The 144,179-nt window shown below is 46.6% G+C and overlaps 1 protein-coding gene and 1 pseudogene across 4 annotated transcripts; both read right to left on the reverse strand.

The window, feature by feature from the left end:
- Positions 1–23,221: 23,221 nt before the first annotated feature.
- On the reverse strand, positions 23,222–115,219 carry NTF3 (neurotrophin 3). Of its 4 annotated transcripts, none has more exons than XM_066631919.1 (2): positions 111,558–111,692; positions 23,222–25,901 (listed from the first exon to the last, which is right to left on the reverse strand). In XM_066631919.1, the coding sequence occupies exons 1-2, from the start codon at positions 111,561–111,563 to the stop codon at positions 25,104–25,106; spliced, it is 804 nt and encodes a 267-aa protein (XP_066488016.1). In that variant the 5' UTR covers positions 111,564–111,692; the 3' UTR covers positions 23,222–25,103. The 4 variants fall into 4 exon arrangements, with proteins under 4 accessions (XP_066488016.1, XP_066488013.1, XP_066488015.1 ...); XM_066631916.1 differs by lacking the exon at positions 111,558–111,692 and adding an exon at positions 114,792–115,219 and having other exon boundaries at positions 23,223–25,901; XM_066631918.1 differs by lacking the exon at positions 111,558–111,692 and adding an exon at positions 114,788–114,893 and having other exon boundaries at positions 23,223–25,901.
- Positions 115,220–137,050: 21,831 nt separating this feature from the next.
- Positions 137,051–144,179, reverse strand: part of LOC136656113 (uncharacterized) — a 12,226-nt pseudogene continuing 5,097 nt past the window's right edge.

Raw genomic sequence — 144,179 nt, forward strand, 5'->3', positions numbered from 1 at the left:
TCCTCCCCAGTGCCCAGTTTCAAGTTCTTCTATTTCAGGCATATCAAGATAAGGACCCTCCTGGCTTTGCAAGTGCAAAATAGAAAACATTCCCCTTAACAGCTCAAGCCTCTTTTTTGTCCTTTTTAGTGGGGGGGGGGGGGGAGGCTGCCTTCTGGAGCATTGTTGCGCTCCAGTTCCATTGGATTGGGACCATTCTGGTGTCACATTCCCCTTTGCCTGGCCTGACCACGAGTCAAGGCACGTCTGCCTACTTGCACGTAAACGCGACCATGAGGCTTAGTTTTGCTTTCCATAGGGCTCAATACATTCATCTGCTTGGAGGGAGGGACTTCCTTCTCAGGTGTTTTTTTGGGCTGCGTTCATTGGATCAGGACCATTCTGATGTCCTTGGAGTCCTCTCAGCTGCCCTTTCTGACGGACTATGGCAAGTTTACGTGCTCGCGAGTAAACTCGTGATACGACTCACTTTCCATAGGGAACCATTCATTTTTTCTTTCCTTTTTTTGGCCATAACTTTTGAATGAAAGGAACTATTTCAATTCCGTTTTTCGCATTGCACTCCGCTGGACATTCCACATCTAACAGTGTATGGCATGATGTGGTAGCTTCAAAAGCCACAATTTTAGCACATCACTCCTCTCCCCGGGTGATGTGCCTTTCTGATATCCTTGGAGTCATCTCAGCTGCCCTTTCCGATAGACTAAACTCGTGATACAGCTCACTTTCACTTTCCATAGGGATCGATTCATTTTTTCTTTCCGGTTTTTTGGCCATAACTTTTGAACAAAAGGAGCTATTTTAATTCTGTTTTTCTCATTGCACTCCGCTGGACATTCCACATCTAACAGTGTATGGCATGATGTGGTATCTCCAAATGCCGCAATTTTAGCACATGACCCCCCCAGGGTGCATCACCCCCCTGGTGAGTCACCGGGTGCGGCCTATACCCCCCTAGTGACGCCACCGAATTGAAAATATAGGGGCGAGCAGATCTTATTGGCCTGACACCACAGGTCCTGCTGCTCAATATCTTGGAGTCTTTGTTTAATCAGATGGAATGCTTGCTCCAGTTGGAGTACACCTATAATATCAGTGTCAAGCCCTATAGTTTTAATTTTTCTTTTGCCAGATCATTCAACTGCAACCTTCTTTGAGCACTAATTATGGAAGAGAATAAAATGTTTAGGACTCCACAATCTTGGCAAGGGTGAAGGAATCTGAGTGGTGTCCACTCCATTTAGTCCAACCAAAATTCCCTCTCCACAGAAGGCTTCTTCTCTTCAACACAAATGAGAAAGTAAACCTGTTTCTGGACTGTACACTTCAGACTGTGGAGAGTGAGAGCGGTGCCTATGTCACAAGATTGATTTCTCCTCCATTAAAAAAATAAACTTGTATATAGAGCAAACTGGCCAACACAAGAAAGGGCTTGGTTTTGCTCTCTTCCACACATGTCGAATTTCCATGTGCTTTTCTATGGGAGAAGCATTTAACCCAGTTAGCTATGCCCCAGTCTCCAGGCATGTTCAGCACTTACTTGCAGAATGCAAGCACATTGCCCTGTGCTCATAGACATCAGTACATGACTCGCAGTTTCTGAAGAAGTTGCATTGATCTGGGGCAATAAGCACCACCAGAAGCTACTGTCACCTCTTACCTGGAGCCTGGCCCTATGGGCTATACTGAAGCAGCCTCCTTATGTAAGCAGGCACCTGAGAACGAAATGTACCTCAGCTTCCTAGGACATCACTCCCGCCTGCCCTGTCGCATCAGGCCTCTTTCTTTCATGACATGAGCCACGGGGCATATCTAAAGCAAATTATTTTCAGCCTCAGAGCTGGAGCACCCTTGGGTCCTTGGGCAGTGAGCATGTGTTTGCCATTTGTAATTCCTTTTGTGAGCTGAGGGCTGCTAAAGGAGATGCTCTGCCCCTGGTTTTGTCTGTATGATTGCCATAAATGATGCATGGAGGAGGGTGTCTTTGTCCGCCCACGTACCCTCTTCTTCTTGTGATGTATTTTCCACAATGACTTCATGGCTCTTTGTCTGATGCATTCAGGGTTCCATGTGCTGATCCATCCCTTATGGTGTTTGTGCCTCATTGTCAGTATAAATACAGATGAATAAAACATCCACAAATCCCATCTCATGCAGGATCTTGCTGGAAAATCTCTTTCCCAGAAGGAAGGGACAACCCTTCGACAGGGGAGTAGGAAAAGCAGGGTGACTGGGCTTACCTTAGAATTTATTTATTTTTTTCAGAATTTCCAGATCAAAATATCCAAGCTTGCAGGGCTACAGTTACTGGGGAGCTTCTTGAGTGCAGGTGTGTGATTTGGGAAGGGGAGGTAGTGGTTTCAGCTTAAAGAACCCCATACAATTCAGCGCCCAATCCGATCCAACTTTCCAGTGCTGATGCAGCCCTGCCAGGAGGGCATGCGCTACATTCTGTGGAGGAGGTGGCAGCCACAGAAGCCACCTCAAGGAAACATTTGTTCCCTTACCTTGGGGCTACGTTGCGGATGTATCGGTGCAGGAAAGTTGGATAGGGCTGCGCCCTAATCCTCAGAAGTACCTTGCTCTATAGACACCATTCTTAGGCTGCAATTCTTACCTTGGAGTAAGCCCCATGGTCTATATACTCATACTCATGCTGAAGGCAAATTCCTTCGGTGGGGTGGAGGGATAAACTTGATGGACCTCCCTCCCTCATAGTTACAAACTGCTTCCTCTAGCAGGGCCTAAGGACATGATTATGTAGATCAGCCTTCCGAGTCCAGGTCATTTAATAATGGATATTGTGGGTTTTTATGCAGGTTTAGTTTTTTATGAGTATGACCCACTTTGATTGCTGCTAGTTTTATGAGTTTTGCCATTTAATGTGATGTTTTAATGCTGCCTTGTTTTAAGTAGATTTTTAATGTTTATGGTTTATATTGTGATTTGATGGTGTAAGATGTTTTGGATGCCCTTTAGGGAATTAAAGCAGGGTAGAAATGTAGTAGATAAATAAACTTGCAATGACTGATAGCCATTGAATTGTCATTGGGCAGGAGGTCATTGGGCAGGAGGTCTGGTCTAGAGGGTAGGGCCTCCATCTGCCTGAAGATAACATCCACAAGGTCGCCAGTTCGAGGCCACCGGCACCGTGCGACCTTGAAGCAGCTGGCAAGCTGAAGCCGAGCTATTCCATCTGCTCTGAGCGTGGGAGGATGGAGGCCAGAATGTGAAGCCAGATCGGAATGAAACACCTTGAATGTAGTGGTTCTTGAAAGAAAGAACCTTCTTTGAAATTGTAAAAATCCCTATTTAAGGGATTTAAATAAAGCCTGCCTATGTAAACCGCCTTGAATAAAGTCTCGAATAAAGACCAAGAAAGGCAGTATATAAATACCTGTTGTTGTTGTTGTTATTATTGTTATTATTATTATTATTATTATTGAATTGTCTAGATTAAGCATGAGTGAGGCCAAGTTTGAACCTCCTCCCCGCCCCCAATATAATTTTTGAGCACTCTAAGCTTGTACACTCTTTAACAAAGACTGTGCAAGGATTGTACAACTTTTCCAAATTCATTCAGGGATCTTTGTTTTCATCTACCTCTCACAGAAATGATCCCATAAAAGGAAGTGATGTGCCACTACTTTGAAGGTAGTGACAGGTAGGCAGAAACAAACAACCCCTTTTTTTTTGCAGTAGAGTCTGCACTGTATTTCTGGATGAGCCCAGGATCTGCTGGAAAGCCAGTGTGACGTGGATCCATTCCAGAAATGTTTCCACCCCCTCCGGAACCCAGGGATCCAGATCAAATTCCAGTGGGAGTGGAATGTTCCCTATTCCCTACCCTGCAGGTCATGTTTGGGGTACCGGGCTGGTGAAGACACTCCCCCCATAGTGGGCAGAGCAGATCAGTTCTAAGAGTGACATTTGTTGCCACTGAATTTTCCCACCCTGAAATGAGAAGGTGAATTTAGATGCTTCTGCTTGGGAGAAACATCTGAGGAATTCTGAGGGAAGGAAAAGCGTTTCAGTTACATGCACAGTCTCTCTCTCTCTCTCTCTCTCTCTCTCTCTCTCTCTCTCTCTCACACACACACACACACACACACACACACACACACACACACACCTAATTTTAAATGCCACATCTCTATTTTCCAAATTATTCTTATAATCATAACAAAATGATATAGTATTGTTTCTAGCATGTCGATCAATAGTTCCATTCGGGTACGTGGTCCTGCCACGAGGGGCCAACAGTTTTGATGCTGATATAAGGGAGATAACAGAGAAAAGGAGGTGGGGAGAACCTGCCCCTGTTTCACTGACACATAGTTCAACTTTGCAGCGGCAGGGAAGGAGGCGTAAGGCGCTGGTCCTTGGAAAAAAGTCACAGAGCTAAACACTTTTGGAGGAGAGAAATGAGAGGAGACAATCTGATGACAGAACTTATTAGGAGAACTCCAGACAGACTTCTATATTTAAAGGCAGGTTTCAGTTTCCATGACATTTCCTCTGTTGAATCATTTAAGTGAGTGGCCTTTTCTTCCTGGGCTTAAATGACTCTTCCAATGCAGCAAAATCCCTGCTAAGGAGATGTAGGAGAAAAGGAAGCCTCATAAACAGGGGGCACAGCTGCTTTCCGTGGCTTGTCATGCAGTGTGTGCTCAAATGGCGCCACATTTCATGAAGTAAAGTGTCAAATTGGGGGTGAATTTGGAGGTTCCTGCTCAGCTGGAAAAATTAGCCTCTCCGAAAGAAAGGTGCATGCGCAGCCCTCTGCTTGCTGTTGCACAGAACAGACCTGTGCATAGCTGCACATGTCAGAAGTAAGTCCCATCCCAGGAAAGCATATATTGGATTGCAGCCTTAGTTTTCTACTTCTGGAGAAGATTTTTTTTTTATTTTATAGAACACCATTTTAAAAGATGGCGCTTGAGGTACTGTGTACCTTGTGGCACAGTCTGTTTGGCCACCTCACGTGTCTACCCCAGTTCCATCTTCTGCATGCGTTTCACTTGCTTTCACAGGGTGCTGAGCAGTGGTGTTGCCAGTGTGTGCCCCTCCCTGGGCAGCCGTCACCCCTCCCCACTGCACAGCACCCTCTGACTGTGCCAGGCCACAGGCGCTACTGCCTGAACTCATGAACCCAGCTGAAAGGTGCAGCAACCCGAAACAGATATAATGACATTGGCCTATCACTGCACCACCACTAATTGCTTTGGGGGGTGCAATTTGTGACCATTGGGACACAAAGGCAGACAAGAGGACTCTCCTGCTGCCAAAGGCCACATGGAGCTCTGCTTGGCAGGGGCTTGAGTGATGCACCTGTCACTCCCCACCCCACTCGGGAGCAGGGCACCTGGGGTGATCTGCCTCCTGCCCCCCCCATCAACACCACTGGTGCCAAGGAATCCATTCTGGATACTTCCAGCTTTCAGTCTTGGCTAGGAGTTAAGGGGAACCAAAAAGAGAGCCTTAGAAAATGCCCTTTGTTGTTGACGACATGGAAGACCATCAGCCTACACTAATCCCTTAGGAATGTTAGGAACAAGAAAGGGTCAAAGCCATGAGCCCAAAATGCTGCATGTAAATTTAAAAACAGAAACTAAACTAAAACTTGTCTCTGACCAAAAGTACCCTTATGGACCTCTGGGCAGCCTGTCAAGAAAAATAGTGTTATCTAACCGGGAATCACATCCTCAGTTAAACTTGGAGATCACTGTGAGGCTGGTCAAAAAAGGAAGAACGAATCTCTCCCACGGACAGGACAACCATAGAACGCCACACATGTGAGCTACCCATGAAATAAAATCAGCTCCAGTCGAGACCAGCAGGACCTTTGTGTTTCTGAATTGGTGACACCAGTCTCTGAAGAGGGTCCACAGGGGAAAGTGTTTCTGCTCTCATGGGGAATATTTCCAGCAGGAAAGAAGGGGCTGAAAGTGCCTTTGCTGCTCTGAGAACGCACAAAACATTTTAATATTGCGGAAAGAGCTTTGGGGAAAAAAATTATGCAAGTTTTCAGCATGTTGAGGAAAAGCTGCTGGCTTATTGACTAGTGATGGTAATACCACCAACTTACTCAGTCACTATTCCCTGACCAGTCTTTAATCTGTTTATAAACTGTTCATTTTTGAAGGGTGGAGGAAGAGGGCACTCTAAAATATGTTGCAATGAATATTGATATTTGGAGCATTCACAAAATGCATTTGGGATTGCCAACATTCCCAACATTTCAGACGTTCATTATAACCTTTTTTTAAGTGGAAAACTCAGTTGAAACATGAGGGAAGGTGAAAGTTGTCAAGGTGTTCCAGGAAAGCAACAAAATCAGGTTCATTGCAGATGAAGAATATGCTGTATTTGCTGGTAAGAATGACCATGTCTGTCTTTACCCATCTCTGCTCTTAGGAAGTAGTTGTAAGTCTGTACTACTGAGCTTGACAATGTGGTGTTGTTGGCATCAGGGGCCCACTGGAATGGTGGCTACTGGAATGTATAATGAGGTCATCAAATAAGCTTACCATGGCCATTGCTACATCACAGATGAAAAGTTGATTTGCTCACACAGGTAGCATGTCTAGATTCATAGACAAGACTGGAGACATGGTTTGTTTCAGCCACTGGATTTTTCCAAAGGTCAGAACAATAAACCATGCACAAATGTTATAAAAACATGTTCGATTTGCACTGTTGTTGCAGCCTGCTGAACTTAGCCTTTCTTGATACAGATGCCTGGGAATGCCAAATGAGATGCTCACGTAAGGCTGAAGCCCAAATGTTTCCTTCTTGCAAGCATCCAGGCTTTGCCTAGAGAACCTACGTGAACTTTCAGCTAATTAGCTTCCCTTCTTTCCCCCAACAATGGCCCTGGTTCAGTACTGCAGGACCCACCACCAAGGTAGCTCACCTGTTCAACCTGCAGGGATTCTCCTTCCTCCCCTCTCCTGCCAGCAGCTTCTCCAGCCACCACAGCAACACCCTGGTCCTCAGCAGGTCTTAGGCATGGCAGCCACACACCAGTAGTCTCCAGCAGTCCACATTCCAGCTATCCTTAGAAATCCATTCACTCATCTGTCTGTCAATCAACCAGTCAGTTAATTAGTCCATTGGTCAGTCAACAGGTTCAGTAGTCCATCGGTCAGTCAACTGGTTCCTCAGTCCAGTAGTCAGCTAGTCCATCAGGCAGTCCTGTCTTCTCCAAGCTCCTGCCTTCTGCTCTCTCAGTCTTTTCAAGTTCCTTCCTTCAACATTCACCCACTCTCATTGCTCCGGGTGCTGCTTTTATCCCTGTAATGACCTGACTGCCTCTAGTGGCTACAGCTGTGCAGCACACCCTCTGCTGAAAGCCCAGCTTTTAACCCCATGCTTGCCTGCCAGAGCAAGGGACCACTGTTGACACCACACCCCATCTCCTCAAGGGCAGGGTGACCAGATCCAATGGAGGACACTGTGCCTGTACCTTTAACCATTGTATAGAAGAGAGAATTTTGGAAGGTGCAGCTTTTCAAACCCTTCCCTGTTGAGTTGCACCTGCCAAAATTCCCTCTGCTATACAATGGTTAAAGGTATAGACACTGTACATCTTGCACATTTCCATTACAAAGTGCAATAGTGAAATAGTGCATGAACGTCCATAGATCTTTAACCTTTGTTGCCTTTGGAATGGGATTGTAGAATTAGTTGGAAAATGCTAGAAACCCTCTTTTAATGCTATGTATATAAACCTGACCACAAGAAAGTTACAGGGGAAGTAATTGCCATTAAGCTTCAGTGTAGACTGAACACTTCAGAAACAAGGCATCCCCCCAAACCCTAAGCATCACCATTACTTATACAGTCACTTTCATTTCGGTTATTGCCATGAAGGATTCGTGCTAAAGTCCGTAAGTCAAGCAGAATGGCCGTCATAGGCAAACCAAGCCAGCAGTCTATTTCAGTTGAGGAAATGTAATCTCTGCAACAGGAGTCGGCAACCTTTGTCTGTAAAAGGGCCAGATTTTCTGCAGCTGTGTTATCACATCACCACCAAACTCTGGAGTGTCAAGTGCCTGGAAAGAGCCCATGCAGAGTCAACTTGGGAGGCTTTGCTTCTGCCCAAGACGTGGTAGGCTGGGAACTTGATAACCTTTTAATGCAAAGTGGCCCCCAGATCCCTGTTCATGGCTCCCATCCCTTCTGGGACTCCGCTCCCCCCACATCCATAAAACTTTCTCATTTTGTCTAGCTGCTTCCCTGCCCACCAGTCTTCTTGTGGGACAAGTGCAGATCAGCTGTTTCCCTGCCTCTCCTGTCTCCTCCATACAGGCTGCTCCACTGCCTATCCTACAATGCTGGGTAGGGTGCAGCCTCTGTGCTGTCTGCTGCAGCCCCACTGCGGAGGGAAACCGCACCCCTTCCCACAGTTGCAGTTGTGTCAATGGAATGTGCCCTGCATCTTATGGTGGGGGGCAGTCATGGAGGTCTCCTTGGAGAAAGGGAACTTCCATTTTCTTAACATGGAGAAAGCCTCTGCTTCCCCAACAATTCTGGTCCAGCCATTTTGCTGGCACAGAGCCGAGTGAGTAAGGGAGAAGGATGGCGCATCCGATATTGGTGCCCCTGAGTGCCTCCAGTAACCACCATTGCTAAGTGGGGCGACTCAGGCTGCAATCCTATGCACACTTTCCTGGGAGTAAACCCCATTGAACTCAATAAAACATACTTCTGAGTAGACATACACAGGATTGCACTATCAATCAGTGGGTTCTCCTTTGCCAGTAGAGGGCTGCTTTTGGGTTTTGATTTGCTTTCCCAACCAATGGAGGGTGCAGTAGTTAGTTGGAGGTCCATTGGCTTTTCCTACATGGTGCTTATTAATCATGGGGTTGATGAGGGACATGCAAAACATTCCTTTGGTTAAAGCTGTTTTTCTGCAACTCAGGAGTTCTTAATGCTGTTCCAGTAGGATTTGGGCTAGAAAGCTTGATCAGAATTTCATAGGTGTAAAGATTCCATTTGAATATAAGGAGTAAGCAACTCTGTGTTCACATTTGACAGGTGGGATTCCTTAGGTCAGTGTGTGCATGGCGGGGGCATGATTATATGGTTTCATCAAAAGTGTGGTTGTCCTGGCCTGCAGATCTGTGGCTTCTTGCCATCAGTTCTGAAACTAGCCATGATCCTGGTGTGGCCCTTGCTCTCCAGGCAGACACTGAGCACCAAGTCCATATGCATAAATGTGTGTCTCCTGCTCACCTTGAAAAAAAAGGCAGTAAGCAGAAATCAAATACTGACCATGCAGCAGAATGTCCTTTCGTGAATTATATCTGGGAGTGGGCTGCAATCTGCAATAATAGTTGTGCTTTTGCACATTTAGCTTTCTTAAATCACTTCCCTACAACACAGCTGAATAATTAACATTGTGAACCACAATCTCTGTTGGGAAAAAGAAAATGTACATTATTATTCTTTTTCTTCTATCTTGGGCTGCAATCCTGTGTACAACTACCCTAGTAAACCCTGTTAAGCATAGTAGGACTTACTTCTGAGTAAACATGCATCAGATTATGCTGTCAGTTAACCAGAGAAAGAAGGCAACCAAGGAAATGTGGGGGGGGGGGGATCCTTGCTTGATGTCTCTGGGTCTTTTTCTTATAGATTTCTTCCAGAGTTGTGCTCAGTAGGATAACCCTAATCTCAGATCCATATAGTTGGCAGAGTGCTGGTTTGTACCATAATTTAGCCCCCAACCCAGTTTATGCAGATTGAGAATCATAGAGTTGGAAGGGTCCTACAAGGTCAACTAGTCTAACCCCTGCCTGTAGCAGGGTATCATCCTAGAGCATCTCCCAACAGGTGCTTGTTGAGCATCTGCATGAAGACCTCCAGTGAAGGAAAACCCACCCCTTCCCTCGGCATTTGCAGGATTTCTTCCTGATGTCCAACCAGAATTTCCTCTCTTGAAGTTTGTACAAATTGGATGTACATAGTTCTACTCTCAGAGTCAGTTGAGAACAAATGTGTTCCTTCTTCCATATGACAGCCCTTCAGGTATCTGAAGAGCGCTATCACATCTCCTCTCAGCCTCCTCTTCTCCAGGCCAAACATGCCAAGTTCCCTTAACCTTTCCTCATAGGGCTGATTCTCCAGCCACCTGATTATCCTTGTCTCTATTGTCTGAATGCACCCCAGCTTGACTGCATCTCTCTTAGTGAGGGGCCCAGAATTGGGCACAGTAGTCCAGGTGAGGTCTGACCAATGTGGAGTAAAGCAGAACCACTACTTCTTGCAACTTGGAAGCTATAGTGCTACAAATGCAAGGTAAGATTGTGTTAACTTTCTTTTCAATTGCATTACGCTGCTGACTCGTGTTCATCTTGTGATGGTTGGCCTAGAAACAGAACTGCAGAACCCAGGAGAGTCTCCCGAAAGCTGGAAGTGACATCACAAGACCATAGAGGTCAGTGTGCTGGGAGAAGAAAAGCACTGAAAAGTGCTGGGCTATGGAGGTTCTAGCCATGGAATCGAGCAAACAAGATCATGGAAGCAATAGTAGGCTGGGAACCCAACTTGATGATGTCTGTTAGGCTGACATTTTCAAACTGTTACTCAGAAGCTGATCAGTAGTTACTCAAAGATAAAGTCAGTAACAGCAGACAACTGCCCTGGAAGCCCTTTTGTCCTCCATTACTGATCTCTCCCAGAAAGGGGCAGGCACAGGATTGTGATAGATGGTTCCGTTCTTGAGTTTGCACAGGACAACAGTGGGTCTAAGAAGCCTGGTCACCGCCCCTCAAAATGGAATGTGCACTTTAGAACATGCTCCAAAATCCTTAGCAAGGCTCTCTTGCAGATGTGCAGGTTTCTTCAGCAGGTGAGTCACTGTGGGAGAGGTTTCTTGAGTGCAGGAAGTTGGAAAATGGCTTTATTCATCAGCAGGGCTACCTTCTCTGCAGCACTTACAATATTTTTTAATCTGAGTGACAGCATCCAATGTGACATTATGTTATCAGACAGAATGTATTTTTGGAGTTGTTTCCTGATACTTCACAGTTGCTTTGGAGAACTTTTAAGAACAGGCCTGTCCAAAAAGGATAAGCTTTATTTTTGGTTTGGTTGTGCTTTTAATCTGTTTGGCTCTTGTGAATGAATTGGTTTGCCAAAGAAAACTCCATGTTCCCATTCTGTGAGATCCACTGAAAATTGTTCTTCCTCCTGCTGATGGCTTCACATGGCTTTTCTGTGAGGGCAACAACTTACTGTTTTTGTTTGTTCTTTGCTGTGTAATATATTTCTTTGATGGCCAAACTCAACAATCTATGACAAGAGATGTGTTGAAACTCACTGGTGTGTGTGTGTGTGTGTGTGTGTGTGTGTGTGTGTGTGTGAGAACGTACTTTTCTGAAGATGATAGTGGGATGGCTTCATGTAGGAGAAAACATGACAGTTCCATAGTCAAAGAAAACAGTCTGGTTTCCCCAATACATTCTGAGTAACACTCCTTTTCAAGGGAGCTTTCAAATGAGCTTACAAATACACTCCCAATATTCATGACCAAGATACTCTTCTATTGGTATGTCTCTTTTGTACAGTCCTGCACAAAGAGACACACTGCCAGAGATGCAAGCCCTCAATTTGTTGTAATGTTGGTACAAGTGGGTGCTGCCTGTGGGGCAATAGGGTGCAGTGTGTGGCCCAGGAGGCAGCTGAGACGGAGGCTTCCTGTCTCAAATCTTTACTTTTATCCTCTTTGACATAAAAACATAAGAAGAGTCCTGCTGGATCAGGGCTCCTGGACCCAGGTAGGGCAGCTTCCTGTATCACATGGGGCACAACCCTAACCAACTTTCCAGCACTGACATAGCTGTGCCAACGTGCCGTGCACTGCACCTTGCAGTGGAGAGGCAGTCAAGGGGAGGGGCCTCCTCAAGGTAAGGGCATGTTTGTTACCTTACCTTGGGGCTGCATTGCAGCTAGGCCAGTGCTGGAAAGTTGGTTTGGATTGTGGCCATAGTGACCAACCAGCTGCCTCAGGGAACACACAAGACCACAAGAGACCTGTGTCCTGGTGCCCTCCCCTGCACCTGGCGTTCTGAGGGAGCCTGCCTCTACAATCAGGAGCTTGCACATAAACATCATTGCTTGTAAACTGTGATGAACTTCTAGAACTCTGTCCAATCCCCTTTCAAAGGTATCTAGGCAAGACATCATAACCACATTCTGTGGCGAAGAATTCCACAAACTAATTACATGCTGAATAAAGAAATATTTTCCTTTCTTGATCTTTGGGGTTGTCCCCCCCCCTTTCTGGCTTGCAACATTCATGAATGTTCTCTTTTCTTCTCACAAGAAGCTAGTCATGTTTAGGGCTTAGTTGTGTGAATGATTGCTGAGCATTTTGAACTACTTTCTACTTTTGATTCTCCTTCCCTACTATTGTATTATTATCCCCCCCAAACAATGTTATCTACTGCTGCAACTTCACAAGTCTCTTCCTCTTTCCTGTATACCAGGTCATCAAGTTCACATGACACAGATGACACAGATGTCCCTCATGTGCACATGTTACATACATCTTAAAAAGCAAGCCCAGTAGCAGGAATCTGCAGCCAGTAACCTGAAATAGGTCGCTGTCTGTGCAACATGCAATGGGTGAGCCTCCATTCTGCTAAGGTGCCCTCAAGGAACTGATAATCCTTCCTTGGAATGCACAGTAAAAGACATTTTCTTGTCAATGCATGGAAGGCAGACAGAGTGGGGGATGCTGTGTGTGTGTGTACACTTGCATATCTCTTGGGAAAGTTTCAGGTTCTCTGATGCTCTACAAACATACCATGATTTCTCTTCTACTACTACTATTACTAGCTAAATAGTAGTAATAGAGTAGTTCTCTTCTACTACTACTACTCCTCGCTAAATACACATATTGTAAAATATGCAGAAAAATGTGCATTTTTTGTATTTAGTTAAAATACCGAGTACTTGTGCAGTAGCAAAATCCTATAAAATATTTTACATAAGAACATAAGAACAGCCCCACTGGATCAGGCCATAGGCCCATCTAGTCCAGCTTCCTGTATCTCACAGTGGCCCACCAAATGCCCCAGGGAGCACACCAGATAACAAAAGATGCTAGTTTTACAAAACAAGCCCAAAGTTTAATGCACTCTTTACCTAATACATTGATTTTTTCCCCCCTTGGGCTTTCTTGCTACAACTGAAGTTCTTGATGGAGGCAACTTTTCAAATGGAAACTCAAGTGTGAGTCACCCTTCATTTTGGAAGCGTGTTGGCAACCTTCAGTCTCGAAAGACTCTGGTATCGCGCTGTGGATGGTGGTTCTGGCACAGCGTCTAGTGTGGCTGAAAAGGCCGATTCGGGAGTGACAATCCCTTCCACACCGGGAGCAAGTGCAGTCTGTTCCTGGTCTTTCTCCCTGGCTATGGGCCTTCCTTCTTTGCCTCTTTGCCTCAGACTGTTGGCCAAGTGCCTCTTCAAACTGGAAGAGGCCATGCTGCACAGCCTGCCTCCAAGCGGGCCGCTCAGAGGCCAGGGTTTCCCACTGGTTGAGGTCCACTCCTAAGGCCTTCAGATCCCTCTTGCAGATGTCCTTGTATCGAAGCTCTGGTCTACCTGTAGGGCGCTTTCCTTGCACGAGTTCTCCATAGAGGAGATCCTTTGGGATCCGGCCATCATCCATTCTCACGACATGACCGAGCCAACGCAGGCGTCTCTGTTTCAGCAGTGCATACATGCTAGGGATTCCAGCACGTTCCAGGACTGTGTTGTTTGGAACTTTGTCCTGCCAGGTGATGCCGAGGATGCATCGGAGGCAGCGCATGTGGAAAGCGTTCAGTTTCCTCTCCTGTTGTGAGTGAAGAGTCCATGACTCGCTGCAGTACAGGAGTGTACTCAGGATGCAAGAACAATAGGAGGATGAGAAGGGAGGGAGAATGGATGAGAAATGCATAGCTAGTCAATGTGGCTTGTTACCTCCTTGTTCCAGAAACAAGCTAAAAGTGATGTATAACCATGTCAAGTCTTTCCAATTCAATCTTCTGGTATGCAGACATCCCATGAGATCCAGCAGCATATCAGGAGGACTGCTGGCACCACTGCTGCCGGTGCAAGGGCCAGAAGTCTGTGTACCTCCAGCCAGCAGTGGGGTTGTGCTGGGGGTGGGGGCAGATCAGGACAGGGCAGCACCAGCGTCCACCACTGCCCAAGCCCCTGACCTGGGCCTGATATGCCCCCTGCAGAAAAAGAACTGGCACGGATCTGAGAGTCCTAGCAGCCGGAGAGGTAAGTGCCATTTTTCTTTTCTTGCCTCTCCTGGCCAGCCTGGTTGCTGGCTGGTGTGCAGTGCGGGGTGCAACAGAAGTTGTGATGGTGCCCCATTGATACCAAAGGAGGATAGGAGTGGGCCATAAAGCAAGGCTCCCAAACTTCCATCTTGGATCTTGCAAGATCTCATCTATGGAAGATCTTTCACAATCCAAGATGGTGATGCCCTGGAGAGCTGGAAGAAGAGGCCACCAGGGTCATCTTGTGGGGCCCCTGTGAGTTTGCCATGCAACCCTGAGGCACCCTGGTGCACAGTTTGGGAACCACCATGATACAGGATCAGGGCTGTGTGTACACACTCCCTGCTCTGCTGATCAGTTCCACCAACAGGTGGGAAAGAAAATCCTGGGAGACACCGTTTCTCTCCACTCACACCAACTCCAATCTTCCTTCACTTCAGGAGGGAAACACCCCCCCGCCTCTGTGCGTGTGCGTGTGTGTGCGTGTGCGTGCGTGTGTGTGTGCGCGCGTGCGTGTGTGTGAGTGTGAGTGAATGAATGAATGCTGGAAAAAAAACATGCATTTTCCTTACCAGTTTCATATGGACATGAGTTCCTCACCATCAGTTCCTGCCAGCAGACCATTCTGAGCCATTAACCAGCAACACACCTAACAAAGGAATGATCAATACAGTAGTTGGTCAGCAGCATGACAAAGAACTCTGGAAAAAAAAATAGTGGAAAAGACAAAATCAAAATGTAACATGCAAGAAAATGAGATGATGGAATCCTGAAGCAGTAGAATGAACATCACTCCAAGACGGCTGATGAGGAAATCACACTTTGAAAGCTTTCTTAAAAATCTCCCTGCAAGTAGAAAACTTGTACAGCAGGGAACAGGCTGGACTACAACTCACTGGAGTAGTTTTCTACTTGCATGAGATTATTTTTTTAAATGGCTTTGCTACCTGAAACTGAAGAGTACCGTTCCCTCCAGCTTCGGATCCCACCATTTGACTGCACTACAAGGGAGACTGACTGAGAAGAAGGCGGAGGAGAGGTGTATGAAGGGGAAATTAAGGCAGGTGGAGAAGAGTGGTGCATGTAACTAGGAACTGCAGCAGTGAGGAATGCTGAGTTTGTTTCCCACTTTGCTTTGACAGAGCCAGTCAACCACAGAATCCAGACTCCAGGCAGCTTCAGGAAGGCTCATTTTGTCATAGGGAGACTCCTCTTGGAATTGAACAGACCTCAAACCTCCTCTGGCCAAAGACTGGTGGGAGTTCTGTTCTCAGAAAGAAGCGCCTTGTGCAGTGTACGTATGTAGGTGTCATCTACAAACGGTTAACTGGAAACATGTGGCGTCCCTCGCCAATCACTGTGCCTGGGATTGCCGCCTGGGCAACAGACTCTCCTCTTTCTTCCCTTTGCTCTGATTCTCCAGCATCTTCCCCCCCCCCCGACACACAAATGGCTTTTCCACCACCGTTTCCCTCCACTTCATCTGCCCGGGTGGTCTCCTGGATGTTGGCTTCTAGCATTCCATCTGCAGAGCAGTTTATGCAACCTGCTGCCCAGAACAGGAATGGTCAGAGTGATGGTATCAAATTACTCCATGCAGTGTGAAGAAGCAGGTGCAGTTCTGCTTAGAGGTGGGAGAAAAACAGACCCCAACGACCTGTTCCCTTCTGGCGGGTTCTTGAAATTACCTTTTGCTCACCTCCCCCTTCCCAGGATGATTTGGAGAATCTGATCAAAGCAGACTTTGCGGGGAGCTGACAAGGGTCGGAATCTGAGTTTTCATTCATTACCTGCACGGCATAACACGAGAGTGCTGCTGGTGTATGACAGCAGACCAGCAGCAGTGCTCAGAGATGTCCCCTTCCCTTTCTTCCCTTTGGGGAGAAAGACAGGATAAAATACTGTAAAGGAGAGAATGAATGAATATTTGTGACTACATCAAGAGACCATTATTTGTAGGCTTAAATGTACAGAGCAAGAAAGAGCAGGACAACTATACTTCCTTGCCAGAAGCATTTGATGCTTACTGAGTCACTAATGCAGCAGTTCTCAAATTGTAGGTCTGAGACCCACCAGTGGGTCATGACTGAATTTTTGTTGGGTCGCAAAACTGGCCAGGCAGATTAGGCTGTGCGCATCAAGGGTTAAACAAGTTGCTACTTGTGGGGGGGGGAGCATTGCTGCCCAGTCACCATCACAGCCACACCCTTTGGCATGTATAAATCAGGCAGCAGCCTCTACTGCCTCTAAAATGTCTGAGAACCTCTGCACTACTGGAAATGGCTTTCCTTTTTTCCTCCTTGGAGCAGCAGCAGACCTCCCCAGCCCTGTGTCAAGGGCAAAGGTCCATGATGGTGCCCCCCTGAGGGCTGTTGCCGCCCCCCTCCCCACAAAAGGCAGCCCCCACTCACCTGAGGCTCACAGAGTCTTGCGTGACCTCTACCCACATCGGAAAGGCCTCCCTGAGGTTCCCCGATGCTATAAACTGCGCTTCTGGAAAACTGGAAGCAGAATTTCCGCTCCCATTGGGAGCCTCAGAGAGGCTTCCACGGGATCCTAGCAACTCGCACCCAGGGCTTTTGCCCCATCAGATCTTACGGCAGGTCTGCAACTGCCTTGGAGGAGCAGTTGGCCCTCCTTGCATGCCTCTGTTCCAGGTTTCCTCCTGGAATGGTACAGAGAAGTCCTCCTCCTCCTCCTGTTATTGGTTCATTTTTTTATTTCTCAGATCATCCAGGACATCACGAAGGCCTTAAAGAGTGCCACATCATATGTGTTGCAAGTCATATATAATTTTGGTCATACATAATTTTTGTCAGTGCAGTAATAATTCTCAAAATGCTGCTTTCTCAAACATGGTTTTGTCACAGTGCTTTTTCCCTGGGTGTGACTGACAGCGATTGCAGTCAAGTCTGGGTCAGTTTCCTGCCTAATTCTGAGGATGTCTCCTATAGCTAGAGGTGGGAGAAAATGGTGATAATGCAATAACACATCACACTAAAACCAAAAAGCCTCAAAATCTGAAAAGTTTTATTTTGTTTTATTGTTATTATTATTTAATGAGGGGGTGCATGGATAATGACAGTGGCTGCATCTGCTGACACTAGACTACCTATATCACCTCACTAGCACATTTTTAAAGTGATTATAATTTATATTTTTCATGTAAATTTTGAATAAAAACACATAATGCTGCTTTCTGCACTTCTAACTTTTGGAAAACACTGAAATCTGTGGGGAAAAAAAATCAGTTTTCTCCTATCTCTACCTACAGCACTGTTTTAGCCACCACTTGACTTGATGGGAACATAGCCAGTGGTGTAGTTAGAGGAGATGCAAAGCACAAAGTTTTGCAGGGAGCCTCTCCCCACCCTTTTGAGCCATTCTAGGCAGTGGGAGCAAAACAGAGGCCAATATGAGGCTTCCTGCAAAACTTTGTGCTTCGCACCCCATCCAGCTATGCCACTGAACATATCCTCTGCATTATGGGAGGTCATACTGTAAATTTCTCATGCCTGTGACTTCATTTTCAAGTGTCTTCTTCTAGAATTAAGTTTGATCAACAAAGGTCGCAATCGTAACCAGGTCTACTCAGAAGTAAGTTCAATGAGGCTTACTCTCAGGAAAGTGTGGTTAGGATTGCAGCCAAAATTATTTTTCCAATGAAAGTTCTTGCCCAAAAGGTATATTGGAGAATATTTTCATGCCCTGTTGTTATTGTTGCTGTTATTCTAAGTTAGTATGTTGCATTCTAAACTAATTATAACATTACATTATAAATCAACTGCATTATTCTTTCTTCTAAAATAAAAGAAATAAGAAAGATAAAAGACCCACCCCAAGAAGCTGACATTTTGACTGACAGCTGATGATGGGGTGAGGGAAAGGAAGGAAAAGAGAAAGGCTGGAAGTTTTGGTTCTCTTCCAAAATCCTCCCACTTCCACTCTCTGCGGTTCCACCTTGAATTCTTGCAAGAGTGGCACTCTGTCCCTTTGACAGAGGGAGATCACACTGTCTTCAGAACCTTGGACCACAGACAATTTTTAATGCATTTCATAATCTTGGTGCCCACAGGTGAGGGAGACATTTTATAGAAATGCACAACAGAAATGAGGGCAAGGACAGTCAGATATTATTGCAGTGTGCCTCCTTTGCTGCAACAGGATTTATAGTGAGGGTGTGCAGCTGTGAAGAAATGCTGCCCATTACCTGCATTCAAGCAACCCTCCCTTCAAGGGGAATTGTGTGTTCAAGAATTTTTCTGACTTGGGACCTATTTTTGTCAGCAGGAAGACACAGGGAGTAAACGACATTCTTTTTTCAGTCGCTGTAGACACCTCCTAAGTCAAACCCACCTTGAATACATGTTTCTGAAGCACCGACCTCTAACCTCACCCCACCCCACCCCATGACAGGCTGGTCGGAGTGGGAATACAGGTTTGAGGGAGGCCTTTGCCTGCAGAGCTGTCTCCCTGATCATGCACAGGTTGCAATGGGACATCTTCTGCAGGTAAATCCTCCTGACAGCACAGCTATCAGTCAGGGTAATTACTCCTTCCTTTCAGGGCCTGAGAACAGGTTTCACAAGTCCATAATCAGGGAAGGCTAAAGCCTGTTGAAGGAAACCAAATAAAATGAACGGCAAATATTAGTTCCCCGCTGATCTCCTTTCAAAGATGAAGGCGGAGGTTCCACTGCTGCCTTCGCAGCCACATACCTTTGCTGAGTGAATGCTTGGGGCTCCTACAGGTGAAGGGCAATTACTTCTAAACGTTTGCTGTGACTGACACTTCACCACACTCTGGCTTTTCCCACCAACCAGAGGAACAAGGACTGCCAGGGCATTTTATGTCTTGTCGGAATGTGCTATAAGGCTCCATGGAGATCATTTGATGGACAGTAAATCTTCACAAGAGCGAGTTCTGGCCAGCCTGATGGGAGTCAGGGAGAGCTTCTGCTTTAGTATGTGGAAAAACTCAAGGCGCTTTTGAGATGTTGAAGGCAGCTTAAGATGGCTGTTCCCCATCTATTACTTAAGACACGTGATTACATGCCTTCTTAAAAGGACTGTCTTTATGGGTCTGTGTAAGAATTATGGGTACAGTTGAGTACAGCAGGCACATAGAATTGCAGAGGTTCTCATTAGACATTTAAAACCCAACCTTTCTGTTTGTTTACAGTTTGACAGGCAGCTGAGCTGGCTCCTTCACCTTGCCATCTCCTGTCATCAAACACAGCCCAAGTAGTTCCGAGCACGGAATCACCCAAGTCTCTCTCTCCACTCTTCTCTCAAGCTCCAGGGCTGATTCCTCTGCCCTCCCATTGTCACATCTGTGATGAACGGCATTCACAAAGCAAGCACCAAGAACACAGAATCCCATTGATTTCATTCTATTTTGCTGCACATTTCTATTAAATGAAATAGTCATTTTTTAGCCTGCACTAAAAAGCATCCAATGCTGAAATGTCAACATATAAATAGCAACTTCAAATAAGTTCATTTCCTGTGTTGAAACCGCCTTCTGTTTGGGAGGACATTTGACACTTGCGGTCAACATTTTACCTTGTTTCAGTGCTGTTGGGCCAAAGACGACTTTAACCCAGCAATTTGCAATGGTTTTCTTCTCATGGCACACTGACCTCTATGGTCTCCTCTCTGGTCTTCACCTCTGTGATGTCACTTCTGGCTTCCTGGAAACTTCTGGGTTCTGTGGCTCTGTCTCTAGGGCAACTGTCTAAAGCAATGAATTGTCTGTCCCATTTCCTCCACTCGTGGAGCCAGTGGAAGACAAGTGACAGTCTATTTGGTCTATTGTTTTTCAGCAGTTTTCAACACAGTGCTCCAAACTCCCACGGCACTCACTTTTGCAGCACACTGGTTGAAAATGGCTGCTTTAACAATTTCATAATTGGCTCTGCTGTATTTGTTTACTTTCCTGGAGCTATCCTGCATGAGTGATGACCATCTGGATAAGGACCATGGCAGGACTCACGGGCCGTTTGCTCGACCCCCTATGCAGTGCATGTGCTATTGGTCCATTTGTTCCAAATGGGGACTTCCCCCCCCCCAAGTTAAATGGCATGTCTTGTAGGACTTGAGCTGATCAAGACTTCAGGAAGAGTAGGAGTAAACCAGTTAATCCCTCATCATCACCCCTGTCATTCCCCCCCCCCCCACACACACACTTTACAGAAGGAAAAAAGCAAACACAGCAGGATTTTATGTGAATAAAATCATATCAAATGTCAGTGCTGTTTCCTGCTCCTTTGCCTCTATCCACCTCATTTGCTTCCACTGCTGATGAACCCTGTTGGCTGTGCTGACCCACAGGATTTTGCTGGTGATGTGATGAGCCTTCATCTGATGTGACGATCTTATAGGTGCTCATGAACAAAATCCCAAAGGGGGTCAAAGCCAATTGAATTGAATGTCAGTGTAGGCCAAGGGTGTTCAAACATTTTGGCAGGAGGGCCGCATCATCTCTCTGACACTGTGTTGGGGGCCAGGGAAAAAAAGAATTAATTTATATTTAAAATTTGAATAGATTTACATAAATGAATGTATTAGAGATAGAACTTATACGAATGAATGAAGGTCTTGCAATAGCTCAAGGCCAAGCTCAAGCAAAACCAGCCTTTCCTTCACTGCCACTGCTGCATCACAGACGTGAAACAGCAAGTAGTGGAGGGAGCCCTCATCCCACAGCCCAGGTGAGAGGTCAAACAGTCGTCCTCACACTGAGAGCAGTTGCGTCGGGCCAGCAAGGACTCCAGCAAGTCTCTGGAGGGCCAGAGGCTCATTGGAGACTGGGCGCTCCCCACGGGCTGGCTTGGGAGCCCCCAAGGGCTGTAAGTGGCCCCTGGGCTGGGGTTTGGGCACCCCTGGTGTAAGCCAATGAGGCAGATGACCCTGAGGACAAAGAAGAACAAAATGGAGCCATGGAGCAAGAGTAATTCAAGGCACTAAACAACACCCATGTTCTGTAAGGTGTTTGTGTGCTTATTTGTTGCTGCAACTTTCAAAACAATTATCAATATTAGAGAGTATTCAGCACATCCTGAATATTTTAGTGCAAGGATCAGCTTGTGAAAAAGTGCCAAAGTATCTAATAATTCAATGAATGTTTTTGCACGTGATGTAGACACAGAGACACACACATGCATAGTTGAATCCCGTCATGGTTGCCCCCTCCCCACTCCTGTCAAAAACTCCACTGGCTCAAGGTGGGGGGAGGAATAAATAGCTGGACCAGGCAGTTCAGCCTCAGCCTGTCCAATTACACGTTGATGTTTTGGGCTTTATGCAGAATCACTTCAAACAAAGCTACTGATGTGAACAATTTGGAAAGGGCTCATTGGTTGGAAAAAACCAGCTTGCTTTAATCATGTGTAGCACTGGCCATAATTAGAAACCTTTCTGGTTGAGACCAACAGTTCATTTTGTTCAGCATCCCGTTTCAAACAGCAGCCAGCCAAATCCTTCCAGGAAGCTCATAAGTAGAGCATGAACGCCACAGCCTTCCCCTCACTGGGCCCACAAATCTGGTCTTCAGAGATATGCTGCCTCTGGATGTGGAGGCTTTGTTGAACCACCATGGGTTAATACGTGATGGAAGGACATTTATTTGCTATTATGCTTTATTTCTAGGCTGCTATTTTTGTCTCAACTTTTGTGCTAGAAGACTTACCTGCTGCTCACAATGTTGCAATTTTATATTCAGAGCAAAGTTGAGGTGGACACAGAAATCAAAAGGTAGGAAGTGAGCAAGCAGTTCCCCAGTATATATCTAAATCAGCAATCTTCAACCACTCTGCTGTGGCACACTGATGTGCCACAAATGGTCTGCAGGTGTGCCACAGAAGTTTAGGGGGGGATCATTTATTAATAGAGTTATTAGGGGTTGTGAGCGCCCCCCTCCCTCGCTGGCAGCACAGTGTGCCTTGTCAGTTGTCCAAAAACTGATGGTGTGCCTTGACAATTGATAAGCATTGTGTTCTTTTTAGCCCTCCAACTCGCTTCCTTAGTATTTACAGACAGCAAAGAGTCAACAAGACACAAGAGAGAGTGACAAGAAGGCAGCAATCACAGGCAGATAAATCCTGTGTGCAATGGAGGGATTTTTGAACCACAGATAATTGAAACCACGGATACAGAATCCACAAGCAAATACACCTGTATATGTTTTTTTAAAATTATTTTTTGTCCATAGTGCTTTTTACCTCATTGCAACTTCCAGAGTGCAAACAGAACCATTAACCTCTTTCAGTCTGCCGTAGTTAACTGGGCATTTTCTAATAGCTGTTCCCCAGTTTGGCTTCTGTTTATAGGTGTTCATCTTAAGGAAGAGGCCACGGCCATCATATATTAGAAAATGTTTGTTTCAGACATTGGTGTTATACAATGGCAGCTACAATTGTGATGAGACTAATGCAAGGTGTGAACTTGTCCTTCTTGACATGAAAAAGACTACAGTCCACAATACTATATACACCTTTGCCTTGGAATAAGTGCCATTGAACTCAATGGGGTAAATGTGCATCAGAGTTTCCTGTTAGCCTTTATCTCCATAGAAGTCTGTGCAAGGATTGGTGGGTAGTTCAAATCAGAACTGATCCAACTACAACCTATTAAAATGTAATAACAGAGTAACAAATGATCTATGACAGTTACAATACATCATTTCGTCCCTCTTCTCCTTCTGTGTGAATATCACACACACACACACACACACACACACACACACACACACACACACACACACACACCAGGAAACAGTGTGTCTGAGAATTCTGCTATCATAATCCTAATGTCATGGATTTCTTGTCCAATATTACTTCTTATTTTGGTGTAATTTTTGTGCCCTGTGGTACAACCTAGACAGGAGTGCAAAAAGGGCACAAATGACCATTTAATGTATCGACAATTATTTAAACAATATGAAATTACACAACATTTTCTTGTGGTTTGGAATAATTCCACGTTCTGGTCTCTTGAAACTTCCCATTAGTAGTAGGCAGAAATTCAGACTTCTTTGTTTATGTATCCTGAAGAAGGCGGACCAAATGCCAGCAAAACATCATCATTGCAGCTTTTAATTAGTCCTGTTTGCAGCTGAGGACAATAAAACAAATTCTGCTGCTACATAAGGAGAAAATGTAAATGCACTTGTCTACCAACTGGAACGCCACAAAATCAGTTCAAGAGACAGTCCTCCATGTTGTGTATAAAACCAGAAGCCTGCCCTCAAGTGTTGGAATGACTATAGAACCATTTTTATTCCATTTTCTTGTTTTTTCATGTTGTACTGTATTGCCACAATCAGGTTACAAATTAAAAAAAATGAAAAAACAGGATGCGGACCTGGGAAACTGCTTTGGAAAAAGAATGTGAACAGGAGTAAATGTTAAAGAGATGGAAAGAGTTGAACTTGTGCAAAGCAAAGATTTGATGTGACTTGATCAGAAATGACATTGACTCTAAGATTCTGTCTATATGCATGTCTTTGCATGTCCAGTCCAGCAATGGAGATCTGTGAATGGACTTCAGTTTGATTGTGTGCAACCAATGTGCATGCAGGTATGCATCTGGATGTGCATCCCTGGCTGTGCACAACTAAAGTGAATTGGGGATGTTAAATATAATTGCACAAAGTGGGGGAAGAGCTATTGTTAAAATAAGAGTGTTTTCCTCATCGCTCAAAACAATCCATGTTTCCCTCAACATTTAGAAGTCTTTCTCCATTAAAATTATTTAGACTGCTTTGAAATGAAGTCTGACTTCAGGCTCCATGCCAGGAAAGTACAATCTTCTACAATCAAATTTTGGGCAATTAAAAATTTGATGAGGACTTTTTTCTGTACAGTATGCAGAAAGAAATCAGTACAATGATAGATCAGGAATGAAACAGATTATTGAAAAAAAGAAAGCTGCATGCAATAAAAAGTGTTTCCCCCCCTTTTCTTGTTTTAAGGAAATCCATCTTTTATATATTACATTAATGATCCGCTTAGATTGCTTCTTGGCTTTGGCAAGATTGTATTAAAAATATTTTAGATTTTTCCTAGCCTTCTAAAAAGGAATTGGCAGCAAATAGTTACAAAACAAATGTATTTCAAAAAAGAAAAGAAAAGAAACTAACTTTAAATTGTAGGCTTATTAGCAGTGGTTCTGGAACAGCAACACAGGAAAAATATAAACCATAATTCTAATGGTAAAACTGGCACAACATACAGAAAAAAGTACTTTTATTACTAGTCAGTGACTGGAATGGTCACGTTAGCTGTAGGCTATGCCACTTCATTTGTTTCTGGGACACGGAGTTTACTTCTTTCAATTAAGAGCACTGACACATTTGTATGTGTATGTGCATATAGATATATGGATGAGAAAGAGAGAGAACACAAATTGGATGAGAGCACAAGGGGCAGAAAAAGTCTACACAAGTCTCTGCAACTTGATCCAATTTCTTTCAACAGGTTTACTCAATGATTTCAGTGGATTGACAATACTGAATGAAAAATACTGATGTTACACAAAGATTTTACAGGCAGTTTATGGAAAGCTGAGGAAGAGCAGAAGTCACAAGCAGTAATGAGAAATGGCGCTGCCCCTGGGAGACACCTCTCCTTTACTCTTATTTATTGAGAGAGAAAGCTTATATATATATATTTATATATTTATATTTTGTAGGTTTGCTGGAGTTTAATAAATAAGGACAACTTATAATATATAAAACAATAGAAACATTTATATGCTACATGCATATCATATAATTTAGACGTAATAATTTATATGGCAGAGAGACACAGACCTATGATCGTCCAATTTTCCGGGACAGTGCACACACGCAAGAGGTGTCTATCCTTATCCAGCGCCAGGCAACCAGTTTATTGTTTTCTGAAGTCAATGCTCGCACGTACGTTTGGGAGGTTTTGCATTGGGAGTTCCAGTGCTTATCATCTATCCCACGACACCCGCTCTTGGCAGGTTTGGCCTGTTTACACCTGGTTTCATAAAAATATTGTTTGATGGGGGAAGAGCCTGTTCTGATCTCTCCCAGCACAGTCACCTGGTGCCCTCGAATGTCAATAGCTGAAACTTTGTCCGTCACCCACCGGCTCTCACTGTCACATACTGAATACTCCCCACGGTGGCTCTTGTTCTCCGCAAACCGCTTCCGCCGAGATGTTCGGTTCACCACCACAGAATTGCCCGCATAATCCTCCATAAGATACGACGGCGGAGGTTCCAATGGGGTGTTGTCACTCAAGAGGACCCTGGGCGAACTATAGCGCCTCTGTTGCCTTAATAGTTCTGTATCCATCGAAATAACTGGCTGGAAATCCAATTTCACATTTTCCCCGCCATCCACATCTGGCTCCACAGTCTCTGCTTTCTTCATTGTGTCTTGAACGCCATTCTTAATGTCTACCATCTGCTTGGATATTTTGTTTTTCAAAATGTCTGCTTGGATGAGTTTTATAATGAGCGAATTTATGGAATCTTCTGGCAAACTCCCTTGATCCATGTTGGTAGCCTGGATGCCACGCAGATAAGCCAGAAATATCACATAAAACAAGATGGACATCACCTTGTTCACGTGTAAGATCTGGAAAAGAAGAGAGAGTTCATTTAGAGGCAATTAAATGAGTCTAGGGACTGCACCGATTGGCTTGCTTTGGATTTTTTCCCTTTAAACCTTTTGCAGATGCAAAATTGTACAAACCAGAGGCGCAATCTTCAAAGCCCAAAATACACAGGCAGAAGTTTCTCCAACTCATACAGTCAGATGAAACTGCTTTGACCGGTAGCTAATCTGGAGTATCAGATGGAGGTTTCCCAGTCCTGAGATCCCTTTCATTGGAGTTGGCATGGACTGAGGTCTTCTGCAAGCAAAGCTGAACTACAGCCCTCCCCATAAAAAAGCATGAAGCTGTCTTATACTGAGTCAGACCATTTGTTTGCTTGCCCAGTCTTCTAAACTGCATGAGTTCTCCAGTGTGTCATAGAAAGATCTTTCTCAGCCCTGCTAGCTGAGATTCTTCTCAGTGGAGATGCCAGAGATTGAACCTGGGACTTTCTACCTGCAAAGCATGTGTTCCATCAGCATGTGATGTCAATCATATCATGTATTGTGTTTGAAACTCTCTTGAGTTCCACAGGCAGATGATGGCACACCATTGGTTTTGTGGTGGTACCAATAGCTGCTGATATACAGACAAACACCCCTACTCTTCATGTTAATCTGGACTCCTGGTATAGTGGTACAGAGAGTCAGTACTCCATCAACTTCCACTGGCACCCACTAAAGTTTTCCATGGCAAAACCGAATCCACCAATGTGACCTGAAAGCTATGAGTGCATAGGATAAGGAATGCTGAACATCAAAACAACAAAAAAGGACACTGCAACTAGATGTTACTGCAGACATACTTTCACTAAAAACAACAGTCTCATATCAACATATCCACTCTCCCTTGTGGCATTTAGTGATAGTGTGGCAAGTGACAGCATTGTGCTGTGATTTTCTCTGACCTCACTGCAAACAACAGTCAATGAAATGTGAGGAAATTCACCTTAAGAACATAACAAGAGTCGTGCTGGATCAGGTCATAGGCCCATCTAGTCCAGCTTCCTATGTCTCACCACATGCCCCAGGGAACACACAAGAGAACAAGAGACCTGCATCCTGGTGCCCTCCCTTGCATCTGGTGTTCTGAGGTAGCCCATTTCTGAAATCAGGTCGCACATACACATCATGGCTTGTAGCCCAAGATGGACTTTTCCTCCAGAAATTTGTCCAATTCCCTCTTAAAGGCATCTAGGCCAGATGCCATCACCACATCCTGTGGCAAGGAGTTCCACAGACTAACTACATGCTGAGTAAGGAAATATTTTCTTTTGTATGTCCTAACTCTCCCACCTCTCAATTTTAGTGGATGTCCCCTGGTTCTGGTGTAGTGTGAGAGGGATAAGAGCACCTTGATAATCTCACAAAAGCAACCCAATCCTCGCCCCCTGACACAGTGCGCACTGCATTCTATGTTGAGGGAAGTGACCAGAAGGCCAGGGAGACGTAAGTAAAAATATGTTGTACATCTCTGTAGGCTGCCAATGGGTCTCCTCAGAACCATGCCAGCTCTTTTGCTGGCATAAGTCCAAGGAGAGTCAGGGCAGGTCTGTGCTGGGAAAGGGGATAGGATCCAGCATGCACTGCTATGGCGAAGCTCCACCACATCACACCCTGAATTGCTCCGATACTCCCCCAAAATATTCTGCCACCATGTTACCTGCTCTGGTGCAGTCTGGGTGGCTGTTGACAGGCAAGTGGATCATCTGGCCATTTGCACTGATGGCTCCAGAACACCTAATCATCATCATCATCATCATCATCATCATCATCATCATCATTATTATTATTATTATTATTATTATTATTATTATTATTAACAGTATTTATATACCGCTTTTCAACTAAAGTTCACAAAGCGGTTTACAGAGAAAAATCTAATAACTAATGGCTCCCTGTCCCAAAAGGGCTCACAATCTAAAAAGAAGCAAAAGAACACCAGCAGACAGCCACGAGAACAGACAGTGCTGGGGTGAGGTGGGCCAGTTACTCTCCCCTTGCTAAAAAGAGGAGCACCCACTTGAAAAAGTGCCTCTTACCCAGTTAGCAGGGGTTAATCATGGTGCACCTCTCACGCTGCCATAACTTGACTTATGAAAGTGGATAATGTTATAGGATTGGGCTATAAGTATTCCTAGACCAGAAGCTGGCAAAAGGTGAACTTTGGTCTACAGGTCTAATTCGAGCCCATAGGCAGACATAACTATTTCCTGCATCTGACAAAGGGGACTCTGGCAAACACACATTTGAGCCATAGTAAATGTTCTAGCTAGTTAATCACTTTTCAAAGAGAAAAGCTAGCTTTGCAAAATGCATTTCCTGACAAGTTACCAATGATTCCCTACTCTGAAACAGCAGAGGGGAAAAAAGCAACTCTCTGTCAATGTGCGAGCTGCCCTTTTATGGTCAAGAAATGTGTTTTCTCCATTCTCATATTTTGTTATGGAATGAGCTCACCTAAGTCTAGACTGCATTTTCCCTACAGTTAAATGACAATTTAAGAAAATACATTTAATTTGTCACAAAAGATCTTGCCGTTCTGAAATAATATAGAAGACAAAAGTCTGTGTAGAAAACAAAACTTCTATCAGTTTGGCATTGGCAGCCATCATCTTGGAATGGTGGGGAAATGGCAACACAGCTCTCAAGGGGTGGGGGCAGAAGAGTGGTTAAAATAGAGCAGGCAGCATAACAGAGGCTGATTTTAGAATGAAAAAAGAAACAAGCTGCTGTGCTCCATCAAGTAGTTTTTTGTTGAACTGATTTAGAGGAGCCTCCTCCACCAGAAGACCCATGACATCAGATGTCAAAATCAAAGTCAGAATTGTAGGGAGGTCACTTGATGGTTAGATTTCAGCCTTCTAATTCATTCAGCAGGTGAAGTCGTAAAACTGGGCTGTACCACTTCAACAGAGTGTGAACACAGAAGCACATGGGGAGTGTGGACACAGAAGTATGGAGAAGGGGAGAAACTGACCCTCCCTCTCTACTTTAACTCCATGGAGCCAGTTCTGAGAACAGGTGCTGCATGCATGCACACACAGAGACCCATTCCATGTAGGAAGTGTTCTGGTTGAGCAGAGAGATTCCACCAGTCAGTCTTCCTGGATTTGGCACCATCAGAGTAAAACAAAGGGCAGCTAGGCAGCCCTTCTGCACCGACCAGGAAGTGTCTACCTGTGGACAGGACTATTCCATGGAGCCAGAATTGAGAGAGGGGAGAATAGGGGCTATTCAGCAAGAGCAGAGGGGTTGTGGTAGAGGTTGTTACCCCCTACAGTGGCTTTGGGAGTGAATGGTATGTGTGTGTGAGAGAAAGAGAGAGAGAGAAAGGGAAATAAAAAGAGAGGGGGGCACAGAAAGACAGAGACAGAGAGAGAATGAGAGCACTTTCTCCCTTCTTTGCCCCAGATACCATGTGAGACTAATGGAAGACTGCTGGATGTGGGTAGGGAATTAGCTTCAGAAAATCTAAGACCAATTTGTTGTGTTCCCTGTTTTTAAAGTAGAGTGGTTCTATTCATGGTTTCAAGGATTTGGAGGGTACAGTGGGCCCTCTATGAGTTCAGACCCCATGGAGTTCACTCAGTGCAGCTGCTGAACCTTCCTCTGGGGGGGCCTCAAGGACTCCCAGACACAACCAGAAGTGCCTTCTAGTCATGTCTGGGAGGTGTTCTGAGGTATGGAGAGGTTGCCCATGGCCTCCCTGTACCTTAGAAGACTTGCTGGATGCTTCATGGCCCCCAGCGGATTTAATTAACCATGGAATGGTTATGTGGGTTGTCCTGAGAAAGATCCCCCATGGATGCTAAGGATCCACTCCACTCTATTGGGGTCAAAAATCCCCCAATTCCCCCCCCCTTGGGAGCAAGGCTGAAAGGAGCCAAGTGGTTCTGCCAGGAGAAAGTTGTGTCTGCTGCTGATGTCCCAATGACAGCTATAATCCTCAGACCCAGATGGTTTGGGAGCAGAGCTATGGAAGAGTGAAGGGTTTCAGAAATCCAAAATCGCCCAATATGCTCCTGGGGCTCCGCAGAGTGCAGGGACGCACCTTGCCCCTCTTCCTCTGCATTCCTTTCTTGGACACCCACTTTACTAAGAGCAGAAGTGATAGATGCAGCAGTTCTAGAGCACACCATTTCCAACTGTTCCAAAATCTTCACACACACACGCACACACAAATACAAAAAAAAGAAAAAAAAACTTTGAGTATATCTGCAAATGTAAATGAAACAGCTGGTTTGCAAAATGATCCAAATCATATAAAAAATATTCCACTGCTGTCATAGGAGAGACTGAAAATCGAGCTGTGCTCAGTGCTCTTTCCCATCCTCATTTCTGTGACAGCCACCTAAAAAAAGAGCTGCAGAGATCATGAGAACAGCAGGAGCCATACGTCTGGCCCTCACCTAAAGATGCTGAGCTGTAATCTGGTGGCTCCTTGTTGATCCGGCTAGGCTGTGAGCCCAGCACAGGAACCATTGATGGCCCAGTCCTACCTGGAGCTGGAGCTGATGGAACTTGAAAGGCCTAGACCTGCGTACCAATGGAATGCCAACATCCTACTAGCATATGGAGGTTGATGGAGAGAATGTCCAGGGGTGCTCCAGAGGAGGTTCAGGACAGGGACTGGGAGTGGCTGGGGCATGGCAAGGGGGGCTGGTTGGTTTCCCTTTGTCATTCTTTTTTAAGATAGTGAACCACTGTGTGAGAACCACTGTAAGATGGGGGCCCCGTTTCTTTAATTTTTTTGTTGCGTAAAAGATCATGGGCCAAATCTTATCCAACTTTCCAGTGCCGATGCAAGTGCAATGCAGCCCCTGATGTAAGGGAACAAACATTCCCCTACCTTTAGAAAGCTTCCATGACTGCCTTCGCATTGCAGGATTCAGCCTATATCCTGTTGGCGCAGTTGCATCAGTGCTGGAAAATTGGATTGGACCCTTTGAAAACCTTCTGTTGACAAGTGATGTCTAAATATTTGAATAATTCCTTCTGGCTGCATCAGAGGAAGAGCTGAGACAAGGCCTCAAGCCTGGGCCAGGCTAAGACCAACTGCACTTTGAGCCATCCTTTGACCTGTCATAATGCAACTGCAGAATAGCAGAGACCGTGTAAAGCACTAAGTTTTGCACTGCGCCTCACCACGGCGTCCAAGCAGTCGCTCCCCCTCCCATTCGGAGCCATTCTGTGACATTAGCTGCACAGAATGGCTCCATGGGGGGGAGGGGCTGCTTGCTCACCATGATAAGGCGTCGTGCAGAACTTAAGAGCCCAATCCTATGCATGTCTCCTCAGAAATAAGTCCCATTCAAGTCAATGGGGCTTACTCCCAGGAAGTGTGGATAGGACTGGGCTGTTAGTGCTTTACACCCCCTCTAGCTATGCTACTGCAGCACACAAGAGCTGGTTCCTGGACAGGCTTATTTGCATTTTCCCTCCCCATTCCTTTTGTCTTTCATATCCTGTTGCTGAGAGCACAATAAGCCATTATTTCAAACTGCCTTTTGTGCAGCTTGGCAGAAAGGCAGCCTAGCAATGCACAAAAGGATAAATTAAATTAGAACAACAGAAAAGTTTGTGGAGGACTGGGAAAAAAATGTACTATTTTCTGGAACACTACTAAACCTAAAGAGAATAAATGTTTTCAAGCATTGCAATAGCCATAAAAAAATGTAGCTGCACCAAATATGTATACCCGATAGGTATACATGCTCCAGGGAGACACAACTGATTGCTTTCCATCGTTGAGCAAATGCAGGTTTGCTGTTGCATAACAGCCCAGTTCAGACAAAATAATCTCAGCTGCCCCCACCTGAGTAAGATCACATGTGAGCACCAACCAGTCCTCCTCCTGATCTGCCTCACTCTTTCTTCTCGTTATGTGAGCGCAGGGGAGCCTTGTCAGAACTAACCAGTCTCAAGAAACTGAAATATGACTTTCAAGCCCCACACGCAAGGGGATGGTTCAGACAGGGCTGGTCTTCCTATGCAGTTACATGAAACAGGTGCATGGGGTGGCACTAGTGCCCAATGGCCTGCCCACAATGTGTGCTCACTCAGCCCCCTCCAGTTGGCTCATCCCCACCTGCTCATTCTTGCCCCTGCTCATCCCACCTGCCTTTCCCCCTCTCCAGAAGGGTGCACAGGGGCAGAAATGTTTTTATGGGGGAGATGTGGATGGCAGAGGGGCATGCCCTGAACCAGGGGGTTCAGATGTCCCCCCCCCACACACACACACAATTAAGGCAAAGGCTCACCAGAGTGGAGCATATTTGCGAACAGCCTTTATCACATGAGTAGGGATGGGGTTTTTTGTGATAATGAAATAAAAAGACATAAACTGCTATCTGCACTTTTTATTTTTGTTTTTAAAAATCTTCTAAAAATAAAACCAATCTCTAACAACTCTACGTGCATGTGGCTGACACTATACCACCTAAATCACCTACCTACTACACTTTTAAAGCAATTATAATTTATAATTATTGTTTAAAAAATGCATCCGTGGAATGAAAACACACAACACAGCCTTCTGCACTTCTCATTTTTGTCAAAATACAGAAAATGTGAAAAAATAAAACCGAAAAAGCAGACCTCTCTCTACACATGAGGTATGTCCAGTCCAGAAGGAATTGTTCAAACCCATGTGCAGAACTGCCTGGACCCAGCACTTGCAGATCTCTGAAAGACCTGGCTGGGTCTCCAACAGAGCTCTTTCTCATGAAGTTCTCCCCCCCCCCCCCCCAAATGCTTAGCTCACAACTTGGAACACCAGCAGCTTCTCACACCTGAAACCAAGTCAATTCTTTTTTTATTTTCGCTTGGGGACTTCAACCACAGAGCCCTGCTGACAGCACTACAGTTGGAGGGCGCTCGGGGTCTTCTGAGGAGAGATTTCAGGTCTCACAGAAGGACACATCAGGTATTTTGACAAGGGCATCCCCAGTTGCAAGCTAGAGCAGAACATTGTAACTGGACACAAATAATAAAACTCTTGCCCGACTTCCTTCTCAGTGGTGATGAAGTTCATGACTTAATAAATAGGGTGTGAACATTTTTTTGCTTTCAGTTGTGCCTGTAATATTGCTAGGGAAATATGTAATATTGACTAGACCAGAATTAGGCCTAGTCCTCACTGAGGAGGTAACCTGCCTCTGAACTTTGTGTGTCACATGGTCACCCACATTATTTAAAACAAACAAACAAAACCTATGCCACATTTCAGGGAGAATATCTGTGTACAGGAAATGGTTTGAGTGAAGGAGCAGGCACTTAGGTGAACCCCCAACTTGCTATCTTGAAGGGGTACAGTCAGGCACAGGTTTACTATGCCCCAGGTATGATCTCAAAACCACAACTCCATGTTGAGATTCTTGTCACAATATGATGTGACAAGCAATAATGTGCAATGGAGAAAAGGAAATACCCAGCTTGACGAGACCACATCACGTCTTCTCCCACATATTATGAGACGCTTATCATAGGCTTGTACTTTTCACTGGCAATCCCATGACAGACAGACAGACAGACAGACAGACAGACAGACAGATCAAACAATCTATCATTTCTTATCCCGCCTTCTTCCCTGGAGGGGAATCTGTTGTACTCAAATGGTCTGCTATTGCTGACTGGCAATTTTTTCCCAATGTGCCACTGAGTGGCACTATATCTAGTGATGGTATGCGGTACATAGGTTTACCTGGTCTTTCTAGCTTAATCCTTCCAGCTTCTCAGAGCACCTTGCGAGTCATGGCATGTATCCAAGTTGCATGGCAAGCTTTGGGAGACCAGGAAGCCAAAAGCAAGACATACCAGGCGACACACCACAGACCAATGGTCGATGGCTTGCAGACCAGTAACTGGTCTGAGAAACACTCATCTAAACTGCTTAGATTTGGTAAGATTTAATGGGTTTTGGGTTGGGGCTTGGGTTTTGAAGTACCCTTTTTTTAACATTCATGCTAACTGTAGGTAAAAATCAATACAATATTTCATATTCCTGGTCAGCAGAAACAACAGTTCCAAATCTGTGTTTTCTGGAGATGTCTAGTGCTTAAGAAAAGGCCAGTTTAGTAATTACTCCAATGAAAAACTCCGGGCATCCCTCCTGGTGCAAATGAAGCTGCTGACATACAGAAGTTCCTTTATCCAATTGAACACATGTGGACCAGCACATTTCCACCAAACTGTGCCAGTTATAACCCAGAACAGGAGGGTCATGTGCACTTGACTTGATGTTGGTCAGAAGGAGGTTTCAGAAATGGGTAGCCTGATCCAATACTGCCTTAGTGCCAGTGCTGCAACCCCAGCACCACCTAGAAAGCAAGTGGTGTCAGCAGAGGCCTGTATGGCCCCATTGACGCCACAGCAGGAGTCCTGGCTGCCGGGAGAGATAAGCATTAAGTGGTGTGATGGGGGTGTGGTGAGAGGGCAGGGGGAGGTGTTTCTGGGTGGGGGAGCACAGAACAGGCCCAGAAAGAGGGGTGGGACCTGCGGAGCCCATCTCCACCATTCCCAGGCACTGGAAGCCAGGCACAGGGATTCTAGAATCCGCGCCAGTGAAACAGCTGGCATGGACTCAAGGAGCCCTATTGAGCAGACTGGGGTGTTACTTGGGGTAAGGGGAAGAATGTCCCCATACTCCAGGAAAACCTCACAGGTCCAGCGCAGGAACCAATGGTAGCCATTTAGTGCTGCTGCTCCAGTGCCAGATAGGATTCTTTTCTTCTTGTGATGTCACTTCTGGCTTCTAGGAGATTCTTCTGGATTCTGCAGCTCTGTTTTTAGGGCAACTCTCTGTAGTCACAAATTCTGTCCCTCAAAGCCAGCAGAGGAAGATGGATGGACAATTTGTTACTACAGACAGTGGCCCTAGAAACAGAGCCCCAGAAACTAGAAGAATTTTTTTCAGCCATTTTCAACTGCTATGCTCCAAACCACCACAGCACACCAGTGGACCTTTTGTGGCAGACCAATGTGCTGTAGCACATGGCTTGAAAATCACTGCTATCATGTTTTCAATCATGTGTAAATTTTACATCAGAAAAGTGGGAATCCTGACCAAGCAGGCGCTTGATACCTGCAGTAATACTGTTCATTTCGAGCACTAAGCCTTGCTTTTCTTGGGCCTCCTTGAAAACACTCCTTTAGTAGCAGACTGTCCAAACTGTAAATTGGCAGCTGATTAAGGAGCATCTGCACAAGCCAGTAAGCCTGGAGTGAGACAATATTAAGAGACTGGAAGAAGCTAAAACCTTTGGCAGAGAATAAAGTGAGAGTCAACTTAGAAATGGAAAGCGCGTGCATCTGGAGAATCATTATCCTGAGCTGAGATATTAAAAGGGAGAGAGAAAGTTAGGAAGCAATGATAGCTCACCAGACTCCGGGGGATCTGAAACCTTTGCTTAAACACACATTTTATTAAAAGCTAAATGCACAGATATTGGGTGGGAAACGGATATGAACCTGAAGAAAGTTGCCAAAGAAAGTGCCTCCACCTGCGAAAATACGTGTCTGAAAGAGATGGGAAAGGAAGACTGCTCTTGTGTCAGCAGTTCCCAGAGTGCGAGTATCCTAGGAGGAAATAATGAACGAAACAAGGAAAGGCCCCTGTAAGACCAAAAACCGAAACAGGAGGCTGACCGCTGCATCTCTGTATGATTCATGGCTCTGGCTATGCCTCCTTCCAGTCTTGAATTGTCTGATCCTACGTGTCTGCATTTCTCCTCTCTGTAGGGTGACCACATGAAAAGAAGGACAACAGGGCTCCAGAACTTCTGTGTAGCACGCTGAAACTGCCACAATGCAATGGTGTAGCTAGAGGGGGTGCAAAGCACTAAGTTTTGCAGGGAGCCTCACTATAGCATGCAAGCAGCCCCTCCCCCTCCCCTTAGGAGCCATTCTGGATGTGGGAGCAAAACAGGCATTCACCTCCCTGCCTCCCTGCATTTGCCTCTGTTTTGCTCCTCCCCTGCCTGGACTGGCTACAAAGGGGGCTCTTGTACACTGCAGTGAGGCTCCCTACAAAACTTAGTGCTTTGCAACCCCTCTAGCTATGGCACTGCCACAATGCTTTTATGTATATACCCTATTAAAGAAAAGAGAGCTCCACCCTGTCTGAAATCATGCAGAGCAGTCCTAAACAGGCAGGCAGGAGTCTGCGACACCACATGAGAGGCCAATGACATAAGAACATAAGAACAACCTCACTGGATCAGACCATAGGCCCATCTAGTCCAGCTTCCTGTATCTCACAGCGGCCCACCAAATGCCCCAAGGAGCACACCAGATAGCAAGAGACCTCATTCTGGTGCCCTCCCTTGCATCTGGCATTCTGACATAGCCCATTTCTAAAATCAGGAGGTTGTACATGCACATCATGGCTTGTAACCCATAATGGATTTTTCCTCCACAAACTTGTCCAATTCCCTTTTAAAGGCGTCCACGCCAGGACCTCCGGCTCCTGTCCATGGGTGTCATGAACATTCACTGCCCTTTCTACCTGTGAAGAAGAACATAAATATAAGAATATACGCTGAGTCCTTCTGGATCCACATGTAGATGAGAATCCTCCCACAATAACTGCCCAGATCCGTCTTGGTGCTTCCTGACCAGGTCAGGTAGGCAGAGTCATCCCTGCTATAAATCCCCTGACAAGTGATTTAGAGCACAATCCTGTGCTTGTTTAGTCAGAAGTAAGTCCCATTGTCTTCAGTGGAGCCTACTCTCAAGAAAGTGTGCATAGGATTGCAGCCATATAGAGCTATACTGCTCCTGAATTGGGAGGTTCCATCCATGCCACAAGCTAGCCTTACATGATGCAGAATGAGAAGAAAGAAAAAGCACATTTTTTCCCCAGTTGGGAGAACCTGAGGTTGCCCAAAGGGCTTTCCTTTTAGTTATTGCTTGGTAGCGAAGGCCATTTGCTGTGGATTCAGAAAGATGCCCTCACTATTGCCAAATCACTCTGGATGTGTTGTTCCCAAAACTAGAGTAGCATATGCTTCACACTGCCACATATATGCTAACCCGACACAAAAGCGGGGGGGGGGAGTTTCAAGCATCATGAGGTTGAGTTATGGGTGAGTGCCAAATTAAACATATTGTAGCTAGATTAAACTCTAACCCCCGCTCTTCTCCTGTGGTGTGTTAGCAGACAAGGCTTTGTAGCTACCGGAGGGTGAAGACTCCGTATTATGAAAGCTATTTTATAACCACACCAAATATTCCCCTGCAGATGTGGAAAGGAGGGGGGTGGATGCAGTTGGGCTTAAGAAACGGAAATGGGAAAATCAATTGGCCTCTTGATCAGTTATCATCAACCCTTCACAGCCATGATTAATGTTTGGCAAAGAAATCCACATGACCAGGGATCACCACAGGTGTGAGCACATGAGACAAGATTAACGATGGGAGGGATGAGTTGAGGGGAACATGCGTTTCTGTGGGCCACATCAGTATTTTATTACCCCTGAGGCTGGAAGGAGATTATGGAGCATGCATGCAATCTGTGCATCCCCACCCTAAAGAAGTAGCAGCTAGTGAAGAAGACAACCAGGAGCAGAGGAGCACTTGGGGTACAGTGACATTACATCGTGTGTTTTGTATTATTAAATGCCTCAGAGGAAAAGAGAGGCAGGGAACATGCAAGTTTGCTGTTTTCAGCAGCAACAGATGCAGTTCTCATCCTGTCTGCCTCAGCTTGAGGCTGAGAGATGACTTCTTCATGCAGGACTATCCAATGTTACCCTCATGATGATGCTTTCAGACAAGTTCAGTGGTGAGTGATTTGTTCATGGTCTTCCATGGCCTTCAGCACTTCAGAGCTGAGATAGCATGAATCCCTCTAGTTATCTACTATATCAGTTGAGTCACCACCAAAACTTGCACAGAGTGAACTACAAATCAAGGCCTCTTAAGGACAAACTGCTCATTACATGATGAACCTGCTATTGGATTGTACTATGCCAGTGTCTGCTTCCAGACTTGCCCCACCATCTTGGAGGACTCCAGCAGTCCCACCATAGCCTGGCAGAGGAGCAGCCACTGGCACTGTATGGCCAACGCATGGCTGTACGTCTGGTCCTCCCACTGTCCTCTGAGCCATCAAAGCACATCAGATGTGCTCTTTCTCAGGTAGGGTTCACCAAACGGGACACCAGTTGCAATTCTCCCTTCCTCCACATGCCCTTTTTGTTTCAGTTCACACAAAGCGGAATGTCATTGCTTCAAATACTGAGCAACAGATACTTTGAAAACAGGATATTGTTCTACACATAGTGCAGTCAACGCCCTCAGATTTCACCCCAGATGCAGCCCCAGATCCCAAGCATTTCACAAGCAGTCGAGGCTGATACGCAGCAAAGTGGGAAAGTTCACTCCCTTCTGCTGTTTTCTGCTCCATTCACCTCTACCCAGCTCCGTGAATTTCCAAGGTCACAAAAGAGTCCCAAGAAGCTTGGCTGCCAAGCTGTGCCCCCCTCAATGCAACCAGCATGCAAATGGGGAAGGGGCAAGAGAAAGTGAAAGAATTTCAATTCAGCCACTGCAGGTGGGGAAAAAATTGCAAGGACGCCGACAATTTTCTCCATGACCACCACAAGCAGTTTGCTCCCCAAAGCAAGAAAACTAACATCCCTTTGAAGCTCACTTTGTTTTGAAGTTTCCACATCCAACCCCTCGTTTTTACTCTTGAAATTAGGAGCATGTTGGTTATGTTTGGGGTAACACGTTCCATATGTCTCGTTTGTTCCCCTTGCGTGATACAGTTTGCACTGAACACTCAACATAAGAACAGCCCCCCTGGAGCAGGCCATAGTCCAGCTTCCTGTATCTCAAAGCTGTCCCACCAAATGCCCCAGGGAGCACACCTGATAACAAGACACCTGCATCAAGGTTCCCTCCCTTGCATCTGACATAGCCCATTTCTAAAATCAGGAGGTTGCACATACACATCACGGCTTGTAAAACATAATGGATTTTTCCTTCAGAAACTTGTCCAATCCCCTTTTAAAGGCATCTAGGCCAGATACCATCACCACATCCCGTGGCAAGGAGTTCCACAGACCAACCACACGCTGAGTAAAGAAATATTTTCTTTTGTCTGTCCTAACCCTCCCAATACTCAATTTTAGTGGATGTCCCCTGGTTCTGGTGTTCTGTGAGAGCGTAAAGAGAATCTCTCTATCCACTTTATCCTTCCCATGCATAATTTTGTATGTCTCAATCATGCCCCCCCTCAGGCGTCTCTTTTCTAGGTTGAAGAGGCCCAAACGCTGTAGCTTTTCCTCATAAGGAAGGTGCCCCAGTCCAATAATCATCTTAGTTGCTGTCTTTTGCACCATTTCCACTATATCCTTTTTGAGATGCGGCAACCAGAACTGGACACAATACTCCAGGTTTGGCCTTACCATTGATTTGTACAACGGCATTATAATATTAGCCGTTTTGTTCTCAATGCCTTTTCTAATGATCCCAAGCATAGAATTGGCCTTTTTTACTGCCGCTGCACATTGGGTTGACACTTTCATCCACCTGTCCACCACCACCCCAAGATCTCTCTCCTGATCTGTCACAGACAGCTCAGAACTCATTAGCCTATATGTGAAGCTTTGATTTTTTGCCCCAATGTGTATGACTTTACACTTACTTCCACTGAAACGCATCTGCCATTTTGCTGCCCATTCTGCCAGTTTGGAGAGATCCTTCTGGAGCTCCTCACAATCACTTCTGATCTTCACCACTCAGAAAAGTTTGGTGTCATCTGCAAACTTAGCCAGCTCACTGCTCAACCCTGCCTCCTGGTCATTTATGAAGAGGTTGAAGAGCACCAGTTCCAGGACAGATCCTTGGGGCACACCGCTTTTCACCTCTCTCCCTTGTGAAAATTGCCCATTGACACCCACTCTGTTTCCTGGTCTTCAACCAGGTCTCAATCCAGGAGAGGATCTGCCCTCTAATTCCCTGACTGTGGAGTTTTTTCAGTAGAAAACTGAACTGGCATGTTCTTCTTCGGAGCTCTTCCTTCTCTGAAAGCTGAATGATTAACCAGAGTCAGCTTCAACAGGCGCTGTTATTTTGGAAATATTGTTTGACTTACTGTTTGCACTGCAAATAAGCCCACTAAACATTAGTTTGCAAGAAACACATGGAGTGCAACATTGCAGGCAGCTCCATCCTTTCTGTGGTTGAGGATGAACATCTGCCATTTTTGCTTTTTCACTGGAAGGAAAACAAGTTGGACAGCAGTGCACTGGCGCCTGCCATGCAGAGGGCCAGATAAATAGCGGATTGAAAATAGCCACTAGTTGGTGCTTATAAAGAATAATCTCCAGGCTCTTCTTATAAGACTTTTTGTAAGCAGTGAAGTGAAACAATGGCGTTTTTGTAAACTGGAAGTCACTCCTCCTCTCTCTAGTCGTGTCTTTATTTATTAGGGCTGCTACCAAAATCCCAGCCATTCTCTGGACAAACTGCTTGCAGCCAGCCGCCCCCCACCCCCACAGCTCCTGTACTGCCAGCTGCTTCCTCTGGCCAGCTGGCACTTGGTGATGACATAATTACCAAGCCCCATGGCATTTGGCTGGCAGCCTTGTCTCCTCACATCCAGACCCTCAATGACCGGTCAGAGATGGGGGTCACACAGGGCTCATTCAGAGGATCATGGTTTAGATGACTGTGAACAAAACTGCCCTCCCTTCAGGCTTGCATGTTCTTTCTCCCCCTGCATGTCATGGGAGGAATCAAAAGCTTCTATATTTGAAACAACCCCATTTGAACGCAGAAACGGTGATTTGCTAAAACAAACCAGGAACAACAGACAGCCTAATATCTTGGTTTGTTAACAAACCACAGTTAGCACAGACCACAGTACCTAACTAGACATAGCAAGAGAACCACAATTAGTGCAGAAATGAAAGTTTTTGATCTCCTCCTCTGGCCTGAGGAGAAGGGAAAGGCACTGCAAGAGGGAGACAGGCTCACTGTGCGCATGGGCAGAAGCATGAATATTAGTCATGCTTCAGTCTCACTGAACTCAATAAGGCTGATGTTAGTCCTCATTTGCCCCAAGGGTCACAGGGACACAGCATCAGGCTTCTGCATGCTTTCCCCAGCAGCTGATGAGATGCTCTGTTCTGATATTTGGCAAATCCCAATCTCAAGTGTGGCAATCCCAGCGTTATTTATTGAGATGCATGTAGTCTGGTCATACCGACTTGGCTTCATAGTAAAATGCAAGTTTTCAAAACAAATCAGGCCATCCGTGTTTGGACTGCAGCTGTCTGTTCTCCTGCTCATTTGAGGAAATAAACAATGCCGAGAATTATGAAACTGCTTACTCATAAGAAGCACCATTGGCCTCTGTGGGGTTGCTCCAGCTTGAGGCCAACATGCCTTACATAACCAGTCAACTCAGTCACACAGCTGGATGCTTGAAATATTTACCCTCCATCTGGAGAATTTAAAAAAAACAACACATCTTAATATTTGTGTAGTGTGTGGAGGGTCCGGTAGAGTCTTCCGAGACCTTAGGCATATCCATCCATGCTCGGCTGCCATGAATTGAGCGTCATCCATATTAGTCTGCATTCTATATTAACATTAAACACGTAATAGCAAACAATCATTCTTTGTGATTCTCCTTGCTGGGGACTGCCTCGTGTGTTCCAGAACAAACAGGGCCCCACTTTCCCACTGTGTCCATCAACCAGGTCTTTTCTGTAATATTTTGTCAGTGAGGCACATGTATTCAGGTCCACAGGAAATGCTCACTTGGGAATGACAGTTGGCCGAATGCAGCAGGATGCATTTTTCCTTACATATTCTCTCTTCAAATGTTACAGACAAAAATGTAGCTGAGAGTACGGAAACAAAGGGACTCATCTTTTCCTTCAGCACAGGGGGTTCCCAACCTTTTTTCCCTTGCGTACCCCCCCTGGCAGCCCATTTCCATAAATTGTACCCCTCATATTAGCCCCACAAAGCGTTCTAATGCCAGCCCCGCAAGGTGTTCGAATGTAGACCTGCCTTTTTCTGTCATTATCGAATTCTTTTTCAAATACCCCTAAAGGTACTGGCTTGTATCCCTGGGGGTACCCAGTACCCAGGCTGGGAATCACTGCTGCAGCATATGAAGAACCCCTCAGAAACAGGCCTCATACTTGCCATTCTCCTTCCCTTGAACACCCCTAGCAGGGGCACAGGAGCTGGTGAGGAGCTGGTGAGCTGGCCAGTGCTGTTGCTAGGGGGGCGTGGGCTGCACCGGGTGACGCGCATGGGGGGGGTGACGTGCCTGGGGGGTTGATGTGCTAAAATTGTGGCTTTTGAAGCTACCACATCATGCCATACACTGTTGGATGTGGAATGTCCAGCAGAGTGCAATGAGAAAAACAGAATTAAAATAGCTCCTTTTGTTCAAAAGTTATGGCCAAAAAACCAGAAAGAAAAAATGAATCGATCCCTATGGAAAGTGAAAGTGAGCTGTATCATGAGTTTAGTCTATCGGAAAGGGCAGCTGAGATGACTCCAAGGATATCAGAAAGGTATATCAGAAAGGATATCAGAAAGGCACATCACCCAGGGAGGGGAGTGATGTGCTAAAATTGTGGCTTTTGAAGCTACCACATCATGCCATACACTGTTAGATGTGGAATGTCCAGCGGAGTGCAATGCGAAAAACGGAATTGAAATAGTTCCTTTCATTCAAAAGTTATGGCCAAAAAAAGGAAAGAAAAAATGAATGGTTCCCTATGGAAAGTGAGTCGTATCGCGAGTTTACTCGCGAGCACGTAAACTTGCCATAGTCCGTCAGAAAGGGCAGCTGAGAGGACTCCAAGGACATCAGAATGGTCCTGATCCAATGAATGCAGCCCAAAAAAACACCTGAGAAGGAAGTCCCTCCCTCCAAGCAGATGAATGTATTGAGCCCTATGGAAAGAGAAACTAAGCCTCACAGTCACATTTACTAGTGAGTAAGCAAATGTGCCTTGGCTGGTGGTCAGGACAGGCAAAGGGGAATGTGAAGCCACCAGAATGGTCCTGATCTGATGGAACTGGAGCTCAACAAATGTTCCAGAAGGCAGCCTCCCCCCCCCCCACACACACACTAAAAAGGATCAAAACAGAGGCTTCAGCTGAGAAGGTGAACTTTTTTGAGACTTGCAAAGCCAGGTGGATCCTGACAGTGATCTGGTTGAAACAGAAGTTCTTAAATTGAACTGAGCACTGGGTAGGGCTGAAAACCTTACTGATTTTGGAGGAGGTGCTATTACAGGCAGGCTACAGAGGAAATTCACTTGGTGGAACAGGGCTGGCTTCTGCTTATTTAATTGTTTTACTTTAATTATTTATACTTATTTATTTTAATTTGCCTGATGATGTTACTTCCACCATGATATCACTTCTGGTGGGTCTTGGACAGATTGTCATTCTAAAAAGTGGGTCCCAGTGCTAAAAGTTTGAGAACTGCTGCAATAAGGTATGAGTAAGTTGACACCCTGGGGGGGGGATGTGACACCACTAGTGACCAAAATCACAGTTTGGAGGAATAATACCATCATGTTATATATCAATCAATGAGTAATTTCATGCAGAATGTGTTCAATCTAAAGGTACAGCCAAAAAACCAGTGGGGGTGGAGTGATGGTACATCACCACACCCACCATCTGGGGCCCTGCCCACTGCATGGGGGGGGTGACACGCTAGCATCCCACACCGGGTGATGCAAACCCTAGTGACGCCACTGGGTGCGGCTGTTCTTGGTGGTGCTAGAAGTCAGCCAGTCACAAATGTGAAGTTGGCAATGTGATTAATGCTGCATACCAGCATGCGGAAGGAATTCTATTGTTGGCACCACTCATAGGATCAGACTATTGTTCCATTACTGAGAGCAACATGGGAGCAGCCATATTGCAGAAGCTCCCTTCAGTGCTCCACTTGCTGCTCTAAGCACTCCATTGGCAAGCGCTGTGCACCCGCCCCCCCCCCCCCGTGGAGAGCCTGGAAAACCTCTGGAGTGCAATGGGGGCAGCCCACCCTAGCCACACCACCCATGCTATACTACTAAATAGGTTAGGATGGGTAAAGGGACATCCTTAATGCAACACATCATTAACTGATGGAATTAATTACCACAACATGTGGCTGTGACCATACTAGCATAGATGACTAAAAAGAACTCAGACAAATTCATGACAAATAGGCTCACACATGACTACTAGCCCACAACTAATCAAACCTTCATGTTCTGAGGCAGTTTAATTAGGAACACCAGCTATCTGAATATCAGACAAAGGGTGTCTGTCACCTTCATACCTGGCCTTCAAACACCTTGGAGTGTCTAGCTGGCAAACAACAGGAACACTGTGCTATCCCTCTGTGACAGGGCAACTAGAACAACAGAGTATTCAAAATGGGAACACGCTATAGTTATATAATTGCGTTGCAACGCTTGCCATTTGATCTTCAGTCCTTTTCCTAACAGTTCCTGTTTCCATTTTCACTGCCACACCACAATGAGCAGACATTCTCAGTGAACTTTCCACCATATCTCCCAATTCTTGTTCCCAGAGAGTCACTGCCAGGCACCACCCACAGAGATGTGAAATTAGGACTTTGTTGTCTTAATAGGCATCTCTTTACACTAGGAGGATTTTTAAAATTAATTCTAGAATGGGAGCATGCAGATTGCAGTAGCTGTTCATTTCTTCAGTTCATTTGTTTTACCCTTTAGATTAGAGATGCCTGTGGACATGCTCAAACACTGCAAAAAAGTGACAATGATATGATTTCACATATGATGGCATCATTATTCTTTTTGTGTAGCATTATGCATGATGCTTTCCACATGCTTTCCACATGCGCTGCCTCCGACGCATCCTCGGCATCACCTGGCAGGACAAAGTTCCAAACAACACAGTCCTGGAATGAGCTGGAATCCCTAGCATGTTTGCACTGCTGAAACAGAGATGCCTGCGTTGGCTCGGTCATGTTGTGAGAATGGATGATGGCCGGATCCCAAAGGATCTCCTCTATGGAGAACTCGTGCAAGGAAAGCGCCCTACAGGTAGACCACAGCTGCGATACAAGTACATCTGCAAGAGGGATCTGAAGGCCTTAGGAGTGGACCTCAACAGGTGGGAAACCCTGGCCTCTGAGCGGCCCGCTTGGACGCAGGCTATGCAGCATGGCCTTTCCCAGCTTGAAGAGACACTTGGCCAACAGTCTGAGGCAAAGAGGCAAAGAAGAAAGGCCCATAGCCAGGGAGACAGACCAGGGACAGACTGCACTTGCTCCCGGTGTGGAAGGGATTGTCACTCCCGAATCGGCCTTTTCAGCCACACTAGACGCTGTTCCAGAACCACCTTTCAGAGCACAATACCAGAGTCTTTCGAGACTGAAGGTTGCCAACACACCATCTGATGGGTCACTAGAAGGTCACTAAAAGATGACACTACTAAACTTAACAGTTTTTTGGGCTAGGTGTCCTGGTCTAGCTTTTTTGTCTAATGAGCCTAAACCAAGCCTAAAAAAGGGGGGGGGAGCTAACTATTACCAACACTAAAACTAAGTTAAAAACTGAAAACGTAAAACAACTAAAACTCAACCTAAAGGTTTTTAACTTAGTTGCAGGGTTAGTAATAGTTAGCCCCCCCTTTTAGGATTGGTTTCGGCTCATTAAACAAAAAAGTTAGACCACAGCACCTAGCCCAAAAAACTGTTAAGTTCAGTATGGATTCCAGCCGTGAAAGCCTTAGCATGTTTATCATGACACTACTAACTACTAACTTTGACTACTATTTACTCCCAGCCTTCTGCAGATTAGCATAACTTAAAGCTTCAGCTCTGATGCCCTATGTACCCTGCACCTTTCCCACCAACAGTCCACTAGTGGTTCTTTTTGGCTTGACTTTTGTCACCAAGTTAAAACTGTGGTTGCCAGGCAGAGATCTCAACCCACTCCCCTGCACTGGTGACTCCCTTTAATGCTAAAACTCTAGGAAGAAGAGGGTGTGTGGTCTGTCTTTCCCTTGATCACTCCACACCCTTCTTGGCTGTGGGCAACAGGTTATGGTGACATCAACATTTCACTGACTCAGCTGTTTTGCTTTGGAATTGCTTGGAAGCTGTTCTGGGATTAGTCCAACTACAAAGTGGTATATAAATACTTTTACATAAGTAAAATCTACAGCAGGGGGTGCTCTAGCCCCTGAGTTGCTTCCATCAAAAATTTGGCCACCACTCCTCATACACAGTAGAAGAGTGGTTCTCAAACTTTTAGCATTGGGACCCACTTTTTAGAGTGACAATCGGTCTGGGACCCACCAGAAGTAACGTCATGACCAGAAGTGACATCATCAATTGAATTAAAAATTTTTTAAATAATTAAAGTAAAACAAATAATTAAATAAGGGGAAGCCAACCATGTTCCACCAAGTGAATTTTCTCTGTAGCCTGCCTGCAATAACACTTGCCCCGCCCCCCCCAAAAAAAATCAGTGAGATTTTCAGCCCTACCCAGTGCCCAGTTCAAGTTAAGTTCTTATATATAAACCATATCACTATCAGGACCCACCTAGCCTTACAAGTCTAACAAAGGAAAAAAAAATCTTCTGGAGCATTTTCAAGCAAGGTACAATTGCTTACTCAGGAGTTAATGTGAACATGTAGCTTAGTTTTGCTTTCCATAAGGCTCAATACATTCATCAGCTTGGAGGAAGGGAGAGGGTTTTTGGAGGCTGCATTAATCAAATCAGGACCATTTTGGTGTTGCTGGATTCCTCTCAGCCTGCCCTTTCCAATGGACTACGGCATTGGTTCCCAACCTGTGGTCCAGGGACCACAGATGGCCTGCAAGACCCTGAGAAGTAGTTCGTTAAATCTCAGGAAGAGATTGCCTTTGATGACTTCCAGTATGCTCTCCCTCAGACCACCAGTGAGGGTGGAGAACGGACTGCTTGCAGCTGCAGCCAGCAACAGAAGCAGCTACCCATAAATCTTCCCTATAAATAATAAATCTAATAAATCTCTATTACATCTTCTCTAAATGTTACAAATTTAATTATATTTTTGTAAGAAGGCATGAGGGTTGCATGCAGGGTCCATGAGAGCGGACACAGGGTAACTTGTACCTAGGCAAAAAGGGGGCCCAGGAACCGAAAGAGGGGGCCCATAAATTTCCTGGGATCTTATATTTTCCTGTCTCACCCGGACTTGCTGCCACATGGGATGCTGGGTGCACGGCAGTCTGCACCTACCATAAGATCCAATGGGGCAAAAGCCCCAAGTGCGAAGCGCCAGGACCCAGTGGAAGCCTCTCTGAGGCTCCTGACTGAGGTGGAAACTGTGCTTCTGGTTTTCCGGAAGCACAGTTTATAGCATCAGGGAACGTCACAGAGGTTTCCCTGACGCGCTCCTGGTGGTGAGGCGGTGATAGCCTGCAGGGGGCGCCATCGCAGACCTTTGCCCCAGGCGTGGGGCTGGGGAGGTCCGCTGCTGGTGACAGCTATTGCAAGTCATTTGTGCTGAGCCAAGGAATGCATATGTGACAACACAGTGTCAAATCTGGGAGGGAGCTGGCCTGCTATAGTAGTTCTTTGGCTTGTGGATTTGCTTTCCATGAAGGCGTATATAGGAGTTCAGGGACAAAGCTGTGGGGCTACAGCTGCTGCAGAAATAAGTTTTGATACACACACGTCATTTTCCATTCTAGTGTGAACTTAAGTATATCTGATTTTCTGAAATGATTTTCTATATGTAAAAAATTTTAGACTTAGAACTGTGTTTGGTTTTCTGTATTACTGTATTTAACAACTGATACCATGTGGGCAGGTAGACCTGGGCTCCACATTGGGAAGCCTAGTAGGTCTGGGCTTCAAAGACTCTTTCTGCTGTTGCCACCCTCCCCCTGCCCTGTTTCACCCCTCCCCACCTCTGCCCACACCTGTCACCACTCTTCCCTACTCTGTTTCATCCCCTCTCCTCCCCCTTTGGAAGAGGGCCCAAAAGAAACTTTATATGCCCTAATAAAATTTCTCTTGAAGGCGCTAGTTGCATATGGTCCATACCAATTCCATTTTTTGCCTCAGTGGTCCATGGGCTCCTAAAGGTTGGGAACCACAGGTCTAAGGTACATTTGCCTACTCATGAGTAAACATGTGATATGTCTCAGTTTCACTTTCCATAGGGCTCCATGCATTTACCTTCTCACAGAGTGACCAGACACAATGGAGTACAGAGTGCCTATATCTTTAACCATTGTGTAGACAAGGGAATTCTAGCAGCTGCCGCTCAACATGGAACAGTTCAAAAAGCTGCACCTGCCAAAATTCCCTCTTGGATCCAACGGTCAGATACTCTGTCCTGCATTGTAACTGGCCACCCTGCCTTCTCAGCTGTCAGCTAAAGCTTCAAGATTGACCAACAATCAGGTTGTGACCTACCAAGTGGGCTGAACCCAGTTTGAGAAACCCTGCTGTATCATGATCATTTATGATTCATGATACATTCAGTTCAAGATCCAAATGACATGAGTGGCTTTACCCTACACATCACAACACGGCAGATGAGTGTGATGCTATCACTGTCCGTTCACTGGGTAATACTGCTTACCACAATAAGGCTGCAATCCTGTTTGATTAAGGGCAGGAAAAATCGCTTTCCTGAGAGTAAGTCCCACTGAAGACAAAAGGACTTACTTCTGATCAGATGAGCACAGTTGTGTACCTCCCATAGACTTCTCTGGGTCAAAAGCCCGAGGTGCCCAGCCACTAGGACCCCGCGGAAGCTTCTGAGGCACACGACGGGGGCGGAACGTCGGGGAACCAACGTCAGAAACCGAAAAGAGGTTTTCCTGACGCTGCTAGAGGTCATGCGAGGCTCCATGAGCCTCTAGTGGGTGGGGGGGTTTCTGCACAGGAGGGCGGCAATAGCCCACGGGGGGTGCCGTCACAGAGCTTTGCCCTGGGTGAGGGCTGCAGAGGTCCGCGACTGGATGAGCATAGGCTTCTGCTCTCAATCATATAAAAGTCCAGTGGTTCTTAAACTTTTAGCACTTTTTCGAATGAGAATCTGTCAGGATCCACCTGAAACAATGTCATGATTAGAAGTGACATCAACAAGCAGAACATTTTTTAACAATCCTAGGCTACAATCTTACCCACATTTACCTGGGACTAAACTCCATTTACTATCATTGTTAAAAGCATGTACATCGTAGCCTGTTCAAAGTACAGATCCGTAACATTTCCCCAGATGCAGTCACATACCACGGTACCATCACTATTAAAAATAAAATATTGAAATGAATGGGGACCCACCTGAAATTGGCTTGCAACCCACCTAATGGGTCCTATCTCGCAGTTTGAGAAACACTGCACAAGACCATTTAGATTAGGGACTGCTCTCTTCACCTGAATGACTGGAATTTGATAGCCTCTTAGGGGCAGGAAAAATCACTTTATTGCTCTTACTTGATCACTAACTGGTTAGTTAGTGAACCCAAGCACTAAAACAATGGGGCCTACCTCAATTTGCCTTCATTCTTTTCTCTTCAGATATTTGAAGACTATTCAAACTAGTGTCGATTGCAGGACATTTGGTCACAGAAACCTCTGAGTCCAGTAGAAATATTTTTATCTAGGTATAGACCAGTGGAAAAGAATTCAGGTCCATTAAGAACTGTGAGAAAAGCTAGCAAAAGCTTAAGGAATCAGTTACCTAATACAATTATTTAATGGGTCAAACTTAAAAGGCACCATCTCTTGGGTATTGCCCAAATCCACCATATACCCAGTGATGCTGTCTGTCAAACAGCAGAGAGCAGCAACTGTTATCCCCTAAATCCCCTCTTATCCACAGCTATGCCCAGCGATGGAGCGAAAGTCCATCTTCCCTTCACATTATTTCTTTAAGCACCGCATCCAAGAGATTTTAGTTCCGGGTATCAAGCCTGGATGGTGAAGTCATGCTTGAATGTGCTCCCTTTTAAGGGGAAGCAAAGAGCCGGGGGGGGGAACTATTTTCAGACACGATGACTGCATTTAAGAGGGCACTGAAGATGAGGTCAGTAACAGGGGAAGCATCCAGTCATAAAATCTGCTTCCGGACTCCTCACCCAGGACAGTGCCTTTCACACTGCACTGCTAGGACACTTGCTCAAAAGATTATCAGAACCAGGCTTGCAGGACAAGGAACTGGCTGTGAGAGAGCACAGGCTTTGGTATGCAGAAGGTTCCAGGTCCTCCTTGGCAATTCCAGGCAAGGAATTCTAGACGATACTGGCCTAGATGGTCCAATGCTCTGACTCAGCAGAAGGAAGCTTCATATAGCTAAGGGTCTCTGCACAGAAGACAGCTTGCCCACTATGACTGATATTCTACAATGTGCAGCTGCAGGAGATGGCTAGAGGTACTCCAAGATCCATTTCCATTCCCACTGAAGAATGTGGGGCCCTGGCAAGTTCATGCAGACAGAGTGTGTGCCTACGTGCTCTGCATGGGGCTGTGTGTGGTGGTGAGAGCTCCTCAGTTTGACTCAGTCAGGTCAAGGCTTTGGCAACTACACTGGCTGCCACTTTGTTTCCCAGCACAATTCAAAGTGTTAGTTTTGACTTTCAAGGCCCTTTACAGTTCGGGACCTGAGTATTTGAAGATCTGCCTTCTTCGTTATAATCTGACCCATCCTCTGAGATCTTCAGAGGGGGCCCATTGAACCATGCCACCATTGATGGAAGGGAGGGGGTGGCGGGGAGGAACATGGCCTTCTCGACGGTGGCACCCCAACTGTAGAATTCTCTCCTCTTGCAGTTAAGAACTGTTCTCTCTTTGAATAACTTTTGCTTGGACCTTATGACCTCTTTATTCAGGAGAGCTTTTGATTAGTGACCAGTATTTTAATTTTAATTGAATGCACTTTTAAATTGTCTAATTTTATGAGATCCACTGGGTGTTTTGTTTTATTGCTTTAATTGTTGTTAATATTTAATTACTGTTGATTGTTTTTAAACTTGTAAGCCACTTTGAGTGCCCTTACCAGGAGAGACGTGGGGTGTGTATAAATAAACAAATTCAGCAGACAATTTGGGGTGGGCAATGTTTCCAGAAGTTGCAAATGCTGAAACCACTAGCCTCGCCTCAGGGCATGGGGAAAAATCTCCTCCTTCATCAAGACAGACCCCAAATTTGTCACCCTAGTTCTGCTGTGATGCGACTAAATACAGACAAGCATCCTGATTTGCCCTCCTGTCAGATTTGCTCTAGCTATTTTTTTGTCAGGTTTTTAACAGAAGACTGCTCTAGTTTAATAGCTTTAAGGACAAACTAGAGAGTATCTGGTTTAATTCTTACCCAAACACTTGTGGACAGCCCAATCTTGCCTAACTCCCCTGGTGCTAATGTGCCTACACCAATGGGGCACATGCTGCATCCCATAGGGGAGTTTTGGCTTCTGGGGGGGGCCTCCTTGAAGTAAGGGGACATCTGCTCCCTGGCCCTTGTTCCTACTTGGGGCAAGCCTCTGCTGGCGCAAGTCTCAGTGGAACTGGGTAAGTGGCTCAAAGCTGGGAAAGGGGGATAGGATACTGGTGGCACTGCAGCTGCCAACACCATCACCTTCTCATCCTCAACACACCCTCCTTCCCACTCTGGTCTCTGCCTCATTCCTTCCCCTCCCCATCCTGTTCTGTTGAAATGAGTCCAAGATGGCCTTGGTATCCATCAGACTCTTGAACATCAGACAACTGTGACACATAAGGGCCAAGCAACCAGACAAGACCACTTTACAAGTGACTTTCTTTGTCCTTTGGTTTTAGGCCACATATGGGTGACAAAGACATGTCCAGGCAGGCAAGTGAAGATTTTTTGTGCACTAGTAACTTATGTGTACTCATTTTCAAGGTTGGTATTCACAACATGTATTTTCTCTTGGTACGAGGGTACTTATGTCATGGACGATTGTGTCCTGGTCAAATGCACCCAGTCAGTGGCATTCCTGTCTGGGTTTTTTTGGGGTGTCCCAGTTATCTGCATCCCATTATAACGGGGCAACAAACTATAAATGGACAACAGACCCCAAAATATCTATCCTAAGCCTCTTATCCCAGCCGTAACCCTAACCCTACTTTTGTGTTTTAAAAATAAAGTACATCTAATATGAATATACATATATTGGGACACAAATATCTGGGACACATAAAGAACAAAGGCAGATGTCCAATTTTGGAACACATTTGACTGGGACAGTTGTCCAGGAGACAATGGTCCTATCACTCTTCTTCTTCTCTCCACTTTCAAACCCAATAAATCGTTGGCAGGCCACATGCATCTGGAAAGACGTAGCAAGACAGGATTCCAGGAGATAGCCACATTAGCAGAAATCCAAGAGTCTCAGTAGGATGAGGACCAATGACAAAGTCTCACAGCTTTCAGGTTCTCTGGAGACCTTCTTCTGGCTGAATGTGGAGCAAAACAACCCCCAGCGCCACCTGAAATCTCCTTTGCACCCAGCAGAGACTAATCAAGTCTATCTTAAACTAGCTCCAGCACTCCATCTTAAGAGTTACATGTGGCAGGCTTTGGGGGGCTTCACTTTCATGCTTAGTTTTTCTACCCCCATATCACCTTACTGTAAGTTTTGCTCTGGAGCAGGGTGGGCAAACCCTGGCTTGGGGCCATTTGTGGCCCTCGGGGTCCCCCAATCTGGCCCGCAGGGAGCCCCCAGCCTCCAATGAGTCTCTGGCCTATCAGAGACTGTTGGAGCCTGTGCTGGCCCAAAATTGCCGGTTGCGACCACCAGACACAAGTTGTGGGCCAAGTTAGAGCAAGGCCTCTTATAGTCTCCATGTGTTTTTTGCATTTTCCTGGGCATAATTTTAACCCCCACCCCTACTGCCTCTGAACAACTTACGTCTCCAAGTGTCCCTGGCTTGCTCTGTATTTTTTCACTGTGCAAGAGGTGTTATGAAGTGGGCTATGTCAGAATGCCAGATGCAAGGGAAGGCACCACAGTGCAGGTCTCTTGTTGTCTTGTGTGTTCCCAGGCATTTGGTGGGCCATTGTGAGATACAGGAAGCTGGACTAGATGGGCCTATGGCCTGATCCACTGGGGCTGTTCTTAGGTGTGTTGCAAACCGTTTATAGCTCATGTGGTTCTCATGCCTGTATTATAGTTCTCATGTGTATTATAAATAAGCTCAGTAAAATTCATTCATTCATATAAATTCCATCTCTAATGTACTGACAGCCCAATCCTATGCATGTCTATTCAGAAGTAAGTCCCATTAGAGTCAATGGGGCTTACTTCCAGGAAAGTGTGAATAGGATTGGGCTGTCAGTTATGTAAATTTATTCAAATTTGAAATGTAAATTAATTTTTTCCCAGCCCCTGACAGTGTCAGAGAGATGATTTGGCCCTCCTGCCAAAATGTTTGCCCACTCCTGTTCTAGAGCACTGCTTCCCAAACTTTTTAGCACCAGGACCCACTTTTTAAAAATGACAATCTGTTGTGACCCACTAGACACAAAAAGATATAAAGAAATATTACTACTACGATGATAGATAGATAATCAAGGTCCTGTGTTCCCGAGGCTGCTAGACTCCTGACATATAGTATGTGTGTGTAGACATTTGTAGACCAGGGGTGTCAAGCATAAGGCCCGGGGGCTGGATGTAGCCCACTGTAGCTTTTCATCTGCCCCTCAAGCTCTCAGCTGCTGAGCAGTGCTGAGGTCGCACTGCTGAAAGGGCATCCTGCATGATAACTGGGCTCCCCCACATCTTGAAATATGATCAAAATTTGCATTTTTTCTTTTCAGTCATTTGCAGCTAATTAGTTCATGAGGAAAAAAAGTGCTTATTTCTGGTTATGACATTTAAAGATATCACTTCCTGCCTAATGACATCATATCTGGCCATCAGCAGGCATTATGAATGCTATTCAGCCCGCTGTAAGAAATGAGTTTGACACCCCTGTGCTAGACTCTCCCTAGAAATGGAGTTCCAGGACTGTTCCCCCAAACCTTTGCAATACATCATTCCAGGATATCCAGAACGCTGAAGTGGCGAGCAAGATGTGCAGTTAGGGGCTTCCAGGTCAGACAAAAGGCTGAAACTGGGTTCACACATGATCCACAGTATACCAATTAATAAAGGAAATCAGAAAATGTGACATTTTAATTTGGAGATATGAAGATTACCTCATATCACAGGTTAGCATTCCAGCAAACAATTTTCTTCTGCAAATTGGGGAAGACTGCTTGCAAAGATTTTATTTAAAAAATGTTTCAAAAACCTTTTGTGATCCACCAAAAATTGTCTTGCAACCCACTGGTTGTCCTGACCTGCTTTAGTGGAACAACCTACACTTTCTGTGGGTACCAGCAAGAATGAAGATTTTGTCCGGGAGCAGGGATGTATTTCCAGGAGCTTCATTCATACTGTTCAGAGAAAAGTAGGCCATTTGTTCTTCTTGTATATTCCATCAGACATTCAACATAAAGAGTGATTGAGATTCCATCTGCTAATTGTACGTAGTCTTTATATCATAGAGAAAGAAAAGATAAAACAAAGAGACTGTGATGGAAAGATTTGGACTTCCTGCTTTTACAGTAAGGGGCACAGATCTATTTTTCTGGCAGTTTGTAGGAGCTGCTGCGATGAACAGATTACAGCAAAATGTGAACTGTAACAAGGACAGTAAAAATCTCTCTTAACTCATTTCCTGCTGAGTCTCTCCCTTGAATCTAGCAAACAGGTGTTGTCCCTTTCAAAACCACTTTCTTCAGGTGAGAGCACAGTGCAGCTTCTGGGAAGACTGCAGCCAGCAGGCTGCAACTTAAACTTTTCAAGTCCTTTCATTCATTCCCTCATATTTGGAAAACTCTCTGTTCTCTTTCTGTTTAGGAGTCCAAGTGCAAATGAGGCAGTGGGTTTGTATGTGCTGGGATTAGGAGCACTATGCTTTTCTTCATGGATTGCAGATAGTTGCAGCGACTGCATTTAATTAAGTGGTCCTGGCTTTGGCCCAACAAGAGCGCTGACAACAGCGTGACAGTATTTGTCAGCCACTGGTGCACAAATATCTCCATAACAGGAAAACGGTGGAGTAATTGTGCCATATAAATTTTCTTGCTACATCTTTCCATATTCATGTAGCTTGCCACCAACAGCTTGGGTCAGAAGGCTGAGAGAAGAGAAAGTACCCCAAGGCAGCACTGGGGAAAACTTTCTACAATTCTGAATACAGACGCACACATAGATTTTATTTTTAAATAGTTGGAGGTAGGCTTTGCTCTCCCACCTAAAAAGGGGTTCATCTTGGAGTGTGCAAGAGGAAGACTGGCTCACACACACCCTTGAGGCCTCCCTGTGCATCTTTGCATGTCACACTTGGGTGTGCCTTCTGACTGGAAGGAAGCAGGTCTCGTGGTGACTCATGAGCCCTCTTCTCACAAAATCTTCCACATTTTCAGTAAACATAAGGAAGGAGTGAGAGGAGCCTGTTGGCCATATCCCTGGAAGCACCTGCTGACCACACCCATTGGAGGTCATGCAAGTCATCTTCCATGAGACTAAGGCAGTCATTGCATTCAACACAGGAGTGAGAGAATCCTGGTGAACCAGACTTAGGTCTCCTTGACATTAGTTCTTGTGTGAGGGGTAGAACTGACTGCACAAAGCATACAAAAGACTACTAATGTCTTACTCCCAGGCTTATCGTCCGATTTGGCCCTTAGCATGGCCAGCCAAAGGACAAGCATACGGATATCCTTGGCAGGCCCAAAGCTCTTGTTTTCCAACTGCAGCCTTACCTCTCTGGGTGCACTGAATACAGGTGGAGCCTCTTTATTTGCAAAATTTATATTCGTGAATCTGACTCAAAACGGGTCCCCATGACCTGCATGGAGCCAGACTTGGCTCCACCTGAGCCCTCCTGAGGCGACTAAAGTTGTGCTCCAGTCGCCTCTGGAGAAGTGGCCTCCAAGGCTTTTGGGGGCCTGTCTGAGGCCTGTGAAGGCTGCATGCAGCCTCCACAGGCCTCAGAAAAGCTCCGGACGCGACTGTAGAAACGCTCCAGTCACGTTCGGAGCTGGGTGGACCCCGAATTTTGTGTGATTTTGTTTCACACAGAATTCGGTATTTGTGTGGCTTCCAGGAACGGAACCTTCATGAATAACGAGGGTCCACCTGTACTTGCTAACAGCACTTTTTTGCATGTTGAATGAAATAAAGTTGTGTGATCAATTCATTGGGGCTATTAAGAATGTCATAACATCACTTTTAAACATGAAAGAATGGCACAGCTGCCATTTAAATAAGCCAAACAAATTTGTGACATGCACTCAAATATGTTGGACAATATCATTGATTTTAGAGCATTGTCTTGCATTAAAGATTCCTGCACCTTCTCTTTTGGAACAAATGATGTCCCCCCCCACCCCCAGTAACCAGTATCTGAATTCTCCATGGCAGAAACTAAGCCTTTGTTCCTTGGACAGAGCAACTTTATTTCCCCATGCAAGGAAATAATGCATCTCTTAACAAAGCATTCAGATTGCAACACCTCCATAAATGACGGAATGAACATGAGAGCTCATTTCTTCCTCCAAGAACGCAGCGTATGCAAATAGGTTTCACCCCATTTTATTCTCACAGCAGCCCTGAAAGTCGATTGGCAGATAAGCAGCAACTGGCTGGGTGAGGATTTAATTGTGTGACTCCCCAGTTCTAGTCTAGCACACTTGACACTGTGGCATCTGGGCAGAGCACACAATTTCACCCTTCCCTTCTTCGGATCTTAAGCAATCAACTCAGAGGCACAGTGCGTTTTAAATCATTTTGATACAAGGGAAAAAAACTTTGTTCTCCTTGACAAAATATGAGAACAGGGACAGTGCAAAGGGCCTGTGATGTTAAATTTTTCTTGGGTGACTGCCAGGGATAGGAACTCAACTTATGTTGACTCAACTCAAGTTGTGCAAACACACATTTTTTGGCAACTTGAGTTGACTTGAGTCACAGATGTGGCTGTCCCCAACTTGACTTGCGACTCAGGACCAGTGACTTAGAGTCAGGACTTGAAATGTCTCAAGTCCCTATCTAAGATCCTATCTCGTGTGCGTGTTTTCTTGCTTACAATTTTTTCATGGACGATCCAAAAGCTGGCGCCCAGAAGGACAGCAATTTACATGATAGGAGAGTACGTTCCAGGAGGCAGGGGTTGGAGAGGTTGAGGGGAGGAGGAATGCTTGAGGTTTTTTTTTGTTTTGGCTGCTTAAAGTTTAAGAGGAGAGATCAGAAGGCGGTGGCAGCCAGGACACAGGGGAGGGGGCGTTTTTGATCACAACAAATGACTTAATTTTTTTCTGCACGAGAGAGGGGTGGACAAAAAGCATGCAGGGGTGTTCTTGGAACAAACAGCTGGAGTTTTTCCCCCCCTGTACAAGCCCAGGGAGGGGAGAAAAGAGGCAGGGAAACTGTGGGGAGAAGTTTCACTGTGTGATAAAGGAGGAACACCTTTGACTCAATTTATTTCTTGAAATGACTCATGACTCAACTCAAAAGACTCTGAATTCCTTGTTGGTTGAGCTGCAACAGCCATGTGCTATGACTCAGGAGTTGAGGGGTTACTGACCAGGGACTCAATTCACTATTTGGGCTCAGTGACTCAAGCATATCCCTGGTAACTGTTTCAACAGGTGATGCTACAAAGGGGCTATTAGTCCATGCCTACTGGAGACTGAGGAAGTGTACAAAGAATAGCAGCTCCACAATTAGAATTTCCCAAAGACTGAAATTCTGCCCCAATTGCAGCATACGCAAACCTGCCAAAAATGTGGGATTTTTTTTCCTTTGTTGGTTTGCTCAACAAATCATCTATATGCAGTTAGGCTTGGGTTTATTTTGTGTTAGGCTTGATGTTTTTGTTTTGATGTTTTTAAATTGCTGTAATCAACTTTCAATTATATGGTAAGCGTGGTATACAAATAAATAATCAATATGGCTTTGGGACTGGCTGCTTGCTGGAAGTGAAGTTGTACCTAAGTTGTATTGTTATAACCAGAGCTTTTTTCTAATGGAATGCGGGGGGGGGGGACGGAGTTCTGGCACCTTTTTGCAGGGGCCCCTCCCCTTCTGAGGCATTCCAGGTGGGGAGCAAAACAGAGGCATTCGCTGGGTGGGTGCTGGGGGGTGCAGGGTGGGCGGGCACCTGGCCCCTGCCTGACCGCACAATGACCCTCTCCTGCCCCCATCCCCAAGCTCTCGCTTGAGCCCAGCCTGCCTCCCCTCCCCCCACGCTCTGCTTCCCCGCGCAGCTACCAAGCCGGTGGAGGGCGCGGGGGACATGCACCGATGCTGAGGAGGAGGGCAGACAGACAGCCAGGGAGACAGGCTACGGCACCCACAGAACGCCCAGGTACTGGCTTGGTGGAGGAGGAGGGGAAGGAAGCTGGCTGGTGCAGCCCCTGTGCCAATCTGCAGCACGAGCCTAGGCTTGTCTACTCAGAAGTAAGTCTCATTGTGCTCAATGGGGCTTGCTCCTGGGAAATGGTGCATAGCCTTGCAGCCTGAGAGCCCAAGCCTATGCATGTCTACTCAGAAGTAAGTTCCATTGTGTTCAATGGGGCTTACTCCCGGGAAAGTGTCATAGCCTTGCAGTCTGAGTAGACAGGCAGAAGAAGGGCTCTGAGGCTGCAGTCCTCTCCACACTTTCCTGGGAAGAAGCCCCACTGCTTCTACTGGGACTGACTTCTGAGGAGACAGCCATAGGCTTTGGCTCTGAGGCTGCAGTCCTCTCCACACTTTCCTGGGAGGAAGCCCCACTGCCTCTAGTGGGACTGACTTCTGAGTACACAGGCACAGGATTGGGCCCTGAGGCTGCCATCCTATCCACAGTAAGCCCCATTCACTAAAGTGGACTTCTGAGTAGACATGCATAGGATTGGGCTCTTAGGCTGCAATCCTAGGCACTTTCCTGGGAGTAAGCTCCATTGACTAGAACAAGACTTACTTCAGAGTAGACATACCCAGGATTGGGCTCTTAATCCTGGCAGAGATATATATCTGCACCCGTTTTCACATGCTAAGGGCAGGTGAAAAGGGATTCTCCGTGTGTACAACGTGCTGTCCAGCCTTGCCAGAGATCCTCCTCATCCTTCCCCCATAAGCATGCCCTCCGCCAGCCAGCATTTGCAGCTCCTCTCCAGCAATGCACAGCAGCTGCTCAGGGCAGCAGAGAACATATTTCAACCTCTTCATAAATGACCTGGAGACAGGGTTGAGCAGTGAAGTGGCAAAGTTTGCAGACGACACCAAACTTTTCTGAGTGGTAAAGACCAGAAGTGATTGTGAGGAGCTCCAGAAGGATCTCTCCAGACTGGCAGAATGGGCAGCAAAATGGCAGATGCGCTTCAATGTCAGTAAGTGTAAAGTCATGCACATTGGGGCAAAAAATCAAAATTTCACATATAGGCTGATGGGTTCGGAGCTGTCTGTGACAGATCAGGAGAGAGATCTTGGGGTGGTGGTGGACAGGTCGATGAAAGTGTCGACCCAATGTGCGGCGGCAGTGAAGAAGGCCAATTCTATGCTTGGGATCATTAGGAAGGGTATTGAGAACCAAACGGTTAGTATTATAATGCCGTTGTACAAATCTATGGTAAGGCCACACCTGGAGTATTGTGTCCAGTTCTGGTTGCCGCATCTCAAAAAAGACATAGTGGAAATGGAAAAGGTGCAAAAGAGAGCGACTAAGATGATTACGGGGCTGGGGCACCTTCCTTATGAGGAAAGGCTACGGCGTTTGGGCCTCTTCAGCCTAGAAAAGAGACGCTTGAGGGGGGACATGATTGAGACATACAAAATTATGCAGGGGATGGACAGAGTGGATAGGGAGATGCTCTTTACACTCTCACATAATACCAGAACCAGGGGACATCCACTAAAATTGAGTGTTGGGCGGGTTAGGACAGACAAAAGAAAATATTTCTTTACTCAGCGCGTGGTCGGTCTGTGGAACTCCTTGCCACAGGATGTGGTGCTGGCGTCTAGCCTAGACGCCTTTAAAAGGGGATAGGACGAGTTTCTGGAGGAAAAATCCATTATGGGGTACAAGCCATGATGTGTATGCGCAACCTCCTGATTTTAGGAATGGGTTAAGTCAGAATGCCAGATGTAGGGGAGAGCACCAGGATGAGGTCTCTTGTTATCTGGTGTGCTCCCTGGGGCATTTGGTGGGCCGCTGTGAGATACAGGAAGCTGGACTAGATGGGCCTATGGCCTGATCCAGTGGGGCTGTTCTTATGTTCTTATGTTCTTATATTCCTTCCTTTCAATCAGGAAGGAAGGAGGGAGGAGGAGCCAGCCAGGAGTATAAAGCTAGGCCGGCCATCGCGTGAGGCTCTCTGCAGACGCGTGTGGCCTCTGGGAACCCAGTGCCTCGGGAACTAAGTGCCAGGTAAGGCACGAGAGTTTAGCATCTGGGCGAGTTCAGCAGCAGGGTGAGGAGGCCAGGGCCCCATACACTGCCCTTCCTCTTCCCTAGAGAAGAGGGCTGCTATCCAGTGTAGGGTTTATAAAAGGACCCCTAAATAAAACAACAACAACAAAAAAAAAACTATGCAGTCAGACAGCCAGCAGCAGGGTGGGGGCTATCCAGTGTTCTGCATCGAGTGCCACATGTATGATTATATGCCTCTGGGGCATAAGTCATGGGTGTGTCTTCGGTGCAAGGAACTCCAGGGTCTCAAGGAACGCGTCCGCTCCCTTGAAGCCTTGGTGGCCGACCTGGAGAAGCGCAGGCAGGCAGAGGAGGACCATGGGGAGACTTCTGGGGATGATCAGGCTTTGTCCCAACCTCAGGCGTGCAGCTCCTCGGCTGCCCGGGTGGGAAGTCTCGGGACTGGAGGACGTCATCCTGGAGAGGAGGGAAACAATCCCCTAGGGGGGACCCCTTCTCCAGGGGATGGGCCCGTATCCGAGCGCACTCGGGATATTCCTCGGTGGGAGGAGGGTCGGGGGCTTCTTGTAGTGGGGGATTCGATTATTAGAAACATAGAGAGGGGGGTTTGCGACGGATGTGAGGACCGCATGGTGACTTGCCTGCCTGGTGCGAAGGTTGCGGACATCACTTCTCGTCTAGACAGGCTAGTAGACAGTGCTGGGGGAGAGGTAGCGGCTGTGGTGCATGTCGGCACCAACGACGTGGGCAAGTGTAGCTGGGAGGTCCTCGAGGCCAAATTTAGGCTTTTAGGCAGGAAGCTGAAAGCCAGGACCTCAAAGGTAGCGTTCTCTGAAGTGCTACCTGTTCCACGCGCAGGGCCAGCTAGGCAGGCGGAGATCAGGGGTCTCAATGCGTGGATGAGACGGTGGCGTAGGGAGGAGGGGTTTAGATTCGTTAGGCACTGGGGAATGTTTTGGGACAAGTGGGGCCTGTACAAGAGGGACAGGCTCCATTTGAACCAGAATGGAACCAGACTGCTGGCGCATAACATTAAAAAGGTGGCAGAGCAGCTTTTAAACTGATCCCTGGGGGAAGGCCGACAGGAGCCATGGGGCATCCGGTTCGGGACTCCTCATCCCTATGGGATGAGGATGGGGAGGTTAGAGAACAACAAGACAAAGGCAGAGTAGGAGAAGAAATTGGGAAAGGTAGGGTGATGGGATGTGATAGACGGTTTGGCACAATGAGAGGATGCGGGGACAAAGGAGCGAATAAGCAGCACATCCTGGGGCATTCCATGTACAAATGCTTTTATGCGAATGCCCAAAGTCTACGAGCAAAGGTGGGAGAACTGGAATGTCTGGAGACAAGGGAAAATATTGACATAGTGGGCATAACGGAAACCTGGGATACTGCAATCCCGGGCTATAAACTCTACAGGAGGGACAGGCAGGGACGTGTTGGAGGTGGGGTGGCCGTTTATGTTAAGGAAGGGATAGAATCCAGCAAAGTAGAGATTGAAGGTGGGTCCAACTCCACCGTAGAATCTCTGTGGGTTAAATTACCAGGCTTGTGCAGCGATGTAATACTGGGGGCGTGCTATCGTCCTCCAGACCAGAAATCTGATGGGGACCTTGAAATGAGGAAACAGATCAGGGAGGTGACAAGGAGGGACAGGGTTGTAATCATGGGGGACTTCAATTATCCTCATATTGACTGGGTCAATTTGTGTTCTGGTCACGATAAGGAAACCGGATTTCTTGACGTGCTAAATGACTGTGGCTTAGATCAGCTAGTCACGGAGCCCACCAGAGGACAGGTGACTCTGGATTTAATTTTGTGCGGTACGCAGGACCTGGTTAGAGATGTAAACGTTACTGAGCCATTGGGGAACAGTGATCATGCTGCGATCCGTTTTGACGTGCACGTTGGGGGAAGAATACCAGGCAAATCTCTAACAAAAACCCTTGACTTCCGACGGGCGGACTTCCCTCAAATGAGGAGGCTGGTTAGAAGGAGGTTGAAAGGGAGGGTAAAAAGAGTCCAATCTCTCCAGAGTGCATGGAGGCTGCTTAAAACAACAGTAATAGAGGCCCAGCAGAGGTGTATACCGCAAAGAAAGAAGGTTTCCACTAAATCCAGGAGGGTGCCCGCATGGCTAACCAGCCAAGTTAGAGAGGCTGTGAAGGGCAAGGAAGCTTCCTTCCGTAAATGGAAGTTTTGCCCTAATGAGGAGAATAAAAAGGAACATAAACTGTGGCAAAAGAAATGTAAGAAGGTGATACTGGAGGCCAAGCGAGACTATGAGGAACGCATGGCCAGCAACATTAAGGGGAATAATAAAAGCTTCTTCAAATATGTTAGAAGCAGGAAACCCGCCAGAGAAGCGGTTGGCCCTCTGGATGGTGAGGGAAGGAAAGGGGAGATAAAAGGAGACTTAGAGATGGCAGAGAAATTAAATGAGTTCTTTGCATCTGTCTTCACGGCAGAAGACCTCGGGCAGATACCGCTGCCCGAACGGCCCCTCCTGACCGAGGAGTTAAGTCAGATAGAGGTTAAAAGAGAAGATGTTTCAGACCTCATTGATAAATTAAAGATCAATAAGTCACCGGGCCCTGATGGCATCCACCCAAGGGTTATTAAGGAATTGAAGAATGAAGTTGCAGATCTCTTGACTAAGGTATGCAACTTGTCCCTCAAAACGGCCACGGTACCAGAAGATTGGAGGATAGCAAATGTCACGCCTATTTTTAAAAAGGGAAAGAGGGGGGACCCGGGAAACTATAGGCCTGTCAGCCTAACATCCATACCGGGTAAGATGGTGGAATGCCTCATCAAAGATAGGATCTCAAAACACATAGACAAACAGGCCTTGCTGAGGGAGAGTCAGCATGGCTTCTGTAAGGGTAAGTCTTGCCTCACGAACCTTATAGAATTCTTTGAAAAGGTCAACAGGCATGTGGATGCGGGAGAACCCGTGGACATTATACATCTGGACTTTCAGAAGGCGTTTGACACGGTCCCTCACCAAAGGCTACTGAAAAAACTCCACAGTTAGGGAATTAGAGGACAGGTCCTCTCATGGATTGAGAACTGGTTGGAGGCCAGGAAGCAGAGAGTGGGTGTCAATGGGCAATTTTCACAATGGAGAGAGGTGAAAAGTGGTGTGCCCCAAGGATCTGTCCTGGGACCGGTGCTTTTCAAACTCTTCATAAATGACCTGGAGACAGGGTTGAGCAGTGAAGTGGCTAAGTTTGCAGACGACACCAAAGACCAGAAGTGATTGTGAGGAGCTCCAGAAGGATCTCTCCAGACTGGCAGAATGGGCAGCAAAATGGCAGATGCGCTTCAATGTCAGTAAGTGTAAAGTCATGCACACTGGGGCAAAAAATCAAAACTTCACATATAGGCTAATGGGTTCTGAGCTGTCTGTGACAGATCAGGAGAGAGATCTTGGGGTGGTGGTGGACAGGTCGATGAAAGTGTCGACCCAATGTGCGGCAGCAGTGAAGAAGGCCAATTCTATGCTTGGGATCATTAGGAAGGGTATTGAGAACCAAACGGTTAGTATTATAATGCCGTTGTACAAATCTATGGTAAGGCCACACCTGGAGTATTGTGTCCAGTTCTGGTCGCCGCATCTCAAAAAAGACATAGTGAAAATGGAAAAGGTGCAAAAGAGAGCGACTAGGATGATTGCGGGGCTGGGGCACCTTCCTTATGAGGAAAGGCTACGGCGTTTGGGCCTCTTCAGCCTAGAAAAGAGACGCTTGAGGGGGGACATGATTGAGACATACAAAATTATGCAGGGGATGGACAGAGTGGATAGGGAGATGCTCTTTACACTCTCACATAATACCAGAACCAGGGGACATCCACTAAAATTGAGTGTTGGGCGGGTTAGGACAGACAAAAGAAAATATTTCTTTACTCAGCGTGTGGTCGGTCTGTGGAACTCCTTGCCACAGGATGTGGTGATGGCGTCTACCCTAGATGCCTTTAAAGGGGATTGGACAAGTTTCTGGAGGAAAAATCCATTATGGGGTACAAGCCATGATGTGTATGCGCAACCTCCTGATTTTAGAAATGGGTTATGTCAGAATGCCAGATGCAGGGGAGGGCACCAGGATGAGGTCTCTTGTTATCTGGTGTGCTCCCTGGGGCATTTGGTGGGCCGCTGTGAGATACAGGAAGCTGGACTAGATGGGCCTATGGCCTGATCCAGTGGGGCTGTTCTTATGTTCTTATGTTATGTTCTTATACAATTGCATGCCAAGTGCCTTCCCAAAGACACAGAGTACTCTGATACCTGAATTAAACCATATTTAATAGCTTGTTTGCAAACATAGCTGTTTCTATGTGCATCTAAGGACCCCTCTCATGTAAGAATTCCTTTTTTGTTCTTAGTCCCACAGTTGCTTAGAGTAATTTTACTACATGGAACTCATGTAAGCCATTTTTCGGAATCCATTCACTGCTTCCTCTCCTCGAAGTAGTGCCACACTACATACTACATGCTACAAGTGCACCTGTACAGTATTTTTCCCCATGTGTAGAAAAAGTAGCTAGGGGGAAGGGGATGTGGAGATTGACAGCCCAATCCTATGCATGTCTACTCAGAAGTAAGTTCATCTTTAGGGGGGAAGCACATAAAAAATATTTTATTTCTCCAATAAAAAAATGGTTTATAAATAAATAAATAAATAAATAAATAAAAGATTAACAAGTTGTGAGTTCCTGCACCTTTTTTTTCCCCCTACAAAAAAAGCACTGGTTATAACTATCCTCTGGGGGCTGGGGATAAGAATAGGCCCTCAGTTTGGCTGTACTTGTCGTAAGAGGCGACTAAACAGCCACCGGGTAGATGGGGCTCGTCAGCCTGGGAAGGCAGCTCATCTGAGAGAAGGAAAACTCTGATCCCAAACCTCCACTGCCTTGTGGCTACATCCAGTTAAGGAAAAGGCTTCAGGAGTCAACCTCGAGGCAAAATCAGGAGCCAAAGTCCCTGAGGCAGTTCATGGCTGAACACAGTCCTGTTCTGGCAACTCCTGCGACGCCGCTGGAACCAACCGTATTGGCCTCTGCCTTTCCATTGGACCATTTCAGCGACGTGGAGAGGGGGGATTTGCTGCATGGGTAACAGCCTATCCTCCATACCTACTTTACCCAGGCTACGCGCACTGGAGAGGAAACTGTTCCAGAACCACCATTCAGAGCGCGATACCAGAGTCTTCCGAGACTAAAGGATACCAACATGATAACTAGATCAAACATTCAAATGCTTTTGCATCCATGAGCAAAGTACTTTGTACAGTTAGACTAGAAGCTTCCCCATCCCAATTTTGGAAAGAAGGGAGCATGGAACATTGTGCCATCCACGTTTCAAAGGTGATCCTGAGCTCTGTGAAAGGATGAACACAGATTCAGGATTTTAAGAGCATTCAGTAGCAGGTTCTTCACTCTGGATGTGAGTCCAGCAGCACCAGCACTGTAGGCAGACAGCCCAGTTCTTGGCTCCGCGCCCCCAACTGCAATTCAGTTGGACTGCCTGTCTGCTTTTTTTAATTTTAAGTGTCACAGTTGTATACCTGCCTGGGGGAATGTGTGCTGCTGATGTCATGGGCATTACCCAACAGGCATCCAGAGCTGACTTTTGCCCTACATTCTTTGCTTTGCTTTACAGTATTTTTACTTGACTACATGGTCCAGAGCAGTGGTTCTCAAACATTTTGGTCTTTGGAGCCATTTACACTCCTAAACAGAGTCTTGGGGAGCCCCACTGGCACTGGAGTCTTGGGGGGCCCCAGAGTGCCAGCAGATGTGCAGAGTTGTGCAACACAGAGCGATTGGCCACTTATGATATACTTGTGCAGTTGCTGAAAGGGTCTCAGGGAGCCCAACTGTTCAGACTCTGCGAAACGCTGATCAAGAGGAAAACTCAGCACGGCTGAGAAAATCAAACCACTTAAAAACAGAGCTTAAACAGTACAATATACAAAGAAGGAAGGCCCATAGCCAGGGAGACAGACCAGGGACAGACTGCACTTGCTCCCAGTGTGGAAGGGATTGTCACTCCCGAATTGACCTTTTCAGCCACACTAGACGCTGTTCCAGAACCACCATTCAGAGCGCGATACCAGAGTCTTTCGAGACTGAAGGTTGCCTACTACTATAACTAACTCACATTAAAACCTAATAAAACAACAGAACCCATCGCATAGATCAGTTGTACACTCCACAGAAAAACACTCTGCCTCCTCTTCCTCTCCTGACTACCTATTGAAACAGAAAAGGCTTTAACTTCTGACAGGTGGATGAAGGCCAGTCTGGCACGCTTTGCTGGGGAGGGCACTCCAAAAAGTGGACATCTGGTTCCTCCCCAAGTAGGATCTCCCTTGCAGGATGGGAAGGCAGTTCAGACATACACAGTACTGGCCCCGGGCTGGTTAGTAAAGCTGAAGGAGAAAACCAACAATTTCCATTGTGTTTGGCAACAAACTGGGAGTCAGTGCAGCTGTTTCAGCACCACCGAACTGTGCCCTCATGAGGATGTTGCCATCTCTAATTGGCTGCTTGCATTTTTAGCAAATTGACATTTCTGGACAGTCTTCAAAGGCAACCCCACTTACAGCAGACTACATTTGGTCAACCTGGAGGTTACCCAACTCTGTTCCTTGCAGTAATACAGCCAGCAGCTGTGCTAACAGAGCATACCATGGGGGAGGGGGCAATCAGATGGCCAGCAAGAGGCAAGCAAAACATCCAATAGGCCACTTGATCACCTATGGGTTTCCTTGGACCTGCACCAGCTCTTTTGCTGCTGGTGTAAGTTCAAAGAGAGGCAGTGGGTGGGGCAAGTAAAAAAAATCAGGGACAGGATTCGGCATGTGCCTTTGCTTTGAGATGCAGCTGCCCCCCCCCCCCGCAGATTAACACACCTGTTTTATTTGGATTGAGTTTCATTTCATCACTATCTGGGATTATTGCTGGCTGGTAGGAACAGGGCCCCAACATTGTGATGCCTCCAACTCTTAAGGCAGCCAAATGTCCAAAGAGGGTGCCATGAGTGAAGGTATCAAAAGCTATTGCAAGACTTTCAGAGGCAAGCAACAGAACCAACAGTATTCTATTCCCAGTTACTTCCTAACATGTGGTGTCCACCCAGAAATCAAGACAGCTGTCACCCAAAACTGTGCAAATTCAAACTGATAATGCATCTCTATAATCAGATCATCCAGGAATTGCATCACCTTCACTCAATCACTATGCTACCCCCCCCCCCAAAGTACACTAGAGTCTTGCCAGTAGTCATTTGGCCCCAAGAGAAACCAAGGATGATTTCCAGTACAAAACTCACAACTACCTTCCTCAGAGAGCAGAAAGCTCTTCTCTCTCCTTAAGCAAGGCACTCAGGACCAAACTCACCAAGCTAGCTCAGCTGAGCTGCCTACAACCAGGCACAGAGAGCAAAGATGGCCTTCAAGGACTCTGTTTACATAGCACAGCGAAATCAACTGAAATCCATTCAAACAAAATGTGAACAAGAGAGATTGTGAACATCTCTTGTGCAGAATCTACATTTCATATAGTATTCAAGTTGAAGCAGACATGCCTAGCCAAATGGGAGTGGTCCACTATACATTCAATTTGCTTTGCTTCTGGACAGGCTATAATAGGCTTTCTACCACACGAAACAGCTTCACTGACCCACTCTCTAAGAAGCTGTAGAACCAGTTTTTTTAAGTCTTATTCTGGTAGAAAAAAATGCACATTGTTCCATAACTGTAACCACCTCTTCCACGTAAATTTTTTTAAAAAGTGTTGCATCTGTCTTCATTCCAAGCTGCCCACCCTTGCATAAGCCCAGCGATTATCATTTAAATTCTACTTGTTTGAAACAAATTACAGAGGGTGAAGAGGTCTGCCAGAGTGTAATTTTCCAGTGACCTCCCTTTTATTCTGCGTTTATTTGAGTGGAAAAAAATATCACACAATGAGGAGTCTTCGGGGAGGTGGATTTTCTTGTTTAAAAACAGACACACTGGCTGTTACATGTACAATAAGCAGAGCCCCTCAACAAATGTCATTAAGTGAAACCCCCATCCGTACAATTGCAATGTGGTAGTGGAACTCTCAGCTTGGCCAGCCTGTATCCCCACCCTGAATTCCATTCTGGTCGATTCTGATCTGTAAAGCAACACACCACCATTCATCACAACCCTGACAGAATTAAGTTCCAGTTCCAGAGGTCACCAACATATACAATCCAGATGTAAATGTTGGGGTTTACCCCCCTGTAAACACTCTTATATTTGATACTTCATGGCTGACTGTATGCTTGAATGTAAGCATAAGAACATAAGAACATGAACAGCCCAAGCAACCACTACAGCCTGCAGGACACCTGAATTTCCATTAATGTCACCTCTGCAGTGGTATCATCCACAGTTCTTTTATGCTCCAGGTTTTGGTAGGTAAGTTGCAGAGAGGGCCATTTATGTTCACTTTAAGCCTCATCTCACATTCTACAAGAACTGAACAATGCTTCACTGAGAAAAGGGCATCAGCTGTGCTACAAGACCAAAAACAGATATCTGCCCACGGATGGAAGGCACTGGTCCACATGCTCCCAATTCCAGCAAGGGCCCAACACAGCAGCTCCTCCCCTCTTGACCTCATTCAGCATGACTGGAAAGCTAACAAGTCACCCTCCCACTTTCCTCCATCTGTTTCCCAGGTGGATGTCACAGGACACCCAGTTACTGCATCGTAAGAATCAGCAACATCAGAATCCCCCATCTTGTATCTATAGCTATTTTATATATTTTGGGGAAACTACCAGAACTCTGCCTGTTTTGCTCCCTTCCATTTGCCTTCCTCTACTCTCTATTGTTAAACTTGATGTGATCAGGCTGAGAAATATTAGATCCCCTTTTCTGCTGTTATCCACAAGACAACTGAACCCTTTATCCCATGAGGATGGCTTATGAACATTACTTATACAGCACCACCAAGGTGAACAGACAGACAGACAGACAGACAGACAGAGATAGATAGATAGATAGATAGATAGATAGATAGATAGATAGATAGATAGATAGATAGATAGATAGATAGATAGATAGATAGATAGATAGATAGATAGATAGATAGATAGATAAAACGTGCAATAAAAGATTAAAATTAACTAACTGCTTCTTTAAATTCTTATTTAACAGTAGTCAGACATTGAACAAAAATTTGTTTCTAACCAAACAAACCAGGTTCCCACCATCAACGACCAAACAGTCTAAAATGGGAAAGATAAGAGAAATGGATTTGCAAGGGATGAATATGAGCTCATCTAGTTACACCAGTGGCAAAGCTAGAGGGGATGCAAAGCAATTTTGCAGGGAGCTACACCACAGCGTGCAAGTGTGCCCCCTCCTCTTCGGAGCCATTCTGGGCAGTGGGAGCAAAACGAAGGCAAATGGAGGTGAACCAAGTTACCAACAAGAACCAGAAAGTGACTTTTCAGATCATGTCTGGGAGGCCTTCAAAGGAGACTGGAGCATCCACGGGTTTTTGCATCTGCAAGGGGGGTCGTGAAACCAATGCCCTGCAGATACAGAGGGCCCACTGTGCTTGGTCCTCAACTACGGAAGCCTCTACTCTAACATGTTCTTTCAGGTTCCTGTCACAACCGTAATTTCCTTGGGAGAAGTGACCATTCTTATTGCACCTTGAATGTTTCTCTCATTCAAGGAATGGGGGAAGAAAATATCCTGGCACTGTGACCTACAAAGGATTCCAGCTAGGAATAGATTTTAGGCCCAGTTTAAGTGGGTACAAAAGAAAATAGTTATTTTTTCTCAAAAATGCTGCTGGGAAGAGGCTGTTACGAATGTGTTGGTTGCCATATCAGCTGAATGGAAGTGCCCTCAGAGCAGTCCCAGGAATCTCATTTTCAGAAGTGCTTGGGGGAATTTACATTCAAGAGTCCACCACAAAGACTGTAAACTTCTCCAGCATTCTCAGGAGGGAATTCGATATTCTGGTATCCCCAAATATTAAGCAATCATAAAAAAGGTAAAGGTTTTGAAAGGCCCAGAGCAGTCAAGCACTCAGAATTGCTTCCGGTCGTCGGGGCTCAGTAACAATATTTTGGCTGGCTTCAGGGTGGGGGTGGTGAAACCTCCAAGGCTGACAAAGGATCAGGAGAAGCACAGAAAACCCTCAAAGAGATTAGGGCAATGCAGCCCTTTTTAGCTGCTCCACCTCAAGATAACAGTGGAAGTGGGTCTTTATTTAGCCTTCCTGGTAAGAAAGATCGCAAAATCTTCGGCGCAGGCCCTCACAGTCTTCAGTCACTTTCCAAACTAGGCAATGAAGACCTAGCAATTCCTCCAAGAGGAATTTGGATTTCCTCATCCAAAACTGAGAATTGGACTGAGTGCGTCTGTTTGTCTTGGATTGATCTCGGGCTTGGTTACACCTCTTCCCCTGATGAGTGCAACATCAACAGATGCCTGGTGTGTGACTGAGCCATGACAAACCTAACAACAAACAGCACCTCCAAAGGACTTGCAATTTTGCACCCTGAATGCTGAATGTTCCAGAGGAGCCAGTTTATGCACCCGGCTGACACCTGTCAGGTTTTGGTTTCTGTAGTGAGACCACCAATGTACATGTGCAAGGAAACCGGCCCTTTGTGTCCAGATAGTAACCATGAAGTGAGATAGTTCTTAACTAAAGGGACATCTATGATCAACTAGGGAGCAGTGGCATGAAAGCCAGAAGTTTTCATTGTGGTCTGAAAGGACAGTCTGTGGTCTCCAGTTCAGTTCAAAATTCACACACTGAGAGGGGCTTGGAGTAGCCAAGGGAAAGCCAGCTGTGACTTTTCTTCATGGCCAGGAGACCTGCAGTGAGCCCTCCAAATAAGGCTTCTCCTCCCCCAGCACGATCATGTCACCCTTGGTGTCTCTTAGGGCTCTTTATTTATCCTGCCCACTGTTTCCCCCAGTATGAAAAATAAGCAGAGATGATGCACTAGGGGGCTCCAGGCAATGTCCCTGATCATCTGCCCATTTGCCTGAACATTAGTGGGCCCTGAACATCTACCCAGGCTGCCTTAGAAAGTCTTCACATGAGGAGGAGTTAATAATAATAATAATAATAATAATAATAATAATAATAATAATAATAATAATAATAATAATAATAATAATAATAAAACTGGCCTTTCCCAGTTTGAAGAGACACTTGGCCAACAGTCTGAGGCAAAGAGGCAAAGAAGGAAGGCCCATAGCCAGGGAGACAGACCAGGGACAGGCTGCATTTGCTCCCGGTGTGGAAGGGATTGTCACTCCCGGATTGGCCTTTTCAGCCACACTAGACGCTGTGCCAGAACCACCTTTCAGAGTGCGATACCAGAGTCTTTCGAGACTGAAGGTTGCCAATACAATACAATAATAATAATAATACCACCGCCTTTCTGGTCATCGGATTACTCCTCTGACTTTATTCAAGGTAGTTCACATAGGCAGGATATCTCTAAACCCCCGAGGGGATTTTTTACAACAACAGAAAGGTTCTGTCTTTCAAGAACTGCACAACATTTCAGATGGATCTTTCACATCTGGTATCACTTCTGACCCCCAGTTGCCTCCCACGCTGGCTGACAAGCAGCTCCTTCATCTCTCACTTGAACGGCAGCCAAGATGCTTCTTCGCTCATACCAAACAGCAGGTGGAATAGCTCAGCTCAGCTTGTCAGCTGCTTCAAAGTCTCGCCATTCACAGAGCTGCCAGCGGCCTCGAGCTGGCAACCTTCAGATGTTATCTTCGGGCTAACGGAGGCTCTACCCTTTAGACCAGATCTCCTTCACAACATGGGAGTCTGACCAGTATGTGATAGTCCATCTAGCTCAAATTCTATACAGTGCTTTTGGATTGCTTCAACTCCCTGTCCAGCAGTCCAATCTGCTGCGCAGGGCTGCTGCGGCACCAAAATGGCTACTACGGCATCCTGAGCATGCCAGGCAGCCACCGGTGGCTTCTTGGGAAAAGGGGACATTTGTCCCCTCCCCCTGAGTAAGGGAAGTAGCCCTGCAATGGGGCTACTCGATTATGCAGCAGGTGTTTAGCTGGCACAGAACCAAGGAGTCCTGTGTCGGGTATTCGGTGGAGCTCAGCTCTGTCAGTCCCATTGCCTCCACTGCCACGCCTTCCTCCCACCCTCCACCTACCCCAGAATGCCTCATCCCTGTTCTATCTTACCTTTCCACTGCCTGGCACATCACACGCAGTGCCAGGCAGCGGACCACAGGCCCACTGCAGGCTTGCACTGGGCTAGCTTTGGCACAGGGTCTGTGCTAAGGCTCACAAACATGCCTTATGGCTCGTTTGCGACAGTGCACGCCGGTAGTGAGCCAACACATAAAGATCTGGATTGGGTCCCAGGACCTTTATTACAGACTAGAGGCATTCCCCATTCCAGCACTCTGCCATCTGGCCTCACCTGCCTTTGACAGCTACACGCCTCTGGCTGAGAAGTGCCGAAAACCCACCAACTTCATCTGGTTTCTCTGGGAGACAAAGAAATTCAGCCCATTCCAAGAGTCCCTCCATAGAAGATCTGGATTTGACCTGCAAGCCATAAATCAAGCTCCACGTTTGGTGGTCTTGGTGCCTGTTAAGTCTTTACTTTGCACTTGTTATTATTAGACATCTCAGAGTTAAACACATATGTACTGCCGCTGCCCAAATCATATTTCATCGGCTGTAGCTCGTCTTATTTGCTAGGAACAAGTGCAGCATGAATGGTCAGTCTACAGTTTGAGATCCTGCTTGGTGAGTTGACAGGAAAGGGGTCAAGTCTGACCTTCACCCAATCTGCTCATATCTGTATCAAGTGCAGCTTTGAAGGTGGATGGAGTGCAACATGGAGTAAGGGGAATTCACTGGCACATATCTGAGTAGCCCCATTGCAGTGCCTGGGGCATTACTCAGGGTAATGAGACTTACAACACAATCCTATCTTGCGCTGGAACAGGCAAGCCAAGAGGCATACACTGTATCCAGTGCAAGATAGGGCTCCAAAGTGGCTCAGCCGAAGGTAAAGGGAAACTTTCCCCCTTACCCCCAGGTTAGCCACTGCAGCCCCATGAGTCTCCTCAGGAGGAGTGCCTCAGGAGGTGGCACAAGTCCGAGGAGAGCAGAGTAGATTAAAGCTGCTCCGCACTGCTCAGGTATGGGGATTAGGATCCAGCATAACAGCTGGATCCCAGCCCCGCCTCCCGCTCCCAACCTACCTGACCCCAGGACGGCCCTCCACCCGCCCTCCCCCTGTCCTCCCCTGCCCTGGAACGCCTCCCTTCTGCCTCCTCCTCGCCCTCCCCAGAGACTTGCATTGGCCAAGCTTGGCCGACACAAGGTTTGCTCCCTATGTTGGCGTGGAAGCTGAATCCAGCCTCAGAGGGCCAGCACGCCTCCATGCGCCAGCCCAGTCAACTCTCGAGGAGGCGCAAATGTGCCTTATGGCTTGCAGCTTATGGGACTTGCACCAGCCCAAGGGCATGTCAGGATCGTGCCCTTATGTCCACTTACCCTGAGTAATGCCCCAGTCACCGTAATGGGGCTACTCAATCTGCAGCAGTGAAATTGCTGGCACAGACCTGAGCAGCCCAGTGTAATGCCGGGCTGCTTAGGAGGGGGGTTAGGATCCCACCTAAGTGACAGAGGCCAGTCCCAACCCCTCCCGGGCACAGTCTGCCCACTAGTCCACCCACTGGCCACCCTCCTCACACCGCAAAACACCCCAGTTCCACCCTCCCTAAACCCCTGCATCAGCTTCCCTTGGCCAGCACAATGTTACCATTTACCAGCAGAACACAGGTTGGATGTGGCCTCCCCATGCTGACCCAGCCAACTCCCGAGGAGACACTCCAAAGGACTTGCGCCGGCCCAGAGAGTGCTCTAAAGTGTGCTTTCAGAGGTGTTTTTCTTTTTTTGGGGGGGGGGACAAAAATAAAAAGAAAAGATAGAGATGTTTTAAATAGATAAATACACAAGATGGCAACTCAGTCCAGGTTCAGCAGTGAACTCAAAACTTTTTCAGGTTTCTGGGCACAGCGAGAGAGAATGAAGGGAAAGTATTATCTCTTTATTAAGACATTTATAATCTGTTCCATTCTTCCATCCCTAATGGTCCCTCAACCAACAGCATCTGTCACCACATATAGTCACCAAGGATCTAGGCAGGGATTCCCATACTGCGTGCCTTAGCACATATGGAAGCTGCAAGTGGGGGAAGCCTGAGGGGCGCACTGCAGACTGAAGCCACTGTGTTTGAATGTATCCACCCAGACCACACTTATTCCATTGTTTACGAGATCTTTGAAAAGATTCTGCCACGTCAGAGCAGTCAGGCAAGTCTTCTGGAAAAATTTGAATTGGATTATTTTTCTGGAAAACTTTCCTGATTGCAATAACCGATTGAGATATGATTTGCATGCTTTTTCCGTTTAAGTTTAGGAAACAAAAATACAAGTTGTTAATTTTACGAGCTTTACAAACATTCCCAATTTTTTTTTCCCAAAAGCCAAAACTATTTGAAAGGGGGGGGGATTAAGCAAGCAGACTCACAGCCCAAGCCAGAGCTGCCCGGGGCACGCGGCTGTAGCAGCACAGAAAATGGCTACCGCCAGATCCTGTGAGCTTCGGGCAGCCGCCGGTGACTCTGTGGGAGAAGGGGACTTTCGTCCTTCCCCTGGATAACAAGACTAGCCCCGCAGTGGGGCTACTCAATTCACCGCCAACAAAAAGGTGGGCAGTGAATTAAGTGCCTCCATGTCGGGCACTGAGCCTGATGCGGAGGTTTTGGACCTGGTGGAGCATCACTCCACTGGTCCCACCTCCCTCCCTCCCCGCTCCCTCCCTCCAGCACACCCCCCCCACCCTCTCCCTGTCTCCCACCTCTCTGGCACGCCTCCTCCCTGCCCTCCGCCCCCCTCCCCGGAACACCTCCTCCCCGCCTCCCCCCACATCCCTGCTTACCTCTCCGCTGCTCGGCGGTTCCCGTGACTGCCGAGCAGCAGAGGTCGGGTGCCCGCCAGGTGGTAGCCCGGCGCTGGGCAACACTGGGCTACCACTGGTTCTCGCCCGGTGGTAGGGCCCGCAGATGTGCCTTATGGCATGTTTGCGACAGTGTGCGCCAGCAATGAGCCAGCACTGAGCCCAGAATTAGGTTCTCAGTGTGGTCTAAATGTTATATTCAAACAAATTCAAACTCTTATTTGGAAGTTATTTTAAAATTGAATGCTTCTAAATATTTTAAGACATGTTATTTATTTATACACTGATTTCTAACCCACATCTTCCACCCAGGAAGGGTTTTCAATGAAGGGTTTCAAGGGTTTAGGTAACAATGATCTAAAATACAAAACAAACAGATCAAATTATCCATTCAGCAACAGCAGAGAACTATAACGAAAGCCAGAGAAGCAAGAGAGAACCCTCACTCAATAGCGGGGGGCGGATACAGATTTGAGCAAAACATTCTTCATTTCCCACCCAGTTGTGCCATGAGAGAGGTAAAAGTCAAACATCCTCAGGTGGCGAGTGCAATAATCTGGGCGCCACTGATGAGAAAGCTCAGTCATGTGTCCACAAAGCTCCATATCTCAGAGGGCGGAGGAATGCACAAAAGGGCTTCACCTGATTAACAGTGTACAGGCAGGTTCCTGCAGGAGGCACCACACCCCAAAACTCATAGTGACCTCTCCCAGCGGTTTCATTTAGACAGATGGGGACACAATGGAACCTTGTAGGATCCTAAAAGCCAATGGGGCAGTGGCGTAGTTAGAGGGGGTGGCAAAGCACTAAGTTTTGCAGGGACCTTCACTGTAGCATGCAAGGGGCCCTTCCCCTTCAGAGCCACCTGGAATGGGGAGGGGCCCCCTGGCTCACTCCCTGCAAAACTTAGTGCTTTGCACCCCTTCTAGCTATGTCACTGCAATGGGGATGAGCCAGAGTTTCTCAGCATCACCTTCTGAAACCTGTACTGCAGTGGTGACCAGAACCACAGCTTCTCACTTCCATCACCTCTAAGTTGGCTTAGGGCACTATCCTATATTGTGCTAGAACAGGCAAGCCAGGAGGATTGCGCTGTATTCAGTGTGAGATAGGACACCACAGTGGCTCAGTCGAAGGTAAGGGGAAACCCTTACCCTTACCCACACGTAAGCCACTGCAGCCCCAATGGGTCTTCTCGGAGTTGCACCTCCCCCTGAGGTGGCACAAGTCCAAGGAGGCGAAGCGGTTTGAAGTTGCTCCATGCTGCTTGGGAACGGGGGTTGGGATCCAGCATAACTGCCAGGTCCCAGCCCTGCTTCCCTCTCCCCACCCGCCCCCGTGGTCACCCACCACCCATCCTCCCTCCACCCTGGAACACCTCCCTCCTGCCTCCTCCTTGTCCACCCCAGAGCCTTGCATCGGACGAGTTTGGCCGATGCATGGCTTGGTCCCTCCGTCAGTGCAGAGGCTGAATTCAGCCTCCGCAGGCCAATGCACCTCTGTGCACCAGCCTAACCAAATCATGAGGAGGCACAAACGTGCCTTACAGCATGTTTGTGACCCTCCTGGGCTGGCTCAAGGGACTTGCGTCAGCCCAAGGGCACCTCAGGATTGTGCCCTTAGGTTACAATGGCCAATAGAATCAAAGAGTTCAGCACAGTCCCTGTCTAGCTCTCAGAGCAGATCATTCACCAGGGCCACAAAAGCGGTTTCTGCCCCAAAGCCTGACTGAAAACAAAAGCAATCCCTAAATCTTAGGATTCAGAAATCCCTCCTATAACAAATGCGTCTCTAATGTGGATAAATTTTCCAGAAAAAAATGAAAGCACTGAATACTCTCAGTAAGCAATATTAGCATAGTATTTTTGCACATCCAATGAGCTGTGCATTAAATAAATATTCTCTAGTTACTGTATATTCATCTGAAAAAAAAACCTGCAATTTTTAGAACTGCCCAATTTGTATTGTAACCATTCCTAATTCAAAGTATGAAAAAAAAACATTTTTGGAAGTTCAGAGCTTTTGTGCATGGAAAAAATAGCCAGGAGGCTTGCGCTGCATCCAGCGCAGGACAGTGGCCACAAGCAGTTCAGCCAGAGGTAAGGGGAAACATTTCCCCTTACCTCTGGGTAAGAGCTGCTGACCCCATGGGTCTCCTTGGACTTGTGCCACCTCTTGAAGTGCCACAAGTCCGAGGAGAGCAGAGTGGCTTGAAGCTGCTCCGTTCTCCCTGGAAATGGGGGCTGGGGTCCGGCATAACTGACAGATCCTAGCCCTGCCTCCCGTTCCCCGACCACCTGCCCCTGGACTGCTGGGCCAGCACTTCTGTCAGTGGAAAATTTGCTTAGGATTGGGCCCTGACTGTCTGAAAAAAGCATAACCATATATCATAGAAGGAAAATATATATGGATGGAGCTTTTTGTCCTTCTAAAAGTGATGAAAATGAAAATGCCACTTTGCACCTGGGCAAGCATTTCAGCTGCACTTGTCAAGTTCAGGGAAATAAGCAAAATAAAAGCCACTATCCACATGGGTGGAATAACTTGAAAAAGCAAATACATTAGCTTACTCCTAAAAATGGCTAGCCATCCCCTCATAGTAACATTCAGAGTTCTGAAGCATGCAAGACTGTTTTGCAGTGATGGAGAAAGCACACACGATGCATACTTCTGGAACTTTTCGTGCCTACAGTAGAATTTGAGATTTCTCACCAATTTGCCTCTGGTTTGCATAATTCCAGCGCATAAAGGCTGGTTTGATACATCATTTTTGCCCTTGGTATCTACATACTTTCTTTTCTCTCCTGCAGTGATGTCTGCTCAAACCAGTTTGGCAGGGTTTTGGCATGTGTCAAACAGGGAAAATTCTATTCCTCCCTCCCAGATGTGGAATAAACACTCAACATACAAATATGTCAAGCTGTCGCAGACACCTATTGGCTAGCGCTCATGACATTAGTAGTGACGCACTTCACCCCAGTTAAGTTGATGGATGTTTGGTAACATTAAGTGTGAACTCAGATGTACAGCCTCTTTCTTTATTCTGTCCCCAGCTGTCAAAACTGAGATTGCAGGGGGCCCGTCTTTCTGGCTTGTTACTTTGTAAGGTACCTTGAAAGCAGAAATGAAAATGCAGTCACAGGTTCCCTTTATGTTAATGCCACAGTAAGAAAGTCACCTCCCCCCCAAAAAGCATGTATGCTCCTTTCCCTCTATCAGTAGAGCTCATATTTCCTGGTTTATTAAAACTGTTTCTAAATCACAAGCAGACTTTCTTTCATCCAAGTTTCTCCTCCCCTTTGTTATGTTTGTGTGGTTGTCAGGCTGTGGAAGTTAGATTGAACCGGAGCTATCATAAAGGGCAAGAGAAAACGCTCTAAAAATATTGTGTTTGTCTGCAGCTAATGCGAGATGCACCCATAAAAAGCTGGTGCTCTGTGGTAAGCATGGTGCAGTGGCCCACAGAGGCTTCTCTTCTCAGGCAAACTGCCAGTGTGCCAAATAGACATCTTTTGTCCCACATGTTGTCTGCATGCAGTCAATTCAAATCCACGAGGTCCTTCACATTGCCCTAGAAGCACGGAGCATCACACCCTTCCTCAGCATCCCAACTGCAGTCCTGACAGGAGCCAGGACACAAGGGGGTCTGGGGACAAAGAATCAGCTGCTGGCTGCTGCGAGGGCATGCAGGGAAAGTTCTGCCCTTGACTTGCCTGGCTACGTTGGAGCATGCTTGGGATGGCAGTGGCACACCCACAGGGCAGCAGCTTGCCAGGGGAGGGGGAAGAGAGGAACAGAGGTCTGTGGGAGGGACTCCACGCCCTGCTCTCTGCATGTGCAGGGTTCAACAAACACAGTCTGATTTTGGAACCCAGTTCAGCCACACATTTGGGAACATTTCTCGCTCCACAGACAAACAGGAACTCGGATTCTTGGGGGGTGGGAAGAAAAAAACCTGTTTGCTTGTCAGGGACTTCTAAATCTTCTGCCTACTTCTTAGGCAGCCTTTGCGTTCCTTCAAGTTTATATTCCACCTTTGAAAAATGGTTGAAACTTGCCAGATTATTTTCTGTTTCCTCACTCTCGCTGTCTGCGTGAGATTCCCACCATCTCGAGCTGCAAGTCTCAAGAGCAACAGCTGCTCCTGGGAGAGTTCAGCCTCAGGAATTGTTCACCCCTTCCACATTTGGCTTTGAGCCAAAGTTGCCGAGCAGGACATTTCAATTTGGCTCTGGGGGTTCAGATTTCGCACCTACAACCCCACTGCAGAAGATTGAATTCAGATTGTGTTTTTAGACCCACTGTGTTTATGGAGGCAGACAAATCCATCCAGCACTGACCCTCCCCAGGGGGAAGGGGAGAAATCCAGTCTTGTCAACACATCACACAGCAGGTCCCTCCAAATGTGCTTGTGGATTTCCAGGCTCCCATTGATCAGGGCCTCCTCCTCTCTCTTTGGCAGACCACCCCTGGCAAGGCATTTCATGGTCAATACACGGTTTCAAGGGTCTTGGCTAATGCAGCCTGGGCACAGAGATTCACAGTTCAATGCATACACTGTGTAACTATCCATCAGTGTCAAGCACGAGAGACTGTGAACAGATTCAATTTCAAGCAGAAACTGTGAGTTTTGAAACCCAAAGCCAGATCTAGGGATTTTTTTCCTGCCCTTCCCCCAGTGTCGTTTCAGTTCAGAAAGGTTTTTTCTAAACAAAAGATGACTAACAGTGGCGGCCACAATAGTGGGTAACACATAAATTATGAATGGTGTGAGGAGAGTGGTTAAAATGAACATTTTCTCCCATAACTCTACAACAGTGATTTCAACCCGCGTGTCACAAAAGTTTGGCAGGTGTGCCACTGGAGTTTGGAGCACAGCGGTTGGAAATTGTAGAAAAGACTCTTCTGTATTCTGTGGCAGTTTCTAGGGCAACTGTCTGTAGTAACTACTTGTCTGCTCCTTTTCCTCCACCAGCTCTGAAGAGGGATAAATAAAATTTTAGTTTTGCGGGGAGGGGGGGAGCAGCTTTGAATGGGGGGAAGCAGCAGCTCCAGCTTGCAGGCTTGCAAGTGCCTCTTTTCACAGATTGATTTCCACTTGAATTCTGACGTTAGATGGCACAATACCAGCCTCTAAAGAAGCCACAGGCAATCTCAGGGACATGCGGAATGGTGTTTTAGATAAAGGAGAGTGCCAGCAGAGATACTTCTTATTGCTCCACCCCGAAGGTATTCTGTTACCAGGTTGCCTATCTGTGTTTAAGAGATGTACGATATGACTTAACATTTGCAGTGCTTTTTGAGTATCACTCTAGCCCTGCTCGGGCACACAGAATAAGAACATAACACAAGAACGTAAGAAGAGCCCCGCTGGATCAGGCCATCTAGTTCAGCTGCCTGTATCTCACAGTGGCCTACCAGATGCCTCAGGGAACACACAAGACAAACAAGAGACCTGCATCCTGGTGCCCTCTTTTGCATCTGGCATTCTGAGGTAGCCTACCGCTAATCCAGGGATGTTATAATATAGGAGCACCTACCTCATTATGAGGAGAATCTCTGCCCCAATGCAACCTTTATCTCTACATGCAAACCCTGTATGTGGGAGGAGCGAGGCTTGAGAGCACATCACTGTGGGGTGGGGCTTGCTGGCATGTTCCTGCAGATGCTGAACCTGGGTGCATTGTCCATAGATTCTGTAGGCCTGTACAGGGCCTGCAAGGCTTCCTGACTGTCATCTTTACCAAAAATCCTGCAGGTGGGACATCATCATAGCTAAAGGACAGTGGTCAAAAGAAAGCAGCTTGCCCTAGGGCTTGTCAGGACTGAGGAGACATTGGAACCAAGGGTTTCTTGATTCCTAGTGGGCAGCCAATCCTAATGACAGTTCCTCCCCCCCCCACCCTGGAATGCCTCCCCTCCCACCCAGAAACCTTGCACCGCCACCCAGTGGTGTGACTTACCATGGAAGCTCCCCCAGTGGCTTCTCAGCATCAACTGGTGTGCACCCTGCGCTGCCGCTCCTTGCTCTCCTGGTGCCGTACACGTGCTTTATGGCACAGAGTCAGCAATAGAACTCGGAGCAGTAGCTGGGAGGGTACAGAATTGGGTCCTCAGTTTCTTACAGCCCAATCCTATCCAACTTTCCAGTGATGATGCAGACACAAGACCACCTTAAGGCCACTGTGAGGCCCCCCCCCCTTGCAAGATGAAGTGTGCTGCAAAGTTAGTTAGGATTGGGCTGTTAGACCAGAAATCTGGTCAACAGCTGGTCAACAGCCTAGTAATTGATGAAGGCAGAATGCCTTGTTAGGTTGTGTTATGATAAATAATACAGTACTAACTTTAGTGGTAATGTGTCAATTTTAATGGGATTTGTTGGTCATTTAGCATAGTTGGGTGTCAGTTTAGGGGCTCACAAATACATTTTAAAATTTCCCATTGAAATTAATAGTAACTACATTTTCAACTTGGGATAATTTGTCCTACAAGGGCTTTTTCGGGAACAAATTATTCTTGTAAGGCTGGGGAAGACTGTATTTCACTAGTGACAAAATAGGGTTATCATTATTTCTCATGATGTGGACTTCTCATTGCCTATGCCAATGCAGCCCAGCAAAACTTTAGCTTTTTCATGCACTTCTGGTTCATGTTCGGTTTGTGGTCCACCAAGACACCTAGATCTTTTTCATACATGCTACTGCCATGCCAGGTTTTCCCCATCTTGTACCTGTGCTTCTGATTATTATTCTGTACCTGTGCTTCCTACATGAAGGCCTTTACATTTGTCTCTGTTGAACCATGTTGTTGGTTTGGGCCCACTGGTCCAGCTGTTAGATCATTTTGAATCCTAATTTGTTCTTTCAGGGTGTCAGCTATTCCTGCTGCCCAGCTTTATGAAATCTGCAAACCTGTTAAGAATTCCCTTGACTCCATCATCTAATTCAGTTATAAAAATGCTGAACAGCACAGGGGTCAAGATTGAGGTACTCGACATCTTCCTCCAGTCTTATGTAGAATCATTTAATAGCACTTGCCAGGAACAGTTGTCCAGCCAGCTTTGAATCCACCTAACAATAGCTCACATGTTACCATTTTATTTACAAGGATACATGGGAGAATTTGTTAAATGCTGTGCTATGTATACAAGACATATAACACCCCTCCCCACAAAAACCGTTCTTGACTGACAGACACAATATTTCTGAAGTGCATTGTTCTGGCTTCTCTGCACATAGGCAAATGTGAACCATCCATCAAACTGTGCAATTCTTCTCAATTACCCTTCCTACTCAAAATCTGCACAAGAAGCCATCCATTCCTGCTGGGACTAATTGCTTTACAATCACCTTGTTCTCCCAACAGAAACCACATTAGTTGCTTCACTTGCAAGCATTTAGCCTCTCCAATCTCAAACTGTTCATTTAGACCCTATAGCCCAGCTTCAGTCAGGCTTGCCAACTAGCCATTTTTTTGAACTGTTCATCTACTCAACAATAAAACCACATTCTGGCAGACAACCAGCATCAGGTCTAAAAAGCTTGTAAATTTAAGAACCATTTCATCTGTTTGCCCTTTGTGTGTTTGTGTGGATTGGGGGAAGTACCAGAGCAGAAGATCATTATGAATTCTCATTGATACAGCTTTTCAGAGTGCTCACAGTACCTTATATACACATTTTGTTGTATTCCTTACAATAACCAGTTTTATCCCCATATTACAGATAGGGTTGAAGGAGAGTGGCCTGCCACAGGAAACCTAGTGAAAGATGAGATTCTTCTTTAGTATGTCCTGCCTTATAGCTCAGGGCTCAATCATATCTGACTTTGCAGTGCTGATGCAGCCCTGAGGTAAGGGAATGAACCTTCCCTTACCTTGAGGAAGACTAAGGGCCCAATCATATCAAAGTTTCAATGCTAATGCAGCCATGCCAACAGGGCATATGCTGTACCCTGCAGTGGACATGCAGTCGCAGAGGCCTCAAGGTAAGGAATGTTTTGTTCCCTTTTCTTGAGGTTGCATTGCAGCAGCATTGGTGCTGGAAAGTTGGAAAGGATGGGGCTCTTAGTGACTGCATCGCAACCGCATGTTGCAGTGCACAACCTGTTGATACAGCTGCATCAGCACTGGAAAGTTGGATAGGATAGGGCCCTCAGTTTCTTAGAACCAAACTACACGATACATTAAACATATAATTAGCCTGATGCACTCACAGTTGTTTACAAAATAGCAGACAGAGGGGAGAAGGAGTCACACTCCAAAAGTAAAAGTCACCAACTGGGTAGGAAAAAAACTCGACCTAGCCTGCTTGCACACTTTTCCTTCTGCCAGCCACCAAGAGGGTTGCGGTCACTAAGGAATTTGTTGGAAAATCCACGTGTGCATGCACACACCCTCCTCTCCTCAGCCATGGTTTGGAAGACTGGAAGCCATATATTCCGTGCAGGCACTTTCCACAAAGAGACTGATGCAAGTTGACAAGCAGTAGATTGCAAGACAAATGGCAAGCCTTGGGCTGCAAAGCTGGACACACTTTCTTGGGAACAGGCCACACTGAACACAGTGGGATTTATTTCTGAGTAGTCATACACAGGATACTTATAAAGGGCCACAGCACCTTCCACATGCCAGTAGGAAGAGGATCTAAGCTCTGTTAGCTTCTCCCTCCTTCTCCTCCTGCCAGATTCCAAGCAGAGAGCAAAAGATCAACCAAAAGCTCTTGTTGCTGTTTCTTCTACTTGCCACAAGCAGGGAGGGGAGATGACTGCCCTTAAAGCCAAGAACAAGGACAGGAAGAGTTGCAGAGAAATAAGGCTCTGCCAGTAGACAATCTGGGGTGCTGTCTCACCTGCTCTGAGTTCAACTCACAAATACTGATAACCCTGTGCGTTTTGTGACTACATATTACAAAACCCACACAGAAGGCTCCAAACTCATGGATTAGGAGATGAAAAAATGGGAAAGAGGAGTTTGGCTATTGAGCAGCAAGACGCTCACAATGTCTCATAGATAAGAAAACCCACATGAATTTTGTGTCCAAACATGTAGTTATTCCATGGGAACCAGATTTATCAGCACTGCACAAGTTAATGCAGGTTTCTCACATCTTCCAAAAAGAAGTGACCCCTCCTTCTATAGATGGGCTCCTCTTGTGGCCAAGATGAATAGCAGGTCTGCAGTCGCTACACTGATCCCAGATGCATTTTTCATTAGCACTTCCCAAACACTTCTATGCAAAAAAGATCTTAACCTCAGAAAAAATGTATGTGATGCAACTCCCTGAACTGTGGCCTCAATCCAGGTGCTTGACCTTTGGGCTGGTGCCTAAAGAGCGAACTAAGCATGACTCAGCAATTCTATTCGGAGATTAACCAAGCTCTGAAAGAACATCAGGAAGAAGTTATGCAGACTACTGAAGGCCCAATCCTATCTAACTCCCTGCATGGCAATGCATCAGCCTCCACTGTATCCTGTGAGGGGAGTTTTGGCTGTTGGAACCACTATGAGTCAACTGGGATCTGTACCAGCTTGATCACTGGCAGAAGTCTGCTGGCACAGGATTCATGCAGGCTGGTTTGGATTCTGCATGCACCGCCATCACCAAACCTGCCCCCCTCCTAGGTCTGATTCACCCATCCCATGCCCCATCTTAACCCACCCTCCTTCTGCCTTGTACCACACACGGTGCCACACATTCCTGCTCCAGCAGGCATTCTGATGTCCACTAGTGTGCAACAGGAAGGTTCTGCCTTCCCATTGGTGTGTCGGCAGCTTGCACTGGGGTCGACACGTTACAGCTGCTTTTCAGTAACCAGCACCAGCAGAACGTTCTGCTGGCATGACAGCCCGATATGATCAAAATTCAGAGGTCTTCTACAATTTACCAATTCAGAATTTTTTTAAAAAAATTTCATTGTTTCACATTAACAATTAACTTAATTGTTTTTGTAATTAGCACAAGTGCCAAACTAATTGTGAAAGTATTTTTGTTGCTATTCTAATGATGCCTTAAAAATTCTTAACCAGCTTTGGAGAACATTTGACCCACCTGCCCAGCCCTGCTGACTAGGCAAAGAAGAGGGCAGGATAACAAGGTCTAAAATTGATGATCTGTCACAGTTGCAAAGAGGATATCTGGCCAAAATTCTGGCTAACTGATTGAAATAATGTAGGTGGGAGACTCAAGTCTGCCTCCAATTTTAATCCAGGAAAAAAAAAATGCAGAGCCTCAGAGTTCAAAACTTTGGGAAATGCAGCTTTCATATTTGGACTTCTGTTGATTTCTTTCTACTAAAATGCACTAGACAAAATGATCTGATGGTGATGCACTCTGGAATAAATTAGCTGTGGGCTGCATTCTCCATGGGAAGCAAAAAAAAAAACTGCTAATGAAGAATTAAAGTTAAAGCCCCCCTCTAACTAAATGCTACATAGCTGGGAAATTCCAGCTAATCCTAAGGGCATTTTCACACATGACACTTTGACTGGTTTTTGCATTCCCCACATCTGTAATTCTAGTGTAAAACTTTCACAGAGTAGAATGTACATTTGATTTAAAGCTGGCTGCCTTCCCATTTCCTATCGCGGAATTCACACATGGCACAAATACCACCAGAGCGTCTCAAAGGCAATTTTAGCAGCATGTGCAAGGCTGCCTGAAGATTAATCAGTGACTAGACCAACTTTAATCCTGAGCTCTCACAACTGCAGCATTAACTCCATAAACCTGGAGAAATTTACATCTGACTCTTCAAAAATACTCCCCCAGCCACATAATGCATGAGGGAACTGGGGACAGACTTCTAAATGATCTGCCCAAAGAGAATGCCGACACCTGTTTCAGAAAGGAGTTGATTCTGAGAGTGTTAAAGAGTTCTTCTTCACATTCTTACATTGCTTCAAAGCATTGCCATCTGGTTCTCAAGGCAGAATTCTCCCAGCAATGCAGGTAACATTCATACACAATATTCCTCAGCCACTCAGATGACTAACAGTGGTGGTGGGGCTAAACACACATGATAGACGATTATGAACAGCGTCAAGAGAGTGGCTAAAATGAACATTTTCTCCCATAACTGTCTAACAGTGATTTTCAACCAGCGTACTGCGGCACATTGGTGTGCTGCAAAAGGTCCACAGGTGTGTCGTGGGAGCTTGGAGCACAGTAGTTGAATGGTACACCATATTCCTCAGTGAATCAGAGGTCTTTCACTCCCTTAAATTGTGCCACTATTTGTCCTGTGCTGCTCCTGTGCCTTCAAACACCCCTGTGTGATGCCACCACTTTGTCTTCCTTAAACTCTCCACAAAAACCACCTCTTCTCCATGATAGCTTTGTCTTAACCCAGGGGTGTCAAACTTGTTTCATTCAGCTGGTCAAATAGTGTTCATAGCACCTGCTGAGGGCCAGAAGTGTTGTTATTAAGCAGGAAGTGACATCTTTAAGTAGATGCTGGTCAGGAATTGTTCTCACATAGAATAGCAGTCTCCAAACTACAGCTTGAGGTGTGCTAGGATAATGATTACAGGCATGGCAGTGACAAAGCCTTACCGTTCTGCGTCACAGCCAGCAGTTTTGCACCTGATCTTCACACAGCTGCTTGCTGGTCAGTTGCCCCCCCCCCCCCCGGAAATCTGGGTTCAGAGCCTTCTGGGCAGATTTCCTGGGGAAGTGGCTGATTGGCAAGCGGCTGCATGAAGATCAGGTGCGAAAACAGTTGGCTGCAGTGCAGAACGGTAGATTTTGCCACCACTTTGCCCAGAATCATTACTCTGGGGTGCAGGATCTGGTTGGGGTTTGGCAGCCCATGACATAGAAAATCAGCAGCAAATGACAGAAGAGCAAATGTACAAATCTTGATTACATTTTCAAGGCATGGGAGAGCCCATTTATTGAGTGGGCCACCCTTTCAGCAGTGCCACTTCTCAGTTCAGCAGCTAAGAGGTGCTCTGTGACGTGATGCCTCAGGAGAAGCAGTGCTGCTGAAAGGGCGGCACTGAGAGAGCCCAATTATCACATGGGTCAGATAAAGAGCTTCTGCAAGTCATATCTGAACCAAAGGCCTTATATTTGACACCCCTGACTTAACACCTTAGATCAACTTCTGAGACTGCAGGAGGGGTCATGGGGATTTGCTGCAGCTCCCCATGACGGCTACAATCCTATATATACAGGGCAGAGGGCTTTTCATAGGATTCCATGGCTCCACTGACTGGTATCTGCAGCTCCCTTTTTTCAAACAAAATATTTTCAAACAAAATATGATGCAAAACATCTCATTTGTGTTTCCCCTTTCTTTCTTCATTAAAATAGCGGCTTCCAAAAGAGACTGAAAGCACTGAACTGTTTCCCCTCATGCTGCAGTTCTGACTAAAATCCCCCCTCTGCTATCTGTCTGGAGAGGGAACCGCCCATTGATTCTAATAGAAGGTTAGTTCCCTTTATTTACATTTAAAGCTGTACAGACCCTGCTTCCATGAGGGGGAGGGGCTGCTTACACAGCTCATTGTGGTGCCTGCAGCGCTTCCTCCTCTGGTTATGCTCCTGCTGGCAACTGAAAGGGTTGACCGCTCCCTCCCCCAGTCCTGGTTGTCATCAAACACACCCCCAGCTGCAAACGTAGGAAGGAAAAACAAAATTTTAGAACAACTTATGTGTTTAGTATCCTATCTGGTATGACCCTTAGTTGTCACCCCAACCAAAAGGTAAGGCTGAGGCTGCCATGCAAAATGCACTGACTAGGGGGCAAGCCACACTGAACACAACAAGACTTACTTCTGAGTAAACTTGTTTATGATTGTACTTCAAATGCATGTAACTGCATTTGCATATATGCATCATGTGATACTTTTGTCTCTCCTCACAGCCAATTCAGCCCCCATTAGCTGATCATACCATTCCTAGACTCCTGTACAGCGGCTATTTAATCTAAACCCAAAAGATTCTGCAAGGAGAAACTGCCTGTTGCATACTTTAAACAGAGAAGAATGAAATCTCTGCATGTGACAATGGATTAAAAACTGGTCAGCCACATGCAGCCTTGTTTTGTTTTTAAATCTGTGACTTGTTTCAATGACATTTCAGTGGCCTGTAGTTTGAGAGCTGTAGTCAAAATCTTTGAAAGCAAAATAGTAAACTCAGTCTTGATACTGAGGACAAAAAAGACAAGCAATGTGGGGGGAAGGGAGGGGAAATCACATTAATTTGGAACACATGGGGGACAAATGAGAAGGAATTTTTGAAAAGTGCAAAACAAAAAAGAAGCAGGAAGAAGTAAACAGTGAAAGGGTAGAACGGAAGAAGAGAAAAACAACAAATATATTAGAAGGGAGTTTAAATATTTGCAGTGAGGGAAGGAGACCATGAGCACAAGAAATTGTGCTAGGACATGCAAAGTGTAGCTCTTCGTATAATAAACCCATTTTTTAAAGCATCATGTCCATATGTACAACAAAGGAATTTCGATATACTAAGAAATACAATGAGTCGCAAAATCAATGAAATAATGCTTTCATGTACACAGCAATTGTACAGAAAAATCCACCAACTGAGACTAATTCCATATTTCATGGCATTGAAAATGGGAGGGGGAATGTGACAACAGAAACTAGCATCGTTTTAATAAAGAACCTAGGGCTGCAATCCTAGGCACACTTACTTGGGAGTAGGTTCCACTGAAATTACTCTTGGCTAGTCATGAATAAGCTCAGGCTGTCAATCACAAAACATTTCAGGTGGTCAATGTTAAGCAAGACAGGGTGCAATCCTAACCAACTTTCCAGCAATGCAGGCCCAAGGTAAGGTAACAAACATGCCCTTACCTTGAGGAAGCCTCCTTGACTGCCTCCCCACTGCAGGATGCAGTGCTCACCACATTGGCATAACTATGTCAGTGCTGGAAAGTTGGTTAGAATTGCGCCCGAAGTTGCTTAAACCATTTTCAGTTAACAGATACCAATCAAATCTTCCTAGTTATTGATGAAAGAACAAAATGAAACCAAACTGAGAAATTCACCAGGTTTTCCTTGAACTGTTTCAACATGTGGAACGTTTCCATATTCAAGCTCTCCCGAAGCTGAGCTACCACTCCGCTAGAGTCAAAACGACTTCTGAGTTCCATTAGCTTGGCAGCAACTGCTTCATGTCTGGTTAATTATGGCTTTTTTTCAAAAACAACCAGAACTTATCACTTTTTAAAGTCTGCTTTTCTTTATTTCCTGCACTATTAAAAGTACACTATATATACAGATATATAAATTCATGACTCTGGGCCCAATCCTATCCAATTTTCCAGTGCCGGTGCAGCTGTGCCATTGGGGCATGCACTGCATCTTGTAGTGGGGCAGAAGTCATAGAGGCCTCCTTAAGTTATGGGAACATTTGTTCCCTTACCTTGCGGCTGCACTGGTGCTGGAAAATTGGACAGGACTGGTCCCTTTATCTATCCTAAAAATGTGAAAATCTTTCGCTTAAGAGAGGGCAATTACAGATTTACTCATATACTACAAACCATGGAAACTGTAAGGTGGAGCCAGCAATATATACCGAATAAACAGACTCTATGGTCTCACAGATTGGACAAACTGCCTCCTACCTCAGAGGCCTTGCACTATGCAAATCCTCCCTATGTGGGGAAGAACTTTTTTTTTTTTTTAACTCTGGGCTTTATAAAACCATATGCAATTATTTATGCACAATAAAAGGGGTAACAGGAAAAAATTGGTTTGTTCAGTATCTTCATTATTTTCTGCCCAATGCATTTCAAGAGGAGAAACACCACTCTGCACATTCTCAAGAGACACCATGTCATGTGTCCCTATGTTCAAACAATACTCCTCTCAAGGGATGGTTCTGTTGCATACACTTATTTGCACTCAACCTGAAGTGCTGGCATTCTTGGAAAACATGTCTTGTCAGTTATCAGTCCCAACCTGGCTACAGCAATCAAAATGTAGCTAAGATTTGTTTACAGATCAGAATTTCCTCCTATCCTAAAACTTGCTAGACACCTGGCAAAAAGGAAATGTTTTCTTTAGGTTCAAGTTACTGAAATCAAATGCATGCCACGCCTTTAGTGATAATGAGATCAGATACTGGTGTGCTACAAAAGGTCTGCAGGTATGCTGTGGGATTTTGGAACAGCATGTTGAAAGTCACTGAAAAACCCTTCCAGGTTCTGTGGCTCTGTTTCCAGAAATGGGCAAGTCCAGGGCGGCTTGACTTGAGTTGAATCACAAGTCTCCGCCCACTGCGGAGTTCTATCAAAACGGGTCCTATCAAAGGCACTTTCCGAGTCACCCAGAGCATTTTCGCGACTCAAAAAGACCTGACTCATTCCCTTTAAAAAAAACCAACTGGGGAAAAAACAGAGCTGCTACCTGGTGTGTGACAGAGTTCTCTTTAACCACTCCCCTACTGTCCCCATCCCATCTGTAAATAGGGCATGAGTGGTTGGGATGGACTGTGTGAGGGCCAGAAAAGAAGCAGCAAGGGAGAAGGGTCACACGCAGCAGCTGCAAGACTTACCAGAATGATGCAATCCTTTGCAGCTCTACTCAGAAGTAGTCCAATGTCTAATGGGTTCTGAGCTGTCTGTGACAGATCAGGAGAGAGATCTTGGGGTGGTGGCGGACAGGTGAATGAAAGCGTCGACCCAATGTGCGGCGGCAGTGAAGAAGGCCAATTATATGCTTGGGATCATTAGAAAAGGTATTGAGAACAAAACAGCTAATATTATAATGCCGTTGTACAAATCTATGGTAAGGCCACACCTGGAGTATTGTGTCCAGTTCTGGTCACTGCATCTCAAAAAGGATATAGTGGAAATGGAAAAGGTGCAAAAGAGGGCAACTAAGATGATTACTGGGCTGGGGTACCTACCTTATGAGGAAAGGCTACAGCATTTGGGCCTCTTCAGCATAGAAAAGAGACGCCTGAGGGGGGACATGATTGAGACATACAAAATTATGTAGGGGATGGACAGAGTGGATAGGGAGATGCTCTTTACACTCTCACATAACACCAGAACCAGGGGACATCCACTAAAATTGAGTGTTGGGAGAGTTAAGACAGACAAAAGAAAATATTTCTTTACTCAGTGTGTGGTTGGTCTGTGGAACTCCTTGCCACAGGATGTGGTGACAAGGATGTGCCACAGGATGTGTATGATATCCAGGTATCTGGCCTGGATACCTTTAAAAGGGCATTGGACAAGTTTCTGGAGGAAAAATCCATTACGGGTTACAAGCCATGATGTGTATGTGCAACCTCCTGATTTTAGAAATGGGCTATGTCAGATGAAGGGGGGGGGGCACCAGGATGCAGGTCTCTTGTTATCAGGTGTGCTCCCTGGGGCATTTGGTGGGGAAGCTGTGAGATACAGGAAGCTGGACTAGATGGGCCTATGGCCTGATCCAGTGGGGCTGTTCTTATGTTCTTATGAATCTCTCTGTTAGATTTTTGTCTTCATTTGAGCTAGATCAAAGCTGAGTAAAAATGCAAACTGTCACACTGTATGGACTGCATGGCATGCCTCACATTCAGTGAACTGGACCCCTGCTACATGAGCAAAGCTAAGGGGTGCATTGAACAAACAGATCTCAAGTGTCACCAGTCATCTCAGCACACTGTTTTTCCTAGTAACTCTATGCAGGATTCTCTTTCACAGTTTTTTTAAGACTGCAAGTCCATGTGAGTAAGGGACCCATTCTTTCCATTCTTTTGCAGTAACAACTGGTTTGTGAACTTCTGGGTTGAAAGCAGGACATAAACATGTTTATAATAATAAACCTGTTAGGGAACTCCCATAATATCACCCATCTGTGATAGTCTTCCAATTAAAATTGAGAAATCATGCAATCCTTTTGCGTGTGCTGTTCTAGTGATATACAGAAGTGTCATTAATTCCTATTGGGACTGTTTACAAGTCTAAAAGTCACAGAAAATTATTAGCGACAGCAGCTGTTGCTCTGTGGCAGGGCCATTCCAGGAGCAAATATTTTCACACACCGCAGGTGGTCATGGATGCCGATGAGAAGCATGAACAACCCACAGAGCCGACTCTCCCCAATATTATTTCACCACAATATTATCCTTTTCTGTAACTATCGAGTACTTGTGACCAAGTGTCGAACCAAGATCAACTCCTTGAAGTGGAAAATGTTCATGTGACCACAAGCAACAAACGGTAATATCGGCTGGTCTGCCTGCAGTGTGCTTTCAAAAAGGATCCTGCCCTCAGTTCTGAACCAGAACAATTTGAATTCTGCAGCCTGCATGAATTATTATTATTATTATTATTATTATTATTATTATTATTATTAACAGTATTTATATACCGCTTTTCAACTAAAAGTTCACAAAGGTTTACAGAGAAAAATCAAATAACTAAATGGCTGCCTGTCCCTAAAGGGCTCACAATCTAAAAAGATGCCAAGGAATACCAGCAGACAGCCACTAGAACAGACAGTGCTGGGGTGAGGCAGGCCAGTTACTCTCCCCCTGCTAAAAAAGGAGCACCCACTTGAAAAAGTGCCTCTTACCCAATTAGCAGGGGTTGAATTATGCAAAAGGACCCACTTTCTCTTTAAATTTATCTTGTAAATGTTATTTTTCTATAATTTCTATAAATTTATATAATCCATATTATAAATTATATAATTTCTATAATTTCTATAAATGTTATTATTTTTCTATAATTTATAATAGAAAAATAGGTTATAAATATAGGTTATAAATTATTAAATAATTTATATTATTATAAATAATCATTTATAGAAAAATAGGTTTTCTTATTCATGGGGAGGAAGGTGAGAAGACTGACAGCCCAATCCTGAGCTTCTTTGGCGCACAGCTTTGGTGGCACAGAAAACGGCTGCTGCCACGTTCTGCACACCTCGGGCTACCACAGGTGGCACCTCAGTAGAAGGGGACTTTAGTCCCCTTCTCCCAGGTAAAGGAAGTAGCCCCACAATGGCCTACTGACCAAAAGGTCAGTGGTGAGGTAAAAGCGTTCGTGTAGGGCGCTAAGCCCCACACGGACACGCTGGATCCGGTGGAGTGCAGCTCCACTGGACCCGGCTCCCTCCCTCCCTGCTCCCCCCCAGTACGCCTCCCGCCTCCATGTTACACCTCCTCTCCACCCTCCGCCTGCCTCCCCCCTCCCCAGAACGCCTGCTCCCCACCCCCAGTGTTGATTCCCAGTGTTGTTTGCTTGCCTTTGCTGATGATGGGGCCTGGATTGCCCTTACTGTATGGAAGGGAAGACAGAAGAGAAGCTTCTGAAGGTTTTTTCTGATTCCATCCATTACACCACAAGCCCTGCCCCCTACCTGCAAGTCAGCTGGATGAGTTTTAGGCCTCATTTTGGGTCGTGAACCATCTGGAAGACAATCCTTCCTGAACAGCTGTCCAAAGCTTCCCACTCTGAAATCTTTCACTAGGGATAGTGCAGGCGGTCTCTCCAACATACTGGCACATGTCCACTGGGTACCTTTGTCCCTGAGCAACCCTTTCAGAGTGTGTGCACATGCATGCACAAATGCTGCTATCCTGGAAATGTGTTTCCACTGCATTCTTTCCCCCTCTAAAACCATTCTTTATCCTCTCTCCTAGATTCACAACTTCATCCCCAGCCACTTAAAAACCATGTCCACACTCAACTCTGGCCAGAAAAACCTCTAACGCCATGGAAATGCCCCCCTCCCATTACTTCTTTCCATAAACTCCTGACACATCATTTTGTACCATAGTGTGGAGAAGCATTAAAGTGTGTGCATATATGATAAGTTGAAAAGCACTCGATGGATGCCAGATGTTTTTTATCACCAGAAAAGACCCCAATTCCAGACTGCAGCGCAGTCCGTAGAACATAATTGGATGCACATTCCCATGGCATCCACTCTGTCCTTCATGTTCTGAGGCTACGTCCCAATTCACATTATCCTTTTTGACACAATTTATTTATTGACCATGATGTGAACGTTCCCTCCAGTTTCTGTGATCCGCAGCAGAGGAAGCTCCTCCATCTGCATAAAGAATATCCAGGGCAGTCGAAACAAGTTACATGTGAGGAGGAAAAACAAATGAGAGTTTTACATGCAAACACATTCCAGTATGGCTTCCTTCACTCCAAGTCAAACCAGAAATGGATGCAAAAACTGCATTCACACAGAACTGTATCCAGTTTGAAATTCTGTTTCTTACGTAAAGACGGGTCTGTGCAAGGAGCTGGTGCTGGCATCAACCCTGTGGAATTCTCTGCCTAGAAAGGTCCATCAGGCCAGATTCCTTATGACTTTTAACAAAAGGGCTTATGGCCTTTATATTCCTGTGGTCACCTACTTGTTTTTACTCTGCTGCTTTTACTATTTCCTAGTAAAATGCCCATCACTGAGGCAGGCATGTTTGCTTTGAGTACTTCCTGCTTGTAAAAGTAAAAGCAGGGGACAAATATACAGCGTCCCCTCCATACCCACAGTGTTGTCCACTGTGGATTTGAGCTACCACGGATGGCCTCTCCATGCCTCAGAACACTTCCAGAAAACAACTGGAAGCTACTTTCAGCCATGTCTGGGGGGTGTTCTGAGGCACAAGGAAGCCAATGCAACCTCTGAAGGGCCTGGTGTGACTGCAAAGTAAGGCACTGTGATGCCCCAACCCTGTCCCCACTTCACCTTTATCCAGAACTCCAGCATCTGAGGTTTTCTGGTATCTGCAAGGGGTCCAGAAACCAATTCATAAGAACACAAGAACAGCCACACTGGAACAGGCCATAGGCCCATCTATCCAGCTTCCTGTATCTCACAGCGGGCCACCGAATAACAAGAGACCTGCATCCTGGTGCCCTCCCCTGCATCTGGCATTCTGACATAGCGCATTTCTAAATTCAGGAGGTTGCACATCCACATCACGGCTTGTAAGCCATAATGGATTTTTCTTCCAGAAACCTGTCCAATCCCCTTTTAAAGGCATCCAGGCCAGATGCCGTCACCACATCCTGTGGCAAGGAGTTCCACAGACCAACCACACGCTGAGTAAAGAAATATTTTCTTTTGTCTGTCTTAACTCTCCCAACACTCAATTTTAGTGGATGTCCCCTGGTTCTGGTGTTATGTGAGAGTGTAAAGAGCATCTCCCTATCTACTCTGTCCATCCCCTACATAATTTTGTATGTCTCAATCATGTCCCCCCTCAGGCATCTCTTTTCTATGCTGAAGAGGCCCAAACGCTGTAGCCTTTCCTCATAAGGTAGGTACCCCAGCCCAGTAATCATCTTAGTTGCCCTCTTTTGCACCTTTTCCATTTCCACTATATCCTTTTTGAGATGTGGCGACCAGAACTGGACACAATACTCCAGGTGTGGCCTTACCATAGATTTGTACAACGGCATTATAGTATTAGCCGTTTTGTTCTCAACACCTTTTCTAATGATCCCAAGCATACAATTGTCCTTCTTCTCTGCCGCTGCACATTGGGTCGACACTTTCATCCACCTGTCCACCATCACCCCAGGATCTCTCTCCTGATCTGTCACAGACAGCTCAGAACCCATCAACCTATATGTGAAGTTTTGATTTTTGCACCAATGTGCATGACCTTACACTTACTGACACTGAAGTGCATCTGCCATTTTGCTGCCTATTCTGCCAGTTTGGAGAGATCCTTCTGGAGCTCCTCACAATCACTTCTGGTCTTCACCACTCGGAAAAGTTTGGTTTCGTCTGCAAACTTAGCCACCTCACTGCTCACCCGTCTCCAGGTCATTTATGAAGAGGTTGAAAAGCACCGGTCCCAGGACAGATCCTTGGGGCACACCGCTTTTCACCATTGTGAATTGCCCATTGACACCCACTCTCTGTTTCCTGGTCTTCAACCAGTTCTCAATCCAGGAGAGGACCTGCCCTCTAATTCCCTGACTGTGGAGTTTTTTCAGTAGCCTTTAGTGAGGGACCGTGTCAAATGCCTTCTGAAAGTCCAGATATATAACATCCACGGGTTCTCCCCATCCACATGCCTGTTGACCTTTTCAAAGAATTCTAAAAGGTTTGTGAGGCAAGACTTACCCTTACAGAAGCCGTGCTGATTCTCCCTCAGCAAGGCCTGTTCGTCTATGTGTTTTGAGATTCTGTCTTTGATGAGGCATTCCACCATCTTACCTGGTATAGATGTTAGGCTGACCGGCCTATAGTTTCCCGGGTCCCCCCTCTTTCCCTTTTTAAAGATCGGCGTGACATTTGCTATCCTCCAATAAATTCCCCACAGATACTTTCAAATGTTTGAGGGACACCTTACGAGTGCAGTGAATTCCTGGTGCAATCCCTATATCTGGGGGTGGGTCACATGTAGGGGCTGACTGGTCTTTCAAACATCCACAATGACAGTATTTTACCTGCTCCCGTAGGAGTGAAGAAGCACTGACATGGGAGAAAGTGCTCAATTTAGTGGCCACCTCTGGAGTTAAGGCTCACCCGGGTAACTTGAATATCACAGTGAGGGGCAGGTTTAGCCCCCTTCCCCAGTGTCTTGGTCGCACTAAGTTGTGATGCAGTGCTGGGAACTGGCCTTCATATGCAGGGATCACACTGGTTCTTGTTCTCTTGTTCCAGTTTTAACTTTGGTCTTTGATACTGGAATATTCCATGTATGGATGAAAGTCTGCTTTATTTCTTTAAATAGATATTGAGCATAAGCTGTTTCAGGGGTCTTATTGGGTTATCATGGCAGAGTTTACATTTGAAAAACTGAATGGACATGTGGAATAGTACAGAGGAGTTGTTTAAAGACACCCTTTCCCCATGCAGGCAATAGGGCAACTGAGGGCACAACTATGTTTGTCCAAAGGGTTTGCAAATGGACAGAGGTGTTGACATCTGTGCCAAAGCAGAGACAGTTGAGTTATTTCAAGCTTATGGCACAAAGCTGGAGTCTGAGGCAGAGGAGGAGGAGGACAGGGAGCTGGAGGAATGCAAGGAGCGAGCATGACACGGCCATAGCCGCAGGCAAGAAAAACGAGCTCAGTTTACAATAGCATTTGTCTGGACTGAAGAGGAGGCACTGTGGGTGCATGGAAGCTGTTAGAGTAATAAGATGCAGCTTTCAGACCAATGCAACAGCAGACACAACTTCACTCCTGCTGCAGCACACCCACCCACTCCGCATCCAAGTGGTGGGCAGCGAGAAAGCATCAAGAACAATAAAAAGCAATAATTATCAAAGCAAGGAGAGTGGTTGGGGGGTATACCGCAAGCATTAAGAGTTGCCTCAGTTCTCGTTTTAAAAATCTATTAAATTATTTGGATAAGGGAGAACTTCAGTACAGGCTTGAAATTTACAGACGGCATGAATATGGGACAAGTTACAAACAACGGGGCAATAAGAAGAACCACAAGACAGAGATCAAGGAAAGTTTAAAAAACATGGTCAAAAATCATGAATCATGACATCCAAAATGTCAGTCTGGAAAATTCCAAGGAAATCCATATGGGGACAATTAATGTGAAACACAAGTTTAAATAGGCAGGAATCAGTGGGGCAAAGAAGAGACCTGGATATGATTCTGGAATTTCAATTGTGAAAAAAGTGCTGGTGTGCCTTGACAATTTTAGTGCCTTATCAGTGTGTCATCAGATGAAAAAGGTTGAAAATTGCTGATCTGATAGAATATACCCGTAACCTGACTTCATGATGCTTCCATTTCCTTCACTCACCACTGACATCAGTGATGTGGTGCAAAGGTGAGGAGAAGGCAGTGCGCAATGATGTCAGTACAGGGGCAAGTTCTATTGGAGGAAGACTATATACATGACTGCCACTTTTGGTTGCAGCCTTGGGCTTAGCAAAACATCCAGTCTGGCTCTTGACAGGTAAAATCCACCAGGAAGTTATCTGGTCTATCTACAGCATGTTCTCAAGGCATTTTGCATATTAGAAGAAAGCACAAAATATTAAAATGACATAAAATTAAAATCAATACAATTAATTTTTACAAATACCAGAACATCCATCACTGAAATTGGCCTTGAGCTTCTCCCATTCATTTCTATAAATCTTGCACGGGTAAACATTCTAGTGGATTCTGCCCAATAAGTTCTGTGCCACCCTTGGTGATCAATGAAGACGGGCTATTGTGAGTGCAAAACACTTAAACTGACTTTAATAAACATACATACATCAGAGGGATTTCTCAGAAGAGCAACCCGGGGGTATGACAAAGGTGGAAGGAATGACTTATAAGGAAAAATGAAATATGTACTGAATAACTTGGCCAAAAAAATGACTACACATGGATAATGAGGGAGGAGAAATCTTGGAAGGTTATAAACACCAATAATGGGCAGGAACTGTATGGAGCTATAATTAGGCTATTCTAACAAGCATCAGCTCAACGCCAACTCTGCCAGTTTTGATAACTTTGCACTTTTCTTCCGAAAAGATGTAAAGGGAGAAGGAAACTTGACTGCAATTGTGTAAATAATTCCAGTTCCAAAATACATATTTGTAGACCATAAATGCTCCTTCAATTTATCAACTTTGTGCAGGGCACAGAGAGTTTCTTCACCAGCTTTGAACTCCCAACCAGGATATCCAAGACTGAGGCAAGGTGTATGTTACTTCCACAGCCCAGACTTAGGAATAGCCAACACTATTTTTTGAGGTTTCCATGAAGGAAAGTGTGGATCCCCACAAAGAAATGGCAATTTTCTAAGAAAATGTTCTCATTGTACAAGTTATTCCAGTGGTTCTCAAGCTTTTAGGGAGCATTACTCCCTAAGTAAGTCTTCGCGGGGGAGGAGCGAGGGCAGCGATGTGATCCCCAGGATTGCATCACTAAGTGGGGGCGAGGGCGTGCTTTGACTTATTGTTGGCTTATTCAAGAAGCAGGAGGTGCGGGGAGCCCCGTGCAGCCCTCCACAAGCTTCTTGAGGCTTGGAATGCTGAGAAACGGCACGTGCAAACCATCTCCTACAAACCAGAAGTGGTTTGCATATACTGTTTTTCAACTTTCTAACACTCACGGAATCCTACAGAGGGCTGTGCGGGACTCTCCACACCTCCTGCTGCTTGCAGAAGCCCACAGTAAGCAAAAACACGCCCTCGCCCCCTTATCAATGCGATCTTGGGGATTATGTTGCTGCCTCCCCCCTTCCCCTGCCCCTTAAAGGGACGGGGTAAGCTTTACATGAACTGATAGGTCGCAAACCACCAGTTTCAGAACCACTGGGTTATTCCACACGCCAGTGGTTTTCAAACTTTTAGCACCAGGACACATTTTTTGGAATGAGAATCTGTTGGGACTCACTAGAAGTGACATCATCAAGCAGGAAAATTTTTAACAATCCTAGGCTACAATCCTACCCACACTAACCCAGGAGTAAGTCCCATTTACTATCATTGTTAAAAGCATATACATAATAGCCTGATAAAAGTTCAGATCTGTAACATTTCCCCAAATGCAGTCACATACCATGGTGAGTGAGTTGGCAACCTTCAGTCTTGGAAGACTATGGTATCGCGCTCTGGATGGTGGTTCTAGAACAGCGTCTAGTGTGGCTGAAAAGGCCGATTCGGGAGTGACAATCCCTTCCACACTGGGAGCAAGTGCAGTCTGTCCCTGGTCTGTCTCCCTGGCTATGGGCCTTCCTTCTTTGCCTCTTTGCCTCAGACTGTTGGCCAAGTGTCTCTTCAAGCTGGGAAAGGCCATGCTGCACAGCCTGCCTCCAAGCGGGCCGCTCAGAGGCCAGGGTATCCCACCTCTTGAGGTCCACTCCTAAGGCCTTCAGATCCCTCTTGCAGATGTCCTTGTATCGCAGCTGTGGTCTACCTGTAGGGCGCTTTCCTTGCACGAGTTCTCCATAGAGGAGATCCTTTGGGATCCGGCTATCATCCATTCTCACAACATGACCAAGCCAACGCAGGCGTCTCTGTTTCAGCAGTGCATACATGCTAGGGATTCCAGCTCGTTCCAGGACTGTGTTGTTTGGAACTTTGTCCTGCCAGGTGATGCCGAGGATGCGTCAGAGGCAGCGCATGTGGAATGCGTTCAGTTTCCTCTCCTGTTGTGAGTGAAGAGTCCATGACTCGCTGCAGTACAGAAGTGTACTCAGGACGCAAGCTCTGTAGACCTGGATCTTGGTATGTTCCGTCAGCTTCTTGTTTTAATATTGATGCATACCATGGTAGCATCAATATTAAAAAATAAAATATTGAAATGAATGGGGACCCACCTGAAATTGGTTCATGACCCACCTAGTGGGTCCCATCCTACAGTTTAAGAAACACTGTCATAGTCTAATAGCAGCTACTATGTCATGTTATATAATGACTCTAAGGGTGCAATCCTAACCCCTTATGTCAGTGGTTTTCTGCACGGACATAAGGGCAATGCAGCTCTGAGGTAGGGGAACAAACATTCCCTTACTTTGAGGAGGCCTCCATGAGTGACACCCAATTGCAGGATGCAGCACACGACCCATTGGCACCACTAGGCCACTGCTGGAAACCACTGACATAAGGGCTTAGGATTACACCCTAAATATGTCTAGCCTCACCTACTGATGACTTTAACTAGTGGACTTCAATCGATCCTGCCTGACTTTCTTTTTCTTTGCCAGGAGAGACACACAGCCAATGTCAGTTTTGTTTCTGCATTTTTGGCTGCTGATCCCACATCTGCCCCTGCAAGATATGGCTGACTATCACACTATGAAGGGACTGATGGCCCAGTTCACTGACACTCCCTGCACAGCAATGTCTGTACAGGATCTGCTGCATCCTGTGGGGGAGTCTTGTCCTGCAGAGGTCTCCTCAAGGCAAAGGACCACCCCACCCCTAAGTGGAAACAAATCAAATGCAGGCAGGGCTGCTGGGCACTCTGAAGGGGTCTTGCAGAGCCCCAGTAATCCACGGAGTTAGAAAATGAGCCTCTGGACCCCGCCTCTCTCTCCGCAACTTTCATCACCATCCATCATGTGAAAGCTGCCACTGCTGCAGGGAAGCTGAAAGGTGCCACCCCTAGGAAAAATCCACACAAAGGGAGTGTGAAGGCCCTCTCCTCATCCACAGCAGGGGCAAAAGCAGGTTGTGAGACATAACAATGAAGGTTGATTCAGCCTGTGCTCAGCCTCTGAATGCAGTTAATTCACTTCTGTGGAAGAAAGTCAATCACTACCCTTGAAACATGTGCACCCTTGACCTGTCACGGAGCTATCCAGTCTCTGTTGATGGGGAGATCATGCAATGTGCCCCTTCAACAAGACTGTTGAATTCCTCACACAGACACAGACTTTGGCACAGTAACTTAGTGTGCAATCCTAACCAACTTTCCAGTGCTGGCACAGCAGTGCCAGTGGGGTATGTGCTGCATCCTGCAGTTGGGGGGCAGTCACAGAGCCCTCCTCAAGGTAAGGCAATGTTTGTTCCCTTACCTTAGAGCTGCATTGCCCTTAACTCGGTGCTGGAAAGTTGGTTAGGATTGCACCCTTATAATACCAAAATTGAAGTTGGAGTCAATTTTACAAAAATTCATTCGTTCATTCAAATCTTCCAGAGGAGCAGCCAAGTGAGTCTGCTGCAAAAACAATAGCTTTATAGCATTTTAGAGGCAAATATATTTAGGTTAACTTCAGCTTTTGTGAACTAGCACCCAGTTCATCAGACTGCTTAGATAAAGCAAGCTCTTGTAGTCCATGAAAGCTGATGCTAAAGTGTGTATGTCAACCTTTAAGAGACAAGACTCTCTCAGTGCAATCCTATCTTGCACTGGAACAGGCAGGCCAGGAGGTGGCATAAGTCCAAGGAGAGCAGAGCGGCTTGCAGCCGCTCAGGGAACAGGGTTGGGATCTGGCATAACTGCTGGGTCCCAGCCCCACCTCCTGCTCCCCACCTGCCTGCCTCCGGGACCACCCTCTGCCTGCTCTCCCTCCTCCCCAGAACACCTCCCTCCTGCCTCCTCCCCGCCCTCCCCAGACCCTTGCTTTGGCAACCCTCCCTACCAGAGTTGGTGTGGAGGATGGATTCAGCCTCCGTTGACAGGCATGTGTCCCTGCACTGGCCCAGCTGACGCTTGAGGAGGCGCAAATGTGCTTTATGGCACATTTGCGACCCCCCTTGGCTGGTGCAAGGGACTTGTACCGGCCCAAGGCACACTCAGGATTGTGCCCTCTGTTGTTCTTACTACATCTGGTATTCTTAAGCACAGAGTTATTCCTTCCATAAGCACAAAGGGAAGCCTATGCCCAAGGAGTTTACATTTTAAATTCTGATGGTGGGTAGCACCACAGTGTAGAAAGTACTATGCTTGAGCCCTCATTGAACCCCATGGTGTAGATATTCACTTTGCTGGCTGCCCTTGGTCAAACATGTTCTGCAGGTACCTGAAGCACTGCAAACAACTGCAGAACCTGTTTGATTCGAGGCAATATTGGGAGGAGTGAGTGATAATGGCTCCCTCATACCATCTTTGACTCTGTTAAAAAAGCACTCGTCTGTCCCCAGCCTAAGAATGCAAAGCTGGATAATAACAGGGTGTGCATACTATACAACATCCTTTACCAAAGGGTAGCAGATCTTGATTCTCAAAAGCACAAAGAAGCTGCTCCTTTTCCTAGTGTAGCACTTCACAGATAGTTGGTGTTGGCATCCTTCAGTCTCAGAAGACTATGGTATCGCGCTCTGAATAATGGTTCTGGAACAGAGTGTCCTCTCCAGTGTGCGAAGCCATGCAGCAAATCCCCCCTCTCCACCACACTGAAATGGTCCAATGGAAAGGCAGAAGCCAATACGGTTGGTTCCAGCAGCGTCGCAGGAGTTGCCAGAACGTGACTGTGTTCAGCCATGAACTGCCTCAGGGACTCCGGCTCCGGATTTTGCCTCAAGGTTGACTCCTGAAGCCTTTTCCATAACTGGATGTAGCCACAAGGCAGTGGAGGTTTGGGATCAGAGTTTTCCTTCTCTCCGATGAGCTGCCTTCCCAGGCTATCGAGTCCCATCTACCCAGTGGCCGTTTAGTCACCTCTTACGACAAGTACAGCCAAACTGAGGGCCTATTCTTATCCCAAGCCCCCAGGGGTTTTCAGATAGAAACCCCTGCTAATTGGGTAAGAGGCACTTTTTCAAGTGGGTATTCCTCTTTTAAGCAGGGGGAGAGTAACTGGCCCACCTCACCCCAGCAGTGTCTATTCTAGTGGCTGTCTGCTGGTGTTCTTTTGCATCTTTTTACATTGTGAGCCCTTTTGGGACAGGGAGCCATTAGTTATTAGATTTTTCTCCGTAAACCGCTTTGTGAACTTTAGTTGAAAAGCGGTATATAAATACTGTTAATAATAACAATATCACTTTGCCTTTGCATGGTCGCTGATAACTTAGCAGCCGTCACCAATGATGGATGACGCAACAGCAGAACACATGAAATGCCAAGTGCAGATCTGCGCAAACTTATATATTAAATACAGTTCACACATAGACCCACCAAGCCACTGCGAGGAAATGGACAGAGCAGAATTCTAGACAGGCTGCAAGAGCGACAAAGAATACAGAACCAAGTTACCCTGTAGGGAGAAGCAGGCAGGCTGAGAGGCAGAGACCATGGAAAGGGAAAGGATTAGAGGAACATGTCAGCACGAGGGAGTGTTGGGGGGAATCTTCTCAGTCTGATGGGGAGACCTAAAAGCCAGAGTGGGTTGAATGAAGGTTTGACATAACCAGCCAAATCTAGAAATCTGAGCTTGATTCAGGTCACGAGTGGCAAAAATTTGTTTTCAGATAACAGGCCTAGAGTCAAATGTTTCTGGATGCAGTAACCACATTTGGGGAAAGATGAATGTGGTTCCTTACACTCAGCAGTCTCTGACAGATGGAACTGCCCCTTAGACTGTTTTCAGAAAAGAAGTGGACAAAGTCATGGAAGATACAACTAACAACCACTGAGAGGCCTAGAAGCAAAACAAAATTTCTATGGCCAGAAGCCATGTTAGCTCCTCTGAGGACCAAAAAATGGAGACAAATGATGAGGAAAGTCATCATTTCTGCATCCTGCTTGTGAACTTACAAGGGCATCTGGTTTGTCAATATTAGCAAGAGAATTCGGGACTAGGTGGGTCTTGATCTGATCAACCAAAGCCATTTGTAGCATGTACATCATATACTTTCCTCCCCATTTAAATGTCACTGGAAAACAGTCCTAGGTCTCGATTATCTCACATTTTCCCTCTTACAAAATACCTGCCCAGGTTCCCTTTTGGAGATCTGTTCTTCATCCTCCACTACCAGCATGTTTTTAATGTCACAGAAACATCCACACACAACCTTAAATTTGGCCAACTCAAGGCCATGATTTCCCGGATGAACCATCACAGCTCTCGTCAAATCATCACAGCTCTATCTGACAGAGACTGCTCAGCAGGTCCACAGGCTTTGTCACTCAAAACGCATCTTCACTACACCGCACAGTCTCACTAGGAGCAAACTGGAAGCATCATCATGTCTACAGTTTTGTCTGTCCCATTAAATACAGACCATCTGCAAACCATCTGTTCTATTTGTACCCCACACTTTCTCGAGAGGGATCAAAATGCTGCATCTCTCCAATGGCGCAAGAGGGTCACTAATCTCCTCTACCCACCTGCCCCAATTCTGCTACTCTTTTTTTTCCTAACAATGATGCAACATTCCATGCTTCCCAGGGGCCAGTGAGCATGCTCAGACTGCATCCAGCTATTTGGAATTCCCCCCTTTTTCTTTTAGTTTACAAATATTATCCAAGTCCAATTACCTTGGAAGTCCCTCAAGTATGCAGAAAGCCCCATCTTGTCTGTGGGTGGCCTCATGTCTGAACAACCTGGTAGGCATTTAACCACGCAAGAGTCCTATTAGTATATAGATGGTTCTAAAAACATGCAAGGTAGATCAGACTGAGAGAAAGGAAACAGCCCAGAGCCATCCTGAGCTTCATAACCAAGCAAGGACTTAAACCAGGTCCCCACCACCTCACTCTGGTCCCCACTGGCTGTCAGACTGACACACTAATCCAGCTGTTGAGATTAGGAGAGAACCGCATTCCTGCCACTTTGACTTCACTCCTTCTTAACTAGTTTTCACTTCCAAGCGTACCACAATTCAAGTACTTAAATTGACTCACTGAGGGCTGGCCCAAGACCTCCTGACGCCTGAGGCTGCCTGCCAAATGCTACTCCCCATTGTCCCATGACATGTCAGCCTCCGCTCCTCCCACACTCCAATGTTCCAGCTCAGCACTCCCTTCCTTCCCTGTCCCCCTCTTCCTTTTCACTCAGAACTGGAAGGAAAAGGAGGAGTAGTGGAGAAAGGAGGCAGCCAGAGGTAGGCACCCTTCCCACCAACCTGCTGCCTAAGGTAATCACTTCAGTTGGCCTCATGGATGGGCCAGCGCTGGACTCGACACGGTTTCAGTGGATTCCTTGCATTTGGCGGCATTCATGGTTGCCTACAATGGCTTGTGTCTCCATTCTTCTCTAAGGGCTCGTATCATTTATTGTCTTGAGATTTATTCAGATCTTCAAGAAAAGCATATAGTACAGCCCTACCAGGGATATATGGTGAAAGGGGATGCAGGTGAGGCAAAGCCTCCCCACTGGAGGCTCTGTGAGTTGTGAGTGATTGTGCTCCTCACACAGTGGAGGCACTTTTCAAAGTACACTGGTGGGGAGGCTCTGCTCCACCTGCCTTCCCATCCATCACATGTCCCTGAGCCCTACCACTTTAGAATGCGAGTGACAGTGAGAGCTAGACATTTCTACTCAGAAGTAAGCCTCAATGGGACTTAATTCCATGTACACATGGGCAGGATATTATTATTATTAACAGTATTTATATACCGCTTTTCAACAAAAAGTTCACAAAGCGGACAGCAACCATAATCATGCAACTGAGTACCCTAAGTCCAAAATGCCCTGCTTGTAGAAAGCTAGTTGAGAGAGGTGTTCTACTGTAACCATTTCCCTGATACACTCGCTTTGTTCAATGTCAGTGGGCAGGAGGGAGGCATAAAACTTGGAGTCATGCACTCCAGTCTCAGGCGGAAATCACATATACCACGTGATTTCTCTGAATGTGCAGATCAGCTCTTAGAATTCTTTGGGGGCTACTAAATGCTGTCATCTTATTTGCACAGTGATAAATAACTTTTATTATACAGATATTTGTATGATTCTTTCCATATATAGTTACAAACTGCCAAGAAACGTAGACTACAAGTTAGAATCTAACAATTAAAAAGTCTATAGGAGTCTCAATAATTGCTCATTTGTGCTAGTTGAATTGTACTTCAGATACTTAGAGGTGAACACACTTCCAATGAGTATTAAGGAACAAGTGAAGACAACACCCTACAAGTGTTATCACCACAAACAACACCACAAACAAGTGATTGTGTATGGGAAGCTAGGACTTGCCAGTTGTCCTGGATTAATAGTTGTGCAGTCATGTACATGCAGCATTGGTCTTTTGAAACTGTTCAACTACCTCACACAGCAAGTATCACACTAAAGTCACTGCTATGTCCGAGCTTCTCTGGATTCCCCATATTTGGAGGGGGGCGCATACACTGCTCTTAAGAATGTTTCCACGTAAAGTTCCATTAGAAATAGGCCTCTCCAAGACACTCTGAAATGAATAATATTTCAAAAATATTGCAGACAGGTTTTGTTATTTGGTCTTTTTCATCCAGATTCCCCAAGGACCTGATCCTAACCAGCACACCTGCTGGGGTTGGCCTGTGCCAGTCTATTTGGCACCCAAGCCCACCTGATCAGGTTATAGGGCAGGGAAAGAAAGGAGAGTCCAGAAATAGTGAAACTTAGATGTGTCCAGGAATTGTTTGGCTTTTAAGTTTGTAATCGCTTGCATTTTGCTGCATTTTGCACATGAGCAGTGCCAACACCCTAGGGACCAATCCTATCCAATTTTCCAACACCGGTGCAGCCGCAACGCAACCCCAAGGTAAGGAAACAAATGTTCCCATACCTTAAGGAGGCCTCTGAGACTGCCTCCCCACCACAGTATGCAGTGCATGCCCCACTGGCATAGCTGCACCAGCACTGGAAAATTGGATAGGATTGGGCCCCTAGTCATGTTCAGTACTTGTTTTATTAATGCCTGCATGTCTTATTCTGTCCTCCAACCCACCCCCCCGTATTTTTAATAAACTGTTTTTATGTTTATTAAACTGTTAAACTGTGTTTATGTCCATGTTTTTATGTTTATGAGGCTTATGCCTCCATTTTGGTCCCACCGACCAGAATGGCTCCGAAGGGGAGGGGCCAATTGCAAGCCATGGTGAGGCTCCCTGAAAAACTTTGCACTCCCTCTAGTTCTGCCACTGCCCCCTCCCCTCTCCATATCACCACAGTCCCAACTAAAGCTGAACTAAATTTCACAGTTCTTTTGTGCAGATGTTCAGCTCCTTCATTTCCATTGCCCTCACTTCATTCCCAGGCAAGTTGAATGTCATTACTTAGCCAAATCTGCTTGACTTACGCAATGCAAGTGAATTGTGCGATCTCTGACTGGGTGGGATCAACCCTGTGTTTAACACAGGAAGAAGCAGAAGTGGGGGGGGGGAGCACCCCAGATGCAGGAGTCAGAGGAAAAAGTGAGCTAACGAGGATTTTTCATAACAAATTTTTACTCCATTGAAAGTGCTGCTTTCCACTTGAAAGTCAAAAACGGAGAAACAGAAAATGCTGCAATTGTATGGCTTGCATAATTTCATCACACATTCATACTCATTGAATTCAGATACTGTCAAAGTACCATTTCACATCACGTCACATCACTGCTTCAGAAAATTCCTTTACAATTTTTATCTCAAGCCACCCCTTTGCTTTGCTTCCTTCCACACCATGTTTATATTTAAACACATATATGAAGTTATCAGTACTTTAACTAATTATTTCTATATATAGGGCAGGCTCCCAATTCTGTGGGCCTCCTGCACAGAAACAGCACCAATGCAAATTAACCCATTTCTGCCTAGGTGTACACATTTGATCCCTGTTGCATATATGCAATGTTGGGTAGAAACGGCATAATAATAGTTGTGGATCATCTGGGTTCTGCTACTGAAATTCCAAGTGCTTGTTGCCCAGACAGACAGCTCCCATTCTGAGCCAGTTGTGTAAAAGGGCTGCTGCTGTCCTGTCATATACTTCTATTTTTTTTTCCCTCCTTCATTAGCAGTAGGATGACATTGCTTTGCAGCGTTAAGCTGCAGGCACAGAACCAATGAAGAACTTCAGTGGTGCCAACCTGCCTGCCCTCACTAAGCCTCTGAGCAGGCTGGTTGACTTTTCATCTAGACAGATCCCTTGAGTGTCAACACTGCACCTGTAGGTGAAATGATCCAGTTTAAATAAGATGCCAGGCAAAGAGATTGCTATGTGGATTCATTTTTCTTACACACTGGAATCACGCTTGAATCTACTCACTACCATCATTTCCCCCAGAAAAAACAGCCTGAATGTACCATTTATTCCTTTACCTCCTTCTTCCCCTGGTTCCTTCCCCCCTCCTGTCCATTCGTCACCTCCTCTCTTTCCACTCATATTACTAAGTCCTCCCACCAGACCTTTCTCTATCATACACAAACAACCCAAGCCTATCTAACTGCCTGCACATTGATGCAGCCACACAAACGAGGTGTGTGCTGCATCTTGCGAGAGAGTTTCGAGCCACAAAGTCCTCCTTGAGGTAAGAGAACATTTGTTTCCTTGCATCAGGATAAGTTCTTGCTGCCCCACTGGATCTACTTAGACTTGCATCAACTACTTTTTGGTGCAAATCCATGTGAACTTGGGTCAGAGAATCGAGGCCCGGAGGGGGATAGGATATCCACAGCACTGGTGCCACCCCCTTCCTGGTTTCAATCAGCCCTCCTCCCTACTCTGGTCTCCTCCTACTCCCCTCCTACTTACCTGCACAGGGGCTCCTTGGGAGGCCACTGGCATGCGGAGTTGTGGTGCAGCTGTTTGGCATGTCACCTTCCACAACAGCCATAAAGCATGCTGCACCACCGAAACACGAGTTCTGGTGGTGCAGCAGCCCATTTGGATTCAGATGTGAGCCTGCAATATGATTCACACTGACCTGGGAGAAAATCTCACTGGACTCCATGTGACTTAGAAAAAAGCATTAGGATTGTTCTCCAAGTTCTGTCCAGCTATCCCTCTGTCCTCCCTACATCCTGCTCTGGCCACTCCAAGAAACGGTTCCACTGTCTTAAAGCTGGCATCCTGACTCCCCATTTCTGCCTCCACAGATCTTCAGTGGCTTTCTGTTCATCAAACCATTGAACAGAAGCACCCCCCTTTCTAGGCTGAGCATTCTTTCAGCCACCATCAAAACTTATCTCTTCCCTGCAGAACTCTTGCCTCTAGAATTCCTGCTAGCAGGGCTCAAGTCCCCAAAGGAAGGCTCCAGCCCCCAGACAGAATGACACAATCCCCCTTCCCCAGTCCAAGATGGTTGCCTGTGGCCAGAGAAAAGACACTTGCCAAGACACATGAATGCTCACTCCACATATTTGAGAACCCTGCCCGGGCAAACAAGTGCACTCCCATATTGTGCCCTTGCCTGCTATTCTTAAGTGCTCCCGGGGCAAGTAACTTGGCTGGCCCAAGAGGCTCCATCCTTCCTTGCAGCTCCACTACACCACTGGAAGTGCAGACCTCTGTCTTCAGGGGTGAATGAAGCAGGCCAGGGCAGAGGATGGCTTTCCCCACACTTTAACATGCATTCTTTTCCATTTGAAATGCTCTGGCCTTGAAGCCCTGACCCATATTCTTGAACTGTGCCTGCTGGGCCACACCCTCTTATATCCATCATCAGGACCCTTCTGTACACAGAGAACATGCATAAAGGCACACATAAAAAGTACCACTGAGCATATGCAGAGCGCTTCTCTCTCATTACTGTGCAATAGCTGCTCTGTCCCTATATACTGTATATACTTAGAATCAAGGAGCTTGGCTTCCCTCCGGAGAGATTAAAGCAGGCTTGAGCCCCAGCTCTTCCCTCCCCAGTCTACCTTGACAGCATTCTATGAACACAGTCCAAATGTGCCTGAGATGTGGCGTGCTGGCCTGGGCTCCCCACAGCCCTGTACAATTGGGGGCAAAGGTACTGTTGGAAACTGCAGACCCCTTTTGGACAGGCAGGGTGCTGCCTCACTGGTGTGCCAGACTTCAGCTGAGCCAGCCCTGGCTGAAACCTGCTCAGGGTCTCAAGGAGTCCCCAGTCACAAGTGGGAGGCTGCACTAATGCTCCCTCCCAGGGGGTGGAGGGGGACGTTCGTCCTCCTGCACAAAGGAAAGCAGCACGTGAGGAGGCGAGCGGAGTCCACCTGCTCTGCTTCCCCAAATGTGCTTTTTTGGGTCCGGGACGTGGACTGGACTCTCTTTTTCTTCGGAGCCTCCGCCTGAGAGCCAAAGAAACTAGGTTGCTCAGCGCTGAGGCCCCGCCAGGCGTGCTGGGGCTCCAGGCTGGTCGCACGACTTGGTTGGCCACAAGGCAGCCGCCCTGCTGTTGGGGCGTAGCGAGAGGGGGGCGAAGACCAAGTTTTGCAGGCGCCGAACGTCGTGTTCGCCTCCCTTCGCTCCCCGCCGGAATGGCTCCGGGGCCGCGGTGAGGCTCCCTGCACGCCCTCGCGCTTCGCACCCCTCCAGTTACGCCACCGGCGATCACTGGGACTCTGCTGCTCTCCTGCAACGCCCCCGACCTCGGCCACTCTTCGCTCCCAAAGCGCTCCCCAGAGGAGGCTCCCGGCCCTCGCCCTGCACAAGCCCACGCGGGCGGCGCTCGCTCCTCCGCCCACCAGCCTCCCCGCGCCTGGAAATAGCTCCGCCAGGAACGCGCTGCGCCGCCAGCAGCTCCGCTCGAGCCTTCCCTGGGCTCCGGGCTGCTATTTCGGGATCGACCCCCTCGACCCTTCCCGGCTCCCTCTTAACGGAGGATTAGGGGCCGCGGAGGGAAGCATCCCAGCCACGCAGGACCCCCCCCCCCGCGCCGACGGCACTTGGGAGACTTGGAGCGGCCGTCTGGGGGGGTCCCGCTCCTTCCCTGCGCGCGCCGCACTCTCCGCCCTCCTCTGCCCCGCGGCTCTCGCGCTGCACCTCCATCCAGACGTGCGAAGAATCCCTTTGATCTCCGGCCAGGCCGGGAACGGGGCGGACGGTCCTCTCCAGGGGCGTAGCCAGAGGGGGGCAAAGCAACACGACGTGTTGCTGCGCCTCCGGCTCTCTCCCGCCGCACCCGGGGCTGAGCACGGGGGCAAAGGAGGGGTCCGGGCCTGGAACGGGCTCCCCCCTCCCCGGAGCTCGACTGCGAGAGCCGCGTGACGGCTGCAACGCGGGGGGCGGGCAGCCGGGCTCGGTTTGCCTCGACTCCCCACATGGCCCGGGGGCGCGGGCGGGGGGCGCGGGTTTCCGGGCTGGATCGCGCCTGCAGAGCTTTTGTTCGGCTCCGCGCCCTTCTGGCCCCAGGGCGCTCCTGCCCGCCTGCGAGGAAGAGCCGCTCCCGAGCGGACCGGCGCTGTCCGAGGGGCGGCTCAGCTCCCCGCCAGCCCGCGCGCCTTACCGTGGTGGAAGCGACCATGGCATCCGCGGGGACTTCTGCGGGGAAGCCGACATGAAGAGAGGGGGCCGGGAGGCGCGCTGCTCATCCGGGAAGCCGCGGAGCGAGGGAGCCGAGTCGAGCCGTCCCGTCCCGGAGTGCAGAGAGCAGCCCGAAGAAGGTCGCTCGTCTGCGCGGAGCCCCACACTGCGAGCGGCGAAGGCGAACGGCGCGATTATAGCGAGCGGCTGCGCCAGATGGCCCGCCGCGTTAACCCCTTGGTCCCCGCGCCCGCCCGCCCGCGCCGTGCTAGTCTGCTGCGCTCCCGCAGACACGCGCGGCGCTTCCTCGCCGCCCCCGGGGCATCTCCGCCCTCCGTCCCCAGGAGGCCGCAGCAGCCACTGGGAACTCCTTCGGAAGCAGCGGCCAAGCTGCTGGGGGGAGCCGGGGGCTGGGCCGGGTCTCCAGCGGCGCCCTCGCTCCGCCAGGAGCCTGCAGCGCAGCACCGCTGCCCAGCTGGCACTTCTGCTGCAGCACTGGCCGGCTGCGGGTGCAAAGCTCGGGGTTTCGCAGGCAGCCTCAGCGCAGCGCGCAAGCGGCCCCTCCCCTTCGGGCATCGCCTCCGTTTTGCCCCCCAGCGTCTCCGAAAGGGGAGGGGCCGCTTGCACGCTGCGCTGAGGCTCCCTGCAAAACTCAGTGCTTTGCACCCCAAGCAACGCTGCTGCCTGCAGCTCCCACGGAGAAGCCCGCCGGCCTGTGCACTTCTAGCCTCCCTTGAGAGGAGGAACATTTGCTGTCTGCAGCTGGCTCACTCCATGCTTGTGTCCACACTCACTCACACTCACGCCCAAGGGCTGCTCTTTCGGAAAGCATCACACCACTTGCAAAGAGTCTGGTCCCAGCCCAGGACGGCGTCTCAGCAGTAGAATTAATCGTCTGGGGTCTTACTGGCAAGGGGGAATCCCGCCGCAGTCAGCCCCCACCCAGACAGCGTGCAGACCACTTGCTCGCTGCCTGCCTCCTGCCTGCCTCCTGCCTCTGCGTTCCCTGCCAGGTTCAAGCCGAACACAGACGAGCAAGTCACAACCACAACCCGGAGGTCACGGAGGGCGGCCTGTTCAGAACGCCCAAGAAAGCGAGGAGCTCTCCCTGCAGCCTGCCTTTCGTCCCGTCTCCCCACTCTCTGCAGTTCGGCTGGCAGGTCTGGGGCAGTCTCCAGCTTGGTTGTGCTCCAGGAGGTTACCACCTGAGCATAAGTACCAGATACTGAGAAATGGTGCATAAATCAGCCTTCGTGAATGGGAAATGAAGCCTCCGAAGTTTGGTTCCCGCCAGAACACCTTTTCTGCCTGCTTTCCCCTATTTTTTTCAGCATTTAATCGCACTTAATACTTTTTCTCAGGCTGTTACTCACAGCCTAACCTAACCTTAGGGCCTTCTCATTTTTCCAGGTGGCAAAACACGGTGCCCAGTGAATCGATACCTCAGAGAGAAGACATCCACTTTACCCAATGTCCGGGCAACTGCGCCACCTAACTGGGGTTATACCCAGTCCTCTGCATTCAGACTGACAGGGTCATCTCTTCATCTGGAAAGTGAACTCTCCCCCCCCCCTTCCTGGCTTGGTGTACACAAGGAACAGAATAAAGGGGTTGTTTTATTTCCCCTCACACACACACACACACACACACACACGCACGCACGCACGAACAACACACAAAGGACTGAGAAGTATTCCAGACTTCTATCCCAAATCACTAGTTCAGGGGCTCCTAACCTAAGGTCCATGGACCCAGCTTTCTTCTTGGAGTCCATGAATCATGTATGCACAAACACACACACATACATGAGTACATTTTTCTAGAGAGGGGATCCATCAGATTCTCAAAGGAGTCCATGGCCCCAAAATGGGTTTCAGATCCACCATGCTAATCCATTCTGCTGCCTGAGGGCCCAATCCTGTCCCATTTTCCAGTGCCAATGCTGCCATGCCAATGAGATGTGTGCTGCATCCTTTGGTGGGGAGGCAGTCACAGAGGCCTCCTCAAGAGTTGCATTGCGGCTACACCAGTGCTGGAAAGTTGGATAGGATTGGGCCCTTATTCTCCTTCACTGTAGACCCAGCCCCTTTCCTGTCCTACAAGTGCTGATGCAAACATCAGATACTGGTGAATGTTGATTTTCACATGTAATTCTTACGAGGTTAGGAGGCCACGTGAGAAATGTTAGGAAGCACTTTGTCCCAGATCTTGTTTTTCATTTTTATAACCAATTTTGTGGCAAATGTCCTTTAGCAGGGAATGATGAACACAAATATCACATTCAGGTGTTTACTGAGGACACTTGGAAGAGGTAAGATTCCCCTGTATACACTGTATTTACTCAAAGATAACTCTCCTGCGTTTTCAGTTGAGTCCTGGTGCAGGGATTGCAAGCCTTTTCCTTTCTCAAAGGGGAAAAAAATCATCCTATTTTTTTTCTGGTAGGTCTATTTTATTTCTATTTTAACTGGTAGATAAAGTTGCCCTGTGAGTCTTGCACAGTGCAGTCCTGTGCATATGTATTGAATTCAGTGGAATTTACTTCTAGAAATTAGATTTAGACTTGCAGTCAAAGGCCGGGGAAATATCAACATTCATCCGATTCCTGATACTTAGGCACTTGCCTGTATTCACACACACGCACAAATGTACACATCTCTAACATGGAACAAGCCTACATCTAGAGGAGGATATTGATTATTTAATTTTCAGGGGCTGGGAAGTTGCACTCCACATTATGCACACTGTACCTGCCTCATCATCATCATCGTCACTGGCAGTGCCTGGCGGGGAATTCACATCTGGAAGGCCGAGAGCCCGTCCTTCGCCTGCGCCTCGCGCCTCAGAGCGCTGTGCCGCCTTCCGCCCATCTTTCTCTCGGCCAGAGGCTGCCTCCCACCAGCGCTTCGCAACTTCCATCCAGCGCGCCGCAGCTGAGGCCACATTTCCGCCGCTCCTGCGCCGGGCTGATTCCCCCGGAGCGAAGGCGGGGCAGCTGCTGGAGCCTGTCCCGGGACTGGGAGCCGAAGGGTTCCCGTTTGACCTGTGCGGGCCCGCCGGCAAGTCCTGTGCGCGGCGGCGGCGGCGGCGGCAGCCCGTTGGCCCGCGCAGGGACCGGCCCCTCTGCGCGGAGGTGCCTGCGCCCCACACGCCTTGGGACTGGAGAGGCGGCGCCTCCTCTGGCGGGTCTGCACGCGCGGAAGGGGCTGTTCTCTCCGCTCTGCCAAGGGCCCCGCTGGGCGCCGCAGCCTCCCAGGGGCGGTTACGGAGCTCCGCAATCTGCCTGGCGGAGGTAAGCTGTTTGCAAGGCGGAAGGCGGGCCGGGGCAGAACTCCCTTCCCGAGAACGGCTCTTTCTGAACCCAGCCGAAGCCTCCGCAGGGCAAGGGCCAGAAAAGTGGCCAGTCGTCCCGAAAAAGAAAGTGCTAGGCCAGTTCTATCCACGCTTCCCTGGGAGTAAGCCCCACTGGCAATGTAACAATAATTGGCAGAGAATGAATGCATCTCTGCATGCCGTGGGAAATGTCTTGCCTGCATAGAAATCACATGCAACATCTCCTTTCATTTACACACCAGCGCAATACACAGGCCTGCAACCCTGCAAAAGCAAAACAATTCACTGGCATGCAGGTAGTATTGACTTGTATTGAAAGTGCCTATTTAACACTTATCAAGCACCTATCTAACACCTATATAGCACCTAACACCTATATAATGCCTATCTAGTGCCTATGCAACACCTATCTAGCACCTATTTAGTACCTAACACCTACATAACACCTATTTAATGCCTGTATAGCGCCTATTTGACACCTATTTAGCGCCTATCTAGCACCTATCTGACACCTATTTAGCGCCTATCTAACGCCTTTCTAGCACCTATCTAGTGCCTATTTAACACCTATCTAGCACCTAACTCCTACATAACACCTATTTAACGCCTATGTAGAGCCTATATGCCTATCTATCTAGCGCTCATCTAGCACCTATATAGCACCTAACACCTATTTAGAGCCTATCTAGTGCCTAACACCTATATAGCACCTAACACCTATATAATGCCTATCTAGTACCTATATAGCGCCTGTATAGCACCTATCTAACACCTATTTAATGCCTATATAGCGCCTATTTAGCACCTATATAGCACCTATTTAACACCTATCTAGCATCTAGCACCTAACACCTATTTAATGCCTATATAGCACCTATATAACACCTATATAACACCTATAGAGCATCTATTTAACTCCTATATAGCGCCTATCTAGCACCTAACGCCTTTATAGCACCTATCTAGCACCCATCTAGCACCTATTTTGGCCATTTTAGCGCCTCCTATGGGCAGGAGGTCTGGTCTAGAGGGTAGAGCCTCCATTGCCTGAAGATTAACATCCACAAGGTCGCCAGTTCGAGGCCACCGGCACTGTGCGACCTTGAAGCAGCTGGCAAGCTGTAGCTGAGCTGTTCCATCTGCTCGGAGCGTGGGAGGATGGAGGCCAGAATGTTAAACCAGATCGGAGTGTAACACCTTGAATGTAGTGGTTCTTGAAAGAAAGAACCTTCTTTCAATTTGTAAAAATCCCTGCATGGATTTAATAAGCCTGCCTATGTAAACCGCCTTGAATAAAGTCTTGAATAAAGACCAAGAAAGGCGGTATATAAATACTGTATATTATTATTATTATTATTATTATTATTATTATTATTATTATTATTATTATTATTATTATTATTATTTAACATCTATCTAGCGCCTGTCTAATACCATCTATCACCTATATAGCGCCTGTCTAGCAGCTATATAACATTTGTCGATAGCACATTGCTGATGCATTGATACATATTAAAATAAAATGTATTTACTTTACATGAAAGCAAGGAAAGATATGCTAGTCAAATACAGTAACGCCATTGGAACACTAGTGTTTTTTTTACAATATTCATTACTTCATTACAACCATGGGCCTGTCCCAGAAGATCTGGGCCCCGACACATACAGCAGGACACGTGTTGGACCTGGTGTTTACAGCTGGGCATGGGGGCAATGATCTGGAGGTAGAGGAGATCAACATCACTCTGTTGTCATGGACAGATCACTTCCTGGTAGGGTTTAGGCTTGTTGTGACTTCCTACCTCCGCAGAGGCGGGGGACCGTTTTCTATGGTCCGCCCCCGGAGGCTAATGTATCCTGAAGGCTTCCTGAGGGCCCTGGGTGACTTTCCCACTGCCAAGACTGGCGCCTCATCTGTGACCCTGGTCGACCTCTGGAATGGGGAAAAGTCCAGGGCTGTGGATGAGATTGCTCCGGAGCGACCTCTGCCATGCCGCGGACTCGGAGCGGCTCCTTGGTTCACTGAGGAGCTGTGAACGATGAAGCGGCAGGGCAGGCGTCTAGAGCGACGGTGGCAGAAAACTTGTGATGAATCCGATCGGACACAGAGTAGAGCTCATTATAGAGCCTACTCCATGGCGGTGGTAGCAGCGAAGAGATCGTTCTTCTCTGCTACCATTGCGTCTGCTGATAGCCGTCCGGCAGAGCTGTTCCGTGTGGTGCGGGGCCTCCTTCATCAGGCCCCTTCGGTAGTCCAGGAGGAATACACGGTCAGCCGCTGTGACGTGTTTGCCCAACACTTTGCAGATAAAATTGATCGTATTCGTCGCGACTTGGATGCCACATTGACAATGTCTGATGATGTCCCCTTGGCAACTGCTTGTCCAGTATTGTGGGATTCTTTTCAGCTTGTGCAGCCTGAGGATGTGGACAGACTCCTTTGGAGTGTGAGGCCATCTGCCTGCCTGTTTGACCCTTGCCCAACTTGGCTGATTAGAGCGGCCTGGGGGGGACTGGCTGAGTGGACGGGGAGGGTGGTCAACTCTTCTTTGATGGAGGGGACGTTGCCGCTCGCCTTGAAACAGGCGGTGGTTTGCCCCCTCCTGAAGAAGCCCTCCCTGGATTCCACTGTGTTGAATAACTATCGGCCAGTCTCCAACATCCCGTTTCTGGGCAAGGTAATTGAGCGGGTGGTGGCGGCCCAACTCCAGAGGGTCTTGGATGAAGCGGATTATCTGGATCCTTTTCAATCTGGTTTCAGACCGGGGTTTGGGACGGAAACTGCCTTGGTCGCCTTGGTGGATGACCTACGCCGGGGACTGGACAGGGGGAGTGCGTCCCTGTTGGTCCTGCTGGACCTCTCAGCGGCTTTCGATACCATCGACCATGGTATCCTTCTGGGCCGATTGGCCGAGTTGGGAGTTGGAGACACTGTTTTGCAGTGGTTCCGCTCCTACTTGGAGGGTCGGTCCCAGATGGTGGTACTGGGGGATGCCTGTTCGACACCCTGGCCCTTGAGGTGCGGGGTGCTGCAGGTTCAATTCCGTCCCCCATGCTATTTAATATCTACATGAAACCGCTGGGAGAGGTCATCCGGGGGTTTGGAGTGAGGTGTCATCAATATGCTGATGACACCCAGCTCTATCTCTCCTTTCCTCCAGACTCCATGGTGGCAGTTGAGGGCCTGGAGCGCTGTCTGGAAGCAGTGAGGATCTGGATGGGGGCTAACAAGCTGAAATTAAATCCGGATAAGACAGAGGCTCTCCTGGTTCGGAAATCCTCGATGCAGGTGCTGGATTATCGGCTTGCTCTGAATGGGGTTGCACTCCCTCTGAAGGAGCAGGTTCGCAGCTTGGGGGTCCTCCTGGACTCGCAGCTGCTCCTGGATTCCCAGGTGGCGGCTGTGGCTAGGGGGGCCTTTGCTCAGCTTCGGCTGGTGCGCCAGCTGTGACCGTACTTGGATCGTGCAGACCTGGCCACGGTGATCCATGCCACGGTGACATCAAGGTTAGATTACTGTAACGTGCTCTATGTGGGGCTGCCCCTGAAGACGGTTCGGAAACTACAATTAGTACAGAATGCGGTGGCCCGTGTGGTCACCAGAGCCAGGCGGTTTGACTCTGTCAGTCCGCTTCTCCGGGGGCTATATTGGCTGCCCATTCGTTTCCGGGCCCAATTCAAGGTGCTGGTTTTGACCTTTAAAGCCCTATACTGCTCTGGGCCAGGATATCTTAGAGACCGCCTACTCCCGTACAATCCGGCTCGCCATCTCAGGTCATCAGAGAAGGCCTTTTTGCAAGTGCTGCCACCCAAGGTGGTCCGGGGGGCGGCTGCAAGAAATAGGGCCTTCTCAGTAGTGGCACCAACATTATGGAACTCCCTTCCCCTTGATTTGAGAATGGCTCCCTCTCTTGAGAGTTTTCGGCGAGGCCTGAAAACACTGTTGTTTAAACAAGCCTTCTGATTTCTGGCCTTCTTAACATTTTTATACATCTTTTAGTTTTTTACAGGCTTGATTCCTCGGTGACTTGCTCTTTTATTCTGTCTTTTAATCTGACTACTGTTTTTATGGCCTCTGTAATGTGTTTTTAAATGTTTTTATCTGCTATGTATTAATGTTTTTAAAATCTGTTTTTTTTAATATGTTGTTAGCCGCCCTGGGTCCCGTTAGGGAGAAGGGCGGGATAAAAATAAAGTTTTATTATTATTATTATTATTATTACTTTTAAAAAGCAAAGTACAGAAGATTTAAATGTATGGCATCTACCTGGTTGAGCTGAATTCTCCCAGCTTTCTGAGAGTTGAATCTCCTTAGAACCAGGGGTGGATCCAGTGTCTGTTTGGGAGGGGGCCATGAGCACTACCTTCAGAGCTCAGGTCAACCAGGCAGGTAGCTGGTAACCAACCTGGGCTTATCACTTCTGTGGACATTTGCTGGGCAGGCAGACCTGGGTCTGGGCTCCCACCTGGACATGGAGCCTAGGTCTATCTGCTTGGGTAGACCTGGGCTCCTGATTGAGCTTTTTGTATTGAATTGGCAACCTTCATTCTCGAAAGACTATGGTATCGCGCTCTGAATGGTGGTTCTGGCACAGCGTCTAGTGTGGCTGAAAAGGCCAATCCGGGAGTGACAATCCCTTCCACACCGGGAGCAAGTGCAGTCTGTCCCTGGTCTGTCTCCCTGGCTATGGGCCTTCCTTCTTTGCCTCTTTGCCTCAGACTGCTGGCCAAGTGTCTCTTCAAACTGGGAAAGGCCATGCTGCACAGCCTGCCTCCAAGCGGGCCTCTCAGAGGCCAGGGTTTCCCACCTCTTGAGGTCCATCCCTAAGGCCTTCAGATCCCTCTTGCAGATGTCCTTGTATCGCAGCTGTGGTCTACCTGTAGGGCGCTTTCCTTGCACGAGTTCTCCATAGAGGAGATCCTTTGGGATCCGGCCATCATCCATTCTCACGACATGACCGAGCCAACGCAGGCGTCTCTGTTTCAGCAGTGCATACATGCTAGGGATTCCAGCACGTTCCAGGACTGTGTTGTTAGGAACTTTGTCCTGCCAGGTGATGCCGAGAATGCGCTGGAGGCAGCGCATGTGGAAAGCGTTCAGTTTCCTCTCCTGTTGTGAGCGGAGAGTCCATGACTCGCTGCAGTACAGAAGTGTACTCAGGATGCAAGCTCTGTAGACCTGGATCTTGGTATGTTCCGTCAGCTTCTTGTTGGACCAGACTCTCTTTGTGAGTCTGGAAAACGTGGTAGCTGCTTTACCGATGTGTTTGTTTAGCTCAGTATCGAGAGAAAGCGTGTTGGAGATCGTTGAGCCAAGGTACACAAAGTCATTGAGCTTATAGCCTACATAAGAACACAAGAAGAGCCCTGCTGAATCAGGCCAAAGGCCCATCTAGTCCAGCTTCCTGTATCTCACAGTGGCCCACCAAATGCCCCAGGGAGCACAAAAGACAGCAAGACACAACCTGCATCCTGGTATTCTCTTCTGCATCTGGCGTTGAGGTAGCCTACTTCTAAAATCAGGAGCTTTCACATACCTATCATGACTCCTGTAACCTGTGATGGACTTTCCTCCAGAAATTTGTCCAATCCCCTCTTAAAGGCATTTAAGCAAGTTGCCATCACCACTTCCTGTGACAAGGAGTTCCACAGACTAATTACACGCTGGGTAAAGAAATATTTTCTTTTGTCCGTCCTAACTCTCCCAACACTCAATTTTAGTGGATGTCCCCTGGTTCTGGTGTTATATGATAGGGAAAAGAACATCCCTTGCATAATTTTATATGTCTCAATCATGTCCCCCCTCAGGCCTCTGTGGCTATTTGCTGGGTGGGTAGACCTGGGCTCCCGCCCAGACTTGGAGCCAAGTCTACCTATTTGGGTAGACCTGGGCTCCTGATTCAGCTTAAAGCCTCTGTGGCTGTTTGTTGGGTGGGTAGACCTGGGCTCCCATTCCAGCCAATCTCCTTGACACCCGCCCAGTGGGTGTTCCCCTGACACCTGATTTTGCTCTCCATCCTGGCGGGCATCCTTCCCTGCTGGCAGGACAGTTGGGGGGGTATGTACCCATGGCCTCCCCTGGATCTGCCCCTGCTTAGAACCTTTCCCACACTTAAGTTATTGGTTCTCTTTAGCTCAAATGCTTTCCATGTTTCCTCCCACCAGAAAAAGGGTCTCCCCAGCCCCCAAGCAGCAGCCACTAATTTTAAAAGTATTTCTGAAAGGCAAGAACCTGCACCCATGATTTCTCCAAACAGAAACATTTCTCCCTGCCCCCCCCCCCACAGCAGTACCTTTATAGTAATTAGCATGTTCCACAATAGAAGAAATAGCACCCTCCCTTCCCCCAGTCAGTACAAGGAGAAATCTCTCCCAACCTTCTTGTGGCTGCTCTTGACCAGCCCCACTTTCCATGTGCTCTGGATGGGGGCAGGGTGACCAGAGGTCACAACTTCCAAGGAGCCCTCCCAGGACCCTGTTCTACTCACTCTACACACATGCACTCTCTCTCTCCTCCCCAATCCCTGCCAGAAGCACTGAGCCACCTTCCTTCCTGTGCACAAAAAATGTTGCAGAAAGGGCTTTAAATCACCCCCAGCTGATGCCAGATTAGATAAAGAGGACAGGTTTGGAAAAAATGGTGGGGGGGGGGCAAACTGCTGGCTCCCCCAGCTATGGCCCTGGCCCTACCCTTGGAAAGCAGCTCAGGGTTCTGAAGTACTATGTGCAGGTAGGGAATTGAATTGCAAAGGGAATAGGAGATCCATTCCAAACCAAACCACCCTTATGGCACCTGTGACATTGGACAGGGCTTTCATAGCAGTGACTCTCAAACTCTTAGCATCAGGACCCACTTTGTAAAATGACAGTTTGTCCAGGACCCACCAGAAGTGATGTCATTAACCTGGAATGATGCCATGGCTAGAAGCAACATCATCATGCAGGAAGTGCTTTCCTGAGAACCCAGCAAGCACTGAAATTGTTCCATTTTCTCTAGATAGGCAGGTTATAAATAAATAAATAAATAAATAAAAATGAATACTTAGAAATAATTAAAATAAATATCTAAATAAGGAGAGATGAGCTGGGGAAGCCAACCCTGTTCCACCAAGTGAATTCTCTCTGTAGCCTGCCTGCAAAAACCTCTCTCTCACCCCCCCCCCCCCAATGCTCAGTTCAATTTATGTTCTTCTGTTTAAGCCACTTCAGGGTGAGTTGGGACAAAATCAGAATCCAACATGATTTTTGTTTGGGCTGGATTAAGATTCAAAACTTCCCTCTAAACAGCATTAAAAACCCAGAATAATGAGGAGAGGAAATGAGAAGGGGGGGGGGGATTGTAAAAGGCAGCAACCCTTCCCAATCAAGCAGTGGTTCCAAGCCTATTAGCACTGGAGGGAACTTTTAAAAATTGCACACCATCAGGACCCACCTAGCTTTAAAAGAACACAAAGAAAAAAAATCTTACCAGCTCAAGCCTCTTTTTCTTTACTATGGTGGGGGGCTGCCTTCTGGAGCACTTGCTGAGCTCCATGTGCATAGGATCAGGACCATTCTGGTAGCCTTGTACTACTCTTCACCTGAACTTCCACACAAGCCAAGGCATGGTTGTTTACTCATGAGTAAATTCAACGTGTGGCTTAGTTTTACTTTCTATAGGATGCAATACATTCGTCAGCATGGAGGGAGGTACTTCCTTCTTGGGTGTTTTGGGGGGCTGCGTTCATCAGATCAGGACTATTCTGATGGCACTGGATTCCTCTCGGCTTTCCCTTCACAATGGACGAAGGCAGATTCCCTTACTAGCGAGTAAAGATGTGGTGTAGCTCAGTTCACTTTCCATAGGGTTCAATGCATTTTGCTCCTCTATCAGTTTGTCAGTTGCAGCTTCCTGACCCACCAACAATCAGGTTGTGATCCACAGTTTGAGAAACCAGGCTGGCAACTTGCCCCGCACTCAGTGGTTCTTCCCTCCACAAGCCTTGTCATGAAATGTGGGGAGTTTCCAGCAAACACCCACTGATCCAGGGCAGTGACGCCCAGTGCCAAGCGCTCACTCCCTTCCCGTCCCCCACTCTCCCAGTCAGTCTGGACGCACAGCTTGTGGGACAACACCTGGCAGAGCTAGTCCGCTGCCACCAGCCCAAGTGATCCGGTTCTCAGAGGGGTTCCCTGGGCAAAACCCCTCCCCAAGAACGCTATTCAGGGTTGTTGAAATGCCCTCGCTCTGCCAGCAGCACCTGCAGAGCAGGGAGGCTCACAAGTCCACTGATCCCTGAACATGGCAGACGCTCCCACCCAAATGGTTTAATGAGGAAAACTAATACAAACAGGCTTCGTTCCTCACAGGTCAATGTCTCCTGAATGGTGCTGGCTCTGCAGGGACCTCTGCAGGGACAAGAGCTCCCAATGCACAGAGGGGGGACAGACCCACACAAACAGAAGCTCTGTCCTGGCTGACACCTGGTCCCTGTCTGTGTCTGGGACTATCCCCAGCGGCCTTCCACTCCTCCCTAGAGAGGGGGCTCTCCCCCACAGCCCTCCCTCTGATCCCCAGAGAGGGACTCTCCCCGTCTGGCCCAGTCAGAAGCGCACAGAAGACAGCGAGTCTCCTCAGGCCTGGTGGTCCTTCCCTGGCCCTGCCTCACCAGCACTCTGACTGAATGGCTCCCCTGCAACCCGAAGCCCCTCAGAACTGGAGGGAAAATGAAGCCCTCAGAACTGGAGGGAAAATCCTCCACATAACCACAACTGTCTCATCACAAGTGCAATGCTGGTGTGTCCTGGTGTGTGGAACCCGAAGCCCCTCAAAACTGGAGGGAAAATGAAGCCCTCAGAACTGGAGGGAAAATCCTCCACATAACCACAACTGTCTCATCACAAGTGCGATGCTGGTGCGTCCTGGTGTGTGGAACCCAAAGCCCCTCAAAACTGGAGGGAAAATGAAGCCCTCAGAACTGGAGGGAAAATCCTCCACATAACCACAACTGTCTCATCACAAGTGCGATGCTGGTGCGTCCTGGTGTGTGCAACCTGAAGCCCCTCAGAACGGGAGGGATATCCCTCCAGATAACCACAACTGTCTCATTACAAGTGTGATGCTGGTGTGTCCTGGTGTGTGGAACCCAAAGCCCCTCAGAATTGGAGGGAAAATGAAGCCCTCAAAACAGGAGGGAAATTGAAGGCCTCAGAATTGGAGGCATATCCCTCCAAATAACCACAACTGTCTCATCACAAGTGTGATGCTGGTGTGTCCTGGTGTGTGGAACCTGAAGCCCCTCAGAACTGGAGGGAAAATGAAGCCCTCAGAACTGGAGGGATATCCCTCCACATAACCACAACTGTCTCATCACAAGTGCAATGCTGGTGTGTCCTGGTGTGTGGAACCTGAAGCTCCTCAGAACTGGAGGGAAAATGAAACCCTCAGAATTGGAGGGAAATCCCTCCACATAACCACAACTGTCTCATTACAAGTGCGATGCTGGTGTGTCCTGGTGTGTGGAACCTGAAGCTCCTCAGAACTGGAGGGAAAATGAAGCCCTCAGAATTGGAGGGAAGATCCTCCACATCAAAGTATCTTTTTCACTGCAGGGCTACTGAAGAACCTCTTCCTCTGAAGGGAGGAGACAGATTACAGAAGAATTTTATGCGCGTTTCAGTTATGAAAGTTGAAGGTGCTCTTTGTCCTTCTTAAAGAGTGTAATTGTAAAGGTCTGGCCTTGAAGAAACTGTTCTGTGGCTGTTTCATTGTAAACCTTTGTACTGATGCTGATTGATTTAATATCTTGATGTAAAATGCATTGTGAGTAGAGGTGTTTTTGTTTAAAAAAAACATAAAAACACAAAGCACAGCATTTTAGTGTTTAAGATATTTTCCAGAAATTAAAATAGATTACTTTTCCAGTTAGAAATAAAAGCAGATAACACTGCTTTCTGCCTTTCAAATTACAAGATCTGAAAAAAAAATTAAATTGCCCCTAGTTGTGAGGTTTGCCTTCAAAGCAGTCTATCAATGCAACACACACACACAGAGAGAGAGAGAGAGAGAGAGAGAGAGAGAGAGAGAGAGAGAGATTTTAAAGGTTTTTTCTGGATAGCAAATGGAGAGTGTTACACATATGTGCATCATCTGTGTGTCATTATTATTATTATATGGCCTACGTATTTGTGTCTCTAATAAAACCTTATTTTGTTATGTGGTCAAGACAGGGAAGGATGTCCAGTGCAGACAGGGATCTTGGAGTGCAATTACCAGAGAGGTCAACCTGATATGGAGGCTAATGAGAGGTTTGCATAGCACATCTGGAGAAGCATTTGTGTTTGAACTAAGTTGGTCTTCAAAATGTTGAAATAATATCCCACTGTGGCAACCTCACAATATGATGCTGGGTGTACTGAGTGTACAGAAGGAAAATGAGCAACTGGCTAGAACTAGCCTCTCTGCGTGGCTTGATCTCGGTGCCTTTGTAAATGACAATTGAAGACCAAATTAGAATTGTCTTCCTAATTGTTAGCTTTTGCAATAGCACCGCTTTGTGGTTGAAATATTGCATAGAAATGGAAAGGTGTGGAGTGATAGGGATGTTGTGTGCATGTTGTGAGTGCAAGTTCAACAACTCTATATTGTGTTTCCATAGTGGTTGGCCCTGACACAGACACGAAGGTAAGAACATCGGAAGCTGCAGTGGGAGTATCTGCTGAGCCACTTCATTAAAAGGTGACCATGGAGTGATGGACAAACAGGAGAAAATGAGGAGTGTTTTTTTGTTCTGTTTGACAGATTCCACACACTGGATTAGTGTCATGGTTGTGATTAATCAGGTTGTGTATGCGGAGGAGACAAAAGGAGACACTTGCGTTCAGCAGGTTTGTTTTTTCCACTCTCCAGGCATCATCCGTTTTGAAGGGGGGCTCTTGAAAGCTGGGGCAAGAAACAGGCACTGTCAGAAACAATTGCAGAAGCTTGACATGTTCCCCCAAAGCTAGAAATGTGACAAATTAAAGTCAGTTGTGAATGGGATCCTTTGTATCAAAGAGAGTGAGTTCATCTTGGTTCAAAATAAATTTCAATAGATCATGCCTGATGCATATGGAGCTAACCTCATTAATAGGTATTGACTGACTGAGTGCTCAATTTGCAGATGAAGAGATGCTGGCCTCAAGTCTGCTGAGAAACATCACCCTCAACTCAAGCAGATCTTCCCTCTTCCCCTGGATCTGGGGGACAGACTTTTTGCTAGCACTCAGAGAGTTCAAGGAAGTTCAAGGAAGTTCTGTACCAGCTCCAAGGCACTTTCATCTGTTCTTATTGCAAATAGTACAGGGTTTGAGCCTTGGTGCTGCAGACAAATACTGGGGTTTAATCCTGAATGGACTTTATCTAAATAGGTATGATTCCCCTGAAATGCTGGTATAGCTCCTTTTACCATTAGACTTTAAAGTCTAATGAGGACATCTCATTTCCTGAGATGGTCCCCTTTGGTGCCTTAAGAGCTGCTGATCAGATCCTGTTCTGTGTGTCCTGCACAAATTCACAACCCTCCAGCAATTCACAGGCTGGCAAAAATGACAGTCATATCATAAAAGGGCCAAGGGTGTTGAACCCATATTGTGATGAGCAGCTATATCATCAGCTGCTGAATTCCAATCTAACAGTTTATAAAAGGAGAGGCTAGATAACAGTATGAGAAGAACCCAATCCTATGCATGTCAACTCAGAAGTAAGTCCACTTTTAGTCAATGGAGCTTATTCTCAGGTAGGTGGGAAGAGGATTGCAGCCTGAAGCAGTTGCCTAAGTGGTGAAATGCCTGCATCAGAGCTGCTCTGGTGTTCGAAAAGACTGTGCAACCTGTGATTTGGTGCACGTTTAAGCCCTATTTAGTTGCTTGTCTCCCCAAAAGAGGAACAGATGAATTTCCTAGAAGCGTACTAGTGATGTGCACTCCTAGCTCCATGCCCACCCTGGGTTCAGTGTTTGCAGCAACAAATGCTGTCACCAGGAGACATGCTGCATTGACACAGTCACAATGTTTGGTCTCCATGGGATGATGAAAGCAGAGAGCTTTACTTGAGAACCAGTGTACAGGACATACAACAAGGTGGGGGACTGGAGTAGTAGAATTTGGGACCACACTATTTTCAATTGTAGATGTTTGTGTGTGGGGGGGGGGGGGGGCTGGGGTTCATGTATTTAAATATAAAAATATACTCCTTACCCCATCAGTAAACTACCTATCAAGAAAATAGATTAGTCTTACCCAATGTTTCTCAATCAGTGGTACTTGAGGTGGTGTCTCAAACGGTGTTTCTCAAACTGTGGGTCAGGACCCACTAGGTGGGCAATGAGCCAATTTCAGGCAGGTCCCCATTCTTTTCAATATTTTATTTTTAATATATTAAACTTGATGCTACCATGGTATGTGACAGCATTTGGGGAAATGTTTGATCTGTACTTTTAACAAGCTACTATGTATAAGTTTTTAACAATGATAGTAAACGGGATTTATTCCTGGATAAGTGGGTAGGATTGCAGCCTAGGATTGTTAAAACCCTTCCTGCTTGATAATGTCTCCACTCAAAAGTGTATCTGATGAGCACTGGGTGATATTAAAGTGGTTCATTTACAAATGCAAATCGTCTTGGTGCTAAAGTCAACATACACATGCATGTGTGACAGACAGGCAGTTCAAATCAAGGTGCACAGGAGAAAGCACTTTATACCACCTAGATTTGTGAACTTGTAAGAATCGTAAAAACTTGGCAAGCGCCACATCACAAAGTGATTCAATGGGTCACCCAGGCAATGTCTGTGGATGATCTGGGGCCAGTCATGATGTCTCAGTCCCACCTACCTTTTGTTTTGTGAAAACAAAATGAGGGAAAGAACTGTGTACACCACCCTAAACTCCTTGAACAAAAGGCAGTATAAAAACTCAAAAAATAATAAAAAAATTGAGTCCCAACTCTGAGCATCAAGGTTCCAGTCTTTACTTGACACAACAATTTACTTTTACTTTACTTTACACAACAATTTACTTGACACAGCAATTATAAAATACTATAGTATAAAATGCATATATCTGTTGTATGTCTGCCTTTTCTCCCTTGGATGGAAGGATCAGGAACAGCATTTAGCTTCTGAATGCTCAAGATGGACAGGAGGTTTGAGATGAAAGAGCTGCTGGCCCTTGTCTGTGAGCCCAGATCTGCTCACTTTTCATGTGAGTTTGACCTGGAAACTTTGTTAGTTTGTTAATACTGGACAGGAGGGCCCTTTGAATTGTTGTTAAACCACAGTGAGGAGTGGGGGGGGGGGGGTGTAACACTTTCCTCTCTGCTGTGATTCTGATCTTGATTAATGTGCACTCAATCCTCCATTTTAATTAGTAAAAAGTTTCCTTTGGCTTTCAGTGGAACCTTTTGGCCTAATTAAAACAGTGCATGGGGAGGTGTGTGACTTACAACCCCCTCCATCCTCCACCATGACTTCTCTGCAGTTCTAATAATAATAATAATAATAATAATAATAATAATAATAATAATAATAATAATAATAATAATAATAAAACTTTATTTCTATCCCGCCCTTCTCCCCAAAGGGACCCAGGGCAGCTAACAACATATAAAACAGATTAAAACATAATTTCACAAACAGATAAAAACACATTAAAAAACACATTAGCAGAACCCATAAAAACAGTAGTCAGATAAAAGTCAGAATAAAAGAGCCTAAAACAGCAGTACTTAGAGGAATCAAGCCTGTAAAAAGCAACTAAAAGATGTATAAAAGATGTTAAAAAGGCCATGAAGTCAGAAGGCTTGATTAAACAACAAGGTCTTCAGGCCTCGCCGAAAAGTCTCCAGAGAGGGAGCCATTCTCAAGTCAAGGGGAAGGGAGTTCCACAACGTTGGTGCCACTACTGAGAAGGCCCTATTTCTTGCCGCCGCCCCACGTACCTCCTTAGGCGGCGGCACTTGTAAAAAGGCCTTCTCTGATGACCTGAGAGGACGAGCCAGATTGTACAGGAGTAGGCGATCTCTAAGATAGCCTGGCCCAGAGCAGTATAGGGCTTTAAAGGTCAAAACCAGCACCTTGAATTGGGCCCGGAAACGAATGGGCAGCCAATGTAGCCCCCGGAGAAGCAGGCTGACAGAGTCAAACCGCCTAGCTCCAGTGACCACACGGGCCGCCGCATTCTACACTAATTGCAGTTTCCGAACCGTCTTCAGGGGCAGCCGCACATAAAGCGCGTTACAATAATCTAACCTCGATGTCACCGTAGCATGGATCACCATGGCCAGGTCTGCACGATCCAAGTACGGACGCAGCTGGCGCACCAGCCGAAGCTGAGCGAAGGCCCCCCTAGCCACAGCCGCCACCTGGGAATCCAGGAGCAGCTGTGAGTCCAGGTGGACCCCCAAGCTGCGGACCTGCTCCTTCAGGTAATGTTCCATCTGCTATTTAAAAGAAAGAAAGAAAGAAAGAAAGAGTACAGCATGTTTTTTTCTGAGGGCAAAAACAGCATGTTTTTGCTCTCAGATTGATTCTACAGGTTATGCAAAATGAGATACAAAATTTTGGACTGCACCACTGCAGGCTGCATGGGAGAGAATCACATTTCTGACTGGTTCCTGTAAGCAAGAAGAACTGGCACAGGAAAGAGAGAGTGGAGTTAGAATCTCTCTCTCTGACGTGCTTGTTTTCAACACAAAGGGAATTTTTAACACAGAGGAGCTTTTTGAACAGCAATTTCAACCAGTGTGCCATGAAAGGTTCACAGGTATGCTGCAGGAGTTTGGAGCACAGCAGTTGAAAATAGCTGAAAAACACTTCTGAGTTCTGCAATTTTGTTTCTAAGGCAATTGCCTGTAGTAACTAATTGTTTGTCCCTCTTCCTCCATCCGCAGAGCCAAACAATTTGTTACTATTTATTTTTATTTACCTGTGTTGGAAACTCAAGTCAGGTGACTTCGACTCAAGTCATGAAAATGTGTGATTTTGGGTGACTGCAACTCGTGAGTCATGTATGTGGAAGTCTGTGAAAAAGACTCGAGTCACAGCCCCCCTGACTCATCCCCACATGTGCTGACTCAAATCTGCCTGTGTCTGGGGGTGCTTGCTTACTGATTTTGCCACGTGGAAAACCTCATGGGACCATAAGTTTAACCAGCAAACAGCAGGGAGTTCCAGCCAGGAGGCAAGAAAGGCTTAATGGCAGCAGAAGCGAGGAGGCAGGACTGGGCTCTCTTTTCCCATCTCTGGTAGGAAGAAAGGAATGGATGATCATTGGAAAAAGGATTGGTACTCTCATATTTCCATTGGCTAAGGGAGAGCAGGAGAAGGGGCTGGGCAACTCTCATTGAATGACCAATTGTAGTGGGACTACTGAGTAGGGCTGCTAAGGATCAGGTCATCCTGGTGTCCCATCCAAATATTCTAGCTCTCTTCTAATGCCCACTTTTTGGCTAATTAACAGCCTCCTTTTCCAAGAACAACAGCTGTGGTGTGCAAAGAAATGAACAGAACTCCTTATCAGTTGAGCAATTAACAAGAATTTATTGCTACAAACACATACACTCCCTGCAAGTCCTGTTGTCCAGAGGCTTTCCCTCCCCAAAACTCCACTTAATTCAGTGGGTAAAGATCTGAAGCCTCCAGTCCAAATCCAATCCAGTCTCCAAAGCACAGTCCACTCTTCCCAGTTCAGTCTTCTGCAGCAGAGTCCCTCCTCTGTGTCCTCTCCAGAAGAGTGTCTCCTCCAGCAGGGTCCTGGCAGTCCCCTTCTCCTGTAGGTCTGGGGTCAGTTAGCTGCTTGGTCAGGTAGCATCTCCCTCTGGGTCAGGGTAGCCTTTGGTCTGGTAGCTTTGCTTCTGAAGCTGCCTTTTATCCTGCAGCCCCTTGTTAAGTCCAAATGCAGCTCAGCTGTGAGCTACCTCCTTAGCTCATTCAAAGTCCCATCAAGGTCAAATGAAGCTCAGGTGTCCATCCAGGTCTCCATTGGCCTTGATGGAGCCAGCCCTGCCTTTCCCAGAGCTATCAAGCTGCTGTCAAAACATGGAATCGCTGTCAGCACCACATCATCCACCTGATGATCTTCCAATCTTCCATTACACCTGGTAAGCCTCCCAGCTGCTGCACATGACCCTCCTCCCTCTTGCTGCTTCTGTCCTGGCTCTCTCACTCCCTCCGACCCTCTTTATAGATGGGCAGGGACAGCAGGAGAGTGTTCAAAGAGAGAGAGACACACACACTTCCTGGCAGCAGCCCTGTTTTTTTTCCAGGGGACTCAACTTGAGTCTATTAGAATCACTAAAGGGTGACTTGAAAACTCAGAAAGTGCCCCCATTAGAACTCTTTTTTTGAGTCCAGTCATTGAGGGCAGTGACTTGGCAACTCAAGTCACGCAGGGTTTTCCCATCCCTGTTATTTCCCATATTTCTATCTCACCTTTCTCCCCAAGAGGACATTACAGCTACTACAGACAGTTGTCTTAAAACAGAGCCACAGAAGCTGGAAGTGACATCACAAGAAGCGAAGACCACAGAGAAAACTAAAGAGGCCAGTGTGTCATGAGAAGAAAAATACTGACAATTGCTGGGCTAGTGCAACATGGGGATTATTGTTTCATATAAGGAGCAGCTGGAAGTCCATAATAAAGGCAGGACCCTGACACAGCATCAGGGACTTTTCAACACAGTTAAAACACAGGTGGGGGGGGGAAGTGTTAGGGTCCTTTGGGTCTTCATCAGAACAGGAAACAGTGACTAGGGAACATGGAGAAGGAGGAGGCCCTTGAAATGAGGTGCTCAGCTGGAGGCCAGGTTGGGCCCCTGAACAGCCAGTCATCACTCTCAACTACTCAATATTCTGTCTTTGCCCTCTGGGTGCATCTCAATACTTTTCTGCTAATTACATCTGTCTTACCCAGATGTCAAGTATAGTCAGGGCATCACTTAGTCATTGCTAAGTGGTCTAAGTGGCCTGGTCAGTGTTTCTCAAACTGTGGGTTGGGACCCACTAGGTGGGTCACAAGCCAGTTTCAGGTGGGTCCCCATTCATTTCAAGGTGAATTTTATTTTAATATATTAGACTTATGCTACCCTGGTATGTGATTACATTTGAGGAAATGTGACAGATCTGTACTTTTAGCAAGCTACTGTGCATATGCTTTTAACACTGATAGTCAATGGGGCTTACTCCACACTTACTCCAGGGTAAGTGTGGATAGGATTGCAGCCTTTGGGATGTTTGAGAAATTTTTAAAAAAAAAACAGATCAGCAACTACTTGGGAGAGTTAGGTAGGAGGGTTCTTCTTTTTTTTTTTTAATAAATTCTTAAACTTATGCTTATTGTATACTTTTAATGTACTTCCTTAATTGATTTGATTTTGTCATATGCAAGTTTTCCGCTTGATGACATCACTTCCAGCCATGGTATCACTTATGGTGAGTCCTGACAGATTGTTATTCTAGTCCCTGACAGACTGACAGATTCTAAGAAGTGGGTCCCGGTGCTAAAAAGTTTGAGAACCACTGGTCTAAGTTGTCTTGCTGAGTCTAACCTCCTGCTCTGTATGGGTTGGACAATCCTGTGTCATTCCTTTATCTAGCATAATCAAGACCAGAAGAGAAGCTGAGGTTAATATTTTATGATGGGGGAGGGGGAGGAAAAAAGAGTATGGAGTGCTACAGGGTATTTAATGACACAAACACAAGATGGTCATGCATTGCTCACAAGTGGCAAAGGCCAGCAGCACATGAGTCACATGCATTTGTAACAAATGACAGTAAAAATTCATATCAGTTTGTTGAAAGTCTGACATAGTGATCTAGTTGGAATACACTGTCTGTCTGTACACTTCATTGGCGGTTTTCCCTTTCTTGTTAAAAGGAAACAGCATTGACAACACATTTTGAAGTTGTGAGTTGGGATCTTGTTTTCCTCGCACTGCTCTGTAGCTTCTAGTCTGCTACAAATTAAGTACCAAATAACTGGGACGGTGCTGGCAGTGGGACATGGCAGATTGATCATGTCACGTGACTACTTCTTGAAGACAGGACAGGACCATGGGAGGCTGAACCTGTGTTGGTCTTGGAGCATGTGCTTTCGGGTGCTCTGGAATCTGTGGAACCTGACATGCATGTAGCAAGCAGGAATGCTGCTCTCCTGAACAGGCAAAGACTGTTTCCTTTTAGACAAGGTCTGCCAAGCAGTGGCTTACATTGCACACACAATCTGATGGGACAAAAAATAAGTGTTACATATATCATATAGGTTGCATATGTTATGGGAAATGGCAACAGGCCTCATGCTTGTACATCTGCCTTGACCTTGATCTCTTGATGTGCATCAGAGACTGCAGTGTTATCAATGTCAGTTCAGTGGCATCAATAGAGGGGTGTGGGGAGTGCGGACCGCACTAGGTGATACCCTGGGGGGTGACACCACTAGTGGCCAAAATTGTGAAAACCCTGGTATTTATGAAAATACCATCATTGGATAGGTAATTTAGGGCACAATCCTAACCAACTTTCCAGCTCTGACATAGCTGTGCCAATGGGGCATGCGCTGCATCCGGCAGTTGGGTGGCACTCATGGAGGCCTCCTCAAAATAAGGGAATGTTTGTTCCCTTACCACGGAGTCGCATTGCCCTTACCTTGGTGCTGGAAAGTGGGTTAGGATTGCACCCTTAATGCAGAATGCAGTGAAACAAACCAGGCTGAAATATCTGTATTCTATCAAAGGTTATGGCCAGAAAAATAAAATACAACTGCCTTATGTAACAAAAAGTGCATTATCTTGACTCAAAACTAACCAATGTGATTGATTGTTCAGAGAGCCAATTAGGTGTTGTTATGACACAGCAGGGAACCAATAAGGTGTTAGCATGAGTCAGCTCTCATCTCCATGTACCAGAGCTAATACTAGAACTCTGATTCAGTTGTGTGAGTGTCATCAAGTTGATCACTGGTTTTATGCTGGTAACTGATTTGTTGGGTGGCCTGTACTGTTATATATTTAAATAAATAAATAAAGTTAATGGGGGTGACAACAGCTCTAATGATGCCACTGTATTCAGGCTGTGCATATGATATTGCAGTTTATTCTGTATGGTCTGGTATGGGAGGAGGTCCATTATAGGGTGATGCAGTGAGCTCTCACATGGGGTGACACACCCTAGTGACGTCCCTGCTGCAGTTGCTGACCCCTGTTTGGCAACAGCAAAGAAGACTACTGCAATTTCTCCTGAACTGAAGGTATGAACAATGCATTGAGGACTGTTTTCAGCTCAACTCATTCTAAGAGCCGTCACAATTTAACCGCAGAAGACACATGATAATCCCATCAGAGATGAGCCAGGGATTTGACACAGCTAAATTACATAATGTTTCAACTTCCGTTTCTTTTTCATTCCATGTTCTGCAGGGAGCCAGCTTTGGTAATTTCCCTGCAGCTCCCTTATGCCTGCTGTTATGCACGAAACAGGCAATGCTGGTTCTCAGTCCTGAGGGTCAGTGAAACAGCAGAGGCGGAAAGCCTCCATTCAGTCCCTGAGGAAATCAAGAATGTTCACCCAGAAGGGAAGACAGTCACTGCTCTGTGGAGACATTCTCCTGCTGCTGTAGCAGAACAAATGCTTGACAAACCTCTTTTCCTTGTTGTTCTCATGAACAATAGTCACAAATACTCCAAAGTAGAACCTATGAATAATATTTATTTTGTGTGGTGGTTCAAATTTTAACCCATCTGTTCCATCTTTTGCAGGATAGTGATATAATCATGTTGTCAGACCAGAGGCATCTGAGATGCCTGATAGGTGAGGTGCCACTTTTTTTTCCTGAATAAAAATTAGAAGCATGCTTCACTTTCATACTCCCAAAAGTTTATTTTTAGAGTCAAAGTAAGAATTACCCAACCATAATGGAGTATGGTTTCTACATGTGTCACCTTGAGTCAAAACGTTTCCTTCTTTAATAATTTTGTCTTTAATAATTCTTTCCATTGGTCTGTAGTTTGAAAAGGGCAACTTTCCAATTCTCTCACAGAGGCAGTTTTAGAGACGAGTTGCATATTTTTTTGTTTGTTCAAAGATCAGCAATTGCACATTTGACTTCTTTAAGAGCTTTGGATAGGTTCCATCTGCAACCACTCACTTGTTAATTTGTTGATAAGCCCTTCTTATCAACTTCTTCTCTTGTCAGTTCACTTTGAGACTGTTCTTCATGCAACCTCTCTAGAACAGTGGTTCTTGCACATTTAGCACGGGGACCCACTTTTTATCTGTCAGGAACCACCAGAAATGATGTCATGACCGGAAGTGACGTCATCAAGCAGGAAAATTTTTAACAATCCTAGGCTGCAATCTTTCGCACACTGACTCAGGAGTAAGTCCCACTTACTACCATTGTTAAAATAAAATATATAGTAGCTTGTTAAAAGTACAGGTCTGTAACATTTCCCCAAATGCAGTCCCATACCATGGTAGCATGAAGTCTAATATATTAAAAATAAAATATTGAAATGGATGGGGACCCACCTGAAATTGGCTCACGACCCACCTAGTGGGTCCTAATTCACAGTTTGAGAAACACTGCCCTAGAAGATTTGAAAATGTTAGAGTAATTTTGGCTCTAAATTGGGGAGATGTTGGGGCTATCAAAACAGTTTGCTAAGAAAATAATTTAAGGAGGGCAATAAAATTAGAAAAAAAATATATTATAGCAAAGGTAACAGATGTATTGTAAAGATGGTTGCATGGACCAGTGGCATAGCCAGAGGGGGTGCACTAAGCACTAGGTTTTGCAAGGAGCCTCACCAGACAGCAAACAGCTCCTCCCCTTTGGAGCTGAACACCTCTGTTTTGCTCCCCCCATCTGGAATGGCTCCAAAGTGGAGGGGGAGTAGCTGCTTGCAGAGTGCATCCAGGCGCCTGCAAAACTTCATGCTTTGCACCCTGTCTAGCTATGCCACTGGCATGGACGAAGACTACTATTCCTTGAGATGCTTAATAATAAGATTCTGCTGTAATGAAATGCATACTAAGGTTTTTGGAGAAATGGGTTTACCTGTTATGAAGAACTCAGGATATGTAAACTTCCTCACAGATACTTTTACCTGTTCTAAAATGCACTGATTCAAAAATCTCTTCTTTGCTATTGAGTGAACCATAATGGAAAGAGTACACAGACTGCATTTGTGTTGGCAGGAGTCCTATTCCTTGACTGTTGCTTGAATTATTTTGCCACTTCCGTTTACTGAGTTGATTTGGGAAGCATATTATGGCCTGTGGGATGGAAATTGAAACTGATGCGTGGTTTGTGTAATTGCCACTTGAAAGTTTCACCCTGTGTAACAGCTGCCCTCCACAAAGTTAACAAACCACAAGTCCTTTCCAGTTAAGGAGGTGGATACTCCCATTTTCTTCTGGCTGAAGAAAGACCTCCATCCTCACTATGTATAGTAGATTGAAATCCACAGTTGTGATTAGACTTATATTGTCAGAAGCATGATTTGTACATTGTCAAATACAGGAAGCAAAATCAACTCTATGTCCAATTGGCCAGAATTTTAGATGGAAGGAAAATTTAGCATGTGACTTGAACTGACTTGCCTCTCTAGATTATCATCAGAGGTAAGCTTAGATTGGGATGATCATTCATTTGTTCTTTCGTTCGTTCTATCTTTCTTTCATTCTTTGTGTGTCACTTTGTCCAGGCACAGTGGTTTTGTGACTCAGGCTACCATCAGCTGCGATTGTGGAGCTGAGGTATCAGTACGTCCCAGCACGTGACAGGTCAATGCCATTTATGCAGTTTGTTCTGAGCTCATTGGGGTCTGTCGTCATGTACTCGGTCTTCTTGATGTTGAGACAGAGGCCAAATAATGCAAAACGGTCTCTCCAAGCTTGTACTTGCTGCTGAAGGTCCACCTGGTTGTTGGACGCGAGAAGAATGTCATCTGCATAGAGAAGTGTCCATGGCGCCAGCTTTTGCAGATCACGGGTGATGACATCTATCACCATGATGAAAAGCAGTGGAGACAGCGCTAAGCCTTGGTGGATGCCAACAGTAATGCGGAAGTCTTTCGACATTCCAGCTTCGGCCTGCACATGACTCTTCGGGTCCTTGTACAAGAGCTTCACCTATTGAACAAGTTCTTCTGGCACTCCTTGGTTATACAATGTATACCAGATGACATTGTGTGGTACACGATCAAACGCCTTTTCAAAATTAATAAAGGCAACACGCAGTGGCTTTTGCTTCTCTCAGTGCTTCTCAAGCAGGAGACAGGTGGCGTGCACTGTATCTGTCATTCCACAGCCACTGACAAAGCCTGCAGTTGGGTGATGTTGCAGATGCAGCAGTCAACGACCCTCTCAAAGATTTCCATTGTCTGAGAGAGGAGGCAGATCAACCAGTAGTTTGCATAGTCAGCAGGGCTGCCTTTTTTCTTCCAGATCAGGATGCTTCGTTGTCAGTCGGCAGGCGTCTTTTGCTTGGCAGTGATCTGGTTGAAGAAACGCATGAGCCAATCAACCGGGTTCCAGCAGTGCAAGTTCCAGAGCTCGGCAGCAATGTCATCAGGACCTGTTGCCTTGCCCGGCTTCATTTGTTTCAGCACCTCTGTGACTTCTTCAGGTCCGATTGGCTCAATGGGTCCATTAGTGGCAGCTGTTTGTGGATCGGCGGGTGCAGGAATTCCTCTGGAGATCTGCTCGAAGAATGTACACCAGCATTTGGTTGCCTGCCTCCGATTGTTGATCAGCTGCCCTCTCTCATTGTTTATGCTGCGGAACTTCTCAGAATCCTGAGTTTGGCAATGCTGCAACTTGGCGAGCTGGTAGATGTCGTGCCTACCATCACACGTGTTTTATTCTAAATATTTTACAAAAAGTTGTATAAAGATAATGCCAAATCCCATACCATTAGCTAACAGCACAAACTTATTGGGCTGTTTGGGGGGGGGGGGAGGATTTACTGAAGGGTCCTCCTTCACTTCCTGAGGAGGAGAGGGAGAGGAGAGAGCAGGTGGGGGGGGGAGTGAGGGCAGCCCCATGACAGGACCTTGCTCAGGAAGCATCCAGCACTGGTTGTTCCCACCTGACATCCACCTGAGAACAAGGCCAGGCAAGCCACACAGAGACCCTAAACCTCTTCCCTAAAGGGAGTGGGCAAAACAGATAGCCCGGCAGGGGAACTGGGGCACCCGTAAGGCACACCAGTCAACTTAAGAGTGACTGGGAATGACTGGCCTAGATGCCTTTAAAAGGGGATTGGACAAATTTCTGGAGGAAAAATCCATCATGGGTTACAAGCCATAATGTGCATGTGCAACCTCCTGATTTTAGAATGGGCTACGTCAGAATGCTCGATTCAACGGAGGGCACCATGCTGCAGGTCTCTTGTTTGTTCCCTGAGGCATTTGGTGGGCCACTGTGAGATATAGGAAGCTGGACTAGATGCGCCTATGGCCTAATACAGCAGTGCTGTTCTTATGACCTTGAAGGAGTGTGGTGAAAGGGTGTGGCTAGCCCAGGAGGGAGGGTCCACTCCTCCCCTTTCTCTGTTTATTTTGCAGGACTAAATAAATGGCCTTGTACTGCACTGGACCCATCTGCTTCAGGTATGTCAAACACTTTCATAAGACCCCTGCAGGTAGAACCCCCCCAACCCCCCAGGAAGAGAAGGTGGAGATGACAATGAGGCATCCTGCACACATTTTGACTGCTCACCTCTCCTTCACTTCTGTGAGGTTTAAACAGCCTACCTGCATGCAGGATGGTATCTCTGCAATCCGAGTTCCTTTGGTGGCAAAAATAGGCCTGCACTGAGGAAGAACAGACCAGGCCTATAAAGAGATCACATCCATAAACATGGCTGGGCTGGCCACCGTCTCTGGCTTTACACTCCCGTATGCGGCTTTGCAGGTGTCAAGGATGTGGGGTGGAAGATAAGCCACGTTTGTGGTCTGCTTAACCTAACCGCTCAACTGTGTATCCTTTTTTATTGTGTGTTGATATAGAGACCAAAGCTTTACAGTGTAGCTGCAATCTTCTCTCTACCCCCCATAAATATGTTAATTTTTAATTTTAACCTGCCAGTAGGTGACAGCCGTTTTTTGGCATTGGTTTTCAAACACAACTCAGTTGGCAGCTGAGTCTTCTGTCCTGCAGATATGGAATGGAAACACTAACTGCTGGTGATGGTCAACAAAGCACATTTTTTTCAGAAGAGTTTTACGTACACACTCTTAACATTCTGGCCCTGATTCAGGCACACACGTTTGCAGCAGTCCAGGTCAGATCAGTGGCAATGGTGCCAGACAGCTATTCAGAAGATGCAGGATGAAATTCTGAATGACTGATCAGATAATTCTCAGATCATGTCTGTACACAAACAGCCCCTGCAGCTGGACTGAACATTCAGCACAAGTATTTTCATGTACAGTTTGTGATATATGCCCTGCCTGGACTGGGAATGGTCAAAAACATTCTAATACAGAATCAAATGCTTTGAAACCTTTTTCAATCAATGCACGAAGGGCCCAATCCTAGTGGGATTTTGTGAGGATTGGGCCATCAGTCCACTTAACTCTAGACCAGGGGTGTTCAAAGTTTTTGGCAGGAGGGCCACGTCATCTCTCTGACACTGTGTCGGGGGCCAGGGAAAAAAGAATTAATTTACATTTAAAATTTGAATAAATTTACATAAGTTTACATAAATGAATATATTAAAGATGAACTTATATGAATGAATGAAGGTCTTGCAATAGCTCAAGGTCTATAAAAGGCCTGGCACAAAGCAAGGCTGGCCTTTCCTTCACTGCCACTGCTGTGTCACAGATGTGAAACAGCAAGCAGTGGAGGGAGCCCTCATCCCACAGCTCATGCGAGAGGTCAAACAGTTGCCCTCACGTTAAAAGCAGTTGTGTTGGGCCAGTGCAGGCTCCAACAAATCTCTGGAGGGCCAGAGGCTCATTGGAGACTGGGGGCTCTCTGAGGACCACATTGGGAGTCTTCGAGGGCCGCAAGTGGCCCCAGGGCCGAGGTTTGGGCACCCCTACTCTAGACTATGACAGAAAGTCATGGAAGAAAGTCGCATCATTTTCTCTCCCTCTCTTCACCACCATGGCAAATGCACGAAAAATGTTTCCAAAGCTGACTTGGATGATGCAAACAGATTTGCAGAGCCGTTGATTTACAGAATCGATACACCGATTTGGGAGATATGGAGACATTATGGGAGTATATAAAATATGGACTGGACAGCATAATGTGAAGATCTGGCGGGAGGGCAAACTGACAGCAGCCCCAACATGCAAAAATCAAGGGGAGAAATGGAATGCACAAGTGAAATTGCCTGCAAATTTCATGAAGAGAATTCCTCACAGGCCTACTCTGAATGCCTTACATTTTTGTAAAAGGAGACACACCATTTTCCCATGAAGCTGAGAAAAGGGAGCCAGGGAAGAAAGTCAAGACAGATTTCATTGTCACAGAAAGAGCCAGCAAGAACCCACGTGAGGGGTGAGGTGCTCCCTAATGCAAGACATTCTTTCCACTGGAGAGATTTTGGCACCGAAGTACTCACTAAAAAACTGGCTTGGAAATACCACAGGCAATCTCACGGCAAGAGAGCATGTCAAAACAGATGGTGGCTCACTGCCAGATACCCTATTGCATCTTTGCACAAAGGGAAATATCTCCTCCCCAAATCAGTGGTGTAGATAGAGGGTGTGCAAAGCACTAAGTTTTGCAGGGAACCTCACCCCAGCATACAAGTGGCCCCTCCCCTTCAGAGTCATTCTAGGCAGGGGGGGAGCAAGATGGAGGGTCTGCCTCTGTCTTGCTTTCCCCTCCCATGGCTGTGAAGGGGAGGGGCCGCTTGTGTGCTGGGGTGAGGTTCCATGCAAAATTTAGTGCTTTTCGCCTCCTCTAGCAACACCACTGCCCCAAACTGATATTGCTGTTTTAAGTAGGGCAATAAAAAGAAAAAGAAAAAAGTATTGTGATGCTGTGTTTCTAACCAAAATCTCCATGTAATTTCCAAATGGTGAAGACGCTTTGTTATCAGGACTGCCTGGCCCTTTTTCATCCAGCCAAGTGTTCCTTAGTGAGTGATGATATCTGGAGACAAAGACAGATTAGGGGCAACTTGCTGCCAGCTAAAGGTCAAATCCGGATGCTTTTGAAGTGAGTTTGAGTTTTTTTCCCCATACATTTCAGTCATAATATCTTATAAAAATGTCTTGAATTTCCTCCATATCATCCAACATTTCACAAATTAAAATAAGGACATTCCTTGTTGTACCTGTTTCCTTTCTTAATTAATTATGTTGTATCTTTTTCATTCATTCATTCATTCATTCATTCATTCATTCATTCAATTTACATTCCAGCCAGGAATTTTACTTTTTATTACTTTTCTGTAATTACTGTAATTTTTATTACTTTTCTGTACTTTTAGTACTTTACTGTACTTTTATTACAGCCATTTTATTACTTTTCAGCCAGGTCAGGTTTTCAAAGCAGCTTTCAGTTAAAAATGTACCAAGTAGATTTTAGGAAAGGAACAGAATAAGCTGCAGACAAACTGTGGGGAAGGCTGATGTTAAAGATGCTTCCCCCCCCCCAATAGTTCCTCTATTGATCTCATTTATTTCCATATCTGTAATGCAAATTGCTTGTCTCAGCTCTTGCCAACCTAACAGTTCGAAAGCATGTACAAATGTGAGTAGATAAATACTCCCACCTCAGTGGGAATGTAACGGTGTTTTGTGCACTGAGACGCGTAGCCATACCAGCCACATGTCCACAGAAATTGTCTATGGACAAACACTGGCTCTTTGGCTTAGAAAAGGAGATGAGCACTGCCCCTGGAATCGGACACAATGAGACTTAATGCTGGGGGGAAACTTTACATTTTAATGCAGATTTGTATCCTGCCTTTGCCATTAATGATTTTGACACTTACAACAATAAAACTGAACGGTATAAAATTAACCAACGAGCTAATTAAAGCCATTTGTGCCCAACATTGCATATAGATCAAACAGCAAAATCAGCAGGTAAAAGAGAAAAGACAAAAACCAGAAAGCCATTGAAAGGATCTCAGATATTATTAAAAGCAGGGAAGAACAGGCCCCCAAAATAACAGAAATGGCACCAGGTTAATACGTCTGGGAAGAGATGTCCTTCAGGTTGGCATCACCACAGAGAAGTCTGTGCTTCTGGTGGTCACCTGCCTAACTATAAGGTGAAGACATCTGGAGAAGGCCCTCTGGAGAAGTCTGCAGTTGGTAGACAGGTGTTTTAGATACCTCAGGCCATTTGGGATTTTAAAGGTAAACCTCAGCCTTTTGACCCTGGGGGGAAAAAGGGAGTCAGGGAAGGTCTTTTAGCACTTGTGTGATGTGCTTACGGTGGCAGCAGATAAAACTACTGGTCGTGCCCCCCACCCATTCAGCTGCTGGCCCAACCAAAGGGGAAAGCAGGAAGAAATGTGTAAGCATTCACCACTAAGCATTACTTCCTTTGGTCACCCTTCCTTTTTCTGGTTCCTTCCCTGCCATGGGCAGTGCCATTTCCTTAAGAAAAGTAATGATGCCCCAGGATTCCTACCTGCAGCTTGCAGGACAGTGCACGGGTTCAGAAGAACCCCAGAAGCATCTCCATAGATCAGGATACACAGCCCCATCCCTGCTTTGATGTTTAAAGTGGGTGGCATTAATCCCTGGGCCAGCTGGCAATAATCCCTGGGCAATAATCCCTATAGTAACAGGGAGGTTGTCTCTGTCCTGGGAATGGGTCAAGAAAATATTGAGTCACACCGAGTGACTGTAGGCATGCTACGTTTCCTTTCTTTTCTCTTGATCCTGGAGAATATTTGTTCAGACTCAAACAACTGCTCTGTTTTATGCATTTCAGCTCTGGTGAGTGTCTCTCTCCATGATGAATCTCCTTCTGTTTCACTTCTGTTTAGTTTGCTAATTGCCCCCAGGGGATCATCCATCTTCTTCTCTAGGTGTTCAATTAGCCGGGGCTTTGAGAGTTCCCATCTCCCATCCCTTCCAGCTTCCAAACTCATCTTTCAGGAAGCAATATATTCTGCTCTCCATTTACATCTCTGGCTCCTGGCCCACTCTGAAACTCAAACCCCCTTTATCGGGATGCAGGGACAAAGGCTGGAGCAAATGATGAAGTGCCGGAAGAACAGCCTAATGAATGCCTCTGTAGCAGTCATTTCCAGACGGTGGGCCCAGGCACTGACCAGTGCGACTGGAGAGAATCAGTAGTATCCATTAAATCAAACAATGCATTAAATAATAAAACGCTCTCCCCGAGACGCCCTGGCCCCACCTCCTTCGAATCCACCTCCTCTGGGTATGGCTCATTCAGCTGGGTCTCTCTGTGCATCTAGAAAGACGGGAAGCAGTGGCCAATGAGGATGCCTGGGACAACCACCACCACGGACCAGCATTCGTGTGAGGGAAGCCTCTCTGCCCTGGCAGAGACAAGAAACAGCAAAGTAAGCATGACATACATATGTATGTATATGAGAGTAAGAACTGACAAAAGAGAATATTTCTTTACCCAGTGTGTCATTAATTTGTGGAACTCTTTACCAGATGTGGTGATGGCACCTGAAGGCCTAGATGCCTTTAAAAGGAGATTGAACAATTTTATGGAGGCAAAGTCCATCGCAGGTTACAAGCCATGATGGGCATGTGCAACCTCCTGGTTCTAGAAGTAGGCTGCCTCAGAATGCCAGATGCAAGGGAGTGGCAACAGGATATCACTGTGATAT

Source organism: Tiliqua scincoides, chromosome 6, assembly GCF_035046505.1.
Source record: "Tiliqua scincoides isolate rTilSci1 chromosome 6, rTilSci1.hap2, whole genome shotgun sequence".
Lineage (NCBI taxonomy): Eukaryota > Metazoa > Chordata > Lepidosauria > Squamata > Scincidae > Tiliqua > Tiliqua scincoides.

What these genes read in the sequence shown, in the direction of transcription:
- NTF3 (XM_066631916.1), bottom strand. Translation starts at nt 114,956, where the DNA reads ATGGAAGTTGCGAAGCGCTGGTGGGAGGCAGCCTCTGGCCGAGAGAAA. An exon ending in GTGACGATGATGATGATGAG is followed by an intron (nt 25,902 to 114,791) that starts GCAGGTACAGTG and finishes CTTCTTTTCCAG; the next exon opens with ATCTTACACGTGAACAAGGT.